Consider the following 144,179-nt stretch of genomic DNA (forward strand, 5'->3'; position numbering starts at 1 on the left):
ACACTACTTAACCTAAATTATCCTAAGGATAAACACACACACCCATGCCCGAGGGAGGACTCGAACCTCCGCCGGGACCAGCCGCACAGTCCATGACTGTAGCGCCCCAGACCGCTCGGCTAATCCCGCGCGGCATACAAGGACATGTATGCCCGGTCGGTACCAGTCCTTGCCCTGGTAGCGGAGCCAATGCTTCACTGTGTGAAGCGACCTCCTCGTCGCCCTCAAAATGTCTTCCACGAATGGCATCCTTTAACGGCCCAAACAAGTGAAAGTCTGAGTGGGCTGGGTCAGGTGTGTCGTGTGAGGAGAGCCGTAGATGGTATCCCGACGGCTGCAAACCGTGGGGTCCGCCGAACCGCCTTCTGATGACCTCATCCTCCGTGCCCAGCGACTAATTGTACTTCTGTCGAAAGCACATGCTGCATAGACTTTGCACAAGCGTCTGTGAATATTTCCCACAGTTTCTTTCTCTGCAGTGAGATATTCAATGGCGGCACATTGCTTGTAACGTACATCAGCAATCCTAAAAGCTATGCTGTCTGCCGGAAGTGACGGTGCGCCTACTCAGGAGACATAATACACACATCAGAAAAAGTTTTGCATCATCTCGGTTCCGCAACCTATACAGAAAACTGGAATAGGGCTCAACATCATTTCCGCCCTTTTTATTGCTCATGAAAACCACATCTTACATGTTGTACGACCATACAGCGAGACCTTCAGAGGTGGTGGTCCAGATTGCTGTACACACCGGTACCTCTAATACCCAGTAGCCCGTCCTCTTGCACTGATCCATGCCTGTATTTGTCGTGGCATACTATCCACAAGTTCATCAAGGCACTGTTGGACCAGATTGTCGCACTCCTCAATGGCGACTCGGCGTATATCCCTCAGAGTGGTTGGTGGGTCACGTCGTCCATAAACAGCCCTTTTCAATCTATCCCAGGAATGTTCGATAGGGTTGTAGGGTTCATGTCTGGAGAACATGCTGGCCACTCTAGTCGAAAGATGTCGCTATCCCGAAGGAAGTCATTCACAAAATATGCACGAGGGGAGGGGGGGGGGCGCGAATTGTCGTCCAGGAAGACGAATGCCTCGCCAATATGCTGCCGATATGGTTGCACTATCGGTCGGAGGATGGCATTCACGTATCGTACAGTCGTTATGACCCCTTCCGTGACCACCAGCGGCGTACGTCGACCCCACATAATGCCACCCCAAAACAGCAGGGAACCATCACTTTGCTGCACTCACTGAACAATGTGTCTAAGGCGTTCAGCCTGCTCGGATTGCCTCCAAACACGTCCCCGACGATTGTCTGGTTGATGGCATATGCGACACTCATCGGCGAAGATAACATGGTGCCAATCATGAACGGTCCGTTCTGCATGTTGTTGGGCCCATCTGTACCGCGCAGCATGGTGTCGCGGTTGCAAAGATGGACCTCGCCATGGACGTCGGGAGTGTGTCGCGCATCATGCAGACTATGGTGCACAGTTTGAATCGTAGGGGCTGCGCGAAAAGCATTATTCAAGATGTTGGCGTTGCTGTCATGGTTCCTCCGAGCCATAGTCCTTAGGTAGCGCTCATCCACTTCAGTGTAGCCTGAGCGAGGCATATCATCGGCACTTCCTTTCTCTCTGTATCTCCTCGATGTCCGAACGACATCGCTTTGGTTCACTCCGAGACGGCTGCACACTTCCCTTGCTGAGAGTCGTTCCTGGCACAAAGTAACAATGCAGACGCGATCGAACCGCGGTATTGACCATCTAGGCATGGCTGAACCACAGACAACACGAGCCGCATATCTCCTTCCTGGTGGAGTGACTGGAACTGATCGGCTGTCGGACCCTCTCCGTCTAATAGGCGCTGCTCATGCATGGTTGTTTACATCTTTGCGCGGATTTAGTCAAAGGGCTGTGGGAGTCTGTCTGTGAAACAATATCCACAGCGAACGTCTGTCTTCGATAGTTCTGGGAACTGAGCTGATACAAAACTTTTTTTGATGTGTGTGTTAATGTTATTATTATTATTATTACAGTGCGCTGCGCTTTGTAGTAAATTACATAGTGTAACATTGCTAACATTGCATTTGAAACACGACCTACAGTATAAATGCAGATTACAGATCTATAGCTTTGAAATATCGAAAGTATCTAGTTACACACGGAAGTTCGATCACCATTATTTATGGCAGCTGCGGTAAGCGCTTAAAACTGCGCGCTCCTATTTCCCTTTTTTTCTTTTTTTTTTTTTTTTTTTTTTTTACCCCTTCCAGTTCTGCGTTAGCCCGTCTGGCGCAGGGCGCTTGTCTGCGTTTCCCACGCGGGCGAAATAACGAGTGGACGGCTGCAGCGGAAGCAGCTTAAAGCGGCCGGGCAGCCCAGGCGGCCACGGGTCATTTCAGGCAGCGCCGGAGACATATTTCAGGCGGGCACCTGCTGGCAAACATCGTTACCGCAAATGATGCATGGCGCATCCCTGAAGGGCGTGGCGTAGCGCGTGAAATATCGGCGGCGCTGCCTCGGCGCCGATGCGAGCGCGCGTCCGGTGATGGGCGCAACATACAAGAGCCCCGCGCGGCTGGCCTGCCTGAAATACGAGGGTGGGTGGCAAGCAAGGGCCCGTCAGCCCACCGCCTACCTGTGTCTGTCTCCTGCAGGCCGTTCAACTGTGCCCAAGTTCTTCCGGGTTGCGCACGCAAGGAAGCTCCAGCGAACAAATTCCGAAACCACATCAAGACACAGCGTTTGATTGTTTTGTTCCATCTCCGTTGTTGAGTCCGCCCCATTAAGGAGCTCCGGAAAGGCTCAAAATCATGAAAATTTCAATTTTTACTTTTTTGCGTTTTCTGAATCTGCAGACTATTACCTTTTAATAGATATATAATTTATTCAATTTCGAAGACTACAACTATTTTTAAATTTTTTTTGAAATGTGTTCTACATGGGCGTGACCCACTGTGGCGCTGTTAAACTGCTGTCAAATGGTGTTATTATTAACGTCCGTGTTCATCAGGTACATTTTAGTGATGTGAGATAAAGTATGTGTTGTGGCTAACCTGTGATGGTTCAATATATATCGCTGGTGTGATTGTCGATTGTTTCATGTTTATTTACTCTGTCGTTATCTCGAAAATATTCGTAATTAATTCTGTTTCTTGAGTCTCTGTTTTGTTGAAGTATAATAATGAGTAAAAGTAAAGGCTATCAGGCAAAATACACAAAGTGTCGACGAAATGAAGGCTGTTTGGGCTCTTATTTTCATACTTCTTCAACCGATGAAAATCCCCAACATAGCTTGTGTCCCAAAGAAGAAGACAGTTGGTGTAAATATAACAAAGGATTGCTAACTGGTGAAGTGTACACTCATAAGCATAGTCTGCCTCATGCAATAATGGAGGTGATAAAACCTATTTTCAGAGACTTAGCAGCACCTGAACTGTTGAAAAAGTGTATTCACGGAAAAACTCAAAACCCCAATGGAAGTGTAAATAGTGTTATATGGTCGAGAATCCCCAAGACTGTATTTGTTGGAATAGAAACACTTCACTTTGGTGTGTATGATGCTGTTGCGACTTTCAATGATGGCAACATTGTAAGGTGCAAGGTATTTAGAAATATGGGAATGAAGATAGGTTCTAACATGGTACGAGCGATGCTTGCTTTAGACAAGGAACGCCTTCGGGCTGCAGACAGGGCTGTAAAGAGTCTAGAAATACAAGCAAGAGTAAACAGGAGGAGGAACAAGAGGAAGCTGGAGGAGGAGTTTGCAGAGGATGAAGATAATCCATCCTATGGACCTGGAATGCACTAAAAAGTTAATCCAATCTTTGTCGCTCGATTCCCAAAACTTTTATTTTCTCATACTAATTACATGTTTTCTAAGGATCTTCCAAACATATTTGTTTCAAACTTTCAGTAAATGTTACACAGTACCTTCTGCATAATTTAACACAGCATTTTTCCAAAAAACTGTATATTTTTGAATATATAAATAAAAAATTGCAAAAAAATGTTGTGAATTTTCATTACAATTGAAAAAAATCATCTTCAATAACTGAACTAAAATTTTGTAAAATCCCTGTGTTCAATTGTAGCCCATATTCCAATAAATAATCTGTAAAAAGTTCAACTTCCTACCTCAAATACTTTGTGAGGAAAGATGTAATTTATAAGCGTTATTTTAACATTGCAAGTATAGGGCGTTCCGGAGCCCCTTAACAGCCGGCACGGTAGCTCAGCGTGTTCGGTCAGAGGGTTAGCTGCCCTCTGTAATTAAAAAAAAAAAAAAACTGAGTTCACCGATCAACAACGAACCGAAACGGGTGTCTTACGACGTCCGCCCTGAGCAGATACAACGAACGAAAGAGAACAAAATGAGATTAAAAAAAAAAAAAGAATTAGCTCAACGCTCAACGCGTTGGAATGCCAGGCACGGGGGCCCGGGTTCGATTCCCGGCTGAGATGGGAGATTTTCTTCCCTCAGGGACTGGGTGTTGTGCTGTACTCATCATCAATTCATCCCCATTGTCGACGCGCAAGTCGCCCCATATGGCGTTGCACTCAATAAGTCTTGCACTTTGCGGCCGAACTTCCCGCCTGGGAACTCCCGGCTACAGAAAAGTTGCAGTATTAGAAAATTGCAGCGAAACGCAGGAAGATCTGCAGCGGATAGGCGCTTGGTGCAGGGAATGGTTGGTTGTTTTGCGGAAGGAGACCAGATAGCGAGGTCATCGGTCTCATCGGATTAGGGAAGGACGGGGGGAGGAAGACGGCCGTGCCCTTTGAAAGGAACCATCCTGGAACGATTTAGGGAAATCAGGGAAAACCTAAATCAGGATGGCCGGACGCGGGATTGAACCGTCGTCCTCCCGAATGCGAGTCCAGTGTCTAACCACTGCGCCACCTCGCTCGGTCAGGGAATGGCAACTGACCCTTACCGTAGACAAATGTAATGTATTGCGAATACATAGAAAGAAGGGTCCTTTATTGTATGATTATATGATAGCGGAACAAACACGGGTAGCAGTTACTTCTGTAAAATATCTGGGAGTATGCGTACGGAACGATTTGAAGTGGAATGATCATATAAAATTAATTGTTGGTAAGGCGGGTGCCAGGTTGAGATTCATTGGGAGAGTCCTTACAAAATGTAGTCCATCAACAAAGGAGGTGGCTTACAAAACACTCGTTCGACCTATACTTGAGTATTGCTCATCAGTGTGGGATCCGTGCCAGGTCGGATTGACAGAGGAGATAGAGAAGATCCAAAGAAGAGCGGCGCGTTTCGTCACACGGTTATTTGGTAAGCGTGATAGCGTTACGGAGATGTTTACCAAACTCAAGTGGCAGACTCTGCAAGAGAGGCGCTCTGCATCGCAGCGTAGCTTGCTGTCCAGGTTTCGAGAGGGTGCGTTTCTGGACGAGGTATCGAATATATTACTTCCCCCTACTTATACCTCCGGAAGAGATCACGAATGTAAAATTAGAGAGATTCGAGCGCGCACGGAGGCTTTCCGGCAGTCGTTCTTCCCGCGAACCATACGCGACTGGAACAGGAAAGGGAGGTAATGACAGTGGCACGTAAAGTGCCCTCCGCCACACACCGTTGGGTGGCTTGCGGAGTATAAATGTAGATGTAGATGTAGACTTCATACTATCATTTCCATTTCCGTTGTTGAATATTTTGAAGGATGCTTTGAGAGTCAGCCACAAGTATTATCTTAGGAAAGGAAGTGGAAAGGACAAACATAAGAGCTTCCAGGAGTGGCACTGTATCCACCGTAAATATAAATGCGCTTGGGGGCAGTTTGAAGGTTTGCCCTATCTGAATCTGAGGGCAGAGAAATACAAGCTCCAGTGTACTCTTCCTGTGGAATTTTGGATCCATCGGTAAATACACCGAAGAAACCAGGTCACTGAGCTGCAACGAGATGACTGAAGCCACTATTAACATTAGCACTTTCCAAACAGTGTATATTAAAATAAAGGACTGGAATATGACAGATGAGTGTACGAAGATCGCAGTCAGCTGGAGCTGGAGTACCAGCTGCCCCATTCTACCTTCCTCAGAACCTCTAAAAAATTTCCCAAAAATTTTGGCATGCGAATATATTCGCGCACTTTCTAACATTCAACTCACCTCTCACTCCTACAACCTTCCCCAACTGTAACTCACTCACACCCACTAATCAGTCACTGTAAATCTTCCATATCCACCTATTCCCACTTTCCCATTCTCACTCACTCATTCAGCCCAGTTCATTGTCATTATCTCTTTGTGTCTGTCTGTCCTGTCTCACGGCCGCAGTCTCCCTCGTTCTGTCTTACTGCTGGTGTCTCTCTCATTGTCAATGTCTCCCTCCTCCTTACTCTCTCTTACTTCTACTATGTCATTTATTCTTTACCACTCACTGAAGCTTTCTACTCACTGTCGCACCCCCGCCCCTCCGCTCTTCATCATTCTCATTCCAGATACTCTATCACTCAATCCCTCACCTACTTCCGCTTTCTCCTCCTCTTTATTCCTCTCCCACTGTCACTGTCACCCACATTCTTCTCCTAGCTCTGTTCTGTCATTGTCAACTATGTTGCATTGCCACTGGGTCCCTCTCTATCTCTCACGCTGCCATTGTCTCCTTCGCTTTTTCTGTACCAGAAGCACTGTCTACTAACTTCCAGTATTTATTTATTTTCCATCTCTTTCCCAGTGCCACTGTCTTCCTCTCTCTCAGCAAATAAAAGGGTGAACTTTGGAAAAATATTTAAAAGGGCTGGCGAAGGTAGAATGAGGCAGCAGATATCCCTCTTTTCAGTCAGTCTTTTATTAGACAGGAGCACATTTGTGCTCCGATTGGAGTATTTTTCCGCTGGTTCCTTTGTTTTCTCTGCTACAGCAGGGCATGTCACTCATATGAGAAGTACTTTGTGGGCCAGTAAAATTTTGATAGTTTACTTACGTGAAACTGAAATAACGAAAACCTAATTTTACACGTCAGACCGGAATTTACGTGCACAAAAATTTTGGAAGTGCTTTAGTACTACAACACGAAGTTCTCTGGATAACGGAGACACTTTACAGCTTATTCCTCCATGCTAACTCACTTAATAAACTACGTGTTCGCTTCATACGGAATTTTACGTGCGTATTTCGTACGTATACTAGAAGGGTATATTTTAACGTCTTTATTTCGGAAACGTACAAAGATGTCAAGAAAATTTTCAAGTTTGTTGTAGATCGGTATCTTAGGAATACATCGTACAAATTTCAGCAGTTTGCTGTGTATAGTTGTCTTTGAATCCGTGGCTCGGTTTTGATACCCAAAAACCATGTTTTTGGGACAAAGATTTTTTGAAAACGGGAAGATGGCAATTGTAGGTAAATGTTTGGAGAAAATACCGTTAAAATTTGAGCAATTTGCTGATGTTACATAAACACGCGTTGGCGACGGCGAAAAAGTGAAGAAAAACTTTTTTCTGGTTTGCTCGGTTAAACCGTATCCTAGACCACATCTAATGCAAAACGAACCGAACTATTTGCTCCATTTCACTAAGCTGGAGAAAGTGTGTAATATTCAAATATTGACTCTTTAGTATAAGACGCTTTTGAAATTATTTGTAACGCATGCTGTCGAATGTATATCGATTAGGATCCTTCTCCTTTTCTATGCCGAACGAAGTGATCGGACGTAGAAAAGCATGAGACACGAAAGTTGTCACATCTTACGATGGCGAAAGTACAAATAATAGGTGGTTAAAATAGGAAGATTAATTCTCCGGATTAGCAACATTTGAAATAAGAAAATCTGCGTCCGTGACCATCTGAGCATCGATACTCCGCAAACGATCTTAGGGAGTGTGGTAGAGAACGACTGTAATTTTCCGCCTTTGCTTACTCATTCGCGAGTGATGCCTGAGGAGGAGGAGCTGGTTATCTCATATTTGAAGAAAGACATTATTCCACAGCGCCATATATTAAATATTTGTTTCTCTGCACTACTAGGTTCAGACGATGAGAGTTGAAGCACAGAAGAATGCTGAAAAGTAGATGGGCTGATAAAGTAAGAAATGAGATGGAAAAACACTGACAGGAAGAAGGGACAGTACGATATCGCATGTGTTAAGACACCAATTGTTTTGTCTGCTCTGAGCCGAGCCGGCAAGGCGCGTTGCGTGCAGGGAGCACGCTTCGCTGCTGGGCGGGGCCGCGTGCCGATACGCTCTCTTTAGGCCTTCTTCTCGGTCTTCTTTGGCAGCAGGACGGCCTGGATGTTGGGCAGGACACCACCCTGTGCGATGGTGACGCCCGACAAGAGCTTGTTGAGCTCCTCCTGCATCTGAAGTGGCACACGGAAGATAGGATTGATTGTTGCCCAATACAGGTGAACTTGACTCCATGATGCTAGCACCTGTAGAGGGCATAGGAGAGGTGTTCGTGGCGGGCCGCATCGCCAAAACATCGCGTGCCAAGAGTAAATTTGCATAGCATGGTCGTCACCGTTACGCGCAGAGTTGTATACGTGTATCGGTTCCACAAACAAGTGTGTGTGTGTGTGTGTGTGTGTGTGTGTGTGTGTGTGTGAGAGAGAGAGAGAGAGAGAGAGAGAGAGAGAGAGAGAGAGAGAGAAATATTTGTAGCCAAGCATTACAAGTTGATGGACGCTGACGAGGTTGGCAAGCACAATAAGTAAAAGGTAAGCGTAGAAAAAAATGGTGGACAAAATTCCAGAATTTTTTCAACAGACCTCGTATACGCCTGGCACGCGACTTTTAACGATATGAGGACGATTTCTTTCTTCAAATTTATAGAGGCTGTGGTAGAGCTCCAAAAGAAAATAAATTCGTTTCTTTCGTTTTATGTCTGTAATTCCCAATTCATGAGAGTAGGACTGGCTGTTGTAGAACATGATAATGTTAACCCAAGTAGCCCTGCAGGGTGGGAGATGCGCAGAGGGAATCCCAATTGGAATGCTAGGGAGAGAGTTTAGACACCCTGCATGCCTCTGACGACAAATGGAAACCTACAGAAAACTTTGGTCGGAGTGGGGGAATGGAACTACTGTACTTTTAAATTATTTCTGGGACAACTTTGGCCTTCGTCCCAGACAAAAACTTAAATGTTTATGTGTATGTGTGTGAAAGTCGGCCTCCATAGCACAGTTGCCAACGTGTGTCGCGCACTGTATATGCGGAGGACCAGTTCCGCACACACTTTTCTCGAGTCAAACTGGCGAAGACTGATTACCACGTACGCGTTCTTGTGAGTAGTTCAAGCATTTCCAGAATAGCCGAGAAGAAGTTGAAGATGGCCTACGCTTGGGACGTCCTTAACATAAAAAACGGACGAAAATATCGAGAAAGGACGTAATCTAATTCGGTCTGACCGTAGGTTGAGTGTTCGATACATTGCTGCAACTGTAGTAATTGACAAATAACGCCTAAGGTAAATTTTAGACAACCATACACATCTTTTAGTAAGAGATAGGTTTCAGTAGCAGTTTATACACGTTTCATGTGAGACTCCTACCTTTGTTATTCCGGCAAGCCAAAATAAAAGCTCTTACACTGACGATGGCCATGGCCAAACTGATTCGTCTGCAGACATCAGAGATGCTGCATTCGATTGATAAAGCGTCACTTGGACAGCTACTGGTCGTTCAGCTTTGACGCACGCGTGCTTACTCTGTAACACCATCAGTCTCGTATTCGATAGTCACACCTCGCGTTCACTGAAACGAACTGAATGTAACCAACGGCGCCTAAACATTTAAAGGTACTACTCGTGGTAAACGGGCAACGTCGGGTTCGAATTGCGGTCATGCACAATTTTTTAAATTTTACTGCCGGTATAACCTCGTTAGCGCGAACTCGCATAAGACGAACTCGCGGTTAACGCGAAAAAAATATTGGTTCCACCAGGAATACATTAGTTCTTATGGTATGTTTTATCGGTTAACACGAATTTCGGTTAAGGCGAATTACGAACTCTGTTTCAGTTCCTAGAGTAATTAAATTTCAGTGTAACACAAATTTTCTAAAGCGTAATTTTTTTGCCGAAATGAATGTAGGAAATGTAGCTACAGCGTATGCTGTACATTGTAAGACATTCAATAATATGTGCAGCAGCATTTAGGAACGTACACAGTGCCAGATTTGATAGGTGTTCTGTTGGTCGTAGCCGTATCGAGTTGGAATACTGAATAAAAATTACAGTTACAACAGGTACCGTAACACGTGAAAATGGCAAAGAGGAAACAGACAGCTCTAAATTTACATTTAAAGCTTAAGATTCTAGATGAAGTTGACCGTGGTACCAAGAAAACAGCAACTGCAGAGCAGTTTGTAATACCTAAATCTACTTTATCTACGATTATTAAGAATCGAGAAAAAATTATTAATGCTGCGGCATCAGGTTCTGGAAAGAAATCCAAACGACTTCGTACCGCCAAGTATGAAGACATCGAGACGTTACTGCTGGAATGGTTCAGTCATATGCGTGCATCTAACATACCTTTAACTGGCCCTGTGATTCCGTCAAAAGCAAATGATATTGCTAAAGATATGGGCACCGAAGACTTCCGTTGTTCTGCTGGTTGGTTGTATCGGTTCCAAAAGAGACATTCAATTTCACCTGTACAAATTTGTGGTGAAGCAAATAAATTTGATGAAGAAAGTGCGAACAGCGGGTTGCATGAATTCAACCGAGTGAGGGAAAAGTATGGCTCGTGTGATGTGTTTAACGTGCATGAATCTGGATTTTTCTACAATCTTCTTCCAAATCAGACCCTGGGGATAAAAGGTGATAAGTGTTACGGTGGAGCACGAAGCAAACAACGTGTGAATGTTGTACTGTGCTGTAATACTGACGGCAGTGAGAAGTTTCGTCCCTGGGTTATCGGTAAATCCGAGAAACCACGTTGTTTTAAAAACATAAATATAGCCACTTTACCTTGCATCTACTCTCACCACAAGAAAGCTTGGATCGATGACACAGCATTTCACAAGTGGCTTCTTCGTTTCAACAGACGAATGGTTGCTCAAAGTAGACATGTTCTTCTTACATTGGACACATGTACTGCCCATAACGGTCATGATCTGAACCTATCCAACATAAAGGTTCGTTTTTTTCCACCCGACGCCACAAGGCGCCTTCAGCCTTTGGACAAGGCATAATATCTCTAGTAAAGAGAGCTTATCGTAAGCGACTTGTAAGAGCTGCAATTCGGGCTGCTGAAAACAATAGTGCAACCACAAATTGGAATCTGCTTGGCGCAATAAAAGCCATCCCAGCAGCCTCGACCTCAGTATCGCCACATCATACAGGGAAGTGCTTGAGGAACCGCGGGACTGCTACGGTCGCAGGTTCGAATCCTGCCTCGGGCATGGGTGTGTGTGATGTCCTTAGGTTAGTTAGGTTTAAGTAGTTCTAAGTTCTAGGGGACTGATGCCCATAGATGTTAAGTCCCATAGTGCTCAGAGCCATTTGAACCATTTTGGAAGTGCTTGAACAGAGCACGGAGACATAGCAACACTGAAGATATCCACGAGTTAGAAGATGCCACTTCACCTGATGAATGGACAGTTTTGCAGGACGTTGCGAACCCTGAGATTAGCTTCGAAGAATTCATTAGTGTAGACAACTATGTTGCCGTACGTGCTTCTGTGGAATCGGATGTGCCAAAAGCTGTGAACGAGTTGCAAGAAGGGCCATCAGGAGAAAGTGAAGAGGAAGAGAATACAGATACCGTTCCACCTATACGTCAGGAGATGTTTACAGCCTTGAACTGTTTAGAACGGTTCGCTTCAACATCCGACGCACTGCTGGTTTTACAGACGCTATCACTACAAAAATTGTTCAAATGGCTCTGAGCACTATGCGACTTAACTTCTGAGGTCATCAGTCGCCTAGAACGTACAACTAATTAAACCTAACCTAAGGACATCACACACATGCATGCCCGAGGCAGGATTCGAACCTGCGACCGTAGCGGTCGCCCGGGTCCAGACTGTAGCGCCTAGAACCGCACGGCCACTCCGGTCGGCGCTATCATTACAGTTGGTTGTGAAATTACAAAATATTATCGTTCCCATGAACGTCAGTGAACCATGACCGAATTTTTTCCAAGAAAGTAACGTACATAATTTGTGAGTACTTGTAATTTTACAATCACTTTACAGTGTTATAAGTCTACAATAACGTGAGTGACAGTGTAGCGTATGACACATTAGTATACTGCTGTACATGTATACTTATTAAAACCTATGTTTTTCACTTAACACGAATTTTTTTTAACATGAACTCCTGATTTTTCGGTCCCTTCGCATTCGTGTTAACCCTTCCGTGAGCCTTGGGAAACATGTTTCCCACTACAATGAACTCGCTCCTAGTGCCGTGGGATTCACAGTTCCCACCTCTATACGGTGCTACCACCTAGTGAACAGTATAGGGTACTACTTCCAATCGGAAGTTCCCGCCGTTTTTGCTGTACCTTCGCGCAGAGGCATTGTATGGCTGAGTGTTGCTCTGTAGAGGAGCCTTTCAGTGCTGTTTGAGTGACATTTTGTGATTTTTTTCCTCAAAGCTATAGTATAAAGTAAATAGTTTTGATTTACCCAAATTTATGAAGGAAAACGTAAAATTGGAACGAGGAGGATTCCAGTTTGAAACAAAAGGAGCCATTTCTGCTGTAAAATGGATGGATAACCGTCCAGTCACTTTCCTGTCTTCAATTCATGACCGATGAGAAACAGCCACAGTGAAAAGGTACTACAAGGATGGTGCTAGTACAGAAATTTCTTGTCCTGAAGTTGTGGCAGAAGACAACAAAATAATGCGTGGTGTCAATAAGTTTGATCAATTACGAGAAAGGTATGCTATTGGCAGACGTTCTGTAAAATGGTGGCACAGAATATTTTATTTCCTGGTGGACGTTGCTGCAGTGAACAGTTTTATCCTGTGGAAAAAAAGTAAAAGAGAAAGTGGACAGCATGATCAGCTCACATACAGGATCCATCTAGCCAGACAATTGATCGCTGGCTTCTCATCCCAAAAAAGGCGTGGACGAAAACCTGTCTTTCTGGCAAAAAAGGGTAAAGTACCTGAAGAATTTCGTCATGTGGCTGTAGAGGAGCATCAACCCATTTTGGGAGAAACCTACTGGACGTGCCGTCATTGTAGTACCAACGCTGCGGAAAAGAGCACTCGCTGTGTTTGTACATATTGTCAAATACCACTTTGCATAGACCCATGTTTCAGAAACTTTCGCGGCAAGTAATTGTGAACAATCGTTGTAACAAGAGAAGTAAATTTATCAAATAAATATGACCTGTATTGAAAAAGTTGTTTTTGTCATTTAACTCCAAGGAAGGGCAGTGGGAAGAATACTTCCCACCTTGTTGTGTGACCTTATTTTCACATTTGGAGCAAATTTGATATTCTGTATGATAAATATACACTCCTGGAAATGGAAAAAAGAACACATTGACACCGGTGTGTCAGACCCACCATACTTGCTCCGGACACTGCGAGAGGGCTGTACAAGCAATGATCACACGCACGGCACAGCGGACACACCAGGAGCCGCGGTGTTGGCCGTCGAATGGCGCTAGCTGCGCAGCATTTGTGCACCGCCGCCGTCAGTGTCAGCCAGTTTGCCTTGGCATACGGAGCTCCATCGCAGTCTTTAACACTGGTAGCATGCCGCGACAGCGTGGACGTGAACCGTATGTGCAGTTGACGGACTTTGAGCGAGGGCGTATAGTGGGCATGCGGGAGGCCGGGTGGACGTACCGCCGAATTGCTCAACACGTGGGGCGTGAGGTCTCCACAGTACATCGATGTTGTCGCCAGTGGTCGGCGGAAGGTGCACGTGCCCGTCGACCTGGGACCGGACCGCAGCGACGCACGGATGCACGCCAAGACCGTAGGATCCTACGCAGTGCCGTAGGGGACCGCACCGCCACTTCCCAGCAAATTAGGGACACTGTTGCTCCTGGGGTATCGGCGAGGACCATTCGCAACCGTCTCCATGAAGCTGGGCTACGGTCCCGCACACCGTTAGGCCGTCTTCCGCTCACGCCCCAACATCGTGCAGCCCGCCTCCAGTGGTGTCGCGACAGGCGTGAATGGAGGGACGAATGGAGACGTGTCGTCTTCAGCGATGAGAGTCGCTTCTGCCTTGGTGCCAATGATGGTCGTATGCGTGTTTGGCGCCGTGCAGGTGAGCGCCACAATCAGGACTGCATACGACCGAGGCACACAGGGCCAACACCCGGCATCATGGTGTGGGGAGCGATCTCCTACACTGGCCGTACACCACTGGTGATCGTCGAGGTGACACTGAATAGTGCACGGTACATCCAAACCGTCATCGAACCCATCGTTCTACCATTCCTAGACCGGCAAGGGAGCTTGCTGTTCCAACAGGACAATGCACGTCCGCATGTATCCCGTGCCACCCAACGTGCTCTAGAAGGTGTAAGTGAACTACCCTGGCCAGCAAGATCTCCGGATCTGTCCCCCATTGAGCATGTTTGGGACTGGATGAAGCGTCGTCTCACGCGGTCTGCACGTCCAGCACGAATGCTGGTCCAAATGAGGCGCCAGGTGGAAATGGCATGGCAAGCCGTTCCACAGGACTACATCCAGCATCTCTACGATCGTCTCCATGGGAGAATAGCAGCCTGCATTGCTGCGAAAGGTGGATATACACTGTACTAGTGCCGACATTGTGCATGCTCTGTTGCCTGTGTCTATGTGCCTGTGGTTCTGTCAGTGTGATCATGTGATGTATCTGACCCCAGGAATGTGTCAATAAAGTTTCCCCTTCCTGGGATAATGAATTCACGGTGTTCTTATTTCAATTTCCAGGAGTGTACCTATCTGTTAACTACTATCTGCTCTCCATTCATTAAAGAAAACTGCTCAATAATTTTGCCCACGAAAGTGTTAACGAAGTTTTACTGTATTTATTTTTTTAGTTTGTCAAGAGCTACTCTTTCACTCCCTGCTCCCCCTGAATCTAAGGCCATACACGTCGCCCGGAACGCAGGTGGTGGGGAACTCTTTCTCCGAGCGGTGTGTGTGGCTGCGCTGACTCGCCAGCACAGCGGGCGGAGGTGGGGCCCCGCACTGCCCAGCTGGCTTTGAGACGGCGCTGCCGCAATTTCAATCCGCCGGGTGGGCCGCTGCGCCACTGTGTGGCAGGCAGGCGGGAGGCGGTCATTAGGAGCCGGCAGCGGCCGCCGCTGTGGCTCTATGGCTGCGGCCGTGCCGCCACTTCCGCGCCCCCATGCATTATGGATGCGGCCGCGGCGCTCCGCACTCACCTGAAACACACAGAGCGGAGTGGCGGTCAGCGCACTACAGCCAAACCGCGCGCCCGCTGCTACTACTGTAACACAACTTATTCACTACACCCAACATCAAAATAAGGCAGACTGAAAAGTTCCGGGAGGTAACACATACAGTGGCGTAATCATAACATGTAAGCTTTCACGGCCGGCGTCTTCATTAATTAAAACTTCCTGGCTGAATTGCCGTGGTCCATATACAAAACTTCTTCTCCTTCCTGACGTTTCGTTGGCTAATGCGGGCAACATCTTCTGAAGTGAGCCGGCGACTGGCTACTAGGCGCTGGTGGTCCCGCTTACACAGGGTGTTACAAAAAGGTACGGCCAAACTTTCAGGAAACATTCCTCACACACAAATAAAGAAAAGATGTTATGTGGACATGTGACCGGAAACACTTAATTTCCATGTTAGAGCTCATTTTACTTTCGTCAGTATGTACTGTACTTCCTCGATTCACCGCCAGTTGGCCCAATTGAAGGAAGGTAATGTTGACTTCGGTGCTTGTGTTGACATGCGACTCATTGCGCTACAGTACTAGCATCAAGCACATCAGTAAGTGGCATCAACAGGTTAGTGTTCATGACGGACGTGGTTTTGCAGTCAGTGCAATGTTTACAAATGCGGAATTGGCAGATGCCCATTTGATGTATGGATTAGCACGGGGCAATAGCCGTGACGCGGTACGTTTGTATTGAGACAGATTTCCAGAACGAAGGTGTCCCGACAGGAAGACGTTCGAAGCAACTGATCGGCGTCTTAGGGAGCACGGAACATTCCAGCCTATGACTCGCGACTGGAGAAGACCTAGAACGACGAGGACACCTGCAATGGACGAGGCAATTCTTCGTGCAGTTGACGATAACCCTAAATGGCTCAAATGGCTCTGAGCACTATGGGACTCAACTGCTGTGGTCATAAGTCCCCTAGAACTTAGAACTACTTAAACCTAACTAACCTAAGGACAGCACACAACACCCAGCCATCACGAGGCAGAGAAAATCCCTGGCCCCGCCGGGAATCGAACCCGGGAACCCGGACGTGGGAAGCGAGAACGCTACCGCACGACCACGAGATGCGGGCGACGATAACCCTAATGTCAGCGTCAGAGAAGTTGCTGCTGTACAAGGTAACGTTGACCACGTCACTGTATGGAGAGTGCTACGGGAGAACCAGTTGTTTCCGTACCATGTACAGAGTGTGCAGGCACCATCAGCAGCTGATTGACCTCCACGGGTACACTTCTGCGAATGGTTCATCCAACAATGTGTCAATCCTCATTTCAGTGCAAATGTTCTCTTTACGGATGAGGCTTCATTCCAACGTGATCAAATTGTAAATTTTCACAATCAACATGTGTGGGCTGACGAGAATGCGCACGCAATTGTGCAATCATGTCATCAGCGCAGATTTTCTGTGAACGTTTTTGCAGGCATTGTTGGTGATGTCTTGATTGGGCCCCATGTTCTTCCGCATACGCTCAATGGAGCACGTTATCATGATTTCATACGGGATACTCTACCTGTGCTGCTAAAACATGTGCCTTTACAAGTACGACACAACATGTGGTTCATGCACGATGGTCCCTGCACATTTCAGTCGAAGTGTTCGTACGCTTCTCAACAACAGATTCGGTGACCGATGGATTGGTAGAGGCGGACCATTTCCATGGCCTCCGCGCTCTCCTGACCTCAACCCTCTTGACTTTCATTTATGGGGGCATCTGAAAGCTCTTGTGTACGCAACGCCGGTACCAAATGTAGAGACTCTTCGTGCTCGTATTGTGGGCGGCTGTGATACAATACGCTATTCTCCAGGGCTGCATCAGCGCATCAGAGATTCCATGCGACGGAGGGTGGATGCATGTATCCTCGCTAACGGAGGACATTTTGAACAGTTCCTGTAACAAAGTGTTTGAAGTCACGCTGGTACGTTCTGTTGCTGTGTGTTTCCATTCCATGATTAATGTGATTTGAAGAGAAGTAATAAAATGAGCTATAACATGGAAAGTAAGCGTTTCCGGACACATATCCACGTAACATATTTTCTTTCTTTGTGTGTGAGGAATGTTTCCTGAAAGTTTGGCCGTACCTTTTTGTAACACCCTGAGTAGAGCGCTTAGATGGCGCCATCACTCGTCACGTGCTTTCGACTTTAAAACTATCTCTGGCTAGTGCCATCTCTCTCGATTACAGGTAATCGATTGTCACTTCGTTGGTATAAAGTTGACCGCCATATCTTGTCTAGTTTTAATCCTTCTTATTTCCTATTAAAATTATTTCCGTGCTTATAGATCTCTATAGCTTCTCTATACATGCGAGCATAATAATGTGAGGTCCTAGCTATCACGTTTTCCTCACTAAATTTTATTTCGTGATCACCGTCATTGGAAATGTGTTCCGCTACAGCTGATTTGTCAATCTGTCCCAATCTACAGTTCCTTTTGTGTTACGTTAGGCGGGTATTAACACTCCTTTTAGTTGTTCCAATATAAACCATGCCACAGCTACACGGAATTTTATACACACCTGGGGTAGCTAAGGGGTGCCGTGCGTCTTTCACGAAAGTTTAAGATCGGTGAAAGTCGCACGACACCCGTTGAAGGTGAAAGGATATCAATGATAGGATTCGCTGATGACATTGCTATCCTGAGTGGAAGTGAAGAAGAATTACATGATCTGCTGAACGGAATGAGCAGTCTAATGAGTACACAGTATGGATTAAGAGTAAATCGAAGAAACAACAGAGTAACGACAAGTAGCAGAAATGAGAACAGCAAGAAACTAAACATCAGGATTGATGGTGACGAAGTATATGAAGTTAAGGATATCTACTACCTGGACAGCAAAATAACCAATGACGGACGAAGCATGGAGGACATCAAAAGCACTGGCAAAGAAAAGTCTACTCGTATCAAACATCGGCCTCAATTCGAGGAAGAAATTTTTTACTTAGAATGTATGTTTTGGAGGACAGCATTGTGCGGTAGTGAAACATGGACTGTGGGAAGAGTGAAACAGAAGAGAATCGAAGCAATTGAGATGTGGTGCTACAGACGAATCTTGAAAATTAGGTGGACTGGTATGGTAAGGAATGAGGAGGTTCTGAACAGAATCTGAGAGGAAAAGGAATATGTGGGAAACACTGACAAGGAGGAGGGAGAGGATGATAGGACATCTGTTAAGACATCAGGGAATAATTTCCAAGGTACTAGAGGGAGCTGTAGAAGGCAAAATCTGTACAGGAAGGCAGAGATTGGAATACTTCCAGCAAATAATTGAGAACTTAGGTTGCAAATGCTACTCTGAGTTGAAGAGGTTGGCATATGAAAGAATTTCGTGGCGAGCCACATCAGACCTGTCAGAAGTCTGATGACCCCCCCCCCCTGCCCCCCCCTGCCCACCCTGCCCCAATTCCCCCCCCCCCAAAAAAAAAAAAACATTGCAAGATCGCAGGTTAACGTTGAGTGAGAGATAAGCCATTGCAGATGTGAAATGCTGGAACATTAACAACCGGTGTAACTGCCAGACTGTCGAATTCAACAATGCTAACGTGCATATATTGTGTCGTACAGGTGTCGGGTGTCTGTTAGTGGCCTGGAGTTCCATGCCTGTCGCACTTGCTCGCCCAATAGGTCAATATGGTGGATGACGCTGGAGTTTTCGTCCGATGATGTGCCATACGTGCACCATTTCAGACTGATCTGGTGACCGAGCAGGCCAAGGCCACATGTCGACACTCTGTACAGCATTTTGGGTTACAACGGTGGTATGTGGGAGAGCGTTATCCTGTTGGAAAACACCCCCTGGCATGCTGTTCATATATGGCAGCACGACAGGTCGAATCACCAGGCTGACGTACGAATTTACAGCATTTTGGGTTACAACGGTGGTATGTGGGCGAGCGTTATCCTGTTGGAAAACACCCCCTGGCATGCTGTTCATGTATGGCAGCACGACAGGTCGAATCACCAGGCTGACGTACGAATTTGTCGTAAGGGTGCGTGGGATAACCAAGAGAGCGCTCCTGCTGTCATATGAAATAGCACCCAATAACTCCAAAGTGTCTACACGCAGACAAGCTGGTTGCAGGTCCACAACTCGCCTCCTTCAAACCAACACACTGTCATCATTGGCACTGGGTCAGAATCAGCGTTCATCAGAAAAATAAAACAACAGACCTCCGTCCTGCCCTCCAATGAGGTCTCGCTTGACACCACTGGAGTCGTAAACGGCGGTCTACATCTACGTCTACTTGATTACTCTGCCTTTCACAATAAAGTACCCGGCAGAGGGTTCAATGAAACACCTTCAAGCTGTCTCTCTACCTTTCCACTCTCGAACTGCGCGGGAAAAACGAGCACTTAAATTTTTCTATGCGAGCCCTGCTTTCTCTCATTTTATCGTGATGGTCATGTCTCCCTACGTAGGGTGGGTGCCAGCAGAATGTTTTCGCAAACGGAGGAGAAAAAGCTACACGCCGTCTGGCTCGGAGCTGTTCTCAAAGTAATCGATTAGTATTAGTTCGTTGTGTTACCATGACCGCAACTGCTGCTCAGATTGCTGCTGCAGATACAGTACGATGCACCGGAGCCATACGGCGAACGCGATGGTCTTCCTCTCGGTAGTGCCCTGCCGCCGTACGGAGTCCGGCCTTCTTGCGACCGTATGTTCCCGTGGGCACCGCTGCCAGCAATCACGTACAATTACATTCCTGCCAAACCTTTGTACAATCTCGCAGAAAGAACATCCAGCTTCTCGTAGCCCTATTACACGATCTCATTCAGTGAGGTGTTGATAATGGGGTTCAAAAATGTGTGTGAAATCTTATGGGACTTATTAAGTCCCTATGGTTACACACTACTGAACCTAAATTATCCTAAGGACAAACACAAACACCCATGCCCGAGGGAGGACTCGAACCTCCTCCGGGACCAGCCGCACAAACCGTGACTGCAGCGCCTTAGCCCGCTCGGCTAATCCCGCGCGGCGATAATGGGGCCTTTGTCGCCTTAGAGGTATTCTTGATTAACAACAACTCACCACGTCCGATCTCAAAGGTAACTAACGCTCACGATTTTTTTTTTCCCTCTTGGTATGGAGAATGTTTCCAGTTATTTGCATCAAATCACAAGGACTGATAGAGCGTGGATAAGAACTTTTTCCAAATACGTATAAAAGTTGATTCCTTGATCATGTTAGAAACTTTCAGGGATGATGCAGAAGGCTTAATTTATCAATGTGAAGTAAGGAACCCTGGTCCAGAAACGACCGGGACGAAATTTATAAGCGAATATCGTTGTGGTACCTCTGATAGCGGAACACATGTACCGATACGGTTATTTTAAAAATTTTTGGGTAAGCAACTTTCAGGGCTGGTAGAACGAATCAAAATAAGAAAAACATGTTTAATAAACATCGACTCTAAAATGCATACTTTAAAGGTTATGAACACTCCTTAATCTTCCATACTGAGAAACAAATCTCTTCTACTGCAAAAGCACTCCGTCTTCAGGCCACAAGTGGCCCATCGGGACGATCCGACCGCCGTGTCATCCTCAGATGAGGATGCGGATAGGAAGGGCGTGTGGTCAGCACACCGCTCTCCCGGTCATTATGATGGTTTTCTTTGACCGGAGCCGCTACTATTCGGTCGAGTAGCTCCTCAATTGGCATCACGAGGCTGAGTGCACCCCGAAAAATGGCAACAGCCTACGGCGGCTGGATGGTCACCCATCCAAGTGCCGGCCACGCCCGACACTGCTTAACTTCGGTGATCTCACGGGAACCGGTGTACCCACTGCGGCAGGGCCGTTGCCTCTGCTACTGCAAGCGCTTTCCTTTTTGTTTTGGGAGGAGGTAGCAGTAAGGACCAAACCAAGCAAAAGTTGTCAAGTAAATACGATTTCTGAAATCACCATCTTAAGAGCTATGAACACTTGTTCACTAGAAGAGATGTACTTCACAGCAGCGAAGAGGAACAAGTGTTCACGGCTCTGAAGGTGTGCATTCTAGAGACCCTCTTTGCTGAATTTTTTTCTTGTTTTGGTCCATACCATCACCTTGAAAAATACGGAAAGTAAAGATCCCCATCCGAGATGAACACGTACTCATAGCTCTTAATGAATGCATTTCAGAGCCCATGTTTACTAGATTTTTTTATTATTTTGGTCCATACTACCACCTCTGGAAGTACCCTACAATCGGCGCGACAACAGTACCGTTATATGTATACCACTAACAGAATTTCGCTTCTAACTTTCGACTCAGTCGTCTTCATCCCTCAAATTGATACATTTACTCTTCTCCGTTATCCCTCAAAGTTTATATCATTACCATGGAATCACCCAGCATATGAGGTTATCTACCTTGGTCAACAGCAGACAATATGGTACATTCTACTTGTTCACCTGCATGTATTATTTACACAGTACCACGAGTGTATAAGAGCGAGATGTTTATTGATAGTGTTTTTTTCCTAGAACTGTGCCAGTTCTCTTTTTTCAGAAATGTCGTAATATAGCAGATTAATATATGCTCTACGACTTAGTAATAGACGGATATTGCTTTGATATTTTACGATTCCACTCTTTAACACTTCCTGTAAACAAAAGCGTCGTGCTCTAGTTCCCAGTTTCGATTAAAATGAACCAGGAAATGGGATAATATTCAATGTAAAATCTAATAGAACGTTGCCGTGTATAATTAAACAACTCATTGGACTCGCAGGTTTTACAGTTCTGTGACTCGCATTTCCGTGAAATAGCTACCAAGGTACACTTCCTACAACAACTCAATTATCAAATTAATTACTCCACAACTCCCCGACTTCCAGTCTCAATTCCGCACTGAAATATTCACTTTGTGCCTTTTGGAATTTGCCGATACTTCCGTTCTCATTAGTCACCAGAACTAGGTTCCTCGTAGCGATACACAATGTCCACTGGCCGTGTTTTCGAGATCGGATTACTGCCGCGGGCTGAAACCGATAGTGCAAAAGTAATAGAAACTGCAACGTAAACTTTAGGGTTTCGTTCCGTCATTTGCTAAAAACAGAATCCTTGTTCGGCCTTTCGTAAAGAGCTCTAGTTTTCAGGAACGGACAGAGGTATCAATTTGAAATTTACGGTAGATACTTGGCTGTACAAATTTATTAAGCTTCTAAGTCACTGCAGTCAAAAGATACCGCCCTTTTGATACTCGCAAACTCATTGATCAAAACACATAGGTGAACTACGAGAGTCGTTTTTAAAGTAAGAACCGATTTGTAATGGAGTACGAGAAACTTTTTTTTATGAACGTAAATTGTGTCACAGACTAAAATATGCACCTTTTTTTTCACTTTTAAACATGAACTTTTAAACATGTGTCAAATCGTAGCACCAGCTTTTGGATCTCAGCATCAAAGAAATCTGCCACCTGACCGTCAAACAAGTTAGTAACAGTTTTTTTTTAAACATGTCATCATTTTCCAAGCTCTTTCCACGAAGAAATTTCTTCAGTTTTGGAAACAGATGAAAGTCTGATGATGCTAAGTCAGGGCTGTGTGGTCGATGATCTAGTAATTTCCGATGAAACTTGTCCAGTTGCGCCTGTGCTCTTGCCGCAACTGAAGCCGAGCATTGTTGTGAAGCAAACCGACGCCTCTAGGTATTCATTGTCATTCCTTTTGCCAAAAAGTCTAACAGAGGAATCATGTCTTTCCAGTACCAAAAAACCGTGGCCATAGTTTTCCATGTTGAAGGTTCTTGTCTGAATTTTCGTGGTTTCGTCGGGGCGTTTTAATGATGCCACTCACTGGATTGACGTTTATTCTCTGGAGTGTAGTGCGCAATCCACGTTTCATCGCTGGACACAATGTGACTCAGGAACTGCTCACCATCCTTGTGACAGCGCTCCAAACGGACGAAGAATGCGCTATTGGCTTTTTTGTGTTCTCTCTCAACATTTACGGCAACCATCTCGCCCACATTATTTTTGTACTGAAGTTTCTCAGTAACAATGTGATAAACTACAGATCTTGAGACTTGTGGAAATTTCTGATGCAGCTCGTTAACAGTGAAGCGCTTGTTTCGGCGAACTGCCTCATCAACTTTTTGTGCCAAGTCTTCACTTATGACAGTAGGACGTCCAGATCGTTCTTCATCATGAACATCTGTCCTTCCTTCATTAAACGGCCTACACCACATACGCATATTTTCATCGTTCGTTACACCTGCACCGTGAACTTCAACAAACTGCCGGAGAATTTCAGCAGGACGAACTTGTTTTGCATTTAAGAACAGAATAACCGAGTGCACTACACAATTGGTGGGATTACTGACTGACATGACCACAAACGAAGCAGCATAACAGTACATCCAACACTGACAGAGACGTGAAATGTATTGGTTACCAAATAACCCTGTGACGAAACGCGCCGCTCTTCTTTGGATCTTCTCTATCTCCTCCGTCAACCCGATCTGGTACGGATCCCACACTGATGAGAAATACTCAAGTGAATGAACGTCACGTTACACGATGCGCGGACGCGATGCGCTATCGATTCTTACTCGAAAAAATAAACCTCGTGCCTATAAACAGTCGGGCCAGGTGATCTAGCGATAAACCGCGTGCCTGGAAACGGAGTTGTCGGGTGATCGAATCTCTGTTGCCCACTGATTTTTCAGTCTTAGTTTCAACCCGGCATTCGACTCTCAGCGATGTCAGTTCAAATGGTTCAAATGGTGCTGAGCACTATGGGACTTAACATCTGAGGTCATCAGTCCCCTAGAACTTAGAACTACTTAAACCTAACTAACCTAAGGACATTACACACATCCATGCCCGAGGCAGGATTCGAACCTGTGACTGTAGTGGTCGTGCAGTTCCAGACTGAAGCGCCTAGAACCGCTCGGCCATTCCGGCCGGCTCGATGTCAGTAGTCGCTGGTAATAACACGTGGTTTGGACTCCACGTTAAAGTGCAGGTCCCGTATCCCCGCTACGATAACTGTGGTAGGTAAGGGACAAGCAAGTGCCCAAAGAGGCGTCCAATAGAAAGATTTGCGCCAGGCCTCTGGGCCGCACCACATTATTATTACTATTATTATTATTACCTACGAACATAAATAAGTTTGTACGGAAAGTTCAGAGCACGAGTCCTATTCACACTTGCATCCTTTCTTCTATAATTATTGTACACATTCGTAATCCAGCCACAATATTAGACCCTGTTAAAGTAACGGAACTTTATGAAGTCTAATATGTGAAGGAAGAAATTGTTCCCATATATTTGATCACTGTATTGCCTACAAAAATTCTTTAGGATAATGTCGCCCTATGTTCAGTTCATACCCTAGGGCTGTTATTAATATGTTGATATATCGATGCACCGATACTGCTATATATATATATATATATATATATATATATATATGAAATGTCATTTACACCGATACATCGATATTGAAATAGCAACTTGAATGCAGATATTTTAATTTTATATTTTTCTTTTCGCAATATTCGGTAAATATTTGAAACTGTCCTTTTGAAATTGCAGAAGAACGTAATTTTACTTTCACTGTGTGAAGGAGTGTTGCTACTTTTTGAGCTTTCATCATGCCCAATCTTACCCATTGACTGTGTGAAGCAAGTATAGGCGGCACAAAGAAGAAGTCCGATTATACGGGGGAGGGGGAGGGGGGCGTTGAATGGAGTAATGGCGCGCTAGTTACGTTAAAATTTGTTTCTTAACGTAACTAGCGCGCTAGTGTACCATTTCTTCACAAAATTTGCTGAAGGAGACGAACAAAAATTTAAATGGCAAGACTGGTCTTTGCTGTTTTGTTGTGGGCGGAGACATGTGGGGGGGGGGGGGGGGGAATGCTGACGTAATCAGCGCTCGGCGCTACTAACAGAAACTGCAACGATTAATTTCTCTACGCAGTTTTGACACTACAATTGTTAGTTCGGTGGCGTTTGCAGAAATGAAAAAAAGGGGAAGTTGACGTGAAATGGTTCAAATGGCTCTGAGCAGTATGGGACTTAACATCTGAGGTCATCAGTCCCCTATAACTTAGAACTACGTAAACCTAACTAACCTATCACACACATCCACGCCCGAGGCAGGATTCGAACCTGCGACCGTAGTGGTCGCGCGGTTCCAGACTGTAGCGCCTAGAACCGCTCGGCCACTCCGGCCGGCTGACGTGACAAATCATATATGTGATGAAATCAGACGACGGACCCATCGGGCACCTTCTATTGTGCTCCTTAAATGCAATTACCATTGTTAACAAAGTAGTTATCACCAAGCGTGAACGTGAATTATTTTCCTTTTAGTTCTTGCTCTAAGGGGGATAAGCAGGTTGCTAGCTTATTGAAGTGCAGCATATCTAATAATAAATCTATACTTAAATATACGGCTCTAAAACCAGCAGTATATTTACAATGTGCAGCCAATATGTTTATAGGCACGTACACTGTGTGATCAAAAGTATCCGGATACCTGGCTGAAAATGACTTACAAGTTCGTGGCGCCCTCCATCGGTAATGCTGGAATTCAGTATGGTGTTGGCCCACCCTTAGCCTTGATGACACCTTCCACTCTCGCAATCATACGCTCAGTCAGGTGCTGGAAGGTTTCTTGGGGACTGGCAGCCCATTCTTCACGGAGTGCTGCACTGAGGAGAGATACCAATGTCGGTCGGTGAGGCCTGGCACGAAGTCGGCGTTCCAAAACGTCCTAAAGGTGTGCTGTAGGATTCAGGTCAGGACTCTGTGCAGGCCAGTCCATTACAGGAATGGCCGTGCATTATGAACAGATGCTCGATCGTGCTGAAGGATGCAGTCGCCATCCCCGAATTGCTCTCCAACAGTGGGAGCCAAGATGGTGCTTAAAACATCAATGTAGGCCTGTACTTTGATAGTGCCACCCAAAACAACAAGGGGTACAAGCCCCCTCCTTGAAACACATGACCACACCATAACAACACCGCCTCCGAATTTTACTGTTGGCACTACACACGCTGACAGATGACGTTCACCAGGCATTCGCTATACTCACACCCTGCCATCGGATCGCCATATTGCGTACCATGATTCGTCACTCCAAACAACATTTTACTCTGTTCAATCGTCCAATGTTTAAGCTCCTTACACCAAGCGAGGCGTCGTTTGGCATTTACCGGCGTTATGTATGGCTTATGAGAAGCCACTCGCCTCCTGCCTAACTGTCATAGTACTTGCAGTCCATCTTGATGCAGTTTGGAATTCCTGTATGATGGTATGGATAGATGTCTGCCTATTACACATGACGACCCTCTTCAACTGTCGGCGGTCTCTTGTCAGTCAACAGACGAGGTTGGCCTGTGCGCTTTTGTGCTGTACGTGTCCCTTCACGTTTCCACTTCACTGTCACATCGAAAACAGTGGATCTGTGGATGTTTAGCAGTTTGAAATCTCGCGTACAGACGTATGACAGAAGTGACACCCAGTCACCTGACCACGTTCGAAGTTCATGAGTTCCACGGAGCGCGCATTCTGCTCTCTCACGATGTCTAATGACTACTGAGATTGCTGATGTGGAGTACCTGGCAGTAGGTGGCAGCACAATGCACCTAGCATGAAAAAAGTGTGTTTTTGGGGGTGTCCGGATACTTTTGATAACATAGTGTACGTTCATAGGTTTTTCGACGATATATCATAAAATCGTTGCTTTTTTCGATATAATTAGAGCAGATAACGATAATTTCTGCAGTATCGACATATCAGATTCCCGATATTTTTAAAACAGTCGACAGTCCTAGTTCAAATACGTTCTCAGCTTCGTCACTGCAGGGTAAATTGTGAATGACTGATGTAATGTATGTAATATATTTCATAAAATAGTTTAAGAGCTATTATAAGTGTATAGAAAGGGAGAACATTATAAATGTTTGAAATTGTAAGAACAGTTCTTCGAAATGCGTAGTGAGTAATTAAAGGATATTTTGCACGAATTGTATGAAAAAATGGACTAGAAATATCGGAAGTAAAAGTAAGAGACAATAAATAAGGTAGAGTACATGACACAACCAAGAACACCTACAGTTAAAAAATTGATAAGGCATTGTCTAGAGATCCCATCAGGTTATAATAGCTTTCAGCATCTTCATGTAATCAACTGCGAATGTAAGACGAAAGTTCTAAATGTTTAAATGAAGTGATATCAGCAGGTAGCATTTGCTTCTTTTTTGTATGATGTTCAATGCGTTCCATGCTGCATTACAATAATGTACTGTATATTTGAGTACCTACATGCGCGCTTAGCGCGTTATTGATGCAAATGCTTTCTATTCGGCCACAGTAACCAAAAATCGAACATAAGCGCGCGCGCGCACACACACACACACACACACACACACACACACACACACACACACACACACAGCCTCATGTATCTTAATGCACATAAAATTCACGTTAGTTCTGCAACATTCGAGTATAGTACTGGAAATCAGTTACACAAACACTAATATACTGTCCAGCCTACATATAAAAATGGAACAACATTAATAATGAAGGCACAGAATCAGATCGAGAGGTTCTGCATTTACGAGCAGTGCCACGTTTATTTATTATTATTATTTTTGTATCATAGTCCACTTTCTTGATGAAAACAATAGACCGTTACAGTAGAATTGCATGTATTTGAATTTTCATAATGGTTTTTCCCTAACGTTTTTCTAGTTTCGACAGTACGACAATGACTCGATAGGCAAAGAAGAATAAAGATGGTCTGCAGTTCTTTTGGTAAACTAGGGTAGCAGAGGTAAATTACCGGGAGCGAAACGTTATTCACATCTTGCACAGAACCCAGACTGCAGTTTCAGAGTCGAAGGACACGAAATAAAGAGTGCGAGAGGGCTATAGTCTCTCCCCGAAGTTATTCAGTCAGTATATTCAGCGAGCGCTATGGGGAACCAAGAAGGATTTGGGAAAGGGAATTGAAGATCAAGGAGAAAAAAATAAATGTTTTGAGTTTTGCCGATGAGTCTCTAATTTCGTCACCTGGCAAGGAAGAACTTGGAAGAGCAGCTGACCGGAATGGATAATGTCTTGAAATCAGGTGATAAAATGAACATCAAAAACGTAAAACTAGGATAATGAAACATAGTTGAGCTAAATCGGGTGGCGCTGACAGAATGGGATTAGAAAGTAACACTCTGTAAGTAGTGGAAGAGTTGTCACCTGCAATGCAAAAAAACTTACGATGGTGCAGGGAGAGAAGATATAGAATGCAAATTGGCAATGACAAGAAAAGCCTTTCTCAGAAAGAGGTATTTATTAACATCTAATACAAACTTAAGTGTAAACAAGTCTTCTCTGGAGGCATTTGTCTGGTGTGTATCCTTGTTGAGAAGTGAAATGCAGACGTTAAGTAGTTCGGACAAGAGCCGAAGACTTTGAAATATGATGTTCCCAGAAAATGCTAAAGATGTGGTGGAGAGATTGAATTACTAATGAGGAGATAATGAATCTAACTGTGGAAAAAGTAATTTATGGCAAAACATGACTAAAAGAAGAAATCCGAATGCGTGTAGGTTGCACTACAGGGATGAAGAGGCTTGCTTGTTGGGGATAGGTGGGTTGGAGACCTAATTAAACCTGTCTTTAGAGCTAGTTTATTAGTTTCCTGTTCCATGGATCATTTTGCAAGACAGATTGTAGTGATGTGGAACAAGTCATTTTACATTCACGTCGCAAATTAATTTGTACATACGGCTACATTCCGAACATTTCAAAGTTTTTTTCCAAAAAGAAAAAAAGATATACGGATGTTCTACCCACCACCTTTTACACACTACAGTAATAGAAATTCTTCTACGGAGCAGGAGTAGTCAAGGATAAATTTTCTTAGTCTCTTTTGAAATTTTACTTTTCTGTCTCTCAGACATTTCATGTCACTGGGTAAGTAATCAAACATTTTTGGTACAACATTGTACACTCCTTTACGTGCTAAAGATAACCTTAATATGGAGTAATGTATGTCATTTTCCTTCTGGTATTGTAATTATGTACATCGTCGTCCCTTTTGAACTGTAGTGGTAATTTACAAATCTTCATAATAGAATAAATAAGCTGTGAAGCAGTAGTCAGAATGTCCAACTTCTTAAACAGATGCCTACGAGATGATCGTGGGTAATCACCACATATTATTTTCATATAACGTTTTAGCACAATTAAGACTTTCTTTCATAAAGATGACTTACCCCAGAAGATTATTCCATATGACATTACTGAACGAAAATGTGTACTTACTGATTTATCCCTCCCCAAGATTTTCAGTGAGTCTAAGTGAAAATGCGGCTGAACTAGGCTGTTTTAAGAGTTCCAAAATGTGCTTTTTTCTAATTTAAATTCTCATCAGTATGGTCACCTACAGACGTTTTTAAAGTTACCACACTATTTATGATTTCCTCGCCATGTGTTATTCTTATATTGCCATAGTGCCCCTAGATGTGCAGAACTGAATATGTTGTGTTTTTTTTTTTTAAATTGAGGATGAGACTATTCGCAGAAAAACAGTCAATGATACTTTTAAGAACATTGTTTATTATTTCTTCTGTTTCTGTATTTATTAATGGACTAATTACAATACTAGTATCATCTGCAAAAAGGAACTAATTCTGATTTTTGTATATTAGACGAAAGATCGTTACATACATGCGGAACAATAGTGGACCTAAGACTGAACCTTGGGGAAACCCATACGCAATTTCTCCCCATACAGAATTATGTCCAAAAACTATATTGGCTGAATTAGTAGGTACAACTTCCTGTATTATTTTAGTTTGATATGACATTATCCATTGTATGGCTATATCATCAAGCCCATAAAACTTCTGTTTATCTGGGCTAAGGCTGGTAGCAGCACGGTCGAACACTTTACATAGATCGCAGACAATAGCAACCGGTGCTATTTTATTAGTTAACGCTTGTAAAATCTGGTGAGTGAGCATGTAAATAGGATCCTCAGTAGAGCAATTCTCCTGAATTCCAAACTTTGGTTTGTTAAGGTTATTATGGATACTAAGGTGAGATACCATTCTAGAATACATCACCCTCCAAAAATTTTGGAAAATCGTTCAACAACTAGTTATTGCCCTCTTTTATTACCTTATAAGGTGCACATGCCGTGCAATGGTGTACTTACAGTTCTCTTGGGCGTCACTCGGCTTAATCGTAGCACCTGGACAACAAAACATTGAATGATTTTTAAATGGATGTCAGGTACGTTCGTTCAGATACGTTCGTTCAGGTACGTTCGTTTACTTGAGCTATCTGATCGTTGCTCATCTCACGAAGGAACGCATACTCCTGCGAAATAATTTCAAATTACCATTGGCATGGGTGCCCGCAACTTGTCTGGCTTACACGTGACTGCAGAGAACAAGTTTCGTACTGTAAAGAGAGACAGCGACGGCGTATCAGGTGGGGACCGGTTCGGAGCAGGCATCCAGAAGCTCTGCCCCCCTGGCTATCTGGTTACAACACGTGCGTCATCGCTTGCAAGACAAGTGCTGGTCGTGTTCTCTCCGGCTGGAAGACAGACTTAAGTACCCCTGTGCGACGCAGAGCAAACTTTGCTTTGCCCGTGTACCGACAGCCAGACAAATGTGTGCAAATAAAAACTGACTGGTGCTTGAGAGGGAAATGCCATTATGAGTCATTGGCGCCGCGAGGTGCATGCAACAGACTGACAGGTGTAAGTGCCTACTCATCTACAGAGCGAGGGGCCGCAATGTTGAGGATGAAGGCCGGTGGTTGAGCTTCCTGACGACTGTGTTTAGCTTTACCATGTTTTCCCTAGGTTGTTTCTGGCATTTGACAGGATGATTGCTTGAGAAGACCACGGGTGCTTCGTTGCCCATTATTATCTAGGACTCCGTCCGTCATTCTCTTTAACAATGCCGACGATCGCCAGAGATCTTCATAAATTAGAGCACTGCCAAATGCAGATGATGTTCTACTGGCTGCTGCATACAAGAACGACTTTCAACTAAATGTTCAAGCATGCAAGAACCGCGTGAATAATCCAAACTACAATTAAATACACTGGTGTGCAAAACGTAAGGACACAAGTAACTTTCGCTGTCATTGACAACTAATATACACTTACCAGATGGCAGTTATAAGAGTCGAGGGACATGAAAGGGAAGCAGTGGTTGGGAAGGGAGTAAGACAGGGTTGTAACCTCTCCCCGACTTTATTCAATCTGTATATTGAGCAAGCAGTAAAGGAAACAAAAGAAATATTCGGAGTAGGTATCAAAATCCATGGAGAAGAAATAAAAACTTTGAGGTTCGCCGATGACATTGTAATTCTGTCAGAGACAGCAAAGGACTTGGAAGAGCAGTTGAACGGAATGGACAGTGTCTTGAAAGAAGGATGTAAGATGAACATCAACAAAAGCAAAACGAGGATAATGGAATGTAGTCGAGTTAACTCGTGTGATGCTGAGGGAATTATATTAGGGAATGAGACACTTAAAGTGGTAAAGGAGTTTTGCTATTTGGGCAGCAAAATAACTGATGATGCTCTAAGTAGAGAGGATGTAAAATGTAGACTGGCAATGGCAAGGAAAGCGTTTCTGAAGAAGAGAAATTTGTTAACATCAGGTACAGATGTAAGTGTCAGGAAGTCGTTTCTGAAAGTATTTGTATGGAGTGTAGCCATGTATGGAAGTGAAACATGGGCGATAAATAGTTTGGACAAGAAGAGAATAGAAGCTTTCGAAATGTGGTGCTACAGAAGAATGCTGAAGATTAAATGGGTAGATCACATAACTAATCAGGAGGTATTGAATACAATTGGGGAGAAGAGGAGTTTGTGGCACAACTTGACTAGAAGAAGAGATCGGTTGGTAGGACATGTTCTGAGGCATCAAGGGATCACCAATTTAGTATTGGCGGGCAGCGTGGAGGGTAAAAATCGTAGAGGGAGACCAAGAGATGAATACACTAAGCAGATTCAGAAGGATGTAGGTTGCAGTAGGTACTGGGAGATGAAGCAGCTTGCACAGGATAGAGTAGCATGGAGAGCTGCATCAAACCAGTCTCAGGACTGAAGACCACAACAACAATACACTTAAGAGCCAAAAAAACTGGTACACCTGCCATATGTCGTGTGGGAACCCCACAAGCACATAGAAGTGCCGCGACATGAAGTGGCATGGACACCACTAATGTCTGAAGCAGTGCTGAAGGGAACCGACACCATGAATCCTTCAGCACTCTCCATGACTCCGTAAGGGAACGAGGGGCTGCAAATCTTTTATGAACAGCACGTTGCAAGGCATACCAGATATGCTCAATAATGTTCATGTCTGGTAACTTTGGTGGCCAGTGAAAGAGTTTAAACTCATAGGTGTATTCCTGGAGCCACTCTGTAGCACTTCTGGTGTGTGGGGTGTCGCACTGTTCTGCTGGAATTGCCCATGTCCTTTGGAATGCACAATGGACATGAATGGATGCAGGTGATCGGAGAGGATGCTTCCGTACGTGTCACCTGTCAGAGTCGTATGTAGACGTATCAGGGGTCGCATATGACTCCAACTGTACACGCCCCACATCATTACACTGCCTCCACCTGCTTGAGCAGTCCCTTCCTCATACGCAGTGTCCATGGATTCATGAGGTTGTCTCCATACCCATACACCTCCATCCGCTCGATACAACTTGAAACGAGACTCCTCCGACCAGGCAACACGTTTCCAGTCATCAACAGTCCAATTTCGGTGTTGACGGGCCCAGGCGAGGCGTAAAGTTTCGTGTCGTGCAGTCATCATATCGATAATGTTTAGCTGAATGCTTCGCACGATGACACTTGTTGATGACCCAGAACTGAAATCTGCAGCAGTATACGGAAGGGTTGCACTTCTGTCACGATTCTCTTCAGTCGTCGTTGATCGGTCCCGTTCTTTGCAGGATCTTTTTCCGGCTGCAGCGATGTTGGAGATTTGACGTTTTATGGGATTCCTGATATTCACGGTATACTCGCGAAATGGTCGCACGGGAAAATCCCCACTTCATCGCTACCTCGGAGACGCTGCGTCTGTATCACTCGTGCGCCAACTATAACACCACGTTCAAAGTCACTCAGATCTTGATAACTTGCCACTGCAGAAGCAGTGACCGATCTGACAACTGCGACAGGCACTTGTTGTCTTATATAGGCGTGGCCGACCGCAGCGCCGTATTCTGCCTGTTTACAAATCTCTGTATTTGAATACACATGCCTATACAAGTTTCTTTGACGCTTTAGTGTACTTAGATGAAACTTCGACCACACACAGAATGATCTGATGCATTAAGTACCGAAGGCAACTGAAAGAAGTACTCAATGAGACAAACAGAAATTACACTTTTATTCAAAGACGATAATTACAAAGAAGACATCACCATTAACGATTGTCGTCTGTACATTAGAAACAGCATAACATGGTGCTTATTAGGTAACGCATACTGTGTAACATGCTCCCATGCTGCCCACAACTGGTAGAGCGACCCATTCCTCCACTTGCATGGCTGCCAACAGCTAGATGGTCGTTGGTGGAAGAGGACACGCTGAAATACGTTGCGAAGGCACCCACAAGTGCTCGATGCGATTTAAGTCGGCAGAACGGGCAGGCCATTCCATTCGCCGAATATCCTCTCGTTTCAAGAGCACCTACACCTGTTCGAAGCGGTAGCGCAATGTCGTCCATAAAAATGAAGTCAGCGCCAAACGCACCGCCGAAAAGACGCAGATGGGGAAGGAGTACAGCGTCACAATAATGTTGACCGGTGAGTGCTCCGTGCTCAAAGATTAGGAGATCAGTACGCCCACACAACGTTAAGCTTCCAAACAACAAAACACCTGGACTACCAAAACGATCGTGTACGGTAATGTTCCTGAGAGTATTACGTACCCCACACGGCGTGAGGTGAGAAAGCGTCACATATTTCATCTAAATTAAGGGGAGGTTTAATATCTTTTGGTTCAAAAAATTGATTTTTAATTGCATTTTTGGATCCATATAAGTGTTTAGAATCCACTCCTGAAAGGTTTTTTTTCCTAATACGGCACGGAAATGTTTGTTATTCGCGGTTGAACAAAAAATGCACCTGTCTGAAATCGGCCTTTTTCAGGTACCAGTTTTTTTCTTTCGGAGGAAGAGTTATTGTACCGGTGCTTGGGAGGAAACACACAAAATTCAAATGAAAGTTTGAACGCGTGTCTTTGGAAGTTAGCCCCCAAGCATTTGCATTCTGGTGTGAAGACTGTGGAGATTGAGACTTTCCTGGCAGTGAGCAGCTTCAACGAAGGGAATTCAGCAATTCTGAAGACCATGACAACGATGGACGTCACCCTCGGACTCTATTCGACGCAGTTCGCCAAGCATTCGGACGACCACAGATTCAAGCGGCCGAAAACCGCTTGCCTCCGGCCGTACGAGCGGCTCTGGAGCAGCGTAGAATGACCCAGATCGAGCAGAACGCCCTCTATGGGGAAGAGGAAGGACTAGTTTATGGACCCCGAATAGCAGATTCAACGGACGTTGCATAATATTGCATTTATTTGTAGTCAAAACATCAAACGCGTTTTTCTCGAAATGACGTTTTTTCTATCTCGCGGTATGGTAACTTCAAATCTACTGAACCGATTGGCACCATTCTTTGTTTCCGACGAAGCTAACTAAATTATCTAGGAGTTGTACAACTTTTATTCCCATCCATCAACTATAAATATTTTGACTTGACCTTAAAAGTCGAAAAATCGATGAAAAAACCCTATTTTTTCAAATTGCCGCCATTTTGCTTCCTATGGTCCAAATAACTTAAGCGAGGTACAACTGCTAAAGAATCTTATATACTTTGCTAAAGTCAACTCAATTTTGATTTCAGACGAGCCGGCTGACTTGTGACATACCGCGCTTCGAGGTCTACATCGATATTTTGTTTCGTTCCGACGGCACATCCGGCTTTGCTCTTCGACATTTCAGGTCGAAAAAATTCTAGTTTGTAGAGAAAATATCAATAAACATTTTGACAAAATTTGACATTGAGAATTTTTTTCTCGGGATGTGTTATACATATCAAAGAACATGCTTTTTTCGGGACAAGATAGTAAACCTCCCCTTAAGCAGCTTTCCATCGCATTTTCACTACAAAAAATTCATCTCATTTTATTCCTGTGTTGGACACTAATCATTGTCATCTTCGGCAACCAACTCAGATACTCTGTAGATGCACTAGTTTAAAATCTTAAATCCTACAAAAATTTCACAGCCACACCTACTGATCTTCGTACCTGACGATGGTGTAACAGCCGAAAGCCGGTTTATTGTTTTGTACTACTATTACACTACCATCACGTATGTTTTCATTCATAATATATGGTTTATAACTGCGACTGGGCTATTCTACGAGGCGCAGTGCCTGTACTATTACTGAAGAGTACACCGTATCTTGAATCAGTGATAGACTGCATATTATTCAAATTAACTGATGTAGAATAGGTGTAAGTTTTTAGTAGCTTTGTAAATCGTCACGTGAAGCTAAGACAAACATTTATTCCATGCATTAACATATTATGTACAATTGGTTTGTTAGCGGCATGCATAGTCGCGGAACATTTTCAGTGCAGTTTTTGTAAGGAAATAGCACTGCCTATAAGACTTTTCTCTTGAAGTTTTGACTGTGATAGTAAAACAATGCATTCAAGTTATGGTATCCTCAGATGCCTCCACAGGTCAATAGCAGCTACAAGTTAACAATACGTCTCCTGAACTGTACAATATACCGAGGTCTGCACGGAAATGCGACAGTACGGAAATAAACACCGGACGTGGATAAATCACTTCGGAAATGATACCGACTGCCCCTTACCGTTTTAAAAAGGGTACACATCGTTTCGTGAAAAAAGCAGGTAGTTTGATAGAAAAATATCTATTCAGTCTTTCAGCAGTACAAACTGTATAATAGAAATAATTCAGAAGCCAAGATAGCTTAAACACTGTTTATTGGATGACCGGTTTCAACGCATTAAAGGTGCCATCATCGGATCTGTGAGGTATAACATGACAGGTCTGAGGGAGGGCTTACATGAGTTACACTATATACATTACTATTAGTACAGTACGACATACCTGAAAGTAGCTTAACATGTATAAATCATTTGCATATAACGATACATGAGGCAGACCAGCTGATATAAAATCATTGTGCAGAAATAAAAATTAAAAAACAACTGCTCTCATGGTCGTTCTATTCCATCAGGTGTATAAAACCGAAGTGAGTAGATAAAACTATACCCCCCCCCCAAATTCTATAAGTCCCTCCAGATCCTTGAGCATCATGCACTCCGCCTCGCCTTCCGTATACGCCTCCCATCCCCCACGCGGTTCTTCTATGATCTCATTCCTTTCCCCCATCTGCTCCTATTCCTCGAACATATCCGCATCCTCTACACCTCCCGCCGCCTTGAACCCCCTCACCCCCTGGTTGCTCCTCTCCTCTCCCATCCCCACTCCCTGCCACGTCTTCACTGTTGTGTCCCCCTTACCCTCCACCTCTACACCCTACATCTCCTTTCCCAAGGTGGCTTACATCAACTCCCCCTCCCGGATGATGCCCTCTCTCCCTCCATTTATCCCTCCTATCAACTCTGATCCTCACTCCCCCTCCTTTCCTCTGTCCTTTTTCCGGGCTCCCTCTCCCCCCCTTCCATCCTCTTTCTTCCCCACCTCCCCTCTCTTTGCCCCCTTCTCTCCCCCGAGTCCTTTTACATTTCCCTCCTCTGCCTCCTCTCATTCCCTCTCGCGTCTTCCCTTCTCCCCCTTTATTAGTCCTCTCCCTCCTTGGTCCCCCCCCTTTTTCGTTTTTTTCCTTCCTCCCTCCTTGTTTTTCCCCCTCCTCCAGGTCCCCCCCCCCCTCTGCCTTTGGCTCGGGAGTGTCATCTTTGTGCCGCCACTTTCGTGCAGTGTTCTACATTGAGTGTTCTACAGTGAGTATTTTTCAGTGAGTGTTCCGTGTTGTGTTTTTTGGGAAGTGTTACGAACGGCCATCATACTGTCGCTGGGTGTGCCTTTTATCTTTTGCGAACAGAAACCAGACTGTCGCCGAGTTTTTTTAATTGTGTGTGTACTATGTTACTTGTCTGATTCCTGTGTCTTTTATTAACATTGCCAACCCCTTTTGCTTTCTGTTTTAACTTTCCGCATTTTTCCGCCATTTTACACTGAACGTCACCGTTTTATCGCCTGTTTTTCATGTATCTTTTCTTCTTCCGTTTTTTAAAATAAAAGTCTGTAGGCTGTAGAGCAGCGTACTAAGCTGCTGCCAGCTCGCCCCCTTCGGGGGGAATTGAAAATCAATAAAGGAAAAAAAAATAAAACTATATGCCCCACAACCGCAGCTCCACTAACAACAGTCGGCATCACACTGCCCTCTTCCGCGCCGATTTGCCTGCTGCGAGTCTAATGGTTCACCACCGGCCACCAGATAGCGCTGTCCCAGCAGTGCACACACAGTCCCACGGTATAACCACTCATTACCATACAATACAACTTTATTATTATTGCTAATCAAATACCCATGCAAAGAACACTTTCGCATACACTTTCTGTACATACTATACATGCTATGCATACTATATATACTATAAAGTATGGCAGGCCACGCCCCACAAAAAGAGAGAAAAAGAAAAAATGACTAATAAACTACATATTAATTTACCCTTATTGATATCTGGAAGACAGGAATTTACATATAGTAAGCTGTTCGTAAGACGACTTAGATACAATATGACGGGCTTTACCTGTCTGGGCACTACGGTCTTAGGTATTGTAAACGCTAAAAAAGGACTGACGTGCGATACCAACCTCTCACCATCTATACACCCATTGTGAACGTAGTGCGGACCGACTATTAAAACCTGCATAGGTTCAAATGGTTCAAATGGCTCTGAGCACTATGGGACTCAACTTCTGAGGTCATTAGTCCCCTAGAACTTAGAACTAGTTAAACCTAACTAACCCAAGGACACCACACACATCCATGCCCTAGGCAGGATTCGAACCACCTGCATAGGCACATGAAGTTAAGGAAGGGCATGTCAGAAACAAACCAAGGGGACACGGGAACAATGGAGAAAAAAACCGACATGCGCACCAAGATGCACAGCCATTCCACGTGCGCTCCCATCGGCGTGGAACTCGTTCCCATTCAACTCACCGAATGGGAAGTAATGGATACCATTACTACGATACCATTTTTTTAAATATAGAAACGTGACGAAGACACATTTGGCGGACAATGGTAATCATCAAGAAAAGATTTACTGGCGAGGCTGACCAACTACACGTTGGACCCCGTAGCAATCATGTACCATAACATGGCTAGCCACGCCCTACAAAATGAGCAAAAAAGAGAAAAAAGGAAAAAAAATGACCAATGAATAACATTAGCACTACTCTATTGGTGCTTTTACGAGCATAACAGATACACAACACCCCTCATAGTTTGTGAATAGGCCGCACAGGATCTCTAGAGCACCGCATCAAATATGTCAAAGAAATTATGGTCCGCCGATTCTAATTGGTCATTCAACAATTTGCTTGGAAACCTCTTTCTATTTTTGTAATTTTCGATGTTTTCCAAAACGTTGAGTTTGCTTCCATTAGGTGCTTTATGCAAGATTTTCATTCCTTGTTGCATATCAGTAATTTTATGGTCAGAGTCCCGCAGATGGTCACCCAAAGCGGACTTATTGTGGGCACTCGTGTGCTCATGAAAGCGCGTAAAAAACGATCTCCCCATTTGCCCCACATAAAAACCTTCACACCAGCCGCATTGTAATCTGTGTACCCCCGTATTTCCAAATTTGTCTTTCTTATATTCAGTCGTACGCCTAATGGTTCAAATGGCTCTGAGCACTATGGGACTCCCAATACGTACTGCAGCCTACATCCTTCTGAATCTGTTTAGTGTTTTCATCTCTTGGTCTCCCTCTACGATTTTTACTCTCCACGCTGCCCTCCAATACTAAATTGGTGATCCCTTGATGCCTCAAAACATGTCCTACCAACCGATCCCTTCTTCTTGTCAAGTTGTGCCACAAACTCCTCTTCTCCCCAATCCTATTCAATACCTCGTCATTAGTTACGTGATATGCCCATTTAATCTTCAGCATTCTTCTCTAGCACCACATTTCGAAAGCTTCTACTCTCTTCTTGTCCAAACTATTTATCGTCCGCGTCTCACTTCCATACATGGCTACACTCCATAGCAATACTTTCAGAAACGACTTCCTGACACTTAAATCTATACTCGATGTTAACAGATTCCTCTTCTTCAGAAACGCTTTCCTTGCCATTGCCAGTCTACATTTTATATCCTCTCTACTTCGACCATCATCACTTATTTTGCTCCCCAAATAGCAAAACTCCTTTACTACCTTAAGAGTCTTATTTCCTAATCTAAGTCCCTCAGCATCACCCGACTTAATTCGACTACATTCCATTATCTTCGTTTTGCTTTTGTTGATGTTCATCTTATATCCTCCCTTTAAGACACTATCCATTCCGTTCAACTGCTCTTCCAAGCCCTTTGCTGTCTCTGACAGTATTACAATGTCATCGGCGAACCTCAAAGTTTTTATTTCTTCTCCATGGATTTTAATACCTACTCCGAATTTTTCTTTTGTTTCCTTTACTGCTTGCTCAATATACACACTGAATAACATCGGGGAGAGGCTACAACCCTGTCTCACTCCCTTCCCAACCACTGCTTCCCTTTCATGTCCCTCGGCTCTTATAACTGCCATCTGGTTTCTGTAAAAATTGTAAATAGCCTTTTGCTCCCTGTAGTTTACACCTGCCACCTTCAGAATTTGAAAGAGAGTATTCCAGTCAACATTGTCAAAAGGAGTTGTCAACGAGAAACTTTTTTAGTTTGTTTTCAGATTTTACTTTTCTATCTGCAGAAATTCTATATCCCTTGTTAAGTTATCAAAATCTTTTTCTGTGCTAAATACAACCTTAATGTGGCGTAATAGATGTTATTTTTCCTTCTGTTGTTGTAATTATGTACATCATCGTTCTTTTTGAACTGCAGTGGATTATTTACAACAGACTGTGAAGCACTCGTCAGAATGCCCAGCTATTTAAACAGATGTCTACTAGATCATCGTGGATGTGTACCACATTTACTCTTACAGCATGTTTTTGAGTGGTGAAGGCATTCTTTCGTAAAGACGAGCTACACCAGAACATTATTGCGAATGACATTACTGAGTAAAAATGTACAAAGTGTATCAACTTAGTAACTTGTCGCTCCCCAAGTTTGCTATGATTCTAAGTGCAAATGTTCCTGAACTAAGTTGTTTCAGGAGTCCCAAAATGTGCTTTTTCCTGTTCAGATTCTCATCAAAAAAATGGTTCAGATGGCTCTGAGCACTATGGGACTTAACATCTGAGGTCATCAGTCCCCTAGAACTTAGAACTACTTAAACCTAACTAACCTAAAGACATCACACACATCCATGCCCGAGGCAGGATTCGAACCTGCGACCGTAGCGGTCACGCGGTTCCAGACGGTAGCGCGTATGCCTAAGCTTCGAGCGCAAACTATTTTTCGTGCTAAATGCCAGTACCACGCCGGACTTACGAAACTGTTGGTCTATTTTGTCAGAAAACGGGCCTTGGTATGTCATTGGAACATACTTTTTACCCTTACTATTACAACGTTCTGAGATGGAGATACGCCCGTTTGGAAATAAGCTCACAACTGCCGAGCTGACAACAGCCGAGGTGGGCGTTAGACTCAAAACGTGCTGGATATTTCAAAGGTTGAATCGATACGACGCGAGCCAAACTTTGGCTGGTGGGGTGTCGGGAAAGTGTGTGTGTGTGTGGAGTTGTCGGCAGGTCGCTTCCGGAAACCGCAGAGGTGCAGCGCGACACGTGCTGTTTGTCGGGGCCATCGCTCGCCCTGGCACCGCCTAAATGTCACATACTGCACGGGCTAATCTGAGACGCGCCACTGACTCAGCTGCCGTCCCGACCACTGTCCGCCGACCACTGCCCGTGGTCCGCTGTCCAACGACCGCTGTCCACAGTGTATTCTCTGCTGTCTGTGACGGATCTTCCTGCAGGACTTCGCCTCCTGCAGCGTACGCACTTCTTGTGGAATAAGCGTCACTCGCCAAACGTCTCGTTACCTAATAACTTGTTAAACACGAAGCTCTTTTACTCTCTATTTATTTGATTTAAAATTAACATATAGTCGTTTGTTTCCCTGCTTTCCAATAAAATCTTCCAGCTGATAGCGCTTTACACATTTACAATTTTTTGAAGTTGCCCAACGTTACCGGTCGTCTTGTTGTTGTTGTGGTCTTCAGTCCTGAGACTGGTTTGATGTAGCTCTCCATGCTACTCTACCCTGTGCAAGTTTCTTCATCTCCCAATACGTACTGCAGCCTTCATCCTTCTGAATCTGTTTAGTGTATTCATCTCTTGGTCTCCCTCTACGATTTTTACTCTGCACGCTGCCCTCCAATACTAAATTGGTGATCCCTTGATGCCTCAGAACATGTCCTACCAACCGATCCCATCTTCTTGTCAAGTTGTGCCACAAACTCCTCTTCTCCCCAATCCTATTCAATACCTCCTCATTAGTTATGTGATCTGCCCATTTAATCTTCAGCATTCTTCTCTAGCACCACATTTCGAAAGCTTCTATTCTCTTCTTGTCCAAACTATTTATCGTCCGCGTCTCACTTCCATAGCTACATTCCATGGCTACACTCCATAGCAATACTTTCAGAAACGACTTCCTGACACTTAAATCTATACTCGATGTTAACAAATTTCTCTTCTTCAGAAACGCTTTTCTTGCCATTTCCAGTCTACATTTTATATCCTCTTTACTTCGACCATCATCACTTATTTTGCTCCCCAAATAGCAACACTCCTTTACTACTTTAAGAGTCTTAGTTCCTAATCTAAGTCCCTCAGCATCACCCGACTTCATTCGACTACATTCCATTATCCTCGTTTTGCTTTTGTTGATGTTCATATTATATCCTCCCTTCAAGACACCATCCATTCCGTTCAACTGCTCTTCCAAGTCCTTTGCTGTCTCTGACAGAATTACAATGTCATCGGCGAACCTTAAAGTTTTTATTTCTTCTCCATGGATTTTAATACCTACTCCGAATTTTTCTTTTGTTTCCTTTACTGCTTGCTCAATATACAGATTGAGTAAAATCGGGGAGAGGCTACAACCCTGTCTCACTCCCTTTCCCACCACTGCTTCCCTTTCATGTCCCTCGACTCTTACAACTGCCATCTGGTTTCTGTACAAATTGTAAATAGCCCTATATTTTACCCCTGCCACCTTCAGAATTTGAAAGAGAGTATTCCAGTCAACATTGTCAAAAGCTTTCTCAAAGTCTACAAATGCTAGAAACGTAGGTTTGCCTTTTCTTAATCTAGCTTCTAAGATAAGTCGTAGGGTCAGTATTCTCTCACGTGTTCCCATAATTCTACGGAATCCAAACTGATCTTCCCCGAGGTCGGCTTCTACCAGTTTTTCCATTCGTCTGTAAAGAATTCGTGTTAGTATTTTGCAGCCGTGACTTATTAAACTGATAGTTCGGTGATTTTCACATCTGTCAACGCCTGCTTTCTTTGGGTTTGGGATTATTATATTCTTCTTGAAGTCTGACGGTCGTAACAGTGCTTCATTATCTATTAGTTTCCTATTTAATTAGCTAGTCAGTTTCGTGTTCCATGGGTCATTTTCACGATAAATCTTAATGATGTGGAACGAGTCACTTTACATACACATCGCAACTTAATTTTTCAATCTGGCTACATTTATGAAGTAGATCTTTTTTAAATCTCTACAGATGTAAGTAATTCCTAGCCCCCACCTTTTACAGATTACAGTAATAGAAATTCCTCAACAGAATAAAAGGAGTTGTCAACGAGAAACTTTTTTAGTTTGTTTTCAGATTTTACTTTGCTATCTGGCAGAAATTCTATATCCCTTGGTAAGTTATCAAAATCTTTGTTGCAACATTATGCAGCCTTTTCTGTGCTAAAGACAACCTTAATGTGGCGTAATAGATGTTATTTTTCCTTCTGTTATTGTAATTATGTACATCATCGTTCTTTTTGAACTGCAGTGGATTATTTACAACAGACTTCATGAGGGAATAAATATACTGTGAAGCACTCGTCAGAATGCCCAACTATTTAACCAGATGTCTACTAGATCATCGTGGATGTGTACCACTTTTACAGCATGTTTTTGAGTGGTGAAGGCATTCTTTCGTAAAGACGAACTACCCCAGAACATTATTGCGAATGACATTACTGAGTAAAAATGTGCAAAATGTATCAACTTAGTAACTTGTCGCTCCCCAAGTTTGCTATGATTCTAAGTGCAAATGTTCCTGAACTAAGTTGTTTCAGGACTTCCAAAATGTGCTTTTTCCTGTTCAGATTCTCATCAAAAAATGGTTCAAATGGCTCTGAGCACTATGGGACTTAACTTCTGAGGTCATCAGTCCCCTAGAACTTAGAACTACTTAAACCTAACAAACCTAAGGACATCACACACATCCATGCCCGAGGCAGGATTCGAACCTGCGACCGTAGCGGTCACGCGGTCCCAGACTGTAGCGCTTAGAACCGCTCGGCCACTTCGGCCGGCGAGATTCTCATCATTATGGTCACCTAAGAATTTTGAAGTTTCCACCCTATTTATTATTTCCTCACCATGTGTTACACTTATCATTGGTGTAGTACCCCTAGATGTGCAGAACGGAATACGTTGCCTCTTTTTAAAATTGAAAGCGAGACCAATCGCAGAAAACCAGTCAATGACACTTTTAAGAGCATTGTTTACTATTTATTCTGTTTCTGCATGCAAAAGAAGTTCTTACAATATTAGTGTCAGCAGCAAAAGGTACTAAATCGTTTACATAGTATATATGAGGAACAATAGTGGACGTAAGATTGAATCTTGAGGAACCCCATACGTGATTTTTCCAGATTCAGAATAAGGTGTAAGCAATATCAACGCACTCGTATGTAACAGGTACTGTTTGAATCTATAACGTGTATACAATGTATAGTACGGTTTTCAATGTCTTTAAACCTTTGTATATTTAACAATTCCATTTAGATGTTGTAACTGACAATAATTAGTACTCCATGCTAAACATCCTGCCTTAAACCTAATACAATGCTATCGGTAGTTTTCTGCTGTATTCGGACTACATTGGTAGCAACCGACCCTATTTCATTATTTAATGCTTATAAATTATTATAAGTAAGCATATAAATGTCATTCAAGTCTTCTGAAATCCAAGTTTTGATCTGCTGAGGATATTAACGTTGCTCAGGAGATATACTATTCCACAATACATTACCTTTTTAAAAATTTTGGAAAAAGATGTGAGCAGTGAAACAGCGCCTTGATGATAGGTACCTTCTCAAAGAAGGGTACAGTGAATGAATTTGTAGAATGTGTGGCAGTATTTGAGATCAAATATTTTAAAGAATGGCGTCATGAAATTATCGAAAGCTGCTGTGGGGTGTGTCTCTTTACAGGCAGCCAGTTTTTGGCCAAGCGGCAGTCTTCAAGTAATGTTCGTATTACAAAAACGGTATAAGAAATATTACTTGTCAAAATAATTAAGATGAACCATTGCATACAGCAGACACACACGGATACCACTAGGATATGTTTAACAAATTGATGTAATACTGAAAGGTTTTTACTGTGTAAACAAAATTAGCGAAGTTGTATCTGGTACTTCCAAATAAGCTATTATGTTTCATAGACGCCACATAGGCTATGTATTCATCGTCCACGTCCAAGGAACTGTGCATCTCGCCTTAAGTTACGATCGATGATCCTAACGTGTAAGCAATATTACCGCACTGGTATGAAAACAATCATCAGCTGATTTATTGGTCAGTACACGATACGACTCTGGTGGAACAGTATGCGAAACAGAGCAATTGACGGTTAATTTGTGCACTTAGTGAATAATAGATAAAGTATACGGTAATAGATGCGTTTCTACGTAACAGGTACTGTTTGTATCTATAACGTGTATACAATGTATAGTACGTTTTTCAATGTCTTTACACCTTTGTATATTTAACAATTTCATTTCGATACTGGAACTGATAATAAGTAGTACTTCACGCTAAGCATCCTGTCTTTAACCTAATACAATGGTATCGGTAAGTTTATGCTGTATAAATCAGCTCCTCCAAAATATTTTGACATATACTGTTCCTTGTACATTTTTGATAGTATGAAGGCGACTTGAAGAAAGTCGCTTAGCCCCAAACTGATTTTCCGTTTACAAAAACACATTACAACAGCTTTCAGTAGTTTCATGATGTCATTCTTATAATTCATTGAAGCACTGCTACTCTCTTTACAGAAAATCAGGTATAATGGGCGATCTAGAAGTTTCAGTCTTCGGGCGTTGCTGCAGCGTACATGCAACCCAGCGCGATTGCTATGCGCGTATATAAGCACCGACATATAGGAAAGGAGTTAGTGTGGCCGTCGAACGGAATCTTTTTGATCGTTCCCTTACGTTCTAGTGACATTATTAGTTTCGAGCAATCATGATTATCTTAAAATACGACCGTGTTAATAAAATATATTTTATACCATTTTATCAACACAGACCCATCTGAAGATGACTGTAATTTATCAAAACAAGATATGAAATAAAAATTATTGCCATCAAATAGTGACACAGTTCTAAAAATTTAGTTTATTTCTGTTGCTTTCAGCGGCCTCCAAAAACAGTGCGAAGTATAAAACCATCTCGTTTTCCACCGGCCTGCTTTATTCTTAAGCACGTGGGTCTATAATTCCGCCACGACCAGCTACTTTCGAACTTGCGTCCATCATTTGGCGCGGAATTGGTGGAGACGCAGGTGGATTAGTCAGCCGTTTCGGGAGCGCGCGAGGAATCCAGTGATCTTAACACCACACCATCGTGCTCGGCGCCCGCCTAGAAACGACGCCGAGGCGGACGCGTCCGCATTTTCGGCGAACCAGGCCAGAGCTTCCCGTTACAGACACTCGGCGCACTTAACACGCTGGGCTGAACCAGCGTGTGAAGGGACTTATTCTGGTCGCGGTGTATTTTTGTGTGTGGAAGCCTGGCTGCGACCTCCGAGCGCGTTGCTAAAAGCCAGCGGCAGCGCGGCAAGCCGAGCCCAGCAGCCCCGCGAGGCGGTGTCGAGTTGCTCCCGGTCTCCTCCTCTCTGCTGTCCGCTGGCCGACCACAGCGAGATCCGCGGCCTGCAAGGGCAGCGCGCCTCGTCTGATCTTCTCGTCACCGCACCAAGTCGCCCAAGGATCGAGCCCAACTTCTGTGTGACCACGTCGTGCCAGAAATCTCTGTTAGTTTCCAGCCTATCAGTTATTAGACAGCATTCAGTTGTCTCTGGTTGCGCAATATTGCGACAGTATCGGTGGGAGGACTTCTGTTCAGCTAGGCACAGGGTTGCCAACGTAAAATCAGATGTACTCTCGTAGTAGGTCTCATAATGGTTCAATGCCTCTGAGCACTATGGGACTTAACATCTGCGGTCATCAGTCCCCTAGAGCTTAGAACTACTTAAACCAAACTAACCTAAGCACATCACACACATCCATGCCCGAGGCAGGATTCGAACCTGCGACCGTGGCAGTCGCGCGGTTCTGGACTGAAGCGCCTAGAGCCGCTCGGCCACCGCGGCCGACGTCTAATAATGAATAAGGAAACAGGAATGAGGGTACGCTACTATGAACAGATGGACAGTTACGATGTCCCGAAAGCGGGGACTCCGTAATTGGTAATCTACATTACCCCTACGACTTATCTTAGAATATAGATTAAGGAAAGGCGAACCTACTTTTCTAGCATTTGTAGACTTAGAGAAAGCTTTTGACAATGTTGACTGGAATACTCTCTTTCAAATTCTGAAGGTGGCAGGGGTACAACACAGGGAGCGAAAGGCTATTTACAATTTGCACAGAAACCAGATGGCAATTATAAGAGTCGAGGGGCATGAAAGGGAAGCAGTGTTGGGAAGGGAGTGAGACAGGGTTGTAGCCTCTCCCCGATGTTATTCAATCTGTATACTGAGCAAGCAGTAAAGGAAACAAAAGAAAAATTCGGAGTAGGAATTAAAATCCACGGAGAAGAAATAACAACTTTGAGGTTCGCCGATGGCATTACAATTCTGTCAGAGACAGCAAAGGACCTGGAAGAGCAGCTGAACGGAATGGACAGTGTCTTGAAAGGAGGATATAAGATGAACATCAACAGAAGCAAAACGAGGGTAATGGAATGTAGTCGAATTAAATCGTGTGATGCTGCAGCAATTAGATTAGGAAATGAGACGCTTAAAGTAGTAAATGGGTTTTGCTATTCGGGCAGCAAAATAACTGATGATGGTCCAAGTAGGGAAAAATGTAGAATGGCAATGGCAAGGAAAGCGTTTCTGAAGAAGAGAATTTTGTTAACATCGAGTATAGATTTAAGTGTCAGGAAGTCGTTTTTGAAAGTATTTGTATGGAGTGTAGCCATGTATGCAAGTGAAACGTGGACGATAAATAGTTTGGACAAGTAGATAATAGAAGCTTTCGAAATGTGGTACAGAAGAAAGCTAAAATTAGATGGGTAGACCACATAACTAATGAGGAGGTATTGAATAAAATTGGAGAGAAGAGAAATTTGTGGCACAACTTGACTAGAAGAAGCGATCGGTTGGTAGGGCATATTCTGAGGCATCGAGGAATCACCAGTTTAGTATTGCAGTGCAGCGTGCAGGGTAAAAATCCTAGAGGTAGACCAAGAGATGAATACACTAGGCAGATTCAAAAGGATGTAGGCTGCAGTACGTACTGGGAGATGAAGCAGCTTGCACAGGATAGAGTAGCATGGAGAGCTGCATCAAACCAGTTTCTGGACTGAAGACCACAACAACAATAACAATTATGGAAATATAACCATTAAAAACCTGAAGATGCGTCTATATCGACGTGAAACCGGTAGTTGCGAATAAAGCACATTCACATAGCTATGCAGCTTTTGGTGATACCTCAGCCTTCTTGACCTTTAAATATTTGCCATTTTTATGTTAATTTGGAAGGTTATTGACTGTTCAGTGTTGTTACTGTTATTCCTGATGTCTCTGCGCTGTGGATGCCCTACCCAGAAAGTTGTATGTACTATGTATAGTACAGTGACCGCATTGTAGTAGCAAAGATAGACACGAAGCCGACAACTATCACAGCAGTGCAGGTTTGTATTAGTGCTGGATCAGCGGTTGATGAAGGGATGTAAAGTAATTACAATGAGATAAAAGAAATTTTTCAGATAGTTACGACGGTAAAAAGATTAATTGTGCTGAGCAAACTTAATTCAGTAGTAGCAAATGGACGAGATGAAATTAGTAGAACAAAACAGTCTTGAGGCGAGGAGCAAAAGACGCAGCCGCCTGATAGAGCTGTGCGCCGAGTACAATTTAATCAGTGCTAATACTATATTTAAGGATTATGACGGAAGGCTCTATGTGTAAAAGAGATCTGGGGACACCAGAGGATTGTAGATGAATTGTGTAGTGGTAAGACACTCATTCAGAAACTACAGTTTTAACTGTAAAACCGTGCCAGGGGCAGATGTGGTATCTCGCCATAACTTACGGGTTACGAATTGCAGATCAAAACTGAAGAAATTACGGAAAGGTAGATAGTAATGGATACGGGTCTGGACGTATTAAAGGAACCAGCGGTTTTCTAGAGATTGGAAGCAAACATTAGGCAGTGATTGATGGAAATAGGGAAAAGGAACACAACAGAAGAAAATAGACTTGATAGCTAAAATAGTGAGCGCCGCAGAGGATCAAATATAAAAGAAAGAGAAGGCGCAGTAGATATCCTTCGATAATACAGGAGGTGTTGAACTTAACTCACGAAAGAAGAAAAATGATTCGAATGGCTCTGAGAACTATGGGACTTAACATCGGAGGTCATCAGTCCCCTAGAACTTAGAACTACTTAAACCTAACTAACCTAAGTACGTCACACACATCCATGCCCGAGGGAGGATTCGAAACTGAGACCGTAGCGGTCGCGCGGCTCCAAACTGAAGCGCCTAGAACCGCTCGGCCACAGCGGCCGGCCGAAAGGAGGTAACTATAAAAATGCAGCAAATGAAGGAGGTGAAAAGAAATATATACGGCCAAAAAATTAGACTAACATCAAGTGCAAAATGGTTCTGCAGGAATGGTTAGAGGACAAATGCATGGCTTTAGAAGAGTGCATAACAAGGGGAAAACGTGGCGTCTATAACAATTAAGGAGGCCTTTGGACAAAAGAGTAGCAGCTTAATGAACAGCAAGACCTCCGGCAGCAAACCAGTGGGCTACTAAACAAAGAAGGGAGAACTGAAAGGTGGAGAGGATATATAGAAAAGCTACGAATCGGAAACGAACTTAATACAAATGGAAGAGGAAATACATGAAAATAAAGTAGATGTAATTTTAGGATACTAATTTGACAGAGTACCGAAGAATGAAAGTTCAACAATGCACCTAGTTCAGTGGGCTGGCTGTGCTTTATTATGATAAAATATCAGAAATGAAGACGTAGGCAGGGCAAACATCAGACTCAGATTTATTGGAAGGAACTCAAGGAATCGTAGTTCCCACATCAAGGACGATGCTTATAAAACCAAGAAAGCCATGCAGATGCTCATCTGACACCTGCGGCAGAGGCTAAGGCTGCAGAGAGGCGCTGTGCGTCACGGAGAACATAACTGCTGAAATTTCGAGAACGTAAGTCTAGCAGCATAAAACATCCTCGTGCACATGACTCGTGATATGACCACGCCGGCCGGAGTGGCCGAGAGGTTCTAGGCGCTACAGTCTGGAACCGTGCGACTGCTACGGTCGCAGGTTAGAATCCTGCCTCGGGCATGGATGAGTGTGATGTCCTTAGGTTAGTTAGGTTTAAGTAGTTCTGGGTTCTAGGGGACTGATGACCTCAGCAGTTAAGTCCCATAGTGCTCAGAGCCATTTGAACCATTTGATACGACCACGACGGAAAAACAAGAGAAATTCGAGCTTCTACGGAGGCTTATACGCAACTCTTCTCTCTCGCCGTTCCCGAATGTAACAGGAAAGTGGTGAAATGAAGGGAAATAATACTCTACGTTCCCTCCACCACACACCATGAGGTTACCCACGTAGTGCAATATAGATGCTGATGAAGAATTTCATTCCCATTATTGCACGCGGCAGTCAGTAGACTAAGAGGAGTAACAGCACGTAAAGTATCTCTTTAAAACTGAAAAATATAATGTTGAGAAGGGGCTATGGTACAATTGAAACTTGTCTGGCAAGGAATGGTTGTCTGAACAGTACTGAGCCGATTCAGGAATATTGCAGAGTTCGCTATTACACAATCGGACAACACTTTCATGAAAAATATGCCATTAATTTTAGTTCGCTGCTTGCTTTCCAAATATTAATGTTTCAAACGAGACAGTAAGTTAAACGTTAAAAATACATTTATTTTAATATTTATAAATCCGCCAAGGCCCTAAATGTGGATTCTGAGCCGCAAAGATGAGGAATGGGAGCACTGTGCAGCTTATGCGCATACAGGTGTCCACGGAATGGTAGTTGCGTTGTATGCCGTACTTATTACGCGCGGTCACGTAGCTGGTGTTAACACAGTTAGCGAGGACGAGATAATAACTGCTCGTGAATCACCTGAACCGCACAGACCCTGAGGTGAACACTACCTAAAACAATGGAAGAAACCTCTAGCTGAAATACCTGGTACCGTACATTGCAGAAATTTGCTGGTAAACTTAGTACGCACCCACCCACCCACCCACCCGCTCACCCGCCCACACACACACACACACACACACACACACACACACACACTTACGCCGCTGAAGGTAAAGTGGTGGTAACCAACTGCTTAGTGTCATATTAGTCCTGTAACATAAGATTCCATTCTACGAAACTCGCTTGAAGAGTGAGTCGTTAGACTACTTAACCGGTAGCGTCGCTAAAGGCTACAGAACAAATCTAACATCTCAATCGAAGTATGAGTTGATTCTCAAAATCATAATAGTAAAAAAGGATAAAGAAATACTACTGCAAACACACCATGCATCAGTTTGTATTTGTATCGCGAACAACCGTCAGACTTCATGTGGAGAAAAAGTCCCAATACAGTCTCAGAAAGAGTACCGATTATAAATTCCACAGAGTTGACGGAGAAGCTATACAAATTTGTTGTAAGGTGCATACAATTTCGGAATGAGCAGAAAAGACTAGCACACAGGGGAGCCAGAAGGCAAATTATAAAGTAATTGAAACTTTTGTAGAGTAAAAATTTCATTTTGGATAGAAAATAATTCACTGAGATATTCAGCAACAACTTGAACTTCAGTTTCATAGCTGTCTCAGGAAGCAGTAAAATCCTCTGTTATACTGAGCGAAAAACACCGTCTGGATAATTATTTTATATACTAACGACGTTCCGTTTCGATCTGACTAGCAGATCGCCTTCACACGAAATGTATGAACACACACGAAACCATAGAATTAACTGTGCAATTGTTTCTTACATTTGTATTTTTACTTTTATCTTGTAAAACCTCATACATACTAAACTGTATTAGGTATTCTATAACGACAGACTCTTCTTTGCTCTGTAGCATTGTCTATCCATTGACTTGTGAATTTTCACGTGAATAAGTATATAACCTTATCCATTGCATCCCCACTATTTTCTTACGTGGTTTTATGTTACAGTCTTATGACTGAGAAAATGCACTTCGCAGCTCTAGGTATGAATAATAAGTTCATGCTGTTTCATTGTTACTTAAGGTGGAGATAAATTGTTCCTTATGGACATTTGGAAAGTACAAGGAGAAGATCAAAATTGGCTAAAACTAGATCAGTGGTTAGGAATATGCAAAGGGGCAGATAAAAGATAGGACAGTAACCAAGCTTTCGGAGACGAAGTCCTGTTCTTGCACCGTTTTGGTTCCGTAAATACCAATTGTGTTGAAAAGCGCGGGAAGAAGTGTCTGTCCGCGATGAGACTGACATCTTTCCTTCGACGGCAGTGCTCTGCCTTTTACTACTGAAAACGTCTCCTGGTCCAGCTAGAAGTTTCAGACTGACACAGGTCCCTCTGTTTCCTTCAGGACCGTACGGAGGTTCTTCGACAACGTTCTGAGCCTAGTCCAAGAGAAGGGATAGATGAAACGTAACACAAATGATTTAGCAAATAGCAAAGTGGGTACTATCAACTCGTGACTTTATGGAAAACACAACGAACACCATTTCTGACACAGAACTCTTGCAGAAGCAAAATTTTATTGTCAAAGTGTGATCAAATAAGCAGTGATTTCGAACGAATCTTTATCTGTATCTTGACAATGAATACAGGTGAAAACCTCGCTTGGAAGTATCATGCTGAGGATTTTGTGCAGAATCTAAATGTTGCTATATTTTCAATAGTATCCACCGTCTGTGACACTATAAAGTGAAAACTTGCTTTATTTTATATTTTCATTCACTTCTACACTATGGTATCATTTTCGGCTAACTATAACACATGCAACCACAAAGGATGCTGCTATCCCATGCGAGTGACGAACACCAGATCTTTAATTCGAAACTAAAAGGCTTCCTTACGGTGCCTTTCTTTCATTCCGCACAAGAGTTCCTAGCACTAGGTGAGAGCCTTGCGCTCTATCGTATTATTTATGGTATGCAGAGTTGTAAATTTTTATTTTTTTTAAATCTTCTTTTTCATTTTCAAATTCTCTCATTATCTTTCTGTGAATTATGTAGTGACCCGTTCCATGACCATCGGTCCTACAGAACCTGACGAATTAAAATTTAAATCACATTAAAAATTGCGAGCACTTTGGTCCATCGTCAGTCTCAGTATTATGGCCGAGAATGAATTAAAAAGTGCACAGCTCCCGTTCTACCTAGTTTTAGCTTGTCACATACGAGGTGCATTCAAGTTCTAAGGCCTCCGATTTTTTTTCTAATTAACTACTCACCCGAAATCGATGAAACTGGCGTTACTTCTCGACGTAATCGCCCTGCAGACGTACACATTTTTCACAACGCTGACGCCATGATTCATGGCAGCGGCGAAGGCTTCTTTAGGAGTCTGTTTTGACCACTGGAAAATCGCTGAGGCAATAGCAGCACGGCTGGTGAATGTGCGGCCACGGAGAGTGTCTTTCATTGTTGGAAAAAGCCAAAAGCCACTAGGAGCCAGGTCAGGTGAGTAGGGAGCATGAGGAATCACTTCAAAGTTATCACGAAGAAACTGTTGCGTAACGTTAGCTCGATGTGCGGGTGCATTGTCTCGGTGAAACAGCAAACGCGTAGCCCTTCCCGGGCGTTTTTGTTGCAGTGCAGGAAGGAATTTGTTCTTCAAAACATTTTCGTAGGATGCACCTGTTACCGTAGTGCCCTTTGGAACACAATGGGTAAGGATTACGCCCTCGCTGTCCCAGAACATGGACACCATCATTTTTTCAGCACTGGCGGTTACCCGAAATTTTTTTGGTGGCGGTGAATCTGTGTGCTTCCATTGAGCTGACTGGCGCTTTGTTTCTGGATTGAAAAATGGCATCCACGTCTCATCCATTGTCACAACCGACGAAAAGAAAGTCCCATTCGTGCTGTCGTTGCGCGTCAACATTGCTCGGCAACATGCCACACGGGCAGCCATGTGGTCGTCCATCAGCATTCGTGGCACCCACCTGGATGACACTTTTCGCATTTTCAGGTCGTCATGCAGGATTGTGTGCACAGAACCCACAGAAATGCCAACTCTGGAGGCGATCTGTTCAACAGTCATTCGGCGATCCCCCAAAACAATTCTCTCCACTTTCTCGATCATGTCGTCAGACCGGCTTGTGCGAGCTCGGAGGCTTTAGAACTTGAATGCACCTCGTACAGCCATCACATCAAATACTTCGCATGCAATACAAGAACTAGTTCTCATTGTAGTAGGAGACCAGGATGATGCTGAGTACATGATTCGGAAGTTAATATGAAAAATGAGGCCTGCCAATTATCTTGACAAAATTCGAATTTCTTAAGGCTAACTGTCTGTAATACAGGGGATGTAAATCTTCTAAGAGTATGGGGGTTATGATATCAACAAACGGAAAAAAGTAAAGATGACATAAGTAATTAAAAAAAAGGGTAGGACAACAGGACCGCAAGAGGACCGAATTCGGTTCTTTGGAATATCAAAACAACAAAAACGACTGAGCAGGCGATACATCACTCATTTGTTGAAAGCATCGCATCGTACGGAGCAGAAACATGCGCAGTAAACAAACGTCATAGAGGCAAATTGCTTGTACTGGAGATGGACTTTTTGGAGGCGAAGTTAAGGCCTCACCAATCTGGACAGTGTAGCAAACAATAACGTAACAGAGGCTATGGTTGTCGATGAATCGGTAGTAGACTCCCTAGAGACGAAACGTCTAAATCGGTATATGATGGACGATTTCCAATGGCTAAAGAAGGTGGCAGTGGCGGAAAGAAGAAAACATGAGCGACCGAGGAGGAGCTGGGGTCGAGATGTTCGGGACGCGGTGGATGCCACAAGTCTACAAGAAGAGACTGACATGATTGGAGGAAGTGGAATACGGGAAGAGAGAAGCGGCGCCAACCGTAAAATACCAGCAATATGAAGATGATTACCTTCAAGGATAAGTTAATTAGTTTCTGTTGTTTCATGGCCTACTCTCGGAATACAGAAAAATCTGGGACGCAGTCTGTTAGGCATGGTCTTATTACAGATTTTGTGTCATAGTCCTAATAGACAAGACGCTCGCAAATGTAGAGGCAACAACAATTCCGCGTAGCTCAACAACATAGTGCAAGTCTTACAACTGGACGTCACTTTGGCAATTTGCGTGCCCTTAACCTATAACCCAGCCATCCTACAGTTTAACGGGGAATTTGAACCACGCTTCATCCTGGCGAATCGTCACGTCTTTGGGAGGCATGGCTAGGTTAAAATCAGACTGCATCAACCCGTAATCCGACCGGGATTCGATCCTGCGACCTTACGGTTTCCATGCACAAGCTTTACCACTAGACCACCAGAATCGACGATGTGGAAGCTACAGTAAGTCTCAGAAAAAGGTCTAGTAAGTACCCAGCACATACTCCAATTGTCACCTCTCCGAATGACTTATCTGCATCGTTTCCCTGCAGTGATTGGTATCAAATGGTTCAAATGGTTCTGAGCACTATGCGACTTAACTTCTGAGGTCATCAGTCGCCTAGAACTTAGAACTACTTAAACCTAACTAACCTAAGGACATCACACACATCACCGAGCGAGGTGGCTCAGTGGTTAGCACATTGGACTCGCATTCGGGAGGACGACGGTTCAATCCCGTCTCCGGCCATCCTGATTTAGGTTTTCCGTGATTTCCCTAAATCGCTTCAGGCAAATGCCGGGATGGTTCCTTTGAAAGGGCACGGCCGATTTCCTTCCCCATCCTTCCCTCACCCGAGCTTGCGCTCTGTCTCTAATGACCTCGTTGTCGACGGGCCGTTAAACACTAATCTCCTCCTCCTACATCGCACACATCCATGCCCGAGGCAGGATTCGAACCTGCGACCGTAGCGGTCGCTCGGTTCCAGACTGTAGCGCCTAGAACCGCACGGCCACTCCGGCCGGCTGATCGGTATCATTCAAACAAATATTGGAGGCGGTGGGTAACTAGATAGGATGCTGGCTGTTGGAAGTGCGGCAGACTTGCAGCAGCAGCTCAGGGTCGCCGTACGGCGCGGCTGCAGAGGCGAGTGAACCGTGCCTGGCACCCACTTGTTTGGAGAGAGTGCGACCGTGGGAGAGGAGAGAAGTACGTACGCCGTGTTACCACCTGCCCGGTAATCCGCAGCCAAGGTGGCACAGCAGCGTCCAGCACACCGCCAGCAGACGCTACTATTCTCCACAAACGCCGAACCTCTGTAGACAGGGTTTCTAGACTTACAGCATTTGTAGTGCGGTAAATGTGGCAACTCCCCTTCACGCAAAATACCACAATACACGTTGCTCTCCGACTGCTGATGCTAATCTTCTGGGTCCATTTACAATAAGGGCTCGATGTAATGACCACCGATGTCAACACTGATGCGGTACCCCCGTGCCATGTTCTGATACACACGATCACCAATACCTGGTCCACCAGCAACCGTCGCAGCCATGACTCGCGCCACTGGAACTTCCTCCGATGCCATAGGGGTCTCGTAAAGAAAGGCTTTCATCTGAACCCAGAAGAAGTAGCCTAGAGGGTTCTAGTCGGGAGAACGTGAGAGCCATGCAATAGAGCCACTACGACCTACCCAGCGTTGCGGAAATCGTTGGTCCAGATGATCTCGGACAGCACGTGAGAAATGAAGTCCTGCGCCATCGTGCTACAACAACGTATTTCGACGCACATGCAGTGGCAAATCTTCTACAGCTATATCTACATCTACATAGATACTCCGCAAGCCACAGCACGGTGCGTGGCGGAGGGTACGCTGTACCACTACTAGTCGTTTGCTTTCCTGTTCCACTCGCAGACAGGGCGATGGAAAACGAGTATATACAAGGGTGAGTGAAATGAAAACCTCAAATATTTTTTTAAATAATATTTATTGTGCAGAAGTGGTACAAAGCTGTATCACTTTTCAACATAATCTCCCTCACGCTCAATGCAAGTCCTCCAGCGCTTACAAAATGCATAAATTCCTTTAGAAAAAAATTCTTTTGGAAGACTGCGCAACCACTCATTCAACGCGTGGCGCACCTCTTCATCAGAACGGAACTTCTTTCCTCGCATTGCGTCTCTGAACGGTCCAAACATATGGAAATCACTTGGGGCAAGATGTGGTGAGTATGGTGGATGAGGAAGACACTCAAAATGCAGGTCTGTGATTGTTGCAACTGTCGTACAGTGTGGGGCCTTGCATTGTCATTTTGCAAAAGGACACCTGCTGACAGCAATCCACGTCGCTTTGATTTGATTGCAGGCCGCAGATGATTTTTTAGCAGATCTGTGTATGATGCACTGGTGACAGTGGTCCCTCTAGGCAGGTAACGCTCCAAAATGACGCCTTTGTCCTCCCAAAAGAGTGTCAGCATAACCTTCCCTGCTGATGGTTCTGTTCGAAACCTCTTTAATGCCATTCCTTGCTTACTCTCTTCGTTTCCGGTTGGTGGAAGTGAACCCAGGTTTCGTCTCTAGTAACTAGCCATCACCTTCTCGTTCAAAGCGCCGAAGAAGTATCAACACGTCGTTCTCTCATTTCAGGAGTCAGCTGCCGTAGCAGCCATCTTGCAGACACTTTGCGAAGCTGGAGCACATCATGCACAATGTGGTGTGCTGACCCATGACTAATCTGTAAATATGTTGCAGTGTCATTCAGTGTCACTCGGCGGTTTTCCTTCACTACGGCTTCAACTGCTGGAATGTTCTGTGGAGTCACAACTCATTGTGCCTGACCTGGACGAGGAGCATCTTCCACTGAAGTCAAACCATTTGCGAACTCCCTACTCCATTCGTTGACTTGCTGATGTTACAAACATGCATCACTGTATTGAAACTTCATTCGTCGATGAATTTTAATAGGTTTCACACCTTTACTATGCAAAAACCAAATAACAGAACGCTGTTCTTCCCTGGTGCAAGTCGCAAGTTCGGCGGCCATCTTTATACTGATACTGCGACGGTATGTGTGCATCTGCACTATGCTGCCACCTACAGGCCATTTTGCACGCTGTTTGTAGCACGCTTACCAACTTACAGGATAACGGCGCGAAATTTCGATTTTTTATTACAAATTTAAGGTTTCCATTTGACTCACCCTCGTATCAACGTAGAGTTTAGCAGTCTTGTGGCGGTTATACATCAACACGTCATTTATAAAGTCTCTAGAGCATAAATTAAAAGATATTATTTTGAAGTGTACGGCGTGACAATTATTGGACTATATGCAAAAAATGGAAATTAATTACAAACTATGGAGTGCATTCACTTTATTAATTCCCACGCACGGGTTCCCGGGTTCGATTCCCGGCGGGGTCAGGGATTTTCTCTGCCACGTGATGGCTGGGTGTTGTGTGCTGTCCTTAGGTTAGTTAGGTTTAAGTAGTTCTGAGTTCTAGGGGACTGATGACCATAGATGTTAAGTCCCATAGTGCTCAGAGCCATTTGAACCATTCACTTTATTAAACATGTAAACGTCAGTACAGGTATTCTGATTAAGTTTATGACGTGTTCGCTACGCCTGCCATCATTGGCGATGATGTGGCGCTGACGAATAACATAATTCTGCATGACTCGCCTGAAGTGTCGTAACATCGATGCTTCCTGAAAGGCTGTTTTTAGCTCAGCAAAGGTTTTTTCGGTTATTGCTGTACACCTTCTCTTTTATATAGCCCCACAAACAGGAGTCGCTTGTGTTCAGATCCGGAGAATATGGAGCCCAATCGAGGCCCAGGCCAGTGGTCTCTGGCTACCCCAGAGCCAGAATGCGCGCCCCCAGAGTGGTCCTCTAGGACATCAAACACTCTCCTGCTTCGATGGGTCGAGCTCCATCCTGTACGAACCACGTCTTCCGAAATCAGGGTCACTTTGGATAATGGGGATGAAATCATCTTCCAAAATCTTCACGTGATGTTCGGTAGTCACCGTGCCATCAAGGTATGTCGCACCGATTATTCCGTGACTGTACATTGCACACCACACAGTCAGCCGTTGAGGGTAAAAGACTTCTCGATAGCGAAATGCAGATTCTTAATCCCCCAAATGCGTCAATTTTGCTTATTCAAATGGTTCAAATCTGAAGTCATCAGTCCCCTAGACTTAGAACTGCTTTAACCTTAAGGAATCACACACATCCATGTTCAAAAAAATGTTCAAATGTGTGTGAAATCTTAAGGACTTAACTGCTAAGGTCATCAGTCCCTAAGCTTACACACTACTTAACCTAAATTATCCTAAGGACAACACACACACCCATGCCCGAGAGAGGACTCGAACGTCCGCCGGGACCAGCCGCACAGTCCATGACTGCAGCGCCTCAGACCGCTCGGCTAATCCTGCGCGGCACACATCCATGCCCGAGGCAGAATTCGAACCTGCGACCGTTGCAGTAGCGCGGTTCCGGACTGAAGCGCCTAGAACCGCTCGGCCACCGTGGCCGGCTAATTTTGCTTATTGACGAACTCATCCAAATGACAGCGGGCTTCGTCGCTAAACGAAATCATTATGCGCATAGTAACTCCTATTATGCCCCGTGGCCAAACGAGTAGTTTGAGCGTCCTAACGCAAACCTTTCAGAAGTTATGAAGATTTTATTTCACGTAGTTCAGTAATTGTCACCCTATATGCTGGATGTAGTTTGCACGAATAAAAAACACTGACAGTTAATACACTGCCCGTACAAAAAGTTCCGAGACTGGTTTTCTTCCTGGCGTATAAGTGAAGACAGCGCAGTAATTACGTTGCCAGCTTGAAATGATAACTGAAAACAGATATGCACTTGACAAGTCAGTTGTGAACAGGCAGTGCTAACTAGTAGCGTGCCAACATTGGCGTGTTGCAAATCACAATGGAACACCAGCTCTAAATCAAACGCTCAAGAAGTTAATGACGGATGACAACAGTTGGTGTTATCAGTAAGAACCTATCACAAGTGCAGCTATTTACATGAAGGGTGAACGCTTTGAAGACATAACTGACATTCGAGCCAGTGTTACGCGCCAGTTCAACAACATCCCAAAGGAGGACTTAGTTTCACATGTTTGTATGAATGTGCCTTGAACTACTCAAGTGGGGGGAGAAACTATGTAGTACGATCTTAATAATTTTGAATTTCTTATTAATGCAATCCGGAAACTTTTTTGAATGACGCTGCAGCGGTAGAGAAAAATAATGATATTAGGGCAGTACAGTTTGATCTGGGTCCATCGTTTCGCATCGGTAACTCTACATACTTAGGTCAGATTAGATTCAGTTTTCGTTCCATCGACCCAAAAGTGAGATGATTCTCGTGGGTGTGGACCATGTCAGAAAATATAACATAAGAAAACATAGAACATCTGGATATAACACCTACTTCTCTGTTCGTTTGTCATTTGTCAGGAGATTATCAAAATACGTGAGTACATTACAGTAAACTGGAACTGCTAATATTTACAGAATAAATATACTGTCAGAATGAAACATAATTACGCTCTTTTAAAAAATTTATAATACACAAAATACCTAATCTTGACAGTTGTAACCAAGTGCTGTCAAAATTGAAATCTAGCAGACTTTTTACTTAAGTTGGTCTATCAGTCCCCGTTAAAATATTCATCTGTAGAGTAGACGGGGTTGCCTACGAAAAATTCTTTCAAACTCTGTATAAACTGTGCCTTATCTGAAAGCAAGTTTTTAATTATTTCTGGAAATTTACCGAAAATATGTATTCCTGAATATTGGACCCCTTTTTGGTAAAATGTAAGTGATTTCAGGCCATTGAGTCGATTGTTCTTATTCCTAGTATCGGTACCGCGTGTTGAGCTATTGGTTGGAAATAGAGACATATTATTTAGAAAAAATTTCATTAAGAAATAAATATGCTGAGAAGCAGTGGTTGAATACCTAGTTCCTTGAACAGATTTCTACATGATGTTCTTGAATTTACCACAAATGACCCTTATTACACGCTTTTGCACTCTAAAAACTTTCGCTCGGTTTGACGAGTTGTCCCAGAATATGATCCCATATGACATAACAGTGTGAAATTAATCAAAGTACACAAGAAACTTCCTGGCAGATTAAAACTGTGTGGCGGACCGAGCCTCGAACTCGGGACCTTTGCCTTTCGCGGGCAACTGCTCTACCAAGTGAGTTCGAGTCTCGGTCCGGCACACAGTTTTAATCTGCCAGGAAGTTTCATATCAGCGCACACTCCGCTGCAGAGTGAAAACCTCATTCTGGAAACATTCCCCAGGCTGTGGCTAAGCCATCCTTTCTTTCAGGAGCGCTAGTTCTGCAGGGTTCGCAGGAGAGCTTCTGTAAAGTTTGGAAGGTAGGAGGCGAGGTACTGGCAGAAGTAAAGCTGTGAGGACGGGGCGTGAGTCGTGCTTGGGTAGCTCAGTTGGTAGAGCACTTGCCCGCGAAAAGCAAAGATCCCGAGTTCGAGTCTCAGTCCGGCACACAGTTTTAATCTGCCAGGAAGTTTCATTTCAGCGCACACTCCACTGCGCTGCAGAGTGAAAGTCTCATTCTGGAATGTATACACGTTTTTTTCATATTCATATCTCCTTATCACCATTCGTATTGCAAATACAGACCCTTTTAGGCGCTTCAGCAATTCTGCAGTACGCCCTTCCCAACTGAATTTATTACTGAGTTGTAATCCGAGTTACAATGTTGTAATACTGACGACTGTTAGTGTACACAGTACCTCCACACGAAAAGGTAGAACTCGATTAACTTTTGATGCAAGATGTTTTTAAGTTATTTGACGCTGTAGAACCAATATTCCCTAAGAAGTCGTTAAAGATGCCCGAAGATGATCTGAATACCGAAACCGGTTGTAAATTACGACCTTTTTTTCATAGGCCGCGGTTGGTAGTTGGAAAACGACGTTTTCCTAAGCTGCGGTAGCGAGACGGCGGCGTCAAGTGGATGGAACACAAGTGTCAGACGTTCCCCGTGAGAGGCAGGCGCGAGACAGCAGACTAACGCCTGCCAGGGCGCCCACGCCTTTCCGTTGCAGGTGTTCTCCCTCCCCCCCCCCCCCAACCACACGGCTCTAATTTCCGCCGCTCGGCGCGGTGACGGCCGTGCAGCAGTGACGCAGCTCGGGGCAGCGACCTACGGCGTTCCAGGAGCGCGCTGCCCTCCAGGGGTCGTGTCTCAAATGGACATGACGTCTCATCCGTTCCCACCACCTCAAGGTACCTCCGTGGTGACTTATGATGAGTTTACAGGGGATAGGCCAAATAATGTGAACACCTGTACTTAATTGGGAATGGTTTATTAATAACGGTTTGGATCCCCATTTGCCCATAATACAGCTGCGATTCCTCTTGGAATACTGACTTGTAATGAACTGTAGATTAAAACTGAAGAAAATGCAAAAAGGTGGGAATTTAAGGAGATGGGAGCACCTGAATAAACTGACTAAACCAGAGGTTGTACAGAGTTTCAGGGAGAGCAGAAGGGCACAATTGACAGGAATGGGGAAAAGTTCGGTTGGGTTGTTTGGGAAAGGAGACCAGACAGCGAGGTCATCGGTCTCATCGGATTAGGGAAGGATGGGAAAGGAAGTCGGCCGTGCCCCTTTCAAAGCAACCATCCCGGCATTTGCCTGGAGCGATTTAGGGAAATCACGAAAAACCTAAATCAGGATGGCCGGACCCGGGATTGAACCACCGTCCTCCCGAATGCGAGTCCAGTGTGCTAGCCACTGCGCCACCTCGCTCTGTGGGGGAAAGAAATACAGTAGAAGAAGAATGGGTAGCTTTGAGGGATGAAATAGTGAAGGCAGCAGAGGATCAAGCAGGTAAAAAGACGAGGGCTAGTAGAAATCCTTGGGTAACGGAAGAAATATTGAATTTAATTGATGAAAGGAGAAAATATGAAAAATGCAGTAAATGAAGCAGGCAAAGAGGAATACAGACGTCTCAAAAATGAGATCGACAGTAAGTGCAAAATGGCTAAGCAGGCATAGCTAGAGGACAAATGTAAGGATGTAGAGGCTTATCTCACTAGGGGTAAGATAGATACTGCCTACAGGAAAATTAAAGAGACCTTTGGAGAAAAGAGAACCACTTATATGAATATCAAGAGCTCAGATGGAAACCTAGTTCTAAGCAAAGAAGGGAAAGTAGAAAGGTGGAAGGAGTATATAGAGGGTCTATACAAGGGCGAGGTACTTGAGGGCAATATTATGGACATGGAAGTGGATGTAGATGAAGATGAAATGGGAGATATGATACTGCGTGAAGAGTTTGACAGAGCACTGAAAGACCTAAGTCGAAACAAGGCCCCGGGAGTAGACAACATTCCATTAGAACTACTGACGGCCTTGGGAGAGCCAGTCCTGACAAAACTCTACCATCTGGTGAGCAAAATGTATGAGACAGGAGAAATACCCTCACACTTCAAGAAGAATATAATAATTCCAATCCCAAAGAAAGTACGTGTTGATAGATGTGAAAATTACCGAACTATCAGTTTAATAAGTGACGGCTGCAAAATAATAACGCTAATTCTTAACAGACAAATGGAAAAACTGGTAGAAGCCGACCTCGGGGAAGATCAGTTTGGATTCCGTAGAAAAATTGGACCACGTGAAGCAATACTGACCCTACGACTTATCTTAGAAAATAGATTAGGAAAAGGTAAACCAACGTTTCTAGCATTTGTAGACTTAAAGAAAGCTTTTGACAATGTTGACTGGAATACTCTCTTTCAAATTCCGAAGGTGGCAGGGGTAAAATACAGGGAGCGAAAGGCTATTAACAATTTGTACAGAAACGAGATGGCAGTTATAAGAGTCGAGGGACATGAAAGGGAAGCAGGGAGTGAGACAGGGTTGTGGCCTCTCCCCGATGTTATTCAATCTGTATATTGAGCAAACAGTAAAGAAAACAAAAGAAAAATTCGGAGTAGGTATTAAAATCCATGGAGAAGAAATAAAAATTTTAAGGTCCGCCGATGACATTGTAACTCTGTCAGAGACAGCAAAGGACTTGGAAGAGCAGTTGAATGGAATGGATAGTGTCTTGAAGGGAGGATGTAAGATGAATACCAACAAAGCAAAACGAGGATAATGGAATGTAGTCGAATTAATTCGTGTGATGCTGAGGGAATTAGATTAGGGAATGAGACACTTAAAGTAGTAAAGGAGTTTTGCTATTTGGGGAGCAAAATAAGTGATGATGGTCGAAGTAGAGTGGATATAAAATGTAGACTGGCAATGGCAATGAAAGCGTTTCTGAAGAAGAGAAATTAGTTAACATCGAGTATAGATTTAAGTGTCAGGAAGTCGTTTCTGAGAGTATTTGTATGGAGTGTAGCCATTTATGGAAGTGAAACATGGACCATAAATAGTTTAGACAAGAATAGAATAGACGCTTTCGAAATGTGGTGTTACAGAAGAATGCTGAAGATTAGATGGGTAGATCATATAACTAATGAGGTGGTACTGAATAGAATTGGGGAGAAGAGGAGTTTGTGGCATAACTTGACTAGAAGATGGGATCGGTTGGTAGGACATGTTCTTAGGCATCAAGGGATCACCAATGTATTATTGGAGGGCAGCGTGGAGGGTAAAAACCTTAGAGAGAGACGAAGAGATGAATACAGTAAGCAGATTCAGAATGATGTAGGCTGCAGTACGTACTGAGAGATGACGCAGCTTGCACAGGATAGAGTAGCATGGAGAGCTGCATCAAACCAGTCTCAGGACTGAAGACCACAACTACAATGATTACATAGTCTCCAGTGGAATGTTATACCACTCTTCGATCAGAACCTCTTCTAACTCCCGTAGTGACAAGGTAGGTGGAAATCTCCTCCGGAGTCAGTGCTCCAATACCGTCCACAAAGGGCCAAGTCCGGGGAAGACGCTGCAGTTCAGTTGCATGCTCCTCATACAACAATTGTACTGTTCTGGCTTTGTGAATGGGTGCATTATCGTCCTGAAATACGGCATCGTCGTTGGGGAACAACATTGGAATCAGGGGGTGCGCCTGATCATCTAAAATGTTCACATAATCGTTGGCAGTAGCATGACATCTAAAATAACGGGACCAGCAGAATACACTATCAACTTCCACCTCCATGCTTAACCGTTGGACTCAAGGAATCAGGACTGCAGGCTTCTTTTGGCGTTCTTCAGACGTGTACGCTGCCTGATGTTGCAAATAACGAAATCGTTGACTCGTCGGACATGTGACGTGTTTTCGCAGATCAGCCGTCCAGGATTTATGCTCCTGACACCATGTTTTACGCTTCTTCGCATTGGTTGTCGTTACTAATGGTTTCGGTGCAGCAGCTCGTCCATAAATATTCGCCTTAAGGGGCTATCGGCGGACAGTGGCGATAGATACGGGGTCTCGGAGATGGCTATTGAGCTCTGCAGTCACTTTAGCCGCCTTAGTTTTCTGTTGTTTTGACACTATTCGTGTTAGCGTACGACGATCTCTGTCATTTAGTTTTGATTTGCGTCCACTATTACGTTTACACGATGATGTCTTTTCATGTTGCTGTCATGACTGTTGAAACATTTGCTCTTGAAACATTCAATACATTGGCTGCCTTGGTTACTGATGCTCCAGCTAATCGAGCCCCCACAATCTGCCCTCTCTGGAACACTTTCACTGTATGTCAGTCTCGGTCTCTGACTGCAAAACGCGCAAAGTCCAGCGCGGCACGTGCCTTACCTGCGTTGTTGACCGTCTAACACATCCATCCAGTTACCACCACCGTTAACATTATTTTGCCTATCCCCTTATATCAAATATGCACTTTAGTATCAGAATTAATTGTTAAGTTGGTTGGTTGATTTGAGGAAGGGGACCAAATAGCGAGGTCATTGGTCCCATCGTATTAGGGAAGAATGGGGAAGTCGACTATGCGTTTTCGAAAAAACCATTCCAGCAGTTGCCTGAAGCGATTGAGGGTAATCACGGAAAAATTAAATGAGGACGGCCAGACGCGGTTTTGAACCTACATTCCCCCGAATGCGAGTCCAGTTGCTAACCTCTGCTCTGAAATCTTATTTTGATCAAATGCGTTTCCCTTTGTTTCAAAGCGTCTTCAGTGGTCAGTACAACAATCTGATTTTCTTAGAAACCTGTCTGTCAAGATCGTAAGTAGTCCTCTTGTTGCACGATAGTGGTATTAGGCAGTATTAAATTACATTTATTACTCACGGATTTTTGTCCCTACTTCATTCCTATTGTTCTTTCACACATAGATGCTTCATTCTTATAAAGCTGCACTTCAGTGACACTGGATGTACTTTTGTTTGTAAAATGTGTAGATATACTTATACCTCGTGGATTTCGTTTTGATATTGCGAGGTGCTAACGTCTTTTGTTTAGTTTTCTGAGGTTAAGTAAGCGTCTGCTATTCCTCTGTGAATTATTTTTTCGACTTATTTTATTTATTTGCTATTTTTTTTAGTCTGTTACCTATTTAAACATAGAGACCGAATGTTGAACATGAATTAGCATGAATAAAGCATATAATATTTTAACATAATTTCAAATGTGGCTAAGCATTATTCGAGAGAGGGAGAGAGAGAGAGAGAGAGAGAGAGAGAGAGAGAGAGAGACAGGAGAGAGGGAGAGTTGTATACATGTATATACGTGATGTCCCTTCTAAGAATAGCCACGCGCATTTTCTCTGTATTTTAGCAGGTATCTGCAGTTTCGTTTCTGCAGTGTGGGCTAGATTCATCCCATAGAAATACTGTTCATCATGTATTTCAAGAAACACCAATTGACGGCAGAAAGCATCGGTTTTTGTTTACCGTTACGAACAAAATGTTTTTTTAAAGAGGAATTTTACGTGCCCATTCCTTTGAGCGGTCCCAAATTAGACAAGTGAAATGTCATCGTCACATCACCTTTACTGATGTACCTGTTTTTGCTCCTGCGCTGCTTATTGGTACTATGGGTGTTTTATTTAGCAAGTTTTGTAAACCTAACATATCAATGTGGAACTGTATTGCTATACTTGGAGCAAGTTCTCATTATGTCTATGAGACTGATGTGTAATTTTATTTCTGGGAGTATGAAAATACGAGGAGAACAGCTAGTTACTGTCGAAACTGCTCATGGCGTAAATTGTCCTACATGAAGGGAACGTGGCTTGTAGTATTATGAATTACAACGTTAGATCGTCCCAACAACATGCGTAAATTACGACGTAGAATAATTCCTTCGTTGAAGATAAATAATTATAGCATGTTAATTTATTTATCCATTTCTCTTAACCTATAAAGCGACCATCGAGATGATTCTTGCGCATAGGAAACAGCCAATTACCCTCTTCATTCTGGATCTATCCGAGTTTGCACCCTGTCTCTCATGATCTCGCCATCGCTGTACGTCACAACCTAACATTCCGCCTTTGTAACAATCAACAGCGAACACAAATATGTTAAAAGCTTAAAAAAATTTTATGCTTAATATTTCGAAGCTCATCTACAGTTTTCAGGCGAGATACAATTCATCTTCATGTTGGCCTTTGAAAAATACTGCCCTACTGTTGCAGTATAAGACAAATGAGCTCAAATAGTAGTTTCTTGTGTCTGTGCTGAAAAGATGATTCTGTCTGATAAGGCAGGCATTGAAAAAGGCGCGAAACTATTTGCACATGATTTTGTACCAAAGTTTACCATACTTTTGAAACAACATGAAATTAAGAGTCTTATTTGTTACTTTTCACAAACAGCTACGGTTAGAAAGTTATCGAATTTAAAATCTGAAATTCGGCTGATAAATCGAAGGAAACAAAATTTCCCAAGGAATTTGCGTCCGTTCAGCCATAAACAGAGTTTGTTCGTGGGAGAGAAATTGACCTCCAGCAATGGGTGACAAGCAGACACGTTTCGAAGTAAGATATAAATACCCGTTTGACGTCTGATCTGCTCCGTCTAGCTGTTAGTGCCATCGTGGTCATCTCAGTGACGCATGCTGTTGTTGTTGTGGTCTTCAGTCCTGAGACTGGTTAGATGCATCTCTCCATGTACTCTATCCTGCGCAAGCTGCTTCATCTCCCAGTACGTACTGTAGCCTACATCCTTCTGAATCTGTTTAGTGTATTCATCTCTTGGTCTCCTCCTCTCTACGATTTTTACCCTCCACGCTGCCCTCCAATACTAAATTTGTGATCCCTTGATGCCTAAGAACATGTCCTACCAATTAGTCCCTTCTTCTTGTCAAGTTGTGCCACAAACTCCTCTTCTCCCCTATTATATTCAATACCTCCTCATTAGTTACGTGATCTACCCATCTAATCTTCAGCATTCTTCTGTAGCACCACATTTCTAAAGCTTCTATTCTCTTCTTGTCCGAACTATTTATCGTCCATCTTTCACTTCCATACTTGGCTACACTCCATACAAATACTCTCAGAAATGACTTCCTGACACTTAAATCTATACTCGATGTTAACAAATTTCTCTTCTTCAGAAACGCTTTCCTTGCCATTACCAGTCCACATTTTATATCCTCTCTACTTCGACCACCATCAGTTACTTTGCTCCCCAAATAGCAAAACTCCTTTACTACTTTAAGTGTCTTATTCCCTAATCTAATTCCCTCAGCATCACCCGAGTTAACTCGACAACATTCCATTATCGTAGTTTTGCTGTTGTTGATGTTCAACAGGGCAGTTTGATACATAATCGCATTTCATGGTTTTATCCTCTAGCAAGTTCATAGCGGCAGTGGTTCCTAAAGTAAAGAACTATCTCTGTATATCAGGAACAACAGGGTCATATAGCCTGTGTATTTCGTATTTTCCATGTGCGATAGTCATTAAGAATGAGAATAGGGTCAACAGTGTGAACAGATCAAAATTCAAGGACCAGGGGGTTAAGAAATCCAGATTGCTGTCTAGCAGCCATATTCACCCCTCCCTCCCCTCCCCTCCCCTCTTCCCACCCCCTCCCCCCTCTCTAACTCTTCTCTTTCAGGAAGTGGTTCTCGAAAATCTCATTCTGAACGACCGAAAACTCGACCGTGGGCAGCTTAGCGCGCTGGAAACCGAGCCTCTGGCTCCTCTGGCCCGCCACCTGCCAGGCACCATTGTCGGAGTGCCACAACTGATTAGCAAGTCTAGCAGGAGCAGCCGCTATTGCCTAGCTGCAACAACAGCGAACGGCGCCGAACACGGCTACCCGTCAAGGATTCAATCCGGCCTCGCGTTGAAACGCGTCCACGCCTGTCGGGGCCGCAGTCTGGCAGCGTGAAACGCCGATATTGGGAGGAAATGAGAAACCCTGCACAGCAACGCACACTTGATTTTCTACGCAGTGACTGGGTTTAGGACACTTCATAAGCAATCGCATTAAGTTGAGATAAAAATAATGAACGAAGTTCTCATAGGTATGATTTCGTCAGAGGCTTAAACAGAAGAACAACTCTACGATCAGGCCTCGTGCACCACACGAGCGACGTACAGGACAAGGTGTCACCTGAATCGGCACTCGAACTTGGTTACTTGCTGTTTCCAGGTGGGGTACTTCTTGTGCGGAGTGCAGTTGCTGGTACATGGATCACAGACAAAGCATTTAATTGGCACATGCTTTTCCTCAAGGCCAGCTCTTTGTAAACAGACTGCTATGTACTGTATATGGAAAATCCAACTATGTAGAAATATGGTGAAACGAATCGAAAAGCCCGCCGGTGTGGCCGAGCGGTTCTAGGCGCTTCAGTCTGGAACAGCGCGACCGCTACGGTCGCAGGTTCGAATCCTGCCTCGGGCATGGATGTGTGTGATGTCCTTAGGTTAGTTGGGTTTAAGTAGTTCTAAGTCCCATAGTGCTCAGAGCCATTTGAACCATTTTTTCGAATCGAAAACTTACGCACCATTTTCGACAGAAACGTGTATTTACAAATGGTTCAGATGGCTCTGAGCACTAAGGGACTTAATAGCGGAGGTCATCAGTCCCCTAGAACTTAGAACTACTTAAACCTAACGAACCTAAGGACATCACACACATCCATGCCCGAGGCAGGATTCGAACCTGCGACCGTAGCGGTCGCGCGGCTCCAGATTGTAGCGCCTAGAACCGCTCGGCCACTGCGGCCGGCAGTTGGTGCATAAATTCGTAGCGTTTTTCCCCAAGTTTAACACAATAGATACCCATAACAGAGACTTTTGCCATCAATAAAACAGTCAAATTAACTATTTACAACAGTCTGCCAACGCTGTGGTAGCTTTTCGATTGCGCGACTGTGGAAATCATGTGGTTCTGAGTCGAAGAAATCGTCGCACCATGTGCGGAGTGCAGTTGCTGGTACATCCGGAAACAAAGTTCCTTCAAGGTTGTTCGATAGAGGGCGGAGAAAGTGAAAACCTAAGGTCACAATATCATATTAAGATGGTAGGAGTGGAATGACTTCCCAACCCAACTCCGTATAGTGTTTTCTATCAGTCTAGCAGAATGCGGCGGCCGTTATCGCCGAGTAGCGTCATTTCGTGCAATCTTCCTGGTCGTTCTTGAATTGCGTCTGCAAGTTGTCTCAGTCGTTACACCTCGGGGAAGCAAATCGCCACACTGTCACTGTTCCACCAGATGCATAACATTATCATTTGTTGGTGCACGAACGTCTTGGTACGGGGAGTTGATGCTTAGTTCGGGCTCAACCATGACTCTCTTTTCTGCATCTTACCATAAAGACTCCATTTCTTGCCACCAGTAACGATACAGGTTGTTCACGAGCCACGTGATGACGAGAAAGCAGAAACGCACCTAAGGCCATCCGCTAAATTTTGTGATTTGGGCTTAGAGCATGCGGTACACACGCACCCGATTTTTGAACCTTCCTTGCATGCAAATGTCGCACAATGTTGGGATGATCGCAGTTTATCACTTTTTCCAATTCTCGAGTACACTGTCATGGTTCATTGTGGCTTAATGCGTTTAAACAATCTTCAGCAAACTTCTGAGGTCTTCCTGAACTTGGAGAGCCACTAATGTAAAAACGATCCGCCTTAAAACGAGAAAACCAATTTCTTGCCGTGCTCTGTTTAATGGCATTATACCCATACACGGCGCAAATGTTTCTGGCTGCCTTCGCCGCTGTCACCCCGTTATTGAACTCAAACAACAGAACATTTCGGAAATTTATGGATGTCCATCTTATTACATGGACGTGCGACCTTACTGATGATATATATGAGAAAAGTACTAACGCACCTGTATCTTGAGAAATGCAAAACGAGGATGATGGAATTTAGTCGAATTAAGTCGGGTGATTGTGAGGGAATTAGATTAGGAAATGAGACACTTAAAGTAGTAAAGGAGTTTTGCTATTTGGGGAGCAAAATAACTGATGATGGTCGAAGTAGAGAAGATATAAAATGTAGAATGGCAAGGAAAGCGTTTCTGCAGAAGAGAAATTTGTTAACATCGAGTATAGATTTAAGTGTCAGGAAGTCATTTCTGGAAGTATTTGTATGGAGTGTAGCCATGTATGGAAATGAAACATGGACGATAAATAGTTCAGACAAGAAGAGAATAGAAGCTTTTGAAATGTGGTGCTACAGAAGAATGCTGAAGATTAAATGGGTAGATCACATAACTAATCAGGAGGTATTGAATACAATTGGGGAGAAGAGGAGTTTGTGTCACAACCTGACAAGAAGAAGGGACTAGTTGGTAGGACATGTTCTGAGGCATCAAGGGATCACAAATTTAGCATTGGAGGGCAGTGTGGAGGGTAAAAATCTCAGAGGGAGACCAAGACATGAATACACTAAGCAGATTCAGAAGGATGTAGGTTGCGGTAGGTACTGGGAGATGAAGAAGCTTGCACGGGATAGAGTAGCATGGAGAGCTGCATCAAACCAGTCTCAGGACTGAAGACCACAACAACAACATCTTGAGAATGTCTATATTCTATCACAGGACTAGTTTCGGAGGCACATTACCGCCATCCTCGGGATCCACAACTGTCAAAAGAATATTTGACTTCCTTGGAGCATTTACTGAGGGAGTCTATACTCGACACTGTCTCCAATGCAATCTCATATTATTGCATTGGAGACAACACGATGTCCAGTAAATGCGCAAAGGGAATCAAATCCTCTTTTTGCAGTGGTAGGGTCTGAGGATATCGGTAATGTGCCACCAAAACTATGCGTCTGATAGAGTAAAGACAGTCTCAAGATACAGCTGTGGTGATATTTTTGTCACATGTCAGTAATGTTCCTGTTTCTCCACTTAGCATTCCATTTCCTAGCGTCCAAAAAATGGTTCAAATGGCTCTAAGCACTATGGGACTTAACATCTGAGGTCATCAGTCCCCTAGAACTTAGAACTACTTAAAACTAACTAACCTAAGGACAACACACACATCCATGCCTTAGGCAGGATTCGAACCTGCGATCATAGCAGCAGCGCGGTTCCGGGCTGAAGCGCCTAGAACCGCTCGGCCACAGCGGCTGGCTTCTAGCGTCCACAGCTCTACTTGGCAGTGATGGTCACAGCTCGGGGAGGCAATTTGTAGTACACCACACCGTCGCCATTAAGTCCAAATGACAATATGTTAACTCAGATAGCAAGAGCGAACCACAAATAAAAAATGCCGAATGATAAAGAAACCCATACCAACCAGAATACCAACATGCAACGCAAAAATGCTATGAACTTCTACACCAACCAAATAGCAGCAAAATACGCGAAACGTTTCGGGAGTGGACCAAGCAGGAGAGAATGTAAACATTGCAGGCACCGTACTTGTTCCAAGGTTGCATGGCAGAGCACGATCACGAATATCGTCACGTGACTGTGGTTTACATTCTCTAGTACACGCAGTAAAAACTGCGTCCTGTCAACGTGAAACGTTAAGTCTCCCTCGCTGCATGTGATTTAACTACGGAATGTTCCTGATGCTCTTTCACCGCACTGCAATTAATCCATTCTGTCACTACACTAACACTACGTTAGGTGACATCAGTCACATTCTCTTCTTTGCATGTGCAAAATGAGAGAGCCACAGGTTACCATGGTTTGTAGTAAGTCCTTCGTCTAGAAATAAAGCTTCGCACGAGAGTCGCTAAGCAACATTCTTTGGCTAACCTCACATATAATAAGGAACTTTTAAATCTGTATAAGCCACCAAGCTATCTTTGTAGTAATAACACCGGTTCATATTAAGCTGTGTCTTATATGAACCGAACATATGAATCGGTTTCGTCCCTATTCCTTTTCATTTCTTAAATTTGTAGTGCCAGAACAACTATCTTTGTCGAAATTACGTTATAAAATTTTACACAGCATGTTAAATACCTTAGTTAAACATGTGTTTGTATGTTTATATTTGTGCCACAACATCATTGTAACTCGTTAATACTGATATACTGTTCCACTATCATTTCTTATAAATTAATCAAACCTATTGCTCAATATCTACGTACGCCATTCAACAGTACCCTACGGAAAGCCCGTTCCTAAACGTGTACCTCATGTTCTCATAATATATCACCAGTTTATGTTTTTTTATCGTCTGCTAAATTATTCATCTTTTGGTTGGCTAAATACTGAATGCCAAATGTTGTTGTTGTGATCTTCAGTCCTCCATGCTACTCTATCCTGTAGCTACTGTAGCTACTGCAAGCTACATCCTTCTGAATCTGCGTTGTGTATTCATCTCTTGGTCCCCCTCTATGATTTTTACCCTCAACACTTCCCTCCAACACTTAATTGGTGATCCCTTGATGCCTCAGAACGTTTGCTATCAACCGATCCCTTCATTTAGTCAAGTAACAGAATGGCACACTTGTACACTCTTACAATTGCAAGTGACATACCACATATGCATATAACGACTACTTCTAGGTGTCTCATGGCGCCACATTGTAAAACGTACCAATGTTTTGATACCTATTGCTCTCTTCAGGGCCCGTTGATACAATCCATGTTCCAATACATATGCAGTAGTGGGTGAAACATTGAAGAATTTTATGCCTCCCGATTCCTCACTCTAACAAACCGAGTTCAAAATGATTCCGTCTATGAAAATTTGCCTTCGTGAACCACACTGGTTTACATAAAACAAGAGAAAATTATATAAAGTGTCCTCCTCATTTTCTATTTAAAAAATATTTAAAACTTTAAATCAGCAATACTGTGACAGCGAATATCCGAGGAAATTTTAAATGCAATATTTTCTTGTGCCATTTTTAGGTGTTTGTTGATTTTTCAGCAATTTATGATAAAACAGTTCACTTTAATTTGTTCTACGTCATATTTGTAATCCTAAGCCACAGTCAAAATATAGCAGCTAAAATTACTTTTAACGACAGAACACAAGACCTAGTGAAGTATTTCAGTTGATTTGTAACATCACAACGTGGATTCGGATCTAAAGACCTACGAACGTATCTTGTCAGTGTTTAGTCAATTTACATGCAGCCTAACAGAGGAATATGAATTGTATTATCGACATAGGTACGCATACATTTGTTTGTTTATCGACTGCTTTAGAATCCTATGAAGGTAGGATATATGCCCAAGTGCTGGTCTGGTAAATGAGCATTTTTGAAGCTCAGTTATCGATTTTTGACAAAACAGTGTTTTATGTTGTGTGCGCCGCATCTACACTCATGGAAATGGAAAAATGAACACATTGACACCGGTGTGTCAGACCCACCATACTTGCTCCGGACACTGCGAGAGGGCTGTACAAGCAATGATCACACGCACGGCACAGCGGACACACCAGGAACCGCGGTGTTGGCCGTCGAATGGCGCTAGCTGCGCAGCATTTGTGCACCGCCGCCGTCAGTGTCAGCCAGTTTGCCGTGGCATACGGAGCTCCATCGCTGTCTTTAACACTGGTAGCATGCAGCGACAGCGTGGACGTGAACCGTATGTGCAGTTGACGGACTTTGAGCGAGGGCATATAGTGGGCATGCGGGAGGCCGGGTGGACGTACGGCCGAATTGCTCAACACGTGGGGCGTGAGGTCTCCACAGTACATCGATGTTGTCGCCAGTGGTCGGCGGAAGGTGCACGTGCCCGTCGACCTGGGACCGGACCGCAGCGACGCACGGATGCACGCCAAGACCGTAGGATCCTACGCAGTACCGTAGGGGACCGCACCGCCACTTCCCAGCAAATTAGGGACACTGTTGCTCCTGGGGTATCGGCGAGGACCATTCGCAACACTCTCCATGAAGCTGGGCTACGGTCCCGCACACCGTTAGGCCGTCTTCCGCTCACGCCCCAACATCGTGCAGCCCGCCTCCAGTGGCGTCGCGACAGGCGTGAATGGAGGGACGAATGGAGATGTGTCGTCTTCAGCGATGAGAGTCGCTTCTGCCTTGGTGCCAATGATGGTCGTATGCGTGTTTGGCGCCGTGCAGGTGAGCGCCACAATCAGGACTGCATACGACCGAGGCACACAGGGCCAACACCCGGCATCATGGTGTGGGGAGCGATCTCCTACACTGGCCGTACACCACTGGTGATCGTCGAGGGGACACTGAATAGAGCACGGTACATCCAAACCGTCATCGAACCCATCGTTCTACCATTCCTAGACCGGCAAGGGAACTTGCTGTTCCAACAGGACAATGCACGTCCGCATGTATCCCGTGCCACCCAACGTGCTCTAGAAGGTGTACGTCAACTACCCTGGCCAGCAAGATCTCCGGATCTGTCCCCCATTGAGCATGTTTGGGACTGGATGAAGCGTCGTCTCACGCGGTCTGCACGTCCAGCACGAACGCTGGTCCAACTGAGGCGCCAGGTGGAAATGGCATGGCAAGCCGTTCCACAGGACTACATCCAGCATCACTACGATCGTCTCCATGAGAGAATAGCAGCCTGCATTGCTGCGAAAGGTGGATATACACTGTACTAGTGCCGACATTGTGCATGCTCTGTTGCCTGTGTCTATGTGCCTGTGGTTCTGTCAGTGTGATCATGTGATGTATCTGACCCCAGGAATGGGTCAATAAAGTTTCCCCTTCCTGGGACAATGAATTCACGGTGTTCTTATTTCAATTTCCAGGAGTGTAGTTATAAAACTAGATGCACTGAGCGTGGGGGATATTACGTTGAAAAGTGATACAGCTTTGTACCACTTCTGCACAATAAATAGTATTTAAAAAAATATTTAAGGTTTTCATTTGACTCACTCTCGTATAGAGCATGTCGTGGGGACACGGAAAACCAATGCGGTCGTTGTCGCAATGCGGAAACGGAACGACTTTTATAACGTCCCAAAGGCCTTCGGGTCAAGGGTTGGGACAGCCTAAGTTTGTAAACTGTTCGCGTCCCTCCATGGGTAGAGTATGCGGTGCGTAGCGAAGTGGCGCTATCCAAAACTGACGCCGAGGAAACTGTGGTACACCACGGATCGTAGATGACAGAGGTAAACGTCGGCTACGGAGATCTGCAAGGGCGAATAGACATGCAACTGAGGGGCAACCACCGCCCAGACGAACCAAGGAGCTAGCAACAGTGTCTTCCCCAACGACTGTTCAGCGAACGATGCTCCATATGGGTCTCCGGTGTAGGCGCGTGGTTCATGCACCCACACTCACTGCTGTTCATCAGCGACGAATGTTGGAATTTCCACGCCACGCAAATGTACGCCCACTGAGCGGTGACAGGTGGTCTTTTCAGACGTACTGCGCTCCATGCTCCATTGGACGGAAGGCCGTTGGCATGTACTGCGTGAAACGTCTGAAAGGAAACACCCTGTAACAATCGTCGGTCCGGACCAGAGGGCATTCCCTGCGTGATCTCGTCATTCTGGAAGGGACAATGAGTCAGTAGATCCGTGTCCAACCCGACACGCAGTTTGTTTTTCCTCGCCACTATGGCATCTACCAGCAGGACAACGCAAAGTGTCACACAGCTCGCTGTGTACGTGCACGGTTCGAAGAGTACCAGGGTGATTTTGCACTGCATCCCTGGCCACCAAACCCATCGGGAATAAACCCAATCGAGGATCTATGGGACCACCTCGACCGGGCTCTTCGCGCCGTGGATCCTTAACCGAGGAAGCTACCGCAGCTTGTCAGGGCACTAGAATCGGCGTGCCTCCGCATTACCTTCCAGAAACTCACTGACTCTCATGATGCACGTCTCGCGGTGCAAAAAGGGTTATTCAGGATTTTGGTAGGTGGTCACGTTAATGTAGCACTAGTATGCTTGGTGATTAATACAGTTTGTAAGTTTGCTGTTTATGTTTTTTACATAGCACTCTGTATGAAAATCACTGGCTGTGCTGTGTGCAGTATGTGGCTAGTTTGCATTGTTGTCTGCCATTGTTGTCATGAACTGCTATAGCTGGATGTGAACAGCAGATAGCGTTGGGCAGTTGGAGGGGAGCCGCCAGCAGTGGTGGATGTTGGGCAGTTGGAGGGGAGCCGCCAGCAGTGGTGGATGTGAGGACAGAGATGGCGGAGTTTGAAATGTGTATAAATTGATGTCATGAGCTGCTGTATATATTATGACTATTGATGAATATTAAGGTAAATACATTGTTTGTTCTCTATTAATATCTTTCATTTGCTAACTATCCCTATCAGTAGTTAGTACCTTCAGTGGTTTGAATCTTTTATTTAGCTGGCAGTAGTGGCGCTCGCTGTTTTGCAGTAGCTTGAGTAGCGAAGATTTTTGTGAGGTAAGTGATTTGTAAAAGGTATAGGTTAAAGTTAGTCAGGGCCATTGTTTTGTAGGGGTTATTGAAAGTCAGATTGCGTTGCGCTAAATAATATTGTGTGTCAGGTTAAGCACAGGCTTGTATAATTGTTCTAAGTGGACGTTTCACATGTAAAATTGTTCTAAGGGGACGTTTCAAGTTTTTCAGTAGTTTTGTTTTTTCTTTTGTAAGATATTGTGGTTTATTTCCTTCACCTCACACTTTCTCAACGTTAGCACGAGTTGCAGTCACAACGCCTCCCGGTTCTCCCCCCCCCCCCCCTCCCAATGATGGGTACGCTAAATGCTAAATGGTATTTCAGAGCTTTTCGACCGGATTGTGTAGTCCATGTGTCTTCTTGTCCCCCTCCAATACAGTAATTTTTCCAAAAATACAATTACATGCTACTTAATGATGAAGTACGGAGACCGCCGTGAAGATAAGTTTTGTGTGGCAGTATTGTCCACTACTGTATTAACAACAAACATGACAGCAACTTACATTCTCAGGGAACGAAAATAGTCTTAATTGTTGCACAGTTCTCCGACGACAGAAATATACGATTCTCTCCCGTCTTGCTGAGAACTTTAGCGTGGCTCCTCTACATTTTATAGCGTTGGGAAATCCGCAACGCCTGCTAACTCATAGTGGTCTGCAGTATTTCACGATGAATCGTGGTTGCCCCAAATGTGTTTGTTTCCCTTCCGTCTGACGTTTACGTGTAGGAACAGAGTTTAACTGTGTGTGCCCGAGTAGGCAGATACGTTCATTCAGATAGCTCTGGACTGACTGTCTCTGGCGCCTTGGCAAGCGTTCCAGATAATTTTGCACACGAGAATAACGCGCGCCGCCGAAAATGTGAGTCACAGGACGTGATATCCCGCAGCGTGCATAAACTCAGGTTCGCACGGTATGTGTCGACGCGTTGAGGCGAGTATTCTTAATATACACTTCTGGCCATTAAAATTGCTACACCAAGAAGAAATGCAGATAATAAACGGGTATTCATTGGACAAATATATTATACTAGAACTGACATGTGATTGCATTTTCACGCAATTTGAGTGCATACATCCTGATAAATCAGAACAACCACCTCTGGCCGTAATAACGGCCTTGATACGCCTGGGCATTGAGTCAAAAAGAGCTTGGATGGCGTGTGCAGGTACAGCTGCCCATGCAGCTTCAACACGATACCACAGTTCATCAAGAGTAGTGACTGGCGTATTATGACGAGCCAGTTGCTCGGCTACCATTGACCAGACGTTTTCAATTGGTGAGAGATCTGGAGAATGTGCTGGCCAGGGCAGCAGTTGAACATTTTCTGTATCCAGAAAGGCCCATACAGGACCTGCAACGTGCAGTCGTGCATTATCCTGCTGGAATGTACGGTTTCGCAGGCATCGAATGAAGGGTAGAGCCACGGGTCGCAAACCATCTGAAACGTAACGTCCACTGTTCAAAGTGCCGTCAATGCGAACAAGTGACCGAGACGTGTAACCAATGGCACCCCATACCATCACGCCGGGTGATACGCCAGTATGGCGATGACGAATACACGCTTCGAATGTGCGTTCACCGCGATGTCGCCAAACACGGATGCGACCATCATGATGCTGTAGACAGAACCTGGATTCTGCCGAAAAAATGACGTTTTGCCATTCGAGCACCCAGGATCGTCGTTGAGTACACCATCGCAGGCGCCCCTCTCTGTGATGCAGCGTCAAGGGTAACCGCAGCCATGGTCTCCGAACTGACAGTCCATGCTGCTGCAAACGTCGTCGAACTGTTCGTGCAGATGATTGTTGTCTTGCAAACGTCCTCATCTGTTGACTCAGGGATCGAGACGTGGCTGCGCGATCCGTTACTGCCATGAGGATAAGATGCCTGTCATCTCGTCTGCTAGTGATACGAGGCCGTTGGGATCCAGCACGGCGTTCCGTATTACCCTCCTGAAACCATCGATTCCATATTCTGCTACCAGTCATTGGATCTCGACCAACGCGAGCAGAAATGTCGCGATAAGATAAACCGCAATCGCGATAGCCTACAATCCGACCTTTCTCAAAGTCGGAAACGTGATGGTACGTTTCACCAGGCAACGCCGGTCAACTACTGTTTGTGAATGAGAAATCGGTTGGAAACTTTCCTCGTGTCAGCACGTTGTAGGTGTCGCCACCGGCGCCAACCTAATCATCTGCATATCACAGCATCTTCTTCCTGTCGGTTAAATTTCCCGTCTGTAGCACGTCATCTTCGTGGTGTAGCATTTTTAATGGCCAGTAGTGTACATTTGCGACCCAGGCAGCTCATGAGCGGGCTACTCGGCTCACGAGCACGTTCTTGTTAATGTACACACAACGAATATCCAGTAAGGTAGAGCAGTGGTTAAGACATGGACTCCCATTCAGGAGCAGGTAGGTTGAAATCCTCGTCCGACCACATACATATCAGTTACCATGGTTCCCCTACATTTAATATAGGGAGAGTCGGGGTGTTCTTCTGAAAATGTGGCCATAAGCCACACATTTCTGTGCCCAGTGCTAGACGTTACTTGAGTTGGGGTAAAGAGCGTCACCATTGGATAATTGATGACAGGTAACGAGTAATTTGGAGTGACGACACGGTATACCCTGTGGTTCAGAGAGCACTAAACGCGGAAGAATACGAACACATTTTAACCGCGTACAATAGACGAACTGTTTGGAGACAATGTACCAGCATGGGAATCACACTGCCTTAAAGCTTGGATCTTCAAAGGAATGTTTTATGGACAATAACGATCCTTTAGCATGAGATAGGCCGTCGACCTCACTCCATGCTCCTTAGCCCATATCATTACCTTCTCTGGTTTGGGATTTTGAGGAAGAATGGGAAGCCATTCCTACACAGACATTCAGGCACTACACTAAATGTGTCCTCAGCAGAGTTCAGGCCATCATAAACGCAAATGGTGGACACACCCCATGTTATTGGCAACTAATAGGTGTCTAGCTACTTTTGATCAGATAGTGCATAAACTCATATGGTGGCGTCACACTTCATAGTATTTCGCACAGTACAGATACAGGTAGAGGTATTTGCATGTCACTCGCTCGGCCAAGCTTCTTCCAGTATTTGCACAACTTTCGCAGTGATTTCCATTGGACAGCGCTATTGTATTTGTTAGTTAGTTAAAAATACACTGAAAAGCCAATGAAACTGGTACACCTGCCTAATAGAAGCGCCGCATCATAACGTGGCATGGACTCCACTAATGCCTGAAGTGCTGGAGGAAATTAAAACCATGAAACCTGCAGGGTTGTCCATAATCCGTAAGAGTACGAAGGGGTGGAGATCTCCTCTGAACAGCACGTTGCAAAGCATCCCAGATATCCTCAATAATGTTCATGTCTGGGCAGTTTGGTGGCCAGACAAGTGTTTAGATACAGGACAGTGTTCCTGGAGCCACTCTAGGAACTCCGGATGTGTGGGTTGTCGCATTGTCCTGCTGGAATTGCCCAATTCCGTCGGAATGCACAATCGACATGAATGGATGCAGGTGATCGGACAGGATGCTTACGTACGTGTCATCTGTCAGTCTCATATCTAGACGTATCAGGGGTCCCAAATCACTCCAACTGCACAAGCCCCGAACCATTACAGACCCTCCAACAGCTTTAATAGTCCCCAGTTGACAAGAAGGCTCCACGGAATCGTGAGGTTATCTCCATATCGGTACACGACCATCCGCTCGATACAATTTGGAACGAGACTCGTCCGACCAGGCAACATATTTCCAGTCATCAAGAGTCCAGTGAGGCGTAAAGCATTGTGTCGTGCTGTCATCAAGGGTACACTAGTGGGTCTTCGCCTCGGAAAGCCCACGTCGATGATGTTTCGTTGAACAGTTCGCGCGCTGACACTTGTTGATGGCCCAGCATTGAAATCTGCAACAGTTTGCGGAAGGTTTGCTCTTACGTCACGTTGAACGATTCTCTTCAGTCGTCGTTGGTCTCGTTCTCTCAGGATCTTATTCCGACCGCAGCGGTGTCAGAGATCTGATATTTTACCGGATTTCTGATATTCACGGTAAACTCATGAAATGGTCGTACAGGAAATCCCCACTTCCTCGCTACCTCGGAAATGCTGTGTCCCATCGCTCATGCGCCGGCTATAACACCACGTTCAAACTCACTTAAATCTTGACCGCTTGCCATTGTAGCAGTAGTAACCGATCTAACAAATGCACCAGACACTTGTTGTCTTATATAGCGTTGCCGAATGCAGTGCCATATTCTGCCTGTTTACCCTGTTTACATATGTGTCCTTAAATACGCATGCGTATACCAGTTTTTTTCTTTCTTTTTTTGTGGCACTTTAGTGTATTAAAGTATCGATAATCTTAAGTTACGATCTGCCTTTCAGTGAACAGTGAACAGACCAGCGAGAGTGGTATAGGTTTACATGTTTGTTCAAGCCATTGTCTTCGCAACACTGTTCAGGCGCTCTTGGAGTTTGTAAGGGGTAAACGTCAACGAATCTGACAAAAAGTTGTCGTTTTCGAACTGAATTCGTTTAGCGCTTGTCTTCTGGTTCTGCGAAGAAGTGGTAACCCTCTCACGATGGCCAATGTAAACACTTAGAGAGTTGAAGCGCCGCATATTTATGCTAAAAGCTACAATTGTCATACATTGTTTTGTACCCTGCGTCGCTTGGGCTTTAGGATTTTCAGCGCAATGAAGTGGCGTTATTTCATTTTCGTTCCTAACCGGTATAAAAATGTAATTCGCTGGTAAATTAAAAACGGTATTAATGCCCATGCCGAGTCATTTAATTGGCACGCAGCTTCATGTTACAGTTCAGCCTATTTCGATCCCCATAAATACTACAATGTGGATGGAATAGTGATATCCACAATTTATATGCGCAGTTGATAATTATCGTAAGCGAAGCGTGTGAATTAATTTCAGTTCATTACGCATAGCTTCCAGTTTAAATAACACAGCTAGTGAATAAATGATAGAATTTTCCCGCCAGGAAAATTATTAATATGTCAACTGTCATACACTTAGGACCTAACAATTTTCCCGTGAAGGGAAACACCGTTCAAGATAGGAACGTATTATCTGTTTCTGAGTAAAGTCAACGCACGAGAATTGGCAGCAGTTAGTGTTCAGCGGACTTGCTAAGGTCACCGAAGCACGAATCAGAACTCTGCGAACCTGGCGCGGATAAGTAATGTTTCGTCAATGGCATCTGGTTTCGAAATAAAGCTTCATCCTCAGGTGGCTAATGCAAGAGGTGACGGAACTTTTGTCTGCGACATGGTCAAGACATAAAAGGTTTAACTCTAATTTCCTATAAAGCTACAGTTTGAAAAAAAAGTAAAATGGGTAACTGCGAACAGCACTCGTTCTCTGAGGTTTCCCTATGAATTTAAATGTATATAGATAATAATAATAATAATAATAATAATAATAATAATAATAATAATAATAATAATAATAAAAATAATAATTTTATATAGATAATAATAATAATAATAATAATAATAATTTCGTGTGGCTCAGTGGCATGGTGCAAGCTTTCTATTGGATGCCAATTCGGCGACTTGCGTGTTCCTAACCTATCCGAGTTACCCAACCGGGGACAAGAGAGGTACAGTTTAACCTGGAACCCGAACCACGTGTTGTTTCTGGATACTCTTCACATCGTTGAGAGGTGAAAGCTAGGTTGAACCAAAGTTGAAAAAGCCGTACTCCGACTGTAATTAGATCCCGCGACTTCATGGTTTCCAGGCAACCAATACCAACATGTATATGTATTATTTAATCTATAGGTTTTGTTAGGCACGCACTTTACGGTTAGACAACCAGGACCGACACGTATACGGGTAGTATATCTATAAGTTTTCAGAAAGAGTTTGCATCAAAATTTGTGACACTTATGGCCGTATCTTTTGACTGCATTGGTTTAGAAGTTTAAATACTATTTTCATCGCCAAGGGACCACAGACTTTAGTATTCGACATAAATTTCTACTTAACAAACGATGAGACAGGCTGACGGACAAAAAAAATCTTTTTTTAATATAACTATAAATTATCAGCTTTCGGATTTTTTCCTTTACTTTCACTGTCAAAAGTAGCTTCTTGCAAATTTTAATAATTATAATTTTAACTGAAGACTGTATTGTTGTTTATTTAATTACGACCCAGGTTTCGGCCTTTTATGCTGTCTTCATGTGACTGAGTTTATGTCATTAAAATATATTGCAGGACATCAAGCTAAAAATCGTCCGTAAATTAAGAAGTGGTAATGATAGTCAATAATCTTTGATTTCACTATCATCACGACTCTAGGACATGTGTTCATCTTTTATATATCAAAGTAAACCTATTTTTCCCAAGTATGACGTGCTCCCACTATTACATACTGGTCTTTTAACAAGATGGTGACTTTACATCTGGAATTATGTGTCATATACTATGGCCGTATCTTTTGATTGAGTTAACTTAGAAGCTTAAACTTTTTACACCGCCAAGGGACTTCATACCTTAGTATGTGACATAAATTTCAACTTCATTCTTCTACCTCTTACTGAGAAAAAGTGGTGTAAACAGTCGCACAGACAAACAGACAATCGGACAAGAGAGTTATCCTACAAGGGCCCCGTTTTTGCCGATTGAGGTACGAAAATCTAAATCTGAGGCCGTTACAGAAATTCTAAAATTATATCTGCCTTCAGGCACGAATTATTTTCCGTAACCAGTATATTGCACGGGTTGGCAGAATAAAACTGGCCCAGAGAATAATTCGTGCAACTTAAGGGGAGATTTTTTTATTTGCTTATTTGGAAGTGAAAGTAATTGTGATTATTCTCCCAGATTTTTTCTTTGAAATTCGAAGAACAAATGGTATAAAAAGATTAAAACGTTAAGCGGTGTTATGCGCTGTGCTCACTTTCAAGTTACGCAGTGGAGGAAAAATTTTCTTGCTCATTTTTGCATGTGGACCTGGAAAATATAGCTCTAGAAGGCTGTGATTTTTTGTATACAATACAACAGTGTTGTATAGAAGGTTGTGGAGCCGTTTTGGAAAAGATATCCAAAGACGGCGTTTGTTTCCAATTTGGTAGTGAAGATTTCTGCTTTCGAAGCTGTGGGAATGTTGCAAGCTTCACTTCCTCAGCAATTTGGGCTTTACACATGGAGTCTACAATGAACATATCTTGCGGATTATCGGTGAGCAACAGCAGTACAGAATATAGAAAAAATTACTGGGCAGATGAGCTAAAAGAGCTGAAGAAGCGGGAATATGGATATGGGTAGCTCTAGCTAAGGTACGATTAAAAATTTTTAAAACATTCCATCCAAACATTAAAACGATTTCTCTGCAACTTAAGGTTTCCTCCTTTCAGGAACTCATATATCAGAAACTATTCGAAGAATTTAGATTAAATTTGGTACAGCTTTTCTTTTTTATCGAAGCAATGTTCAAGTGGAAGAAAATTTTAATCTAGACATTCCAAATAGTTTTATGGTTAATAATATATGGAAAATTTGGCTGTGCAAAATGTTCAAATCAAAAATACCACAGAAAATAATAGAAATAATTTTCCAAAAAGTTACTGCACTTAATTGTATACTTATTAGTGTAGATTACTTTACCAAAGAAACAATTTGCCATATTTACCTGGAAATAATGAAAAATTATACCTTGAAATAATAATGTAACAAAAAATTCAAAATCCTCTCTTAAAATTTTATTAAAAATTCTGCAAAAAGTATTTAAGGCATATTGGATCCCTACACATAATTGTGCAAAATTTCACTAGACTGAACAAAAATGGTTGAACTGTGTAAGAATTCACTTGAGCACGAACAACTGCTACAATTCCGCACTGCATTGATAATGATCTGTCACAGGTCGAAATATGATCTGCGATTGTGACTATAAATGTCATATTAAAGCAACTTAATTCTACGACTGATTGCTGCTCTATCTAACCCAAAAATGACAGAGATATGGATTTACAACGATATCAGTGCAAGACTGCCGCCGTCTCCCCTTACGATAGGCAACCCAATTTACATCAACACCTGTGGCGGATTATGTAAACTGGGTTGCCTATGTTAAGGTGGGTGAAATATTTTCATGGTCAGTTTTATGCTCTTCTTGTAACTGATCAAAAGACTTTTTTGTGCTGACCACTGCTGTCCACGTGGAAGTATGCCGGTCTTCGGACAGAGTGAGGAGAAAAGCCGGGAGGCGAGAACGGGGCCTTCTCCCGCCTCCAACAACAGCTGTGTTACCGAGTCCTCCCCTGGCGGCCCCCGCCGTCCGCTGTCACGGCGTATCTCGGCGTTCCGGGAAGATCTGGGAGGATCCATCACGGCCTTCAATGCCCCTCGCGCAGTGATTGATGAGTGGCGGCCCACTTCGGCTCTCGGCCGACACCCGAGCACGCCTTTCACACCCCCCTCCGACGCCGCTGCCGACGCCACCCCCGCTGACGGATCCGGCGGCAGCGGCGCGCAGTTAATGGCACGGATGATTGGTATTAGGCGCGCAGTTTTGCAGCGACGCCGTAATCCGGGCAGAGAGAGTGAGTGAGTGTGAGAGAGAAGGAGGGGGGGAGGGGGCGGGAGGGGGGTGGACGAGTTCAAAGGCTCGGGGCTTCCCTGAGCGCTGGCAACTTATCGCCAGAGATGCGCCGCAGGGCCAAGTGGCTCATTCGTTAAATTTACCGCACGCTATGAGCTACGCGATGAAATTTCTCGCCCCGCTTCCATCTTCCCGTCGTGCCGGCGCGATGAAATCCATTCGTCACGGCGACGCCGCACCGGGGTGACGGCTTGCTCGGCACCGACTCGCGATGGGGTGGGTTGGAACCTCACACCTCATTCCCGCGACGGGCCAAGTTTCGGGGACGTGCGCTAAAAGAGATAAGGTCTTTTTACGGCCCCGTTGCAATTACGAGGGGACCCAGTGGACGTTCATAATGTAGCCCAGCGACCTACTTTCTTGACATTTGCATTAAGACTTCTCTGAAGTAAGAAAGATGAGCGTCGATCTGTGCTATCCACGGTATCAAACTATCACAGTATTAGCCTGACCCGTAGGCAGTAATAACGGAAAAGTCAGATCGCTTTCTTCTGCACAATTACCGGAGATTCAGGGCGTGTGAAAACCATGTTGATATATGCGACAAGGACTTTTTAAATTTATTTTAGTTTTTCTTCCATTTTTGCCAGCTGTGGACCACATATCAGTTTCATTCCTATTCACTTGCTCTTTTCTTTTTCCCTCCAGTATTCTTTCGTAATTTCGTCCTATTCCTCTTTCTTTTATGACTGTTATCTTGCTACTTTTGTATTGGTGTCATACTAAGATTAACACCTTATTCTGAAAGTATCTCCTTCTGCAGTTTCTTCTTCTGATTTTACGTTGTGTATTACTATACCTTACATTTCTATACCCTCTTAACAGAGCTCGATGAAACCTGGATTAAACACAGAAACAACTGCTACGGTATGGTACAGAGGTAACTGATAGCAATACACAGTGAGACGAACAGAAATGACACATTTATTCGAAGACAATACACGACTGCCCATTAAAATTGCTAGACCAAGAAGAAATGCAAATGATAAACGGGTATTCATTCGACAAATATATTATACTAGAACTGACATGTGATTATTTTCACTCAATGTGGGTGCATAGATCCTGAGAAATCAGTACCCAGAACAACCACCTCTCGCCGTGATAACGGTCTTGATACGCCTGGGCATTGAGTCAGAGATTGTATGGCGCGTGCACGTACAGCTGCCCATGCAGCTTCAACACGATACCACAGTTCATCAAGAGTAGTGACTGGCGAATTGTGACGAGCCAGTTGCTCGGCCACCATTGACCAGACGTTTTCATTTGGTGAGAGATCTGGAGAATGTGCTGGCCAGGGCAGCAGTCGAACATTTTCTGCATCCAGAAAGACCCGTACAGGACCTGCAACATGCGGTCGTGCATTATCCTGCTGAAATGTAGGGTTTCGCAGGGATCAAATGAATGGTAGAGCCACGGGTCGTAACACATCTGAAATGAAACGTCCACTGTTCAAAGTGCCGTTAATGAGAACAAGAGGTGACCGAGACGTGTAACCAATGGCTCCCTATACCATCACGCCGGGTGATACGCCAGTATGGCGATGACGAACACACGCTTCCAATGTGCGTTCACCGCATTGTCGTCAAACACGGATACGACCATCATGATGCTGTAAACAGAACCTGGATTCACACGAAAAAATGACGTTTGGCATTCGTGCACCCAGGTTCGTCGTTGAGTACACCATCGCAGGCGCTCCTGTCTGTGATGCAGCGTCAAAGGTAACCGCAGCCATGGTCTCCGACCTGATAGTACATGCTGCTGCAAACGTCGTCGAACTGTTCGTGCAGATGGTTGTTATTTTGCAAACGTCCCCATCTGTTGACTCAGGGATCGACACGTGGCTGCACGATGCGGTACAGCCATGCGGATAAGATGCCTGTCATCTCTACTGCTTATGATACGAGTCCGTTGGGATCCAGCATGGCATTCCGTATTACCCTCTTGAACCCACCGATTCCATATTCTGCAAACAGTCATTGAATCTCGACTAACGCGAGCAGCAATGTCGCGATACGATAAACCGCAATCGCGATAGGCTTCGATCCGACCTTCATCAAAGTCGGAAACGTGATGATACGCATTTCTCCTCCTTACACGAGGCATCACAACAACGTTTCACCAGGCAACGCCGGTCAACTGCTGTTTGTGTATGAGAAATCGGTTGGAAACTTTCCTCGTGTCAGCACGTTGTAGGTGTCGCCACCGGCGTCAACCTTGTGTGAATGCTCTGAAAAGCTTAACATTTGCATATCATAGCATCTTCATCCTGTCGGTTAAATTTGGCGTCTGTAGCACGTCATCTTCGTGGTGTAGCAATTTTAATGGGCAGTAGTGTAGTACATTGAAGTCGCCGCTATTTATGATAGTCCCCCTGGGAATTACAAATGGAGGTACATGGTTCTTAATAGGGTGTATGATCAGCACTGAAGGCAGTGTATGCTCTGCAACGTCCTCCCATGCTAGCCGCAAGATTGGTTAGGAGTTCATGTGGTATGGTGTTCCATGCCTCCACCAGCACGGTGACAACTGCTGGGTCGTCTCCCCAACGTGTCCCACACGTGTTCGGTGGTATTTGAGTCGGAGGGAACGGGCAGGCCAAGTCATTCGTTGAATATCCGCTCGTTCCAAAATCTCCTCGACATGCATTTATCGATGCGGTCGCACACTGTCATCCACAAAAAATGGTTCAAATGGCTCTGAGCACTATGGGACTTAACATCTGTGGTCATCAGTCCCCTAGAACTTAGAACTACTTAAACCTAACTAACCTAAGGACATCACACACATCCATGCCCGAGGCAGGATTCGAACCTGCGACCGTAGCAGTCGCGCGATTGTCATCCATAAAAATGAAGTCATGGCCGACTCCAAAGGACGCACACGAGGAAGGAGCACAGTGTCACAGTAAGATTGACTAGTAAGTGTACAATGTTCAATGATTCTGAGGTCAATACGTCCCTGCCTGGGCAACCAGAACAATCATTTTCGACACTGTTATTCGGTGCATTACGTACCTTCCATGGGCGTTCTCACCTTCAAATCTTTGAACATAATTAATTATTTCTCTGTAACGAGCCGCTGTAGACCACGAGTCCCTCACTGCAAAATGCTCAGAAAATTTCTTTGTACCACCTCCGATACTTTGTCGGTGGAGTTCGTGTCCACCTTGCATACACGAGAGCGTCCCTGCGATGTTGAAGTGTGGGGAGGGGGAATGCGTAGGGGGAGGGGCTCAGGCTACATTATCGAGTTTCCCTAGTTCATAATGGGAAGAGCGGTTCATAATGGGAACAGTGAATGTACCATCCGTGTTGAACTTCTGGGTTGTTTCAGTCAAAACCTATTTTGCAACTGCTGCATAAAAAGTGGTTCAAATGACTCTGAGCACTATGGGACTTAACATCTGAGGTCATCAGTCCCCTAGAACTTAGAACTACTTAAACCTAACTAACCTAAGGACATCACACACATCCACGCCCGAGGCAGGATTCGAACCTGCGACCGTAGCAGTAGCGCGGTTCCGGACTGAAGCGCCTAGAACCGCTCGGCCACCGCGGCCGGTCTGCTTCATCTATATGGCTGCTTGAGCAGTTCCCCGATTAAAGCCACGGGTCAATTATGTTTCGTTTCTGTTGACAAAATTAAGCTAATGCAAAGTCTCTCTTCAGTTTTGTAAGGAAAGGGTGGACTGCTCGACGAGGAGAATATGTTACGGGCGTGCTGAACAAAATCTGGTGGCAGGCGCTATGGGATATGCGATGTGCATGGCGGAGATATTTACTGCTGAAATTTCGTGAGCGAACGTTGCAAAAAGAGTCGGACAACATGTAGCGACCAGACGCAACTACATTCGTCGGCCGCAACTGTGGATTCTTTGATTGCTCTAGAAGATGGCTCATAGAATTAAAACACATGATATATTTACGAACTTCCAGCACGCTGGAGTAGCTTGGGTCAGCAGCTTTTTTTAGTCAGTAGAACGAAAAACCAATCCAAGTTGCAAACTTTTACTTTTTATTCATTTGATGACTAGTTTAGGGCGAAGACCCATTTTCAATTCGTCTTAACAAAGTCAAAAATGGTATTTCCGAAGATGTCAAAAATGTGCAATGAACATTTACAGTGCATACAGCTATCACTGCACTTTTTTGACATCTTCGGAAATGCAATTTTCGACTGTATGCACTGTAAATGTTCATTACACATTTTTGACATCTTCGGAAATGCCATTTTCCACATTGTTACGACGATTTGAAAATGGATCTCAGCCCGAAACTAGTCATCGAATGAATAAAAAATAAAAATTTGCAACTTGGACTCGTTTTTCGTTATGCATGAAATATTATTTCACTTTGTTACATAAATGAATAAAAGATTTACTTAATTTTGACACACTTCTTTGTCACAGGACTACTGAATAATCTGTAACTCTCACTGACCAGCAAAGTACGATTTGACTCACTAATTATCAAAGTATTCTCTTGAAGTACAATGAACGACATTTGCAACAGCACAGGTTCATCAGAAACTTTAACAAGAGGTTGTTCGTGCACTTTGATGTTGTCTTCTTCAAGATGAGGTTATGAACGGGGCTGAGCTCTTGCGTGCTCGATATTAGACTCATGTTTGGAAGAAACAGAACACCTTGAACGACTAGAGGTAGGACGTTCATATTCAGAGGACATGTACATTAGCATGTTCTGCAGAAATACACTCCTGGAAATGGAAAAAAGAACACATTGACACCGGTGTGTCAGACCCACCATACTTGCTCCGGACACTGCGAGAGCAATGATCACACGCACGGCACAGCGGACACACCAGGAACCGCGGTGTTGGCCGTCGAATGGCGCTAGCTGCGCAGCATTTGTGCACCGCCGCCGTCAGTGTCAGCCAGTTTGCCGTGGCATACGGAGCTCCATCGCAGTCTTTAACACTGGTAGCATGCCGCGACAGCGTGGACGTGAACCGTATGTGCAGTTGACGGACTTTGAGCGAGGGCGTATAGTGGGCATGCGGGAGGCCGGGTGGACGTACCGCCGAATTGCTCAACACGTGGGGCGTGAGGTCTCCACAGTACATCGATGTTGTCGCCAGTGGTCGGCGGAAAGTGCACGTGCCCGTCGACCTGGGACCGGACAGCAGCGACGCACGGATGCACGCCAAGACCGTAGGATCCTACGCAGTGCCGTAGGGGACCGCACCGCCACTTCCCAGCAAATTAGGGACACTGTTGCTCCTGGGGTATCGGCGAGGACCATTCGCAACCGCCTCCATGAAGCTGGGCTACGGTCCCGCACACCGTTAGGCCGTCTTCCGCTCACGCCCCAACATCGTGCAGCCCGCCTCCAGTGGTGTCGCGACAGGCGTGAATGGAGGGACGAATGGAGATGTGTCGTCTTCAGCGATGAGAGTCGCTTCTGCCTTGGTGCCAATGATGGTCGTATGCGTGTTTGGCGCCGTGCAGGTGAGCGCCACAATCAGGACTGCATACGACCGAGGCACACAGGGCCAACACCCGGCATCATGGTGTGGGGAGCGATCTCCTACACTGGCCGTACACCACTGGTGATCGTCGAGGGGACACTGAATAGTGCACGGTACATCCAAACCGTCATCGAACCCATCGTTCTACCATTCCTAGACCGGCAAGGGAACTTGCACGTCCGCATGTATCCCGTGCCACCCAACGTGCTCTAGAAGGTGTAAGTCAACTACCCTGGCCAGCAAGATCTCCGGATCTGTCCCCCATTGAGCATGTTTGGGACTGGATGAAGCGTCGTCTCACGCGGTCTGCACGTCCAGCACGAACGCTGGTCCAACTGAGGCGCCAGGTGGAAATGGCATGGCAAGCCGTTCCACAGGACTACATCCAGCATCTCTACGATCGTCTCCATGGGAGAATAGCAGCCTGCATTGCTGCGAAAGGTGGATATACACTGTACTAGTGCCGACATTGTGCATGCTCTGTTGCCTGTGTCTATGTGCCTGTGGTTCTGTCAGTGTGATCATGTGATGTATCTGACCCCAGGAGTGTGTCAATAAAGTTTCCCCTTCCTGGGACAATGAATTCACCGTGTTCTTATTTCAATTTCCAGGAGTGTAATTAGCATCTGAACCGTGTCGGCCCGTGGATTCAGTGTCATCACCGATATCGTAGCACAACATCACCTACCGGTAAAATGTGCCTGCGGCTCTCGTTTGCACTTTAAACCGAAGGTAACGGATCAGTGTGACTTGAGCAGACGTGTAGGATGCCTCACAGACGTATGCGCGAACCGTACCGTCTATCACCACACCCGTGGAGATCGAACCTCATCCGAATTGCATTGCAGGACAGATCTGCAATCTCCTCGGTTCTGGCGCAACAGTGTAACACATCTCACACTATCAGGGGCGACAAGTCTGTCGTCGTTTGTTATGGTATGGGTTACGTGCGCGTCGTCCACTTCTCCACATAGCTTTGACAAATGCGCAGAAACATGCTAGATGGAATGGTGGATGGAACGACGCCACTGTGGAAAGGAATGGTATCAGATAGTGTTTTCGGATGAATCCAGTTTCTCTTTGTTTTAAAAAGATGGCCGCATTTTTGTTTGCCCCAGACAGATGCATCACAGTGACTGCTTTCGCGCAAGGCACACAGCGCCAAGGCCTTACGGTGTTGGGTGGTACTGGGTACAACCACAAATCACAGCTGGTGAGTGTCCAATGGCACTGTGACCAGTGTGAATAATATCATGTTACCTGTAGCATTACCATTTCTGCGCAACACCCCAACGCCATTTTTCAGCAAGACAATGCAGAACCACATGCTGCTGCACGAACATGTGCCTTCTTGGTGTCACAGGATGTCTGCCTTTTTCTATGAACATCAGACTTGTCATCAATCGACAGTGTGTTGGATATGGTGAAATGACAAGTGCAGCTCTCTCACCCAATGCCAACCACCACAGACAGACTTTGGAATCAGGTGAATGTAGCACGGAACAAGTTATCAGGATGCATGGTGGATCCTGTGCCTGCTTGGCAACACATCCTGAACTGAGGTGGCTGGAAACCTACTCATTTCTGCTGAATGTACTAATGTACATGTCCTGTGAAAATGAACATCCTGTCTTTAGTGGTTCAAAGTGGTGTTCTGTTTCTTTCTGAACATAATTGTCCAGGGTGGTCCATTGATCGTGACCGGGACAAATATCTCACGAAATAAGCGTCAAACAAAAAAACTACAAAGAACGAAACTTGTCTAGCTTGAAGGAGGAAACCAGATGGCGCTATGGTTGGCCCGCCAGATGGCGCTGCCATAGGTCAAACTGATATCAACTGCGTCTTTTTAAATAGGAACCCCCATTTTTTATTACATATTCGTGTAGTACGTAAAGAAATATGAATGTTTTAGTTGGACCACTTGTTTCACTTTGTGATAGATAGCGCTGTATAGTCACAAACACACGGCTCACAATTTTGGACGAACAGTTGGTAACAAGCAGGTTTTTTTAAATTAAAATACACAACGTAGGTACGTTTGAACATTTTAGTTCGGTTGATCCAATGTGATACGTGTACCTTTGTGAACTTATCATTTCTGAGAACGCATGCTCTTACAGCGTGATTACCGGTAAATACCACACTAATGCAATAAATGTTCAAAGTGATGTCCGTCAACCTCAATGCATATGGCAATATGTGTAACGACATTCCTCTCAACAACGAGTAGTTCGCCTTCCGTAATGTTCGCACATGCATTGACAATGCGCTGATGCATGTTGTCAGGCGTTGTCGGTGGATCACGATAGCAAATATCCTTCAACTTTCCCCACAGAAAGAAATGCGGGGACCTCAGATGCGGTGAACGTGTGGGATATGGTATCGTACTTTTACGACCAATCCGCCTGTCATGAAATATGCTATTCAATACCGTTTCAACCGCACGCGAGCTATGTGCCGGACATCCATCATCTTGGAAGTACATCGCCATTCTGTCATGCAGTGAAACATCTTGTAGTAACATCGGTAGAACATAACGTAGGAAATCAACAAACATTGCACCATTTAGATTGCCATCGATAAAATGGGGGCCAATTATCCTTTCCTCCACAATGCTGCATCATACATTAACCTGCCAAGGTCGCTGATGTTCCACTTGTCGCAGCCATCGTGGATTTTCTGTTGCCCAATAGTGCATATTATGCCGGTTTACGTTACCACTGTTAGTGAATGACGTTTCGTCGCTAAATAGAACGTGTGCAAAATATCTGTCATCGTCCCGTAATTTCTCTTGTGCCCAGTGGCAGAACTGTACACGACTTTCAGAGTCGTCACCATGCGATTCCTGGTGCATAGAAATATGGTAAGGGTGCAATAGATGTTGATGTAGCATTCTCAACACCGACGTTTTTGAGATTCCCGATTCTTGCGCAATTTGTCTGCTACTCATGTGCGGATTAGCCGCGACAGCAGCTAAAACACCTGCTAGGACATCATCATTTGTTGCAGGTCGTGGTTGACATTCCACATGTGGCTGAACACTTCCTGTTTCCTTAAATACCATAACTACCCGGCGAACGGTCCGGACACTTGGATCATGTCGTCCAGGATACCGAGCAGCATACATAGCACACGCCCGTTGGGCATTTTTATCACAACAGTCATACATCAACACTATATCGACCTTTTCCGCAATTGGTAAACGGTCAGTTTTAACACGGGTAATGTATCACGAAGCAAATACCGTCCACACGGGCGGAATGTTGCGTGATACCACGTACGTTTGTGACAATTACAGCGCCATGTATCACAAAGCGAAAAAAGTGGTCCAACTAAAACACTGATGTTTCTTTACGTACTACACGAGTATGTAATAAAAATGGGGGTACCTATTTTAAAAAACAAAGTTGATATCCGTTTGACCTATGGCAGCGCCATCTAGCACCATCTAGTTTCCCCCTTCAAGCTAGAAAAGTTTCGTTATTTGTAGTTTTTTCGTTTGATGCTTATTTCGTGAGATATTTGGCCCGGTCCCTATCAATGGACCACCCAGTATATTGACCTCAGTGCGAGGGCGCTGCTATTCTGAGAGGGAGGTTTGGTCTTCTGCAGTGCCTCGCATTGGTTCTTGCGGATTGCAGCGTGCCCTCGGTAATGTCTGAAATATCGACTCACGGTGCCTACTTTGGTGTGAACCCGCAGTCTCTAAGCGATAGCACACAACGTGTTACTCGACAAGTTATTCCCAAGCACCGTGTGCGAACGGAAGAGGGGAGGACGAGACTGATAATGGTAGACGAGTTACTCTCGGCGCACAACCAAAGGTGGCTTGCGGATTATCTATGTACATGTAGGGCAAGTCTAGGTTTCTAAGTCTAAAATTTGTGACCGAGTTTAGTTTCGACGTCCTCCACGGCTGGTAGTCATGACAATGCACGACAGCGCCAACACGACCATCCTCGTTGCTGCCGTCTCCCCCTCTTTCCGCCCGTCACAATCGGGAAAAAAAACGCCCTCCTCTCCTCCGCAAAACAACGCGTTTTATGGCTTTGCGCACGGTCATCAGAAACAGATGCTGCAGCTAATGAACAACACAAATTATTAATTACACAATTAGGGCCGGGCCGGACGCGCTGCGTGACAGCGGCATTCGCGAGCAATGCAGCATGAAACGAGATAAATTCGGGCACGTGACCGCTGTTCAAATTCGCACGCAGCTGACGCGACGCTTCGCAGGAGGCCGGCTGCCGCTGACGGCGGCCGGCGCGCCGTGATTTGCTGCCAGCCGCCCGTCGCGTTTATTTGTGCGGCCGCGTTGCGTCATAAATGCGCTCCGAACGCCGCTCACCGCCAAAGGCAGTCTGCCCAACTTCACAGACTCTCGTTGTGTGCTAAAAGAAACATGAAGATAGGCACCTACTTGCTTACAAGGGAACCTCCCCATCGCACCCCCCTCAGATTTAGTTATAAGTTGGCATAGTAGATAGGCCTTGAAAAAGTGAACACAGATCTATCGAGAAAACAGGAAGAAGTTGTGTGGAACTATGAAAAAAATAAGCAAAATATACAAACTGAGTAGTCCATGCGCAACATAAGCAACATCAAGGAAAGTGTAAACTCAGGAGCGCCGTGGTCCAGTTGTTATGCCGGCACGGTAACTCAGCGCGTTCGGTCAGAGGGTTAGCTGCCCTCTGTAATAAAAAAAACTGAGTTAATGGAATAACGACGAACTGAAACGGGTGTATGGCGACGTCCGCCCCGAGCAAATACAACGAACGAAAGCGAACAAAATGAGATAAAAAAAAAGTTGTTAGCGTGAGCAGCTGCGGAACGAGAGGTACTTGGTTCAAATCTTCCCTCGAGTGAAAATTTTACTTTCTTTATTTTCGCAAAGCTATCATCTGTCCGTTCGTTCACTGACGTCTCTGTTTACTGTAATAAGTTTAGTGTCTGTGTTTTGCGACCGTACCGCAAAACCGTGCGATTGGTAGACGAAAGGACGTGCCCCTCCAATGGGAACCGAAAACATTTAATCGCAAGTTCATAGGTCAATCGATTCCTCCACAGGAAAACACGTCTGATATATTCTATACGACACTTGACGGCATGTGCGTCACATGACAGGTATATGTTGTCGACCAACCTAACTTGTACACTTGGCGAATGGGTAAAAAGATTCTTCTAAAAATGGTTCAAATGGCTCTGAGCACTATGGGACTCAACTGCAGTGGTCATAGGTCCCCTAGAACTTAGAACTACTTAAACCTAACTAACCTAAGGACATCACACACATCCATGCCCGAGGCAGGATTCGAACCTGCGACCGTAGCGGTCGTGCGGTTCCAGACTGTAGCGCCTTTAACCGCTCGGCCACTTCGGCCGGCAAAAGATTCTTCTACCTTGCCCGATTTAGGTTTTCTTGTGGGATATGATAATCACTCCCAAAAAAGTGATGAAAACGTAAGAGTTTGTCACATAAACTGCAACAAATGGATGCAACACAGTCGCACAGTTTTCCCTGTGCTCTGTCAAAAAATACGTTTTTAACGTTTTCAATTTTTTCCGAGTGTAGACCGTCAAATCCTGCATACGTCCAAGAAAATCTGAACATGTCCCGGAATTTTGGAGAGCGAAGTTGATTATGTGTGAGTGCCTGAACTTTGATAATTGACACACGATCACGTAAACAATACTGCTCGCTGTACCTGTGCAGCTTCGCAAAATCATAGAATCTTTTCACAAAGTATTTCACTTGCCGAAAACCAAACACATCTAACGGTTGCACAAGAGGTGTACAACCTGGAGGAATGGTAATCACGTCTACTCCTACACTAAAATTGTACAATGCCTGATCCTTATGTCCTGTATAGCTGTCAAGGAGATAATAATTGTCTGAAAATAAAAAAAAAATTATTTACTCGAGGGAAGTCCTGAACCAAGGACCTCTCGTTCCGTAGCTGCTCACGCTAACCACGGGACCACGGCACTCCTTAGCATATCCTGACCTAGATCTTGCCTATCTTGCACATGGACTACTCAATTTGTATATTTTGCTTATTTTTTCATAGTTCCACACAACTTCTTCCTGTTTTCTCGATTGATCTGTGTTCAGTTTTTCAAGGCCTATCCACTGTGCCAACTTATAACTAAATCTGAGGGGGGTGCGATGGGGAGGTTCCTTTGCTACTTACTTCCTCTACCAGGATTAGGCTATTAGTCTGTTCCGACTTCATTTCTCCTGCTATCTATTCAGGGGTCGACCAACATCGTTTCTTCCCATACCACTACACCAGGACGTTTCAAAAAGGACTTAATAATATTAAAAACTCATATATATTTACTGAATAAAGCTATAGAGCTGGGTTTGGTGTTATTTTGTAGCGAAACAAATAATTTTTTTTTAATAAGGATGTTGTATGTGGCTTTTGTTGGTTATCCTGCACACACCCCATCGGAAGTAAATTTTTTCCCAAACTCGCTGTAGCATTGCAAGTGTAACTTCTTGGTGGTGGCGCATATTCTTGCTCTAAGCTCAGGTAGAGAAGCCGGAGGTACAAATACTATATTCTTGATGACGAATCCCCGTAAAAAAAAAAAAAAAAAAAAAAAAAAAAAAAAAAAAAAAAAACGCGTGGTGTCAGGTCGGGGAAAGTGGAGGTCATACTATTGGCGCATTACGGTCAATCCATTGACCTGAAATGCGGTCACTGAGAAAATCCCTAACGTCAGCCATGTAGTGGGGTGGTGCACCATCTTGTATGAAGTAAACATTTCGTTCTTGGTCACCCTCATCGATCTGTGGTATCAAAAATTTTTGTAACACATCCAGGTACACTATCCCGTTGATGGTCCTCTCACGGGAAAAAAGGGGCCTTGCACTTTGTTCTCGCTCAATGCACAAAAAACGTTCAGTTCAGGGCTATCACAAACATGTTGCAATGTTTGATGTGGATTTTCACTCCCCCAAATCCTACAGTTATGTGTTAACCTTGCCACTTAAGTGAGAAGTCGACTCCTCAAAAAAGATGATTCTGTCCAAGAAATGTTTATCATCATGTAATCGATTTAACATATGAGCAATTTTATCATTGTCTTATATTACTTGTACGATCGTCAATCTGCGTTGTTTCAAATGCAAACTGTTTCCCAACACACGCCAAATAGTCGTATGTGGGATCTGCACTTCGCGGAACGTACGCCGGGCCGATTTCGTAGAGCTGTTGACAAAACGCTGTCTCACTCGCTCAACGACATCGTCAGATGTGCTTGGACGAACTGATGATTTCCCATGTTTTACCGAGCACCTTGTTTCTACAAAACATTTATGCCACTCATAAACTGCAGGCCTGCTAAGAGGATTTTTAGTGTACTTGGTACGGAAATTATGCTAAACTGTTGTCGCCGACTTCCATTCTTCAAACCAAAACACACAGCTAGCACGCTCGGTTCCAATGAAGGCAGCCATCTTTAACGCAACTGCTGGTAGCGCTCCTTACGGTGCGATTTGGCACTAGCGAACTATGTGAGACAAATGTTCATCTATTTCTCTACAAATTGACACTACAGTCACCTCTGTGGGTACTATGAATTAATTTATATGAATTTTCTAATTTGTAAAGTCCTTTTTGAAACACCCTTTTCCCCATAGTTCGTAAATATTCGACGAACTTCATGATTCACCACCAAGAGCCGGTGATAAAATTTCTTTGTTGAAAAACCATTTTCGGTCCACGGACCATGACCAGGCTCATAAACGCATATACCACATATACTAGGTGACATAAAACCAATGGCGTCAGATAATAAAATCCATAAACTCGTAACTGTTATCACATAGCAATATAAATTACACAGTCTGCTACCAGTCACGATTTTCTTTATTTTAGTTTTCGCACGACGCGTTTCGGGAAATGATTCCCATTTTCAAGTGCGTTTTTTGTGTTTTTTATGCCATTTCTATGTGATGTTGTTGATGTGTGAGTGTCTGCTTCATTTCGTTGACTGTACTACAATATACAAGAAAACACGCGATTTTTAGTTGGTTGTCGGTCTTTTTGTTAAGTTAGTGGCGAAATTTAGAAGGATTTGTACTCAAAGTTTCTTTATGGTCCATTTGTGCGAAGTCTCACACGCACTTAACATCACAGCAATTTGTTGTACATGTTTAAACATCGAAAACATTTTTCATAAACAAAACAGTTACATAGATGTTCGTACAAGTAGTCACCAGAGACGACATTATAGGTCTTCCACAGGGTACGATATGTTTTTGTACAGGGGTTATTTACCTAAACAATTTGGGTCATAATTTACTTAAATCGATTTTACAATTATGATCCTAATTGTAACTGAACACGTTGCAGTCAGTAGTTCGTGCTGCAGTTCGGCGGCATCGTTTGTGTGTGGATGTTAACGGTGACCATTTCGAACACCTACAGTCATATCTTTAAGTTCGACTTTAAGCTACACTTTCACCAAAAATGAAACGCGCCCGTCAATTAGTTTGCAAGTTATGGACTTTTAAACAGTGGATACTTTTTTTTTTTTTTACCCCTCTGTATTGATCCATTCTGAGACGACTGGAAACGGTTTTGAACGCCAACAGATGTCCTAAAACGTATTATGCTCGCTAATGTGTTTTTGTTGTTTCCATATTTTTGTTCTGGCGCTGTTAAGCTGATTATGTGACAGTTCTCGCAATTCTATGCTATCTTCGGGATTGTGTGGACGATATACACTACTGACCATTAAAATTGCAACACCAAGAAGAAATGCAGATGATAAACGGGTATTCATTGGACAAATATATTATACTACAACTGAGTTTTTCAAGCAATTTGGGTGCATAGATCCTGAGAAATCAGTAACCAGAACAACCACCTCTGGCCGTAATAACTGCCTTGATACGCCTGGGCATTGAGTCAAACAGAGGTTGAATGGCGTGTACAGGTACAGCTGCCCATGCAGCTTCAACACGATACCACAGTTCATCAAGAGTAGTGACTGGCGTATTGTGACGAGCCAGTTGCTCGGCCCCCATTGACCAGACGTTTTCAATTGGTGAGAGATCTGGAGAATGTGCTGGCCAGGGCAGCAGTCGAAAATTTTCTGTATCCAGAAAGGCCTTTACAGGACCTGTAACATGTGGTCGGGCATTATCCTGCTGAAATGTAGGGTTTCGCAGGGCCAAATGAAGGGTAGAGCCACGGGTCGCAACACATCTCAAATGTAACGTCCACTGTTCAAAGTGCCGTCAATGCGGACAAGAGGCGACCGAGACGTGTAACCAATGATACCCCATACCATCACGCCAGGTGATACGCCAGTATGGCGATGACGAATACGCGCTTCCAATGTGCGTTCACCGCGATGTCATCACACACGGATGCGACCATCATGATGCTGTAAACAGAACCTGGATACATCCGAAAAAATGACGTTTCGCCATTCGTGCACCCAGGTTCATCGTTGAGTACACCATCGCAGGCGCTCCTGTCGCTGATGCAGTGTCAAGGGTAACCGCAGCCATGGTCTCCGAGCTGATAGTCCATGCTGCTGCATACGGCGTCGAACTGTTCGTGCAGATGGTTGTTGTGTTGCAAACGTCCCCATCTGTTGACTCAGGGATCTAGACGTGGCTGCACGATCCGTTACAGCCATGCGGATAAGATGCCTGTCATCTTGACTGGTAGTGGTACGAGGCCGTTGGGATCCAGCACGGCGTTCCGTATTACCCTCCTGAACCCCCCGAGTCCATATTCTGCTAACAGTCATTGGATCTCGACCAACGCGAGCAGCAATGTCGCGATACGATAAACCGCAATCGCGTTAGGATACAATCTGACCTTTATCAACGTCGGAAACGTGATGGTACGCATCACTCCTCTTACACGAGGCATCACAACAACGTTCCCCCAGGCAACGCCGGTCAACTGCTGTTTGTGTATGAGAAATCGGTTGAAAACTTTCCTCATGTCAGCACGTTGTAGGTGTCGCCACCCGCGCCAACCTTGTGTGAATGGTCTGAAGAGCTGATCATTTGCACATCACAGCATCTTCTTCCTGTCGGTTAAATTTCGCGTCAGTAGCACGTCATCTTCGTGGTGTAGCAATTTTAATGGCCAGTAGTGTGCTTTCATAAAGTGTTCGTATGTGTGCAGTCCCAGGAGAGGTGTGGGGGTGGGGGTCCATAGAGGAGGAGGGAGGGGGCTGGAGAGGTGGGAGTCTGCCTGCGCGCCATTCGGCCCACTCTCGCCGCGGCCTGTAGCGCTACGACAGCGGCAGCGCTCAGACGCGCGCCAGAGGCGGCTCCTGCCGGCTATCAGACGGCCGGCCCGCGGGACGCACGTGAGCGCCGGCCGCCACCTGAATGCCGCGATGAGCCAGGCGGCCGCATTGTGGGCGCGATCGGCGCCTACAGTGGCGCACGGAGGCGCACGCGGCCGCACTGGCTGCGCTATTAACGCCGCCGGCCGCGCCCATTGTCCGTAAAGGGCTGCAACCGATGCCCGCGCACCGCCCGTGCAGTTCCCTGATCTACATGCACACATCTTCTCCGCATTATTACGAAGCCGCACTTTCCTTTTTTAAAAAAGAAAAAAAAATATATCTGAAATTCGTTCTTTCCCAAATACCGATGTTGTACGAAACAAACATGCCAAATTTAAGCAGACGCAAAATTCCAACGATTGGCGATCCTTTACAGAAGCCCGAAACTTAGCGCGGAGTTCTATGCGAGACGCCCATAACAGTTTCCACAACGAAACTTTGTCTCGAAACCTGGAAGAAAAGAGATTCTGGTCGTATCTACATCTACATACGTACTCCACAATCCACCATACGATGCGTGGCGGAGGGTACCTGGTACCACAACTAGCATCTTCCCTGCCTGTTCCACTCCCAAACAGAACGAGGGAAAAATGACTGCCTATATACCTCTGCACGAGCTCAAATCTCTCTTATCTTTGTGGTCTTTCCGCGAAATGTAAGTTGGCAGCAGTAAAATTGTACTGCAGTCAGCCTCAAATGCTGGTTCTCTAAATTTCCTCAGTAGCGATTCACGAAAAGATCGCCTCCTTTCCTCTAGAGACTCCCACCCGAGGTCGTGAAGCATTTCCGTAACACTCGCGTGATGATCAAACCTACCAGTGAAAGGCCTCTGTTGGATTCCTTTCATGTTAATTTCTTAAAACTGTTGTCATTTACGGCATACATTCCACTTCTAAATTTACTGTGGCGTTTCTGACTATCTGGGGGGGACAGAGCAGTGGAACGTGCTACTTTTACACATAAACAAGAACGATCTCTCGCACTACTACACTTTAAAACACAGTTTATATGTAATTCATATCACAAAGTCTCATACGGAACCTACATCCGCTTTCTTTTATATACTGTATATGATTAGATACTGCCATCCCCCATCCCTTCTGTGTGAAAGGACGAATGAGCAAATGTATTTCTAGTTGGATGCTTGAGGGTAGCAGAAAAGCCTGTCTGCTAGAGAACAGTAGGGCCATCGTTGGAACAGGTAGCTACGCTTTCTAAAAGCAAAGAGGTTTCTATTCTTTGTATGGTCCTGTCCGTCCCTTGTCATGTTGGTATAGGAAGCCGCCTCTCTGGTCACTTCCGTTTGTATCTGTGAAACACCCTCGGTAGGGGCCCACGGCAGTCTGTCCGCGGAGAGCGTCTGAAGTGGTAAGATCTCCAGCTAAGGCGTCTCTGCTAAGTCCGTAGGACAATGGATTTCTTAAGTTCAGTCTAACTGAAAATTTAATCACCGTTATTTCAGGTTTAGATCTAAAATATGTTATCTTGAATTGAAATGCTGTGTAATTCGATGTGAAGTTCAGAATATCTTCCAGTAGTAGCTTTGTCAGTACTTTGTGAGTAAAGTGGAACCACGTGTTGAGGATCCGTAACTCTAACTAAGATCATTAATCTTAAATGCGAATGTGCGTGAGATTATAACGTCTCGTCTTGACAATATTTTTCAATATAGCAACTTTTCTTTATGTTCAACCCACGTGGGGTGTACTTTGTGAGACCAGTACCACGTGCTTATACAATTGTTTGACCCATCAGGTTAATAGTAAGACGATAGTAACCAGTTTGAGGTTTTTCTTTTGTAAATTGCGTTTCGATGTAATTTATTTTAACTATCAAAATTATTGTGGAGTTACACTCTTTGTGTAAACCAAGTTGACCACGTGAAGCATGTGGCGTAATCATCAAAGTAGCCCTCAGCTATTCTAATCAGGAAGATTTCACAGAGAGTTAGTATGAATTTAGTATACCAGTGTGTGGTAATTTCATGACAGACAGGATTGCGCTACGACCATAACTTCTTTGGGTGAAAATTGAATCGGCTGGTTATGGTAAATTTCCTCTTGTATACGTTTCAATGTTCTTCGTGTGTTATTTTATTAATGCAGTGTTGTATGTAGTCTCCCAATCTTGGCTCCATATTTGATTTGTTCCATAAGATTACAAACTCACATTTTCACAATCCTAAATAAGGCACCAGTTAAGTTATGAATCAAGTTTAATATTCTGAAATTTTAACGGAACAATGATGAATGTTAAAATAAGTGTCCAAATATAAACTGATTTATTTCTTTTTATTTAAATTCACTTCATATATATATATATATATATATATATATATATATCGGTTGTCGTAAGATGACTATTAAAAGATTATAATTAATGTTAGTCTGGTTGGGAATTTGGTAAACTAGACTGGATACCTGGTGAAACACTTGCTCAGTAAAGCAAGGACAACTTCCCCTGAATATCAGCACCGCTCGCAGAACAACTTAATGCAGCAACATTACACCAGTAACAAATCTAGCAGCCCGCCTCTGAATTGCTTCTATGTCCTCCCTCAACCCGACCTGATAGGGATCCCAAACGCTCGAGCAGTACTCAAGAATAGGTCGTATTAGTGTTTTATAAGCTCTCCTTTACAAATTAACCACATCTTCCCAAAATTCTACCAATGAACCGAAGACGACTATCCGCCTTCCCCACAACTGCCATTACATGCTTGTCCCATTTCATATCGCTCTGTAATGTTACACCCAAATATTTTATCGACGTGAGTGTGTCAAGCGCTACACTACTAATGGAGTATTCAAACATTACAGGATTCTTTTTCCTATTCATCTGCATTAATTTACATTTATCTATAAATTAGAGTTAGCTGCCATTCTTTCCACCAATCACAAATCCTGTCCTGTCTTTATTCACATGAAGTGCTGAGTGCTATTGACAAGGGATTTCAGATCGATTCCGCATTTCTGGATTTCTGGAAGGATTTTGACACTGTACCACACAAGTATGTGAAGTATGTTAGCGGCAAGAAACAATCAACGACTTCTCTGCGCGATAACAATGGACATACCATCGAAGACAGTGCTGCCAAAGCAGATTTACTAAATACAACCTTTCGAAATCCCTTCACAAAAGAAGATGAAGTAAATATTCCAGAATTCTAATCGAGAACAGCTGTCAACATGAGTAACGTAGAAGTAAATATCCTCTGAGTAGCGAAGCAACTCAAATCACTTAATAAAAGCAAGTCTTCTGGTCCAGACTGTATACCAATTAGGTTCTTTTCGGAGTATGCTGATGCATTAGCTCCATACTTAACAATCATATACAACCGTTCGCTCGCCGAAACATCCCTACCCAAGGACTGGAAAGTTGCACAGGTCACACCAATATTCAAGAAAGGTAGTAGGTGTAATCCACTAAATTGCAGGCCCATATCGTTAACGTCGATATGCAGCAGGATTTCAGAACATATATTGTGTTCGAACATTATGAATTACCTCGAAGGAAATGGTCTATTGACACACAGTCAACATGGGTTTAGAAAACATCGTTCCTGTGAAACACAACTAGCTCTTTGTTCACATAAAGTGCTGAGTGCTATTGACAAGGGATTTCCGATCGATTCTGTATTTCTGGATTTCCGGAAGGATTTTGACACTGTACCACACAAGCGGCTCGTAGTAAACTTGCGTGCTTGTGGAATATCGTCTCAGTTATGTGACTGGATTTGCGATTTCCTCGCAGAGAGATCACAGTTTGTACTAATTGACGGAAAGTCATCGAGTAAAACAGAAGTGATTTCAGGCGTTCCCCAAGGTAGTGTTATAGGCCCTTTGCTGTTCCTTATCTATATAAACGATTTGGGAGATAATCTGGGCAGCCGTCTTCGGTTGTTTGCAGATGACGCTGTCGTTTCTCGACTAATTAAGTCATCAGAAGATCAAAACAAACTGCAAAACGATTTAGAAAAAAATATCTGAATGGTGCGAAAAGTGGCAGTTGGCCTTAAATAACGATAAGTGTGAGGTCATCCACATGAATTCTAAAAGGAACTCGTTAAACATCGGTTACAAGACAAATCATTCTAATCTAAAAGCCGTAAATTTAACTAAATACCTAGGTATTACAATTACGAGCAACTTAAATTGGAAAGAACACATAGGAAATGTTGTGGGGAAGGCTAACGAAAGGCTGTGTTTTATTGGCAGGACACTTCGAAAATGTAACAGACCTACTAAGGAGACTGGCTACACTACGCTTGTCCGTCCTCTTTTAGAATACTGCTGTGCGGTGTGGGATCCTTACCTGGTAGGACTGATGGAGTATATCGAAAAACTTCAAAGAAAGACAGCACGTTTCGTACTATCGCGAAATATGGGAAAGAGTGTCACAGAAATGATATAGGATTTGCGCTGGACATCATTAAAAGAAAGGGGTTTTTCGTTGCGATGGAATCTTCTCACTAAATTCCAATCACCAACTTTCTCTTCCTAATGCGAAAATATTTTGTTGACACCGACCTACATAGGGCGGGACGATCACCACGATAAAATAAGGGAAATCAGATATAGGTGTTCAATCTTTCTGCGCGCTATACGAGATTGGAATAATAGAGATTTGTGAAGGTGGTTCGTTGGGCCCTCTGTCAGGCACTTAAATGTGATTTGAAGAGTACCCATGTAGATGTAGATGAAAGAAAGTCCTACGAAGAACACGGTGAACACATTATGGTACGCGAGGTAGGCACACAGCCAACACCCACCACTTTAGTACAAGTATAAGTTTACACATTCTAATAGTGCTGTTATATTCAGTTAAACTAAACGCGCTCCATTTCCTGATATGAACTTTATCTGAGGCTACGACCAGTTTCAATCTTGAAATCCGGGCCACTTTGAAGTAGATCTGAATCTGCCATTGTTAATGTTGCATTGTGAAGGATATATCAGCATTTTACATACCAGTAAAGGAAAAACGAAACTTACACACGCACAGTGTGCGTACAGAAAGAGTATAAAGGGCTACTCAGCTCCCCCCACCGCTGGGATGTATGCAGCTCGCAACACCTTCAAGTACCTCGTGCAAATTTTTATACTCTCTCTCTCGCTATATGTAAACTGTTAGCCATACAGAAAAAGTGAACAGGACTCTTCTGCAGAAAACTGAATGTAGTTCAAATTTAAGCAATTACACTCCTCGGTCGCAAATTTAAGTCTTTTTACCTCGTTTCAGTAAGAGTGCCTTCATCAGAGATAAGCCGTTCAAACTGGCCTATAACGTAAGTACAAAAGTTATGAAGAATTTTTTTTTATAAAACTGTAAGTACTGACTAACAGTACAAGAAAGAAACAGTACTAAAATGTCACGTATGAAACAAACATCAAGCGATATTTCAACTCAAAATATTGCACCACAACTGAGATTACCGATAAAAATTCTTACTATCGTGACCGAGGCATCGAACGTAATTAAGAGTCCCATAGAACTGAGAGGTAATAGCCAGACAGCCGCTGTCAAAGCTTCATTACATCACCGATAAAATTCCTACTGTCGTAACCGAGGCGTTAAAAATTGATTAACAAATGGCGCTGAGCACTATGGGACTTAACATCCATGTTCATCAGTCCTCTAGAACTTAAAACTACTTAAACCTAACTAAGCTAAGGACATCACACAACACCCAGTCATCACGAGGCAGAGAAAATCCCTGACCCCGCCGGGACTCGAACCCGGGAACCCGGGCTTGGGAAGCGCGAACGCTATCGCACGACCACGAGCTGCGGACAATTGATTAACAGTCCCAAAGAACTGGGAGGTAACAGCAAGATAGCGACTGCCAATGCTTCATTGCATCACCTACAAACAACACGAAAAAGGGTAATGACGGTGGAAAAAACAAAGCTATTAAAGCGTGCAAGGGGTACCTAACCTAGGCAAATAGGCAAATTCAGTGAGCAGAAAAACTCTCGAGTGCAAAATAAACCCATATAAAGGCTAGTGATAGTAATTGCATTTGCCTAGTCGCGCAAAGGAAAGAGTTAATTCTGATTTTTACAGATTGAAAGCAATGTATATCCATACCAGTTTGTAATTTACCCAGATTCTCTGACGATGCTTAGAACAGGCGAAGCGCGTCACATATGAAGATTAAATAAACCTATCTTATGCAACCAAGACTGTTTTTTTTTCTTTTCTAAATATCTATTACGGTTACTGTACCAGTGCCACGGCAGTAGTTACAGAGTGGAGAGATTTTAAATATAAAAGACATGTAGAAAAATGACCAGTAAGGAGAGGGATTCAGACTGAAACGGGCTACTGTGCCTAATACTGGATGGCGAAAAGAAGAGAAGAAGAAGAAGAAGAAAAAGAAGGAGAAGAGAAGAGGATTAAGAATAAGAGGAAAAAGGAGAAGATCATCAAGTGAAGTAGCCTTTCATTGACGGGTTTATATGCATACTGGCTTCACAGATGGTGAAGAGACTGGAACCATAGGTGGTGAGACAAAACATGTTATTCAGATGGTTAAGGGGATGAAAAATTGTGATGGTAGACTGGAATTCGATAGACGAGAAAAGCATAGGAGAAATAATATTAGAACATGGACTGAAGAAGAGAAATGAAAGAGGAAGCCGCTTGATAGAACTTTGCACGAAATAAAATTTAATCATCGCTAACGTTTAGTTTAAGAATCACGTAAGACGATCTACGGGAAACGGTAAGACGGGGTTAGGAGATAATTGAGATGAGGTAGCTGGCGGGAAAAACAGTCTTTCGGGGAGACGTTGCCGCGCGTGTGAAATTAATTCATAAGCACAGACGATAATTACATAATAAACCCCTTGCACAAGTAATTCGGACTTCTTTGCCGGGTTCATGTCTTGTAATTCAACTCGTAATAGGTATCGTAAGTACCGTGTCTTGCATGGAATAAGGATTCTCCTTCCTGACGTCGTTACTCAACATAGTAAATAGGATATTCATCAGTGAAAAACAAGGAGTTTATTGTGAAGATCAACAACAAGGGCATTGTTTACCCATCAGAACCGTGTTCAGTATATTTACGTTGAGCAGAGGGTGTACTGAAATTTAAAGAAGCAATACAATGGAGCACACATACACACACACACACACACACACACACACACACACACACACACACACACACACACACACAAACATGCATACAATCATACATACATCTAGTCATGAGAGACGGCCTCACATCGTGGAAGATGCTCACATGTTGACTGGAATATACTCCTTGAAAATCTGCATGTAGCACGGGTAAAATGCATGCAGCAGTTATAAGGGGCGAAAGAATGGAAGATATTTGTTTTGGAAAGAATTTGTTTTGGAAATAGACGTTCCTCAAATACACTTCGTGTGCACGTTCACCTGGTGCTTCTGGAATAAGTGTGAATACCTTGAGAAATGTAATTCGGTCTCCTAGAGAGTCATCAAATGCGAGCACAAAGTATGCCCCATAAATCTGTAAGACTTAATGCCACTTAGATATATTTGTAGTTATCTTACTTGAGCTGTTTCTAATCTGTCCTTGCAACTACGAAAATGCCTGTTTATTTTTACACTCATGGATCTGAAACACTTTAAGTAGATACACAGCAACTGCGAACACTACCGCCGTACAAATGAAGAACATTGTTATTCATATATGTCCCGAGACTTCCACCTTCTTCTAATCAAATTGGAAATTCTGTTATTCCAGTGCCATACGATAAACTATTCATAGATCTTCCGCATATCCGGTGTCAAATCGGAAGGGCACCCATTAGAAACAGTGCTCTCTCTAGGGGAAAACTTAATTACGGAAAAAAAAGCAGATTAGCAACATTATAAAAATGCATGATTTTCAGCATGTATATACCATTCACTTAATACACAAAAAATACCTTCCTACGAGTAAATCGACCACAGACTCATTTTAAGCGGAACTTTAAGCCACGGAGAACACAAACGTCTTTTATATTTTATAAATTGCAGGTGGGAACCCAGTTCTAAGCAAAGAGGGGAAAGCAGAAAGATGGAAAGAGTATATAGAGGGTCTGTACAAGGGCGATGAACCTGAGGACAGTATTATGGAAATGGAAGAGGATGTAGATCAAGATGGCCGGCCGGTGTGGCCAAGCGGTTAAAGGCGTTTCAGTCTGGAACCGGGCGACCGCTACGGTCGCAGGTTCGAATCCTGCCTCGGGCGTGGATGTGTGTGATGTCCTTAGGTTAGTTAGGTTTAAGTAGTTCTAAGTTCTAGGGGACTGATGACCTCAGAAGTTAAGTCCCATAGTGCTCAGAGCCATTTGAACCTTTTTTTTTTGTAGATGAAGATGAAATGTTAGATATGATACTGCGTAATGAGTTTGACACAGCACTGAAAGATCTGAGTCGAAACAAGGCCCCGGGAATAGACAACATTCCATCAGAACTACTGACGGCCTTGGGAGAGCCATTCCTGACAAAACTCTACCATCTGGTGAGCAAGATGTATGAGACAGGCGAAATTCCCCCCAGACTTCAAGAAGAATATAATAATTCCAATCCCAAAGAAAGCAGGTGTTGACAGATGTGAAAATTACCGAACTATCAGTTTAATAAGCCACAGCTGCAAAATACTAACGCGAATTATTTACAGACGAATGGAAAAACTGGTCGAAGCCGACCTCGCGGAAGATCAATTTGGATTCCGTAGAAGTATGGGAACACGTGAGGCAATACTGACCCTACGGCTTATCTTAGAAGCTAGATTAAGGAAAGGCAAACCTAAGTTTGTAGCATTTATAGACTTAGAGAAAGCTTTTGACAATGTTGACTGGAATATTCTCTTTCATATTCTGAAGGTGGCAGGGGTAAAATACAGGGAGCGAAAGGCTATTTACATTTTGTATAGAAAGCAGATGGCAGTTATAAGAGTCGAGGGAAATGAAAGGGAAGCAGTGGTTGGGAAGGGAGTGAGACAGGGTTGTAGCCTCTCCCCGATGCTATTCAATCTGTATATTGAGCAAGCAGTAAAGGAAACAAAAGTTCCGAGTAGGCATTAAAATCCATGGAGAAGAAATAAAAACTTTGAGGTTCGCCGATGACATTGTAATTCTGTCAGAGACAGCAAAGGACTTGGAAGGGCAGTCGAACGAAATGGACAGTGTCTTGAAAGGAGGGTATAAGATGAACATCAACAAAAGCAAAACGAGGATAATGGAATGTAGTCGAATTAAGTCGGGCGATGCTGAGGGAATTAGATTAGGAAATGAGACACTTAAAGTAGTAAAGGAGTTTTGCTATTTGTGGAGCAAAATAACTGATGATGGTCGAAGTAGAGAGTATATAAAATGTAGACTGGCGGTGGCAAGGAAGGCGTTTCTGAAGAAGAGTAATTTGTTAACATCGAGTATTGATTTAAGTGTCAGGAAATCGTTTCTGAAAGTATTTGTGTGGAGTGTAGCCATGTATGGAAGTGAAACATGGACGATAAATAGTTTGGACAAGAAGAGAATAGAAGCTTTCGAAATGTGGTGCTACAGAAGAATGCTGAAGATTAGATGGGTAGACCACATAACTAATGAGGAGGTATTGAATAAAATTGGGGAGGTGTTTGTGGCACAACTTGCCTGGAAGAAGGGATCGGTTGGTAGGACATGATCTGAGGCATCAAGGGATCACCAATTTTGTACTGGAGGGCAGCGTGGAGTGTAAAAATCGTAGAGGGAGACCAAGATATGAATACACAAAGCAGATTCAGAAGGACGTAGGCTGCAGTAGGTACTGGGAGATGAAGAAGCTTGCACAGGATAGAGTAGCATGGAAAGCTGCATCAAACCAGTCTCAGGACTGAAGACCACAACAACAACAACAAATTGCACAGCTAATAGTGTACAGAAAGAAAACAATTGACGCGCAGGTAGGTAGTCATGATACAGTGAAACAACGCAAACTTTCTACTATGTGGGAGGCTATTTCTTTCAGACGGAATAAGGATCCAGAAAAAGCTTACAGGTTGAAATCATGATACCTATTGTTAGATACAAGGAAGTTTCACAGAAAGTGAAGTCCTACGGACGAATTGAATATGATATATCGTTGTGGCTCATATTCTCCAAGCAGTAACTCATCTTTGGAAACAAAGAAAAAAAAACTTAGCGTGTAGCTGTTCTTGAATATTCTTCCTACCACTGTGTTAGACCTAAATATGTAGGTGAGAAGTATGATAATTGTATATTTCACAAGAAGATTATCAGATTTACGCGATCTTTTAATATATACTCTTTTTGCGTATATCCAAAACTTTACACTGACATGAAACAAATTTGCCCGTTCCACAGTTTCCACCATCTGCGCAAAGTAATTCCTTCACGTTTTCATTGAAGTAATTGAATTGCAAATTTAGCGTTTGCTGCACCGCTTTTTACTCAGAATTTGTTGTTTAAATCGCTCGCAGATCGTCGAATCCTACGTTTTCCTATTCAACGAAGAGCTATTAAACCAGTCGCCGGAAATATCTCTCGGCTACCGTTAGAGCGACAACACACAATATGCTTTTGAAATTTCAGCCCTCAATGCCTCATTCAGGAAGCAAATAAACGAGTCAAAATCAGTTTACTGCTATCTGTTAGGATTTTAATGATCTGCCGATATAGTGTCAACGTAACGAACAGCTGCCACCATTTACGTAATATTCCAGCAAGAATTGCCCAAGTCCTAGTCAAGAGAAATTGAGTGAATTAGGAAGACTGTAGGTAATATGAATGTTTTGCGAAAATTAGAGTTTAAGTCTTAAGGGAAACCGAGACCACTGTATCGTTAAAAGGTTTTTATTCAGACTTCTGTAAAGACGGAAAGTCTTCTCAAACCACAGGTTTCGAATTACAAGAAATCCATCTTCAGGTCTGTCCTTGTTAGAAAGTAACTCTTCAGTTAAAGGGCTACATTCAAAGGTACGTTGGACATGTTACATGTGTGGACATTGGTTCATACAAATAATTGCTGAAACTCAAGAACACATTTGTGGGCACACAAAACCGAACACCTGCCGTGAGCATCTTTTTACCGGAGCATCATTACAGCAGGTGTCTGCTATGATACACTCTGACAGTAGACTAACTCAGCACTTATGATTTTTCGTCATGACTTGCTGGTTCATGATGGTCGAAAGATCTTTCTGCTACACATCTCCCTGACGGGTGCATGTGCCGTGGGGAATAAGCGGTCACATTCAAGACCATCATGGCTGTGTATTTCATTCCTTTCTGAACCAAAAGTACTATCAGTATAGAGTAGTGAAGACTACTTTTCCTTCAAATCTATCGATAAACGTCACTGAGGACATTGCGTATAAGTGGCACAGGTAACAAAATTGTGGTCGGTCGTATCAAACCAGTTAGTCCAATCATGGTCCAAAAAACAAAACAACAACAAAAATCACTGTTATTCTCAGAGTAGAAGAGAAGAATGACTAATTTCATCGGAGAATAAGTCCAGCGCGACGTTGTAGCCAGTACTACCAATGCTATAAATAGATGCGTAGAAGAAGTAAGTGTGTGAAGCCCACACATAATTTCAGCTTTTTTTTCTGGAAAATACGTCATGGCTATGGTGCACACAGTTGATCAGAAATTCAGTTCATTAAAAATAGGCTTAGTAACTTCCGTGTCTAGACAGTTGACAGTTATTCAATAGCTTTTTATACGTTTGGGTACACACCTGCTATACTTTTCTTGAAATAAGTCATTTTCCAGCGTGAGGATGTGTTTTATTCGAAATAAAAACTTTCGTTTGTTGTATAGACCGTGAAATACTGAAAGTATCTAGTGTAATTATTGTGTGATGCTATAAGTGGACCTCAACTGAAATGAAACGACATATTTATATCTCAAGGGGAAAAAAAACGAAATATGCCTGCCTCACACAGGAAAAAAAGTTCTTTCAAGAAACTGGAAATTCAAATGTTTTTTATTCCAGTCTTTGAATACGATATGAATTCTTTAGACGATGACCGGTTTCAGTCCGTAATGACCATCCTCAGACCTTTTTTACACCATGTCCTAAAGTGATAAGGCCATAATGGCACCGTCAAAACATATAATCAGCATAGCATCGTCATACAGATCTTGGTTCAAATGGCTCTGAGCACTATGGAACATAACATCTGAGGTCATCAGTCCCCTAGAACTTAGAACTGCTTAAACCTAAGAACATCACACACATCCATGCCCGAGGCAGGATTCGAACCTACGACCGTAGCGGTCGTGCGGTTCCAGACTATAGCGCCTAGAACCGCTCGGCCACGCAGGCCGGCATACAGATCTAAAATAAGGTGTAGAATAGGCCACATCGTCCACACAGTCATTATTGAGTTGCAATAATGACTGGGAGGACGATGCGGCCTATTCTACATCTTATTTTAGATCTATATGACGATGCTATGGTAATTATATGTTTTGACGATGTCATTATGGCCTTATCACTTTAGGACATGGTGTAAAAAAGGTCTGAGGATGGTCATTACGGACTGAAACCGGTCATCGTCTAAGGAATTCATATTGTGATCGAAGACTGGAATAAAAAACATTTGACAGTATTGGATCACTGTTTGTATACGTGACCATGTCGCAGTTGGTGAAACTGGAAATTATTCGTTTTTCAAGAGTACGGTATTTTTGTGCACAGCTTATGTTCACAGAACATGTTTAAGAAATATATAAGATCAAGTGAGATATTTATTGAGTTTATAGAAACGTTGATTCGTACCTGACGCACGGCTGCGTCTTTTCGGATTCTTGCGAAGGCGCTAGAATTAAAATGTCACCCAGCGTTGTGCAAGCCGTACTTTAGTCGACAGGTAACAGACAGTCCGCCGTCGACACACAAATGTAATTGCATCCTTTACTGCCTTAAAGACATACAATATCTTCACTGCCGGATATCTTCTTGAAAGCTCTGTTCAGAAGTGAGACAGCATTTTTCGCTTACACTATCCTTTGTAGCTCATAATAAGAGCATACAAACCAGTACCATGACCTATGCAAGTCTAGAAGTGGCAGCTCCAAAGAGTTGTGTGTCGCCTGACCAAAGCACATTCTGCTCACGAAACACACTCTAACTTTCAACCACGGTGATTCAGCCAAAGCTGGTGAACGCTGTCTCACCAAACTCCTGTCGAGTATGAGGTAAGTACAACTTATCGCTCTCAATGAGAACCATTCTCTGTGCACCACATCGAAAGTATCGTTTCCTGAAATGGTTTGAAATATGTATATCATAATTAATGGCATAAACGCATACAGTTGGAAGTACGTGATATTAGAGGCAAAACATGGGCTCTGTCTAACACGCATACTGTAAGAGCTACGAGCATGCTGTGAACCACATCTCTTCTACTGCTAGCCCAATGCTTCCCGTATTTTGAGAAGTTGTAGTATGTACCAAAACTAGAAAAAAATGTCCAATAAACATAGGCTCTAAAGTGCATGCCTTAAGAGCTATAAGCACTTCATTTTCGCTACTGGGGAACCCACGTCTTCCAATTGACAAATGCTCGCAACACTTTAGAGTCCATGAATGTTTACTGGACTTTTGTTCTTATATTGATCCATTCTACCTCCTCCCAAAACATGGAAAGACAAAGTCTTGCAGAAGTAGATATTTGTTTCACAGTATCGAAGGTAAAGAAGTGCTCATGGCCCTTAAGGTAAGCTTTTTAGAGCCCATGTTTACTGATCAATTTTTGTTTCTATTTTCGTGTCTTGCATGCGTTAACGTAATCAATTATCTTGCTAAGGTGGTGGTCAGCAGCATGTACAAACCTTACAAATTGCATAACACTGTACTTTCTGTGATTATGTTCTTCGACTTGTATTGTTGTCCTTTTGTCAATGTGCCATCAAATTTTAATGTTGTCACATTTTTTTATTTTTATTGGCAATTATGGTTTTTGGTGGTAACTTACGTCAAAGCATGTATCAGATGTGGCACACCTGTGATAATTTTTCAGTGTTGATTAAGGTTTAGAACCGAAACCGATAAATAACGTAATCACAGACACCACAGTGTTATGCATTTTGCAAAAGCTATTAATTATGTTACACTCTATGCACTGATCACTGATCCTTGCTGGGTTCACTAGCAAAATATTTTACATACAGGGTGTTTCGAAAGGATTCATTCTATTACACAAGATTATGTTACGACATGAATGAAGTTACGAACCTGAGGTGAATTTTTCCTCACACGCTGAGATGAAAATTTTACCTTGACGCCAATTACAGAAAGAGCTTTCCTTTCTTACCAAGAGCATGTTTCTTACTAATGAACTGCCTTAACCAATGATAGCTCAAAGAGGCGTGCAGAACTCTTATTGTACCATCTGCCACCCACTTCAGCCGCACTTCACGGTATGATATTTTCCTTTTTAGGTTTGTGAAAGACTCCATCACTGTGCCTCCCCTTGAAAAACCTTTGGCTGAATTGCGCCGCACGTTTTAATTGTTTTAATAAAGGGTTGTAACAAATCAGGGATGGTCGAACTAGTCAGAAGAAAGGAGGGGAGGATGTAAATCACTTGCTGTATCCCTACAGTTTCTTCCAAGCACAGCAAAACAGCTTACTGCAAAACTTTGCAAAATTGAGGGTGCCCCATCCAACAAGTGCTACTGTTTTACACTCATGCTCATAAAAGAAACAGAACATCTTAAACGACTAGAGATAGGACGTTCATATTCACAGGACATGTACATGAATTAGTCTGTTCTGCAGAAATGATTAGCATTTGAACCATTCCGGCCCGTGGGTTGAAGGTCAATATCGATATCGCGGTAAAATGTGCTCTCGTCGCTATAAATCGAAGGTAATGGATTAGTGTGAGTTGAGCAGACGTGCAGGATGCCTCGCAGACGTATGTGCGAACCATAGCGTCAAATCAGTGAGATTAAAAGAGGGTGCATTATTGGCATGACAGAATGTGATGCATCCATGCGGCAAATTGCTGCTGGTGTAGGACCAAGTATTTCGGCAGTGGAACGGATGCGTGCAGAAAGGTTCACGGTAGGCCGTAGAAAACGATGACACGGGTCACGTCGCACGACCCAGAACCCCCCCCCCCCCCCCCCCCCCCCCGAGAAGCTCGACAAATCACCCCAACGGCATTGCAGAACAGATTTGCGTCCGCTTCTGATCTAGTGGAACACTGTAACACATCTCACACTATCAGGGGTGACAGTCTGTCGCCGTTTATTATGGCATGGGCTACGTGAGCATCATCCACTTCTCCACCCACCTTTGACGAATGTGCAGGAACATGCTAGATGGAATGGTGTATGGAACGACGTCACTGTGGACAGGATTGGTACCAGATAGTGTTTTCGGACGAATCTAGGTTCTGTTTGTTTGAAAATGATGGCGGCATTTTGGTTCGTCGCAAACGGAGGGAACGGCTTCACAGTGACTGCTTTCATACAAGATACACAGCGCCAAGACCTTACGGTGTGGGGTCCTATTGTGTGCAACCACAAACTGCAGCTGGTGTATTTCCAGAGGTTGTGACCCGTGTGACCTACGTGAATGACCGTAGCGACCCGTAGCCATATCCTTTCTGTACAACACCCCACACGCCATTTTTCATCAAGACAATGCACGACCACATGTTACTGCAGGAACGTGTGCCTTCTCGATGTCACAGGATGTCAGCCTTTTGCCTGGGCGCCAGATCACCAGACTTATCGCCAACAGAAAATGTGTGGGATATGGTGAAATGACGGATACAGTGCTATGACCCAGTGCCAATCACCACAGATGAACTTTGGAACTAGGTGAATGCACCATCACAAGACGCCATTCGCGCCTTATACCCGTCGATGCCATTACGAGTGGAACAAGTCTTCAGGGCCCTGTGCCTACTAGGCAACAGGATATATGATGAACCGAGGTGACTGAAATACTAATCATTTCTGCAGAACATACTAATGTACATGTCGTGTGAATCTCTAGTCTTTCATGGTGTTCTGTTTTTTTCGATTATGAGTAAATTATGTCAGGACGTTACTTAAATATAACACTGCAAAAGCAGTGAACGCAATAACTCTAGACATGTTAGCAAAAGTAGGAACAGTAGTAGACGACAGAATGTGTGTCTTGCGTCCGACTAATGGCACATTGAATATTTTTGAAAGTCAAATGAAAACGGCGACCCAAAACGTAATTGTGAAAAGTGCCCCAAGGTTCCATTTGCCTGCAAGTAAACGTCGTGTAAAATCGGAGGTTCATTTTAGTTTAGGTGGTTCTACGCGTAAGTTCAATTTCACCCCTAACGTTCTATATTTATTCATTTAGGAGATAAAGTAATGTAAAATTGGGTTCATCTTTTTTTAAAAACCGTGTACCTCATTCTATTATCTACCAGTGAAGACGAATCACAACTGTATCAACAATGGAAACAGCAACACACTTGAAACGATCGAATAAATATAATGTTTCGAAGCTACACAATTTTTGTTGGCTCACGTCGTGTCTTGAGCACTTTGCGAATAGGGGTGATTGTACGCGATAAGGAGTACGCGTTAATACACTACTGGCCATTAAAATTGCTAGACCAAGAAGAAATGCAAATGATAAACGGGTATTCATTCGACAAATATATTATACTAGAACTGACATGTGATTACATTTTCACTCAATATCGGTGCATAGATCCTGAGAAATCAGTACCCAGAACAACCACCTCTCGCCGTGATAACGGCCTTGATACGCCTGGGCATTGAGTCAGAGATTGTATGGCGCGTACAGGTACAGCTGCCAATGCAGCTTCAACACGATACCACAGTTCATCAAAAGTAGTGACTGGCGAATTGTGACGAGCCAGTTGCTCGGCCACCATTGACCAGACGTTTTCATTTGGTGAGAGATCTGGAGAATGTGCTGGCCAGGGCAGCAGTCGAACATTTTCTGTATCCAGAAAGGCCCGTACAGGACATGCAACATGCGGTCGTGCATTATCCTGCTGAAATGTAGGGTTTCGCAGGGATCGAATGAATGGTAAAGCCACGGGTCGTAACACATCTGAAATCAAACTTCCACTGTTCAAAGTGCCGTTAATGCGAACAAGAGGTGACCGAGACGTGTAACCAATGGCTTCCTATACCATCACGCCGGGTGATACGCCAGTATGGCGATGACGAATACACGCTTCCAATGTGCGTTCACCATGATGTTGCCAAACACGGATGCGACGATCATGATGCTGTAAACGGAACGTGGATTCATCCGAAAAAATGACGTTTTGCCATTCGTGCACCCAGGTTCGTCGTTGAGTACACCATCGCAGGCGCTCCTGCCTGTGATGCAGCGTCAAGGGTAACCTCAGCCATGGTCTCCAAGCTGATAGTCCATGCTGCTGCAAACGTTGTCGAGCTGTTCGTGCAGATGGTTCTTGTCTTGCAAACGTCCCCATCTGTTGACTCAGGGATCGAGACGTGGCTGCACGATCCGTTATAGCCATGCGGATAAGATGCCTGTCATCTCGACTGCTAGTGATACGAGGCCGTTGGGATCCAGCACGGCGTTCCTATTACCCTCCTCAACCCACCGATTCCATATTCTGCTAACAGTCATTGGATCTCGACCAACGCGAGCAGCAATGTCGCGATACGATAAACCGCAATAGCGATAGGCTACAATCGGACCTTTATCAAAGTCGGAAACATGATGGTACGCATTCCTCCTCCTTACATGAGGCATCACAACAACGTTTCACCAGGCAACGCCGGTCAACTGCTTTTTGTGTATGAGAAATCGGTTGGAAACTTTCCTCATGTCAGCACGTTGTAGGTGCCGCCACCGGCGCCAGCCTTGTGTGAACGCTCTGACAAGCTAATCATTTGCATATGACAGCATCTTCTTCCTGTCGGTTAAATTTCGCGTCAGTAGCACGTCATCTTCGTGGTGTAGCAATTTTAATGGCCAGTAGTGTAAGTGAGGAGCGCCGGAACAAAAACCGATAAATCCGCATTTGCTGTTAATACAGAAAGTAACAAATAGTGATCTCTAAATGGCGCCACAAACTATAAAAAGAACAAACACACCATAAAACACTTGATGTCGCGTTGTGCTGAAAATTATTTTGTGGCAGATGTATTATTACTCCCGTATCTACCTCTACAGCTCGAACATGCGAATACAGCAGAAGTGGATATATCGGGTTTTGTTTCGGCGCTCCTCAAGTGTCATTGATGTCCAGGGAAACTGTATCCGAAACCTGCACAATAATTTTATGGAAGAGGCTGGTAAAACCACTGAAACACAGCAACAGAATAATACCTCAAATGTTGGAAGCTATGTGTTTTGATTATTTTCTTCATTTAACTTACTGTTATTTTTAATACATAATCAATTATTGGTCATACAGTATGAGAATTAATGGACCGCATTACAGAAGATATCATGCTCCAATATGATTAATTTTTATTTTGGAAAAACATGTCCAATAACGAGACGCAACATGTCATTGTAGTATGCAACTGCAGATATTACTAGTATACATGGCTATCAAGCGCTTCCTGCCTTTTCTTCCGCGACAGCGGTAGAAATCTCAAAACGAACCTCTTCGATTTTCTGAACAGTAAACTGTGAACGCCAAACTGAAATCAATGAAGAATGGGTTGCACAAGAATCTGCACTATTATTATGTACTGTATCAACGAAACCCACCACAAAAATTGTTTTCTCAAATTTGGTTCACGCTATTTTTCTCGTAATTTCTATAACAGTACACACAAAAACTAATTACCATTCAATGCAAAACACAAACTTGGCAGGTTGAAATACGGCGTGCAATAAATATTTCTAATTGGGAAGTGAGTAAATATGGTGTCCGTCATTGTACGTAAAGCGCGGCTAGCCTATCATAAACAGTAATTTCTCCCTGGTTGAGCGCTGCAGCAGGTGCTGTTTCGCATTTGACAGCTGGTGGACATGTGTTTGGCTATTTTTGTTTACAATTTCACGCAAGTTGCTTATGTTTGCGTAACAGGTATTTTATTGTAAGTTGATGCACTTGTGCGTCCATGAAATGATTATCGATGGGTACTTGTGCTACAAATATCTTCCGTTAGCTAAATTTACTGACACCGAATTATACGTAAATTCTGCATATGTATTCGTGAGCGATGAGCAGTTTTAGTTATTTTGGTAAGAGCATGACGCTAGTAATACGTAAAATCTGCATATGTATTCGTGAGCGATGAGCAGTTTTAGTTATTTTGGTAAGAGCATGATGCTAGTATATGAATCTAATTCTACGAATGCTTTGCTACGTTGTGTGTGGTATTAAGTCTGTTTTCTTTAATATATTCAATTAGCGCTATTTCAAATGATATTACTTTTGGTCACGGTTTGTGTATTCAATCACTTCTATTATTTTTTACATTTTTGTTTGGTTTGTTGGACGTATCGCTACGAAGCCGAATGGAAACCGGTACGGTAATTCAGCGCGTTCGGCAGGGTATTGGACTTGTAACAAAAAAACGGATTGAAGTTTTCATCAAAGGAATTTGAGAGATTCAAATGGGTCTGAGCACTGTGGGACATAACTTCTGAGGTCATCAGTCCCCTAGAACTTAGAAATACTTAAACCTAACTAACCTAAGGACATCACACACATCCATGCACGAGGCCGCGCGGTTCCAGACTCTAGCGCCTAGAACCGCTCGGCCACTCCGGCCGGCTGGAATTTGAGAGGTATCATGCGACTTTCGCGCATGACTGCGGAAGAACACGAGTTCGTTTCGAGGTAATTATTCAGATTTTTTATGAGTAGGGTATGGAACAGGATCTACTCTACTTCTTGAGGCCAAAAAGGAGTTTCCTGAATGAAGGAGGATTCATCTACTGACAGTAACGGCTGGAGATACCGACGACGTGCTTATCACACGCCCCCCCGATCATAGATAATCCTCGTATTGCCTTATAGACCGCTATCGGCCATTCGGAGCAGCATTAACGTCTAATCGGTGAATGGCGTTTACTTTTACTGCCAACCGCTTGGTACAAATATGAAAATCTATATTCAGAGAAATCAGAATATAATGACGTCACCTTACACTCGAAGTCTTCGGAGGATCTGTAACCATGTTGCCACTGATCATACACACTTGAGTTTGCGCACTGATGTCTTAATTGAATTATTGAATGTATCCAGATTTGTGTATCGGTGTTCAGGATCTGACAATGAGGTAACTCTAAACGTGTCAGGAGAAGTTAAAAAATAAACGGAAAAAAATTGGCGACCAAGCCAAGTGTAAAATGATTAGAATATAATGAGCTTGAAGAACGATTTAAGATTATTTTACAGCGTTCAAATCGCTAGTAGCAAGAGAATTTTGACAAATTAGTAGCCATAGACTAAATATAAGAAAGAACTCAACAGAGACTGGAGAGCATAGTCTACTACTCCTGGAGATTAGTTTATGTAAATACAGGTAGCACAACAACCTTCATAAACACTCGTTACTATCTAGTTAAAGTCAAAAAGGACGCAGTAAGACGGAAGTACTTGTTGGAAGGGGACAGTAAGCGCTGACATTGTGCTTGGAAGAATCTGCCGGGAAAACAGAAAATGGTTTACGTCTCCTCCTTCTTTCTCCTAACTTGTCTTCGCCAGAAGATGATGAGTATTACGCTCTTCTACTCGTCGCGATACTTTAACACCGCCACTCGGCTGAAAACCCGAGAGCTTTCGATCACTAGCATACGCCGCAAAAGTTTACAGTCACGCAGACCCATTTTGTTACAACCTCATATGAAAACAGACTTGACAAGAAGAAGGGACCGGTTGGTGAGGCATGTTCTGAGGCATCAAGGGATCACAAATTTAGCATTGGAGGGCAGCGTGGAGGGTAAAAATCGTAGAGGAAGGCCAAGAAATGAATACACTAAGCAGATTCAGAAGGATGTAGGCTGCAGTAAGTACTGGGAAATGAAGAAGCTTGCACAGGATAGAGTAGCATGGAGAGCTGCATCGAACCAGTCTCAGGCCTGAAGACAAAAACAACGTGAAAACATATTATTTTAGAGGTCGGGCAACCTAACCGTAAATTGCACATGGGCAATAAAATCATCCGCATTGGATGTTAAAACACTTTTTATTAAAAGTCATGGCCGGTTTCGCATCAGTAGAGATGCATCTTCAGGTGATAGGTTTCTTTGAGTTCCATGTTTACTATATACGGCAGTTACGTCAAACTTTTTCAAGAACTGTCACTGCCTAAAATCCTACAGCAATAACGTACATGTGCGGCTGGTCCCGGCGGAGGTTCGAGTGCTCCCTCGGGCATCGGTGTGTGTGTTTGTCCTTAGGATAATTTAGGTTAAGTAGTGTAAGCTTAGGGACTGATGACCTTAGAAGTTAAGCCCATAAGATTTCACACACATTTGAACAATAACGTACATCACAAACTGTGTACTATTTTGTGGGATATATTTCGGATCCTGTCATATTGACAAGCGTGTAATTGATATAGAAGTGTATAATAGGCCACTGATGATAGATTATAAACCTGAAAACCGGTTTCGGCAAATAAAACAATTCTAGTGCAGCTCATGGTGTACTGAAGATGTATTTTCATAAATATCTGAAAGCTGCTGAGTAGTAAACATTCAAGATTCTTAGATAGTCATCGCGAGGCAAGCAATTAAAAATCGACCTTGACCTGGCCGAATTTTTTTTCAGTAAAGGTAAGATTCTTGCTCCCCACTTTCTTCTCCTCTCCCCCCCCCCCTTCCTCTGTTCCCGCCGCTCAGACTCCTTCCGAACGCCGGCCTCTCCTTAAATTGGTAAGCAAAGCCGAGCCCTCTTCGCCGTCCTCAGAAACAGCACTGCGCGAGGACGATGACCTCAGCAGACGAAGAACACGCAGCGGCGCTGGCTGGGGCCGAACAGAAAGCCAAGTGCGGCGCGTCGCTGCCTCTCACGCACAGCGTACGCACCGCCAGTCACGCAGGGCACGCGCGGTCCATCGCGGCGGCGCGCGATCAATAGGCGCCGCCCCCGCCTGCCGCCCCCGCCGGCCGCCCCCGCCGCAGCCGCCGCCGCTGCTGCTGCGGCACGCTGACACATGTGCGGGGGCGGAGAGAGTGCCGAAACGGCCTCCGGCCAGACTGGCTACGGCTGAGCCGCTCAGCGCAGCGCAGTAAACAATACGAGGCGAGGCGGCAGCGGCTGCGGCCAACAAGGTCAGGTGCGACTCCGGCGTGCTTAAAGCCGAGCTGCCGCGGGCCGCGCGCCGGCTCCTCAGATACGACGCACTATCCTCCGTCACATCCTCTTTAATCCGCCAACGCTGTAGAATTTCAAACAGGCTCAGTCATTCAGAAGGCGACTAGTTGATACCACTCAAACTTTACTTTACTGGCATTCACACAGTCATGCAATACCGGCTGCTTTGACGATTTGCCCAATTTGTTTTCTTTAAGCTTTCTTTCAAATTCTAAAGATGGCAGAGATAAAATACAGGGAGCGAAAGGCTATTTACAATTTGTACAGAAACCAGATGGCAGTTATAAAAGTCGAGGGGCATGACAGGGAAGCAGTGGTTGGGAAGGGAGTGAGACAGAGTTGTAGCCTCTCCCCGATGTTATTCAATCTATATATTGAGCAAGCAGTACAGGAAACAAAAGAAAAATTCGGGGTAGGTATTAAAATCCATGGAGAAGAAATAAAAACTTTGGGGTTCGCGGATGACACTGTAATTCTGTCAGAGACAGAAAAGACTTGGAAGAGCAGATGAACGGAATGGACAGTGTCTTGAAAGGAGGATATAAGATTAACATCAACAAAAGCAAAACGAGGATAATGGAATGTAGTCGAATTAAGTCGGGTGATGCTGAGGGAATTAGATTAGGAAATGAGACACAAAGTAGTAAAGGAGTTTTGCTATTTGGAGAGCAAAATAACTGATGATGGTCGAAGTAGAGAGAATATAAAATGTAGACTGGCAATGGCAAGGAAAGCGTGTCTGAAGAAGAGAAATTTGTTAACATCGAGTATAGATTGAAGTGTCAGGAAGTCATTTCTGAAAGTATTTGTGTGGAGTGTAGCCATGTATGGAAGACAAACATGGACGATAAATAGTTTGGACAAGAAGAGAATAGAAGCTCTCGAAATGTGGTGCTACAGAAGAATGCTGAAGATTAGATGGGTAGATCACATAACTAATGAGGAGATATTGAACAGAATTGGGGAGAAGAGGAGTTTGTGGCACAACTTGACTAGAAGAAGGAACCGGTTGGTAGGATATGTTCTGAGGCATCAAGGGCTTACAAATTTAGCATTGGAGGGCAGCGTGGAGGGTAAAAATCGTAGAGGGAGACCAAGAGATGAATACACTAAGCAGATTCAGAAGGATGTAGGTTGCAGTAAGTACTGGCAGATGAAGAAGCTTGCACAGCATAGAGTAGTATCGAGAGCTGCATCAAACCAGTCTCAGGACTGAAGACCACAACAACAACAGGCTTTTCGACCAGATACCATTCCTGTGCCACAGGTGTTACCGAGTGAGGTAGCGCAGTGGTTAGCATACTGGACTCGCATTTGGAAGGACGATGGTTCGATCCCACGTCCGACCATCCTGATTTATGTTTTCCGTGATTTCCCTAAATCGTTCCAGGATGGTTCCTTTGAAAGGGCACGGCCGACTTCCTTCCCCATCCTTCCCTAATCCGATGACACCGATGACCTCGCTGTTTGGTCTCTTCCCCCAAACAACCCAACCCACTGCCGTCGGATAACCAAAGGGAAGTCAAGTGCACAGTTTCTCCGTGAATCTTGTAAACTGTGTTCTGTATTGGGAAAAACATCAAGCAGTAATATACGGCGTATTTGTTTTAATTTGACAACCTACTTCGAACACAATCTGACCTTCCTTGGGACATCTGTACTATGTCTTGATATTTATAAAAATATCGGGAATCCGATTTATCAATATTCAAGAAACATCATCAGCTCTCGACGTATCGAGAATAACTGCGTGTTGAATGATGTCCTTAGGTTAGTTAGGTTTAAGTAGTTAGGTTTAAGTAGTTCTAAGTTCTAGGGGACTGATGACCATAGATGTTAAGTCCCATAATGCTCAGAGCCATTTGAGCCATTTTCGTATTGAGAATAGTATGAGTGTATCAATATACAGACAGAAAAAATACCGACGTACCGGTCTATCAAAATATCGGCTACACATTCTAAACACACTGCCAGTTTTAGCGCTGTATATACACTCCTGGAAATTGAAATAAGAACACCGTGAATTCATTGTCCCAGGAAGGGGAAACTTTATTGACACATTCCTGGGGTCAGATACATCACATGATCACACTGACAGAACCACAGGCACATAGACACAGGCAACAGAGCATGCACAATGTCGGCACTAGTACAGTGTATATCCACCTTTCGCAGCAATGCAGGCTGCTATTTTCCCATGGAGACGATCGTAGAGAAGCTGGATGTAGTCCTGTGGAACGGCTTGCCATGCCATTTCCACCTGGCGCCTCAGTTGGACCAGCGTTCGTGCTGGACGTGCAGACCGCGTGAGACGACGCTTCATCCAGTCCCAAACATGCTCAATGGGTGACAGATCCGGAGACCTTGCTGGCCAGGGTAGTTGACTTACACCTTCTAGAGCACGTTGGGTGGCACGGGATACATGCGGACGTGCATTGTCCTGTTGGAACAGCAAGTTCCCTTGCCGGTCTAGGAATGGTAGAACGATGGGTTCGATGACGGTTTGGATGTACCGTGCACTACTCAGTGTCCCCTCGACGATCACCAGTGGTGTACGGCCAGTGTAGGAGATCGCTCCCCACACCATGATGCCGGGTGTTGGCCCTGTGTGCCTCGGTCGTATGCAGTCCTGATTGTAGCGCTCACCTGCACGGCGCCAAACACGCATACGACCATCATTGGCACCAAGGCAGAAGCGACTCTCATCGCTGAAGACGACACGTCTCCATTCGTCCCTCCATTCACGCCTGTCGCGACACCACTGGAGGCGGTCTGCACGATGTTGGGGCGTGAGCGGAAGACGGCCTAACGGTGTGCGGGACCGTAGCCCAGCTTCATGGAGACGGTTGCGAATGGTCCCCGCCGATACCCCAGGAGCAACAGTGTCCCTAATTTGCTGGGAAGTGGCGGTGCGGTCCCCTACGGCACTGCGTAGGATCCTACGGTCTTGGCGTGCATCCGTGCGTCGCTGCGGTCCGGTCCCAGGTCGACGTGCACGTGCACCTTCCGCCGACCACTGGCGACAACATCGATGTACTGTGGAGACCTCACGCCCCACGTTTTGAGCAATTCGGCGGTACGTCCACCCGGCCTCCCGCATGTCCACTATACGCCCTCGCTCAAAGTCCGTCAACTGCACATACGGTTCACGTCCACGCTGTCGCGGCATGCTACCAGTGTTAAAGACTGCGATGGAGCTCCGTATGCCACGGCAAACTGGCTGACACTGACGGCGGCGGTGCACAAATGCTGCGCAGCTAGCGCCATTCGACGGTCAACACCGCGGTTCCTGGTGTGTCCGCTGTGCCGTGCGTGTGATCATTGCTTGTACAGCCCTCTCGCAGTGTCCGGAGCAAGTATGGTGGGTCTGACACACCGGTGTCAATGTGTTCTTTTTTCCATTTCCAGGAGTGTAGATATATTGATTTATTATTAGAAATTCTGTACATCAACAAACAAGCAGCCTGCCTATCCCGCTTAGAGCAAGAATTGAAAGGAAAACGACGCACGTTCACGCTTGGCGGTAACCACTTCTCTAACAATGGCCACTACATGTAGGTGGCACAATAAAAGATGTCCGATGGTCCATCGCTCGATTTTGTCACATATCGGATTTGTCCCGAACACTTCATGTCGATTCCTCTGTTTGTTCATCTCTGCCAACACCGGCGACCTGGCAGTTCTAGAGTCAAATCTGCGTGGTGAAGCTAAACGTTGCAGTTTCTACTGGTAGCGCCAAGCACCGATTACATCAGCATCTCCCGTAATATGTCTCACCCATCGCAAAGACCAATCGTGTCATTTACATTTTTGTTCATCGGGTGGGATCGATTTTTAGAAACCCTCTATACGGTGGCGTAGGTTGGGGTCCGAGGTATCACGCCCTGCAGCCACTCAAGCTGGAGGGCCCTTGTCTTCGGGAAATTGACGAAAACGTTCTGTAATTTCGCATGGTGCTTTTGAGCTTTGAAAACAGGAGTATTGCACAGAAAAGTTGTCCAGCGTATTGGTTGAGATATATTTCTCATATGCAGAAGGTTGTGGATTCGAATCTCACCAGGTACTTTGAACTTCTTATAAATCTGTATCGAAATGACTTTCTTCATTTTTTACTCAATTACTCGATTTAAACGTAACTTTCTTATTTCTAAAAGTTTTTCACATCATGTTAAACATTATTTTTAACTTTTTAATTTGCTCTCTTTCTTTTTCTTGCTTTCCTTCTTTATCCATTCGGAATCTACGTGCATTTTAATTACCATTATTTATTATCATAATATTTCACGATTTGAAAGTGGCTACCTATCGGTTAAAAACAAGACTGTGCAGTGTTTCAAAAATGTATTTTATGTTGCAAGATGTACATTTTTTGGATGGTACGTCAAAGAAAAATATAAAATGTAATTTCTTGTTGCATTATGGATAAAGTAACACATGAAGATTTAAATGAAAGAAAGGATAGTAAGCAAAACGAAATTCATGAAAAAGGAGTAGAAATAACGAGTGCAATAACATATACGAAAATATATGACGGTAAAAAGACAAGAAATTAAACTGATGTTAATAGAAAATACTATTTAAAATCACATGAACAATTATTCCAAACGAGAGAAGAACGAAGGGGAAAAAATGTGAGCAGATAAAAAAGTTAACACGGTGATTAAAATGACGAGAATGAGGATTCAAGTAAAATTACATATAAACCAATTAACGGAATAAAATTGATCGAAGTCATTTCAACAACGATCAATAAATAAAAATTTCCAAAGCACCCACAAACTTCTGAAAGTAGAGAATCCAACTTAACCATTACGCTACATTGTCAGTCTGGGTAAAGGTGTCATTTTTAAAGCTCTCGCCACAACATGAAATCTGCAATTTTTTTCGTCGATAACACACAAGGATTCAGCAGGGTGAATGGCTGCAGGTGTGAACCATGGGACCATACCATAAAAACTGTATATCTGTCTATGTGGTTTCAAAAACCCAATCCCACCACCTCTGAGGTCTTTTGCTTATAAGAAGCAAAAAAAAAAAAAAAAAAAAGAAAAAGAAAAAGATACTAGACATAATCGAACAGTACTAAATGCAATCTTGAGGTTGAAAAGTAAAGTGGACTGGGTTTTTATGTCATCTCCAAGTACCACGAGCGGATGGAAGAAGTGAATGCAAACAAGAGACACAGTGCATACCGTCGACATTTGAGAAACAACGCAGATATTTTCAGTGCAATGCAGATAGATATACAAGCGAGGACAAGAAATAGAACGAAATGGAATTAGTCACGAGCTACCAGAGACCACGGATCCATTATACCAAAATATATGAAAATAACCCTGAACAATGAACGAAATTTTCTCGGTGGAGTTCTAGTTCAACCTGTATATCACACAATAACTGTACACATTGCCTCACAAAACGGTGTTCATCAAGTACTATACATACAGAATGTCATTTAATCCCATGAACATAATGTTCTAAGTACGGTATTATTTGCAGATGATAAAGGAATATAAGAATGTGAAGACAACCACCAGTTTTCAGTGCATCTGTAATCCAAACATGAACATAACACAATCTTACAATTTCGTAATGTAGGACTACATTTATTGCCTTTCAAGGTAATTAACAACAAAATAACAGAACAAGTGTCGCATTTTAAATATCAGGGCTCTGATACGAGCTATGTTTAGGATTATGACAATTATAATCTCAACCTGAAAAGATATGAAAATTAAATTTTAAAAAATCATGGTGCATCGTGTTGTATGGAAGCGAGAGCTGGATAAGTAAAAAAAAAAAAAAAAAAAAAAAAAAAAAAAAAAAAAAAAACCTGGCAAATACAAACAGCAGAAATAAGATCCTTGAGGAGGTTTAAGAGATTTAATAAAAATGAAAATGTTCAAAATGAGTTGAGTGTACATGCCATTAATGAGGAAATAACTGAATACGGAGAGGCAGAAACAACATGTGGACATACTGGGAGACGAATGACTACCAAAAAAAATTCTGAACTGTTGTTCGAAAGGATGGATGAATATAGGTAGATCAAGCAAATGTTGTACATAACCCTTGTGAAGATGGAGCAGGTAGATGCGAAATCCACCATAAAGGAGAAATTCTGAATTGTGAGGTTAGCCCTGGTGCATTCTGCTTCCAGATGCCTTCTCGTGACGTCACAAGAACTTTTATTGCTGTCCGTTGCGAAACAAATGGTACAGGTAACTTTGTACTATTTCGAACTGGTAAGGTGGCAGAATCAAGGTCAGATTCACACCTTACATGAGACCTTTATACATCGCAATGAGAAGGTGAAGATGACACCTAATGTAATTCGGCGGTTATGAGAATGTTTGCCTATCAGTATGTAATGCAAAAAGGGATGACAGCCAATCGACGGTAATTAACACACCGTTCCTATACAATGCATGTCTCTGAGTGGAAGGTGGAACAGGCAATGCGAGTTGCTCTTAGTTTTGAAAATCCAGCCGTACAATGGTGTAGTGAAGGTGCACTGTGAGAGTTACGACGGAAACAACTTAAAGGGGTGGCAGGAGGAAGGTCAGTGAGCCCGGAGGACCACGTGTAGCGGCACATCTGCACAAGGTCTGGAGAAAAATCTTTAGAAAGCTGCGTTTCTGAATTCCAACGGGAAGCGAACGAAAGCCAGTGACGTATTTCGTCCAGCAAGTACAACACACAGAAAGGTCAATGTTATTTAGCCGTCTATAACGGGCACAAAAACGTCCGACTGGCAGAAATGCAATAGGAAGGAGAAAAATACTGACGTTTCGACGCAGGTTGTTAGTAGGGACATTGCGATTGGTAGAGAGAGTTTCTACAAAATAAGAGGAACACCCCTATTGGTCGAAAAGAACCATGACGTGAAAAAGGAACCCAAGTGGAGGAAGGCAACACTGCCATGAGTAGGACAAGAGAGAAATTTTCAGGGGACTCTTCTCTAAACTGGCATCAAGTGCAGAATGGAGCGCTTAACGCTCTGTGCGACACAGAGAAGAAATTTGTGTGGACAGTGCGTTCACATGGCTGCACTTCAGCTAGAAATTAGCTGTAGCAACGTTTAACTCCAACTGTGGAGAAACTAACCAGCCAAATTAGTTAATTGTTCTTGCGAGAACTGAGAGGGCACTATAATATGCACGCTGCTCCAACCATGTGCTTGTATATCGCTAAATAATAAGACTAGGGCCAAGAACATGTTTTCTCACATATCGAGAAACATGGGAAAAGTTTCTGCTGGAAAGTTCAGCAAAGGAGAGATTAGTTTTGTAGGAATTCCAGTGGGAGAGAGCGGCCTTGCAGTCAGCAGCACGTCACAGCTTAAGGCGAAAAACTTTGTTTGTTCACCAGCTTGCGTCCACTGTAAACTCGAGTAGCCTTGAGTAATCTTGTGCTGAGATTTGTCACTTAATTAACCATCCACCGTATACTTGATTGTCATCCTAAATAGTACCGAACTTTGAACCGGAATCAGACGATTTTCGTAGTACTGACCCACATCATCACGTATGTGTAGGAGTAATTTCGTAAAGAAACTTCCAATTAAACTTTCATATTATTGTGCTTAGGATTAATGTTCTTCCAGAGAGTTAATATGAAACATTTTTGTGCATAAGATTATTTCACTTTTTGATGTTGTCAAGATGCATTATCCATTGTGCTATTTTTATGTTGTCGTGTTGAAAACTGGGTAAAAGCTGTAATTTTGTGAGAAAAATTGGGACATTAAACTTGTCATTTCACCTTACACAGTTGTTCTCAATTCAAGAATAGGCGAAACCGCACCTTACAAATTCTTACAGGCAGATATACGGTGTGAACTGTATATAGAGAAACTTTTCGTCGTATCAACAACACCTTGAAAGTAAAGATAAGTATTCGTCTAAAACTGTCATCTTCACTTTACTAAGCTCGGCACAGTAAGGCACAGAACCAGTCATTGAGTGTCATCAGGAACACACACCTACAACTCGACTTACATTACCACTTTGGAGTATAGCTTCCATTTACATAAATGATACTATGTGGTTCCTAAATTCTTGACCGAAGCCGTCATACAAATTTATAATCGTGAGTGGAGTGGTCAATGAATAGTGACAGTGGAGAACAGAATTTCATATCATATCTCTCTGGTTCACTGTAATAACAGTAAATTACGCTATATGAGGTGTCATTCTGACCGTAAGTCTTTTATGCTTTAACCGTCTAATACCTTTTGACACTTACGGATAATTTGTTGATGTTTTCGCAATTATACGCTTATATTTGCGTGTAACGTCGTTTATTATCACATTCTGTTTCAGCATTCTTCAAGAAGTGCTAAGCGAAATTCTTGGAAATGCAATGTGTATGTAAGATGGATCCACTTTGTTATAACACACCTAGTTTAAGTGTAATTTGATGAGGTGGCACAGTTAAGACGGAATACCTGCGTAAACAGTCTACATAACACATTAACTGTATTGTCCCTTCACCTTCTATAAACAGGCTTCTAAGGTTTGTTACGAGTAACTTGTGTATAGCGTCAGAAATAGATGTTTCCGTCATTAAATTTAATACTTCTACACGTATAGCAAGCTCCAAGTTATTAGGGTGCGGGTTAATCGATCTGCGGATTATGTGTTCATTCTTGTAATAAAAATAAACGAAGCCTGGTGTATTCTGTAAAAAAGAACACCTATTTTTGTTTAGGTTACACTATTATGGGTGTGACTCGTGTCTTACCGCTGGAAGACTGTGGAAAACCCTTCGCTAAAAGAGATTTGTAAGGTTAGATTAGTGAGAAATGTGATACTGGCAGCCTTCTGGCCGATCTCGTCGAACAAATTTCTGATTGTGAATATGTAGATCCAGAAATCATCGGTGAGTGATTAAATAGCGATGCCTGCGGAACGCGATTTGAGCAGCTAAGCGACGCGGACATAGTGAACAAAGCGTACTCGGTGGAGACAGAGAGCGATGAAGACGTCATCGCATACACCCACGCACTGAAATTCATTGAAGTGATATGAGGATATTGACTCCACCCATGTTTCGACACTCCGTAAATGAAAAGTGCCGTTAGGAAAAAAGTGAATGAAAAACGGAAACAGATTAAACTGGACGATTATTTCCCGAAAGCGAATTGAAAGCAAATAATATGACATGCACTGTGTTTAAAGCGAAATTTTGCAAATAAGCTGTCAGTTTCTGGCGAGTAAAGCGTAAGCTGTGCAGTGATCTTTCAAATGTGACATGCAGCATGTTTCGTAAATGCAGTAAAGAGCAGTTTCCGGTTAAAAAGTGTATATTTTGGATTAGATTTTTTTGCCTTTCAGTTATCCGTTTCGTCTCGGGTCTCCATTAACGAGGATAGCAGAGAGTTTTTTCGTATTTCAGTCAAATACGATGCGTGTTTTTTAAATAAGTAATGTTCAGAATAAAAATAAAAAAGTAGACTTCTCTCAGCAATTTTATTTTTACATGTGAGCCCGTGCTTTAATTTGATTTTCTACATAATTCCCACCAGTCTAAAGGCACTTATGTACAGTACAACCAGTTTTTCAATACCGTCGTCGTAGAAATCTTCCACCTGAGCATAACTTTCGATAATATAAACGATCTGTAACAAATGCATAAAGCACACTCCTTGACACTTATGAGCGACGGGATGGTACGCCAATGGATGGGAGCTTCTAAAGATCCAGAATGAGATTTTCACTCTGCAGCGGAGTGTGCGCTGATATGAAACTTCCTGGCAGATTAAAACTGTGTGCCCGACCGAGACTCGAACTCGGGTCCCGAGTTCGAGTCTCGGTCGGGCACACAGTTTTAATCTGCCAGGAAGTTTCAGCTTCTAAAGATGTCAGTACGAATGTGCATGATGAGGAACGTAGTGAGTAACCGGTGACCTTGAGTCATTAGTGACGATATGGCGTAGATAATTGATGAAAAACTGGGAGAGAACAGACGCTTTACGATTTAGACGATATCTGATCAGTTTCTCCAAATTTAGAGAACTGTACTTTATACATTTGTAACAGAACGTTTAAATTGCGCAAAGTTACTCTCAGGTGGCAGATTTCTCCAAGGATGGTATTCAAATCTGGTCGTACAATATGATAAGTGCCTTCATACAGGGTGAGTAAAAAATGACTTTACAACTTTAGAATGATTTAGAAATTTATTGAGGTAACTTACAAAATCGGTAGAAGTGTCATTTTGTATCAAACATCCTCAAGTCTGATTCGCATAGTGCATCAGTACCGCATTCCGCCACCAGGAGCGCCAGTGCAGCGCACAGTTAAAATGGCATCCTTCACTGGGACAGAGCACGCTCGCTGTGTGTGACTTGGTTTCATGAAACAAACTCTGCAACAACTGTTGCGCGTAAATTTCGCTCCGAATACGCTAAAGAACCTCCATGAGGCCTATTATTTATTCTTGACACAAGAACTTTGTTGTGACGGGTTATTCTTTGCGACATGATAAATCACCAAGTCGCCGCTTGTTGAAGATTACAGTATGTTGAACAGGTTAATGCGAGCTTCACCCGCAGTCCACAGAAATCAACGCGACATGTGTTTCGCGAGACGGGCGTTCCACAAAAGACCGTTTGGCAATTACTTTTTTTTCCCTTTTTTTTTGTGGAGCGCTCAAGTGTTCGGTCATCAGCGGCCGTACAAAGTCGAAATTTTTACACAGACCAATTTTTCACGCAATCCAATCCAGCCACTGTCACGAATTATAATGATGATGAAATGATGAGGACAAAACAAACACTCAGTCCCCGGGCAGAAAAGATCCCCAACCTGGTCGGGAATCGAACCCGGGACCCCGTGATCCAGAGGCAGTGGCCAGTACTGTGTAGACGTTTACACTTGAAACCATCCAGATTCACAATGGCACAGCCAACCGGCGATGCAGATGCTGCATCGGATAGAGGGCCATGAGACATTCCTGAACACAATAATCTTCAGCGATGAGTCAACATTTCATATCAGTGGCCTGGTGAACACCCACAACTGCAGAATATGGAGCAACGAAAGTCCACATACAGCCCTGGAGCACTTTCATTGCACCCCCAAAGTTAAAATGTTTTGTGTCCTTAGGAAATTGAAAGTGTACGGGCCTTACTTCTTCATTGAGAAAACTACCACTGGTATTGTGTATCTGGATATGCTTGAAAACTTTTTGATTCCACAGACCAGTGAAATGACTGAGATGGGATGGTTTACTACCAGAAAGACAGTGCACAGCTTCCTTTCCTCACGGAAGTTCGAGCTTTCCTCGATAATCGCTTCCCAGGTTGTCGGATTGGCCGTGAAGCGCCAATCGCAAGGTCACCTCGCTCCCCAGACTTGACACCACTGGATTTCTCTCTCTCTGGGTTTTCGTTAAAGACCGTGTGTATCTTCCTACCCCAATCAAACAATTTAGCAGACCTGAAAAATCGAATCTACGCAGCCGTTGGTCACGTTACGCCCAATTTTCTGCACCGAGTGTGGTAAGGAACTGATTACCTGTGGGATGAACTGGGAGTTCTCTGTTCTGCGCTCATAGTCAGTACACCGCGTCTGGTACACGCGGCGCTCGGGGACCACAGCACAGCTACGACACCTGAAGATGGGCTTATAACAGTCCGACAACGATCTTGTGAAAATAAAGAATTTTTACAACCTGCGCTTCAGGTTGTAGTTGATGCGGATAGTTTCAACTCCTTCTGCGTCAAATACAGCCTGAATATGGCGGATTGAAGGGCCAAAACTGGTTGCAAATATATATATATATATATGGCTATTACAAATGATTGAAGCGATTTCATAAATTCACTGTAGCTCCATTCATTGACATATGGTCACGACACACTACAGATACGTAGAAAAACTCATAAAGTTTTGTTCGGCTGAAGCCGCACTTCAGGTTTCTGCCGCCAGAGCGCTCGAGAGCGCAGTGAGACAAAATGGCGACAGGAGCCGAGAAAGCGTATGTCGTGCTTGAAATGCACTCACATCAGTCAGTCAAAACAGTGCAACGACACTTCACGACGAAGTTCAACAAAGATCCACCAACTGCTAACTCCATTCGGCGATGGTATGCGCAGTTTAAAGCTTCTGGATGCCTCTGTAAGGGGAAATCAACGGGTCGGCCTGCAGTGAGCGAAGAAACGGTTGAACGCGTGCGGGCAAGTTTCACGCGTAGCCCGTGGAAGTCGACGAATAAAGCAAGCAGGGAGCTAAACGTACCACAGCCGACGGTTTGGAAAATCTTACGGAAAAGGCTAAAGCAGAAGCCTTACCGTTTACAATTGCTAGAAGCCCTGACACCCGATGACCAAGTCAAACGCTTTGAATTTTCGGCGCGGTTGCAACAGCTCATGGAAGAGGATGCGTTCAGTGCGAAACTTGTTTTCAGTGAAGAAGCAACATTTTTTTCTTAATGGTGAAGTGAACAGACACAATGTGCGAATCTGGGCGGTAGAGAATCCTCACGCATTCATGCAGCAAATTCGCAATTCACCAAAAGTTAACGTGTTTTGCGCAATCTCACGGTTTAAAGTTTACGGCCCCTTTTTATTCTGCGAAAAAAACGTTACAGGGCACGTGTATCTGGACATGCTGGAAAATTGGCTCATGCCACAACTGGAGACCGACAGCGCCGACTTCATCTTTCAACAGGATGGTGCTCCACCGCACTTCCATCATGATGTTCGGCATTTCTTAAACAGGAGCTTGGAAAACCGATGGATCGGTCGTGGTGGAGATTACGATCGGCAATTCATGTCATGGCCTCCACACTCTCCCGACTTAACCCCATGCGATTTCTTTCTGTGGGGTTATGTGAAAGATTCAGTGTTTAAACCTCCTCTACCAAGAAACGTGCCAGAACTGCGAGCTCGCATCAACGAAGCTTTCGAACTCATTGATGGGAACATGCTGCGCCGAGTGTGGGAGGAACTTGATTATCGGCTTGATGTCTGCCGAATCACTAAAGGGGCACAAATCGAACATTTGTGAATGCCTAAAAAAACTTTTTGAGTTTTTGTATGTGTGTGCAAAGCATTGTGAAAATATCTCAAATAATAAAGTTATTGTAGAGCTGTGAAATCGCTTCAATCATTTGTAATAACCCTGTATATATATAAATCGTAAGGACTGCTGTAAGCGTTTCATTTTCGCACTACGCTGTCTAGACAAAGTGGTCCCCCCAACAGCAGGGACTGCCCTAGTACATCTCCCAAATTTTCAACTTAAATTACACGACTTATATTAAACACTACTGTTCTAGTGCCTCGGCATCTTGCCGAGTCCCGTAAGAGCTCGCTCTTGATGTGCATCTGCACTGAAGGCCTCACTTGCTATCATTACCTTAATTATGTATGTGGAGTCTGTTCTTTTGGATCTGTCCATTGTCCATGTAATGAGGCTAATGTGCACTATTTCAATAGTGTGTGGTATAAGTTGAGAATTTGAATGTGACGGGAGGCGAGCTAGGGTAGACCGAATGGTTGCGGAGTCCACTGTGTCCACATGCCATAGTGGTTAGCGCATCTGCATAGTAACCAGGAGAGCCAGTTTCGAATCCCACTCCAGCACAAATTTCCAGATTGCCTCACTGATACACACAAATGTTCACTGGCGGCTAAAGTCTTTAATTCCTTTTTGTCCTGACTCATAGTAGCTGAATTATCTGATGATCCAAAAAAAAAAAAGACACCACCTTTATAATTACGGCTATGACGACCATTGGTCCATTTAGTGTAGATCCACAGAAAGCTCGAATTCTTATGGAAATCGGCGAGATGCCGCTAGTAATGAGGCCAGTGAGCAGGGAAACTACATCAGTAGAGTGTGGCATAAGTTGAGAATTTGGGTCTGACGGGAGGCGTTCTAGGATAGTCCATGCGGTTGTAGTGACCACTGTGTCTAGATGTCGTAGTAGTCTGCCCTGCTGCCTAGTAAGCAGGAGACCCGAGATCGAATACTGATCTGGCACAAAGTTTTAACTTGCCCCATTGACATGAACCAATGCCCACTGGCTGCTTATGTCTTTAATTCCTTTATGTCATGTGAACCGCGCTGCGGCTCGTGTTGGTCTTGTTTGCAGGTTTCCGCCCTCTGTTGGAGGCCAGACTGTATCTTTTAGTTGGCATGGTTGCGGTTGTTTGTCTTCTTCCCGTCTTGATTCATCAGTGTGGGATCCGTACCAGATCGGGTTGACGGAGGAGATAGAGAAGATCCAAAGAAGAGCGGCGCGTTTCGTCACAGGGTTATTTGGTAACCGTGATAGCGTTACGGAGATGTTTAACAAACTCAAGTGGCAGACTCTGCAAGAGAGGCGCTCTGCATCGCGGTGTAGCTTACTCGTCAGGTTTCGAGAGGGTGCGTTTCTGGATGAGGTATCGAATATATTGCTTCCCCCTACTTATACCTCCCGAGGAGATCACGAATGTAAAATTAGAGAGATTAGAGCGCGCACGGAGGCTTTCAGACAGTCGTTCTTCCCGCGAACCATACGCGACTGGAACAGGAAAGGGAGGTAATGACAGTGGCACGTAAAGTGCCCTCCGCCACACACCGTTGGGTGGCTTGCGGAGTATAAATGTAGATGTAGATGTAGACTGGCGCCACTCGTTTCGCAAGCGCTGCCTGTACGCTAGTGGCAGCAGCGGCGGTTATCGATATGTAGTAACGCCCTATCTTTGGGGCCACGTCGTGGTTTTTCCGGGTCGTGTGAGTGTGGCAGTTCGGTTGGGGAATCGGGAGGAGCCAGGTCCGCGCAGTGCTAGAACATGCCGGGACCACTGGCAGCGCGCATGGACTGCAAGATGGAAGGGCTGTGGTCACAAGGGTGCACGACCTCGTCGTAAACCGGATCCAGCAAGCTTTAAGATGAGTGTATTCCAATCCAAGTAGAGAAACCTCCACCATTGTGAGATCTCGCGATTCTCCAGTGACTTGGGTTCGCGTTGCTGTTCGTAGTGTCGCCGAGGCGAAGAGCAGCGAGTGGAGTGCTTGGGGAAGACGGATCTGATTAGCTTTCCTCGACTTCTTATTACTATTTACTGCCTTCAAATTGTTACAATTTGTTAAGTTCAACTAGTAGTAATTTTTCTTGCCTGGTGGCCGCTAACGCCCCAGTTACCTGCCCTGGGGGTCGGTTGGTGATTCTTCTACTCTGGTGGTAGTGGTTCCTTTCTCGTTCCGGGCACTCTAAACACAGTATTCCGGGGACGTAGTGCAGACCACCGGTTCCGGCTTTGGCGTACTGTTCCATCGTAGCATTTCGTTTATCGGACGCCAGGTAGCTTCAGCGAGATTATCATTAGTCATTCGTTAGACTGCCACTAGTCTGAGTTACCATCTTGTTAAGTGTATGCAACTCTTGGCTGCCTATCTCATCGCTGACCAAAGTGTTCGTTGCCAGACCTACTCAGAGGTCGATTCCTGGAGCACCGTCTGGATCCGTTGTTTGTTTTTTGTAATTACCTTTTGCTATTGTATCTTCTGTTTTACAGCAGGTTTCATTTATATATATATATATTATTGCCGTTCCTGGCCGCGTAAGGCCTTCAGCCGAGACTGTGATCATTTGCCTTAAAATTCAAATTTGGTATCTGTATTTTAGTAGTAAGCCTTAAAACCTTATTTACTGCCTTTCCTGGCGTTTGGTGTCTTCTGCTGTGTTGTAAATTGCAGCGAGTTCTTAAACAATTCTTAATTTATTGCCATTCTTGGCGTGTAAGGCCTTCGGCTGTGTTGTGGTCGCTTGCCTTAAAATTCTAATTGGCATTTGTATTTACGCAGTAAGCCTTTAAAACCTTATTTACTGCCAATCCTGGCGTCTGATGCTATCTAAATGGTTCAAATGGCTCTGAGCACTATGGGACTCAACTGCTGTGGTCATAAGTCCCCTAGAACTTAGAATTACTTAAACCTAACTAACCTAAGGACATCACACAACACCCAGCCATCACGAGGCAGAGAAAATCCCTGACCCCGCCGGGAATCGAACCCGGGAACCCGGGCGTGGGAAGCGAGAACGCTACCGCACGACCACGAGATGCGGGCATCGGATGCTATCTGCTGTGTTTGTGGCTACTTGCCTTTAATATTTCAGTACCTGTAATTTGTAAGTTGCGAGTTTTAAACAATTCTTAATTTGCTGTCATTCTTGGCGTGTAAGTCGTTCAGCCGTGATCACAGCGCCTTTTTTAAACAATATCTGTATCTGTATTTTATGGTCATTTGCTAAATTGTAGCGCAATGAAAACACTATTATTTACACAGTTGTTTATTCCTTCATTAATAACGTGTGCTATTTTTTATTTATTATTTAGTCTGGAATTACTTTTTTACAAATAAATGTGTGTAACTGTAAAAGGCAACCAACAGTAATTGATTACGGCCCCGTCCACAATCGTAACCGAATCCTACCTTCCCTTGAATACCAGGTTTCATCATGTTTCATTTTTCTTCAAAAGCTCTGAGAATTAACGGTTGGTATAGTGACGGTCACACTATAACGTACGACTGCAGGCGTTACAGCATTTGTCACGATACTTCAGATTTAATGCTACACTACCTTGCAGCTGATCTTCATGTATACAGGAAAAACCGTTCCATTGCAACTTATTTCTAGAGAACAGCATCGCAAATGTCACTTGAAAATGTAAGTAATAACGCTTTCGCTGGTCGGTCTGTGTTATGGTTCTCCATCAGTTCTCTCCCCATCGCTCTAAATGTCGCAGCTTCTATACACACCGTATCAAGCCAGTGAAAACAGCGGCGGCGGCGGCAGCGGCGACGGACAAGGTAAACAACCTCACACATCGCTGACAATAGCGGCCGGTAGCGGCCTGACACTGAACACACCGTGTTCAATCCGCCTGCGTCGTACGGCATAAACCGCTCTCTGCGGTACAGAAATATTAAACAACTCTGCGATCAGTTGACATTGGGGAGTATCCTCTGCAAACAAGGATCCAACTTGCCGTACGGCTAATTTTTACGCAAATCTTTGCCTTTCAATCCTCGTAGTAGATAGTTACGGAAACTTCGATTGTTCAGTATGAAATGAATACTAAAACACCTGCAGCTGTAACTTTTCCATTTAATGTATTTATGCCACTTGACGAACGTAAACTGGGAGGAACCCAGTCTCGTGTGCAGTCACAATAGGACGTAATACTAAACAACTGGTGTCCGTAGATCTCTCGTTTGCACGACGCTATAACCTCGTACATTTAACTGAGGACTCTCAGAACAACATTCCTAATGCCGCCAGCGTGCAATCAGTGCTATTTGTGTTCAGTGTTGTTGGCAGGCCCAGTAGGGTGTACAGGGGGTATGAAAAGCGTCATATGATTACTGAGAAGGACACGGAGATGACATGTACGCGTGTGAGACAGCGTTATCAGCTCGTGTCACAGTCGAAAGAGGCCTCATTGTGGGTCTCCAGTTGACTTAATGATCAAATCGTGCATTAGCCGTATTCCTGGCGTATGTGGATATAATTGGACCGATGCTGACCAGCATGGAAACGTGAGGTCAAGTATACGCGTCAAGATTCCGGACGATCACGTCTAACCGCCACAACGAAGGATCATCGTATTGTGCATCCAGTACATTGTAACCCCTTCACATCTGCATCTGCCGTCCAGAGGCAAGTAATAGCCTTCCTGGAACATTCTGTATCATCCCGCACCATTGGCCCGAGATAGTACCACGAGCAGACTGCCATTAACAGCACTAAACAAACGAGGGCATTTGGACTGGTGGCGTGACCGGGACTGCTAATGAATGGCGTCGCTTTGCGTTCAGTGAAGAACCGCGGTTCTGCCCTACCCAATCGACGATTTTTGGCGAATATGGCCTGGTGGCGACCTAGGTGGAGACACCATTCTTCCAGTGTTTCCAAGAGGCACAGCAGAGTTACTCCCGGCGTCCCCGTGTGCACAGCCATCGAGTACAGCTTCAGATCTCTACTGCAGTGGGACGGAACTCGGACGCCACAAACGTACGCCACGGACATCCTACGTCCTCATGTGTTAACTCTCCTGCTACAGTGTGGCGGGGCCATTTTTCAACAGGATAACGTTTGTTTTTTAGCATGTGTCTCTATGAGGTGTCTGTGCTGATTTTGAGGCTTTCCCGTGGCCAGCAAGACCCGAGATATGTTCTCCCGTGGTACCAGCTCGGAGGTATTTCCGTTCCAGTGCCAATATTCTGGATAATAAGGACCAGTTACAACAGTTGTGGCCCAGCTTACCTCAGGAGAGGATTCAATAGCTGTATGACACCCTTCCCAAGCTCATCACCACATGCATACAGGCCAAAGAGCGTGCATCGTCCTACTGATAAAGGGACTCATACAAGGTGCATTCAAGTTCTAAGGCCTCCGATTTTTTTCTCCGGACTGGGACGAGATAGAAACATGCGCATTGTTTTATTATGAGGCCGCTTTCATTGTCAATACGTCCCAGAGATGGCAGCACCGTACGGCAGATGGAATTTTACCGCCAGCGGCGAGAATGAGAACTGTTTTAAATACTTAAAATGGCGACGTTTTCCTTACTTGAACAGCGTGCAATCATTCGTTTTCTGAATTTGCGTGGTGTGAAACCAGTTGAAATTCATCGACAGTTGTAGGAGACATGTGGTGACGGAGTTATGGATGTGTCGAAAGTGCGTTCGTGGGTGCGACAGTTTAATGCAGGCAGAACATCGTGTGACAACAAACCGAAACAACCTCGGGCTCGCACAAGCCGGTCTGACGACATTATCGAGAAAGTGGAGAGAATTGTTTTGGGGGATCGCCGAATGACTGTTGAACAGATCGCCTCCAGAGTTGGCATTTCTGCGGGTTCTGTGCACACAATCCTGCATGATGACCTGAAAATGCAAAAAGTGTCATCCAGGTGGGTGCCACGAATGCTGACGGACGACCACACGGCTGCCCGTGTGGCATGTTGCCAAGCAATGTTGACGCGCAACGACAGCACGAATGGGAATTTCTTTTCGTCGGTTGTGACAATGGATGAGACGTGGATGCCATTTTTCAATCCAGAAACAAAGCGCCAGTCAGCTCAATGGAAGCACACAGATTCACCGCCACCAAAAACATTTCGGGTAACCGATAGTGCTGAAAAAATTATGGTGTCCATGTTCTGGGACAGCGAGGGCGTAATCCTTACCCATTGCGTTCCAAAGGGCACTACGGTAACAGGTGCATCCTACGAAAATGTTTTGAAGAACAAATTCCTTCCCGCATTGCAACAAAAACGTCCGGGAAGGGCTGCGCGTGTGCTGTTTCACCAAGACAACGCACGCGCACATCGAGCTAACGTTACGCAACAGTTTCTTCGTGATAACAACTTTGAAGTGACTCCTCATGCTCCCTACTCACCTGACCTGGCTCCTAGTGACTTTTGGCTTTTTCCAACAATGAAAGACACTCTCCGTGGCCGCACATTCACCAGCCGTGCTGCTATTGCCTCAGCGATTTTCCAGTGGTCAAAATAAACTCCTAAAGAAGCCTTCGCCGCTGCC

This window comes from Schistocerca cancellata, chromosome 1, assembly GCF_023864275.1.
Source record: "Schistocerca cancellata isolate TAMUIC-IGC-003103 chromosome 1, iqSchCanc2.1, whole genome shotgun sequence".
In the NCBI taxonomy this organism is placed as follows: Eukaryota; Metazoa; Arthropoda; class Insecta; order Orthoptera; family Acrididae; genus Schistocerca; species Schistocerca cancellata.